At 54.8% G+C, this 102,698-nt stretch overlaps 3 protein-coding genes across 18 annotated transcripts; 1 reads left to right on the forward strand and 2 right to left on the reverse strand.

Moving 5' to 3' along the window:
- Positions 1-3,162: 3,162 nt before the first annotated feature.
- On the reverse strand, positions 3,163-59,076 carry GAK (cyclin G associated kinase). 8 transcript variants are annotated; one of them, XM_045073628.1, is made up of 29 exons: positions 58,797-58,891; positions 58,007-58,083; positions 47,350-47,411; positions 46,594-46,653; positions 45,583-45,697; positions 42,214-42,356; positions 38,551-38,676; positions 34,642-34,731; positions 33,089-33,224; positions 32,655-32,767; positions 30,813-30,903; positions 28,848-28,971; positions 21,976-22,025; positions 21,301-21,449; positions 20,634-20,756; positions 19,613-19,746; positions 16,813-17,007; positions 16,268-16,385; positions 15,848-15,927; positions 12,765-12,958; positions 11,900-12,046; positions 11,242-11,712; positions 10,673-10,846; positions 10,062-10,172; positions 8,747-8,863; positions 5,148-5,375; positions 4,522-4,670; positions 3,791-3,967; positions 3,163-3,691 (listed from the first exon to the last, which is right to left on the reverse strand). In XM_045073628.1, exons 4-29 carry the CDS (start codon positions 46,594-46,596, stop codon positions 3,590-3,592), a joined length of 3,660 nt encoding a protein of 1,219 aa, XP_044929563.1. In that variant the 5' UTR covers positions 46,597-46,653; positions 47,350-47,411; positions 58,007-58,083; positions 58,797-58,891; the 3' UTR covers positions 3,163-3,589. The 8 variants fall into 8 exon arrangements, with proteins under 8 accessions (XP_044929563.1, XP_044929404.1, XP_044929515.1 ...); XM_045073469.1 differs by lacking the exon at positions 58,007-58,083 and having other exon boundaries at positions 58,797-59,075; XM_045073580.1 differs by lacking the exon at positions 58,007-58,083 and having other exon boundaries at positions 45,583-45,731; positions 46,606-46,653; positions 58,797-58,876.
- A 71-nt stretch (positions 59,077-59,147) lies between these two features.
- TMEM175 (transmembrane protein 175) lies at positions 59,148-82,972 on the forward strand. Of its 7 annotated transcripts, none has more exons than XM_013045805.2 (12): positions 59,150-59,404; positions 67,054-67,136; positions 70,661-70,821; positions 71,087-71,125; positions 73,018-73,112; positions 74,853-74,904; positions 75,237-75,272; positions 75,911-75,994; positions 76,414-76,578; positions 79,882-79,960; positions 80,087-80,222; positions 81,512-82,972. In XM_013045805.2, exons 3-12 carry the CDS (start codon positions 70,669-70,671, stop codon positions 82,167-82,169), a joined length of 1,497 nt encoding a protein of 498 aa, XP_012901259.1. In that variant the 5' UTR covers positions 59,150-59,404; positions 67,054-67,136; positions 70,661-70,668; the 3' UTR covers positions 82,170-82,972. The 7 variants fall into 7 exon arrangements, with proteins under 7 accessions (XP_004772403.2, XP_012901259.1, XP_044929882.1 ...); XM_045073947.1 differs by lacking the exon at positions 67,054-67,136 and adding an exon at positions 70,425-70,517; XM_013045803.2 differs by lacking the exon at positions 67,054-67,136.
- DGKQ (diacylglycerol kinase theta) lies at positions 82,425-95,015 on the reverse strand. Of its 3 annotated transcripts, none has more exons than XM_013045725.2 (23): positions 94,622-95,015; positions 91,989-92,068; positions 91,290-91,389; positions 90,821-90,906; positions 90,587-90,712; positions 89,968-90,121; positions 89,815-89,886; positions 89,593-89,693; positions 89,246-89,484; positions 89,064-89,154; positions 88,917-88,971; positions 88,729-88,790; positions 88,212-88,362; positions 87,803-87,841; positions 87,113-87,228; positions 85,688-85,839; positions 85,365-85,513; positions 85,095-85,273; positions 84,658-84,758; positions 84,322-84,468; positions 84,106-84,217; positions 83,874-84,026; positions 82,425-83,685 (listed from the first exon to the last, which is right to left on the reverse strand). In XM_013045725.2, the coding sequence occupies exons 1-23, from the start codon at positions 94,899-94,901 to the stop codon at positions 83,584-83,586; spliced, it is 2,847 nt and encodes a 948-aa protein (XP_012901179.2). In that variant the 5' UTR covers positions 94,902-95,015; the 3' UTR covers positions 82,425-83,583. The 3 variants fall into 3 exon arrangements, with proteins under 3 accessions (XP_012901179.2, XP_044929734.1, XP_044929785.1); XM_045073799.1 differs by having other exon boundaries at positions 89,815-89,889; XM_045073850.1 differs by having other exon boundaries at positions 83,614-83,745; positions 89,815-89,889.
- Between the last annotated feature and the right edge of the window lie 7,683 nt (positions 95,016-102,698).

Genomic DNA, 102,698 nt, shown 5'->3' on the forward strand with positions numbered 1-102,698 from the left:
GCCCCACCAGCTGCCCTGTCACAGCTCAGCCAGCCACCGTCACCAAGACCAGGAGGCCCGGCCCAGGTTGTTCCTGGCAGGACCCATGGCACTTTTGGAGTCTGCCCACATCTGCTAGGGGTCCGAGCTAGCTTTAGGGATGGAACAGAGGGTCCCTCTTGGCCCTGAATTCTCAGTCCCACAGTCTGGGGTGGGGTGCATCTCCCAGGACCCTCTGCAAATCTGGGGACATAGGCCTGAGGTCCCAGTGGTCACCCTACAGGCTGCAGGGAATGGAGTGGAGTCCCAGAAGTCTCTGAGGGAGGCCCTAGAGTAGACTTGGCTTCATGGCACCTGGGCCAGGAAGGGCAGGCTTAGCAGGGACACCCCCGTCACTCCAGTGCCCTGTATGTCCTGATGGATCTGCCCTGGGGGGACCCAGACCAGGCCCTTGGTTTCAGGGGCCCCATGCAGAATGACCAGGCAGGAGGCCAGGGCAGCTGAGCCCCTGTGAAAGGCCCCAGACTCAGGCCATAGGCCCTGGCAGGAATGGGAATTCGGTCATTATTTTCTGATTATTTATTTCCCACAAATGGGCATCTGCCAGAAATGAGGCAGAAATAGAATTCAAGCCTGTTTTCTTTTCCTTTTTTAATTTTTAAAAAATATTTTATTTATTTGACAAGAGAGACCACAAGTAGACAGAGAGGCAGGCAGAGAGGGTGGGGGGAAGCGAGCTCCCCACTGAGCAGAGAGCCCAATGTGGGGTTCAATCCCAGGACCCTGAGATCATGACCCGAGCCAAAGGCAGAGGTTTAACCCACTGAGCCACCCAGGTGCCCCTTTTTCCTTTTCCTTTTTTTTTTTTTTAAAGATTTTATTTATTTATTTGTCAAAGAGAGAGACACACACACACAGAGCGCACAAGCAGGCAGAGAGGCAGGCAGAGGCGGAGAGAAGCAGGCTCCCTGCCGAGCAAGGAGCCTGATGTGGGACTCGATCCTGGGACCCCGGGATCATGACCTGAGCTGAAGGCAGCGGCCTAACCCAGGCATCCCAAATCCTTTTTCCTTTTTAAACATTTTATTTTTTCAAAGTCATCTCTACCCCCAATGTGGGATTCAAACTCACAACCCTGAGATGAAAAGTCACACGCTGCACCAACTGAGCCGACCAGGCCCTCCTCAATGCTGTTTCTGCACTGGAGCCAAGAACACAGGCCACAGTGACCAAGCGTGTACCCAGCCTTGGAAGGGGCCCCTTTGGCAGGGAGACACAGACTTCTCAGACCCACCCTATAGGGGAACCAAAGACCATGCCCAAGGAGCCCCAGGAAACACACAGTAGGAGTTAGCAGGAACGAGGACAGGACGAGTCACTAGGCATGAAGACAAATCCACAAACACCGCGGCCAGGACCCCAGACACGGGGCCAAAAGGCTGCTGGGTGCAGGGTGACGCCTGCAGTCTCGGAGGAGGCAGGGAGGGGGGTGTGGGGGTGTACTGTGTGGGCTACACATCCAGCAGAGCGATGTCCCTCCATGGCACCAAGGACACCCTCTGCAGATCTGGGGTGGGTGTGGCGTCCTGGGTTTATAGATAGGGGTAGCCTGGGGAGGCAGCTCCTATGCTGGGCCCCTTCTCTGGGTCTATTTCCAGACCGGGAACCCTGTAGCCCCCGTCAGACTCGTCCCCCACCCCCACCCCAGGGCCCATGAGGGTCTAGTTGTCCTTATCACTACAGCCCCACGGTCAGGGGACAGGCCTGGGCACTGGAGCAGCCCCCACACTGGGTCCGTGGCCTGTAGGCTAAGAGCTCTGTGGACCAGGCAGGTGGAAACCTCTTGAATATCACTCTTAGACAGTAAGTTAGGGCTGCTGCCAAGGGCAGAACCTAAGGGGGTGTGTGGGCTGCTGCAGCCCCCCAAGAGGGCAGCATAGGCTGGGGAGGGGCTCCGGGAGGGCCTGGCCCCGGCACTAGATCCAGAGTGGCTTGGATGTGAAATCTCTACATCTATTTAGGCCGCTCGTTATTTGTTAAAAAAGCTAGACACTAAAAATAGCCTCGAGTGCATTACACACACAGGGAGCCTGCCCGCATCAGCCTGAGTCACTCAGCGCACCCTGGGAACCCATCACCTCTGCACCCAAACGGCGCCGAGGCCCAGACGCACCTTGTCCCTGGCCCTCTGTCCAGATTGAGAGTTGTGGGGGTGCCAGGGGATGCAGAGGGGGCCAAGCCCAAGGGCCAGAAGGCAGGCAGGGTCCCAGCCCCCCACCTGGTCCTGCTGCCACAAGACCCACCATGGGACCGCAGGGCAAAAGGCCGGAGCCTCTCCCTCCTCTAAGCCCCGGGCCTCGCACGCCGCACAACCACAGGTCTGGTGAGTCTCAAGCCAATGTGGTCCCTGCTGGGGAAGGTGGGGTCTGGGCGTCCAGTCAGAGCATCCAACTCTAGGTGCAGCTTCTATGGGGTGGGGGCATCGGTACTGGGCTCACAGCAGCTGGACACAAGCCCTCCACTATTTACAGGTGGACACTCAGACCTCACTGACCCCTCATTTAAGTCCATACCAACGGCTGCATCCCACCCACGCAACAGGCCGAGGGATGGAGGCTGCCCCTCTCCAGTCCATGGAGTCTTCCTTCTCTCTGGCATCACACCGGACTCTGAAAAGAGGGACCAGACACATGCTCCCGGACGCCTGCAGCACCAGATGGACTGAGGGGCAGCTGTGGCCCAGGCAGCCCAAGGCAGGAGCAGGACGACCCCAGGAGCTCATAAAGCCACTTCTGACCAAAGAAAGCTCTGTGCTGACAGATGCTCCCCTAGGCCCGCACATGCAGCGACCACATGGAACCAGACACCTGGTGCTTCCTCAACAGGCTTCTCATAAAGGAAAGCTCTTGTTTTGAATTTCAGCAACTGAAAGGCCCATGTCTGCCCCACTCTGTGGAGGAGGGGCCCAGCGGAACGTGGACATGGGCCAGCATCATTCTGCTCTGGCCACGTGCAGTGACCGTGGGGCCTGTCCAGAGCTCACGGTGAGGGCCGGACCCCCAGACCCAGGCTGCCCGGAAGCCCCGAGGCCTGAATCCACTGCTCGCTGGCTGGGGTTCCTGTGCTCTCCGTGGTCGGGGCCAAGATCACCCCAGAGAAGGTCACACGGCACCAAAACAAACGTCATCAGAAAATAGTTTAATTCTGTACAGGTGGCGGCCAGGCTGACCACACATAGCGGGTGTCACGCACGGGCTTGTGGGGGGCGGGGGGAGAGCTGAGCGGCACACTCTACCGCAAGCAGAGGTGCCCTCGAGGCAATGGCCACGGGACAAAACGAAATGAATCACAAACCGTGACAGTTATGGGGGTAGCATAATCAACATTTCCTTTGGGACCAAAAAAGAAAAGGAAATTCAGAGGCTTTGGAATGCTTTTTCTTCTCATGCCGGGGAGCGGCGTCTGTTCTAGTCCACTGAGGACGGTGGGCACAGCAAGCTGGGGTGGCCACACCAGCCCATGCCGTGACAGCCACGGACAGGACCTTGGAGGTTGAGCTCAGCAGCTTCTGGCTCTGTGAGCCACACGCACAGCCTCGACCACAATGGCCTCAGAAGAGGGGCCGGGAGCCCTGGCTCTCGAACTCGGCCCACGCATCATTCAGCTCCATGAAGATCATCTTAGCGTACTGCTCGTAGGGCTGCCCTGCCGCCTGGGGGCCAGACCAGTGGGGAGGAGGCCTTAGGCCTGCTGCCAGCACCCCGATCCTCCCACCCCCGATCCTGCCCCCACACCCCAGCCCAGTGCTCACCTTGTCTGGATGGACCACCAGCACGGCCCGGCGGTAATGTTTCTTCACCTGCCCTGGGCTCACCAGGTCAGCCATGCCCACAGGTGTCCAGCGGCTCTCACCGTCCCACAGCACGGTGTGCAGGGTGGACAGCAGTGCACGGATATTCCTCTCCTTACCCTCCGTCCACTCCAGGAGCTGCAGGGCACACAGGTGCTACAGAGAGATCGGGGCAACCACCCCCTCTGCCCCCCAAGCTGCTCCACACACCAGCCACCACACAGAGCAAGGCTCCGACTGTGAGAAGCTCAGCCTGGACATGGACCTGACTGCCCCCCCGGCATGGTTCACACCACTCCCTGGGCCCGGCCACACACCACACAGGACCAGACGGCCCTGCAGAGCTGCAAGGCAAAGCCATCCTGTGGAGGGGGCACCCCGACCCCTTGGCAGTGCCATATCTCAGACCAGCCCAGACAGCAGATGGCTCTCATCAACCCTGCACCGTCTGGGGTTCCATCTGGTCAGGTCTTCAGAGCAGCGAGGCCCTTAATCACCCCAAAACATGTCCAAAAACGCAGGTTAAATGTCAACGGAAGCTGCTGCTGTCTCTGCAAGCATGTTGACCACAACCCTTTCATGTCTGAGAGTCAGGAGCCTCCCTCAGTGGCTGCTGGCTGGCTCGGGGTGCAGGCCAATCCTGCCCGCAAGACCCCCCTCCCTGCAGACCTGGGGTGGCCAGCCCCTGTCACCTTCAGCTTGAGCGGGTCGGTGTCCCGCGCCTGCTCCTGCCTCCGCATCTCAGCCATGGTCCTCGGCCCCTTCCTGTCAGCCTTGGAGGAGAAACCCTGGTCGGACAGCAGGTCCTCAAAGTCGCTCTCGGACACTCTTGGCTTCTGACCTATGGGCGAATGGAGGCTTGGCCAGCAGACAACGCTCCAGGGGTCCCACCCATGGGTGCAGGCTGGGTGAGGCCCACCCGGAGGATGGGGTGCTGTAGGGACACCTCAGAGGAAAGGCTGTTCAGAAACGGGCGGCCTATCTCTGTGCGGTACACACCACAGCCCACAGCCTGCAAGACTGGAGATCAATGATGCTTTGGGATTGAAGGACAGCCACGCCCGTCACCTCCTGGGGTTAACGCAGGTGTGCCGTCCCCATGACAGACAGGGCTGCGGGCTCCTGGAGACCGTGGGTCTGGTGGCCATGGCCAGGCCCCAGCACCTTCTTCCAGGCCACAGGAGCCTCCGCCGAGGGAACAGACCTGGGCCCCATGAACACTCTCCCCTGGGTTGGGCCACGAGGTGGAGAACAGGGCAAAACACTACCTACTTCCTAGGAACCATGAAGAATTCACCCACAGGATATGAGGACTTACCGAAGCTGGGGGCGCGGACCCCCCTCTCCTCTCGGCTGCCGATCACACTCAGGTTGGCGGCATAGTTAGGCCTCGGCTGTGCACTAGTTTTTAGGGGTGGCTTGGCCTGGGGGGGCCGTGGGGTGCCCTGGGCTGGGGGCCGACTTGTCTGCTGCCAGGAGCTGCTGCCCGTGGGAGGGGGGACCGTTTTGGGCCCGAAACCCCCAGGGGCAAATCCAGCAGGTGCACCTGGGGAGACAGGTCACAACAGGGTGAGTGTCCAAACTCATGATGGCTGCCGCGTCCTGGAGAAGTTGCTAGGGACAGGGGCACTGCCATCTCCAGGACTTCATGTCCACAGGGGCTGGGGACAGCGGGGACACTCGGAGACAAGCGCTGGGCCTGCCTCCCCACTCGCCCTCAGAAGGCACGGCTGCTTCTTGGAACAGACGCCCAGCAAGCTACACAACCAGCACCAGGCCCCCAGGTCCTGGCTCCATGGCCGACCTGTGGCAGCAGACACAGCCACACCAGCATGCATGCGTGCGCAGCGACCACATGCAGAGACGTGTGTAAGCGAGGTCAGACACTCCTCTGTGCCCCTCCCCGGGGCCATCATTCTGAGACTGCTCCAGAGTCGGGATCAGAACACAGGCTTTGCAGCTGGTGCTTCTCACACAGGACCTGCTCCTTCTCACCGTAAGCAGCTTTTTGGGGCAGAGATGCAACATGGTGTGTTCACTCCCTGACCCCCGGGAGGGCTTCATGGCTGCTCCCGTTTTGGGCATTGTGAAGCCACTATCAACACGGTGTGCAAAATTTTGCTGTGTCTCTGGGATAAATGGTCGTTGCACTTTTGTGGGAAACCAATGAGCCATCTCAGACCCCCACCAGCACCTGGGGCCACACTGCTTCCACTGTGGCCACATCTGGGGCGGCCCCAGTCAGGTGGCCCCGTGGTGGGCACCCAGCACCCCCTCCCACATTCTAAGCTGACGGCTCTGGTTGTTGTGGTGCTCACGTATCCGAGGCGTCTGTCAGAGAGCAGACGCTTGGCTCAAAAATGTGTTTTCTGCATCCACAGCTTGTCCTCCCCACCCCTTAGTCAGCACACTCCAGGATAATGACATGCCCCGCGTCATTCCCTCCGCTGTGGTTTGTGGTGACAAGCAAACCATGCCTGGGTTCCAGAGACGACCTCCTCCATGCTCTCCTCCTCCAGGAGCTGAGGTGTTTCCCGTTCACGTTTCAATCCAGGACTCATGCCGAGCCGCCTGCTGTGAGGCGTGAGGGTTAGCGTGATGTCACTTGGGTGTCGCAGTGGCTTTTCCCCTCCGTCAAAAATCCACTGGCCTTGCATGTGTGGGTCCACTCATGGGTCCCGGGTCCATTCAGCTCTGATACCAGGCGGTGCTGGGTTCAGCAGCTACAGCGTAAGCCTGAAGCTGGGCATGGGGTGGGTGACACTCCCATACTCCTTTCCGTTACAGAAATACTCTAGCCACTCGTGGTCCTGACATCCCAAGTAAATGTCCCTATGAGCTGGTCTGCGTCCTCGGCTGCCCGCATCAGCTCCGCACCCGCAGCCCCAGCACACAAGCCCATCTTGCTTGCTGTGAACAGCCTTCCCTGCGCTGTTGACAGGGGCGCCAAGTGCTCTTGCCAGGCCCATGACGGGGCTGACCCTGTTCCCCGGTCACAGAATGTTCCTGAAATAAACCTTCCTTTGCTGCAGTGCACAACTGTGTGAGGACAGTTCCCTCTGCCAGTTGTTTTGTTCAGTCTCTGTCTACATTCATGAGGGACACAGCCCTGCAGGGTTTTTTTGCACAGACTCTGGTTTTGGTCATCAGGGTATCACAAGCTTCCTGAAATTGACTGGAAAACATTTCTTCCTCTTTCTATTTCCTGGAACACACTGGAGAATCAGTATGAATTCTTGAAACATTTGGTAAAATTCTCCAGGGAAACCGTCCACGTAGCACCGGAGATTCCCTTTTGGGAGACTTCCAAGTGTGAATTCGTTTCCCTCCCAGCTATGGGGATATTCCCACAATGTGCTCAGTGCTCGCGGGTTCTCCTGGGGACCGGCTCCGAGGACACAACCAATGTCACTGCCTATGGCCCTTGTACCCTCGCCATCCTCAAGGTCTGCAGGGATGTTCCTGTGTCCTTACTTGATCATCCTTTCACTCTGTCCCTCGTAGAGCTTTGTCTGTGATTTTACTGATTTTTGAGCTCTCCTGATATTTTCAAAAAATCAGATTCTGTTTCATTAGTTTTCTACTTCACAGATTTTGGCTCTTTATTATTTCCTTCCATCTGTTAGGGCTTAATTCTGTTATCTTTTCAGACACCCTGACAAGAAGGCCGCAAGCACCCGCTCAGTGTCCACGTTTGCCCAGTTTAGTGCACCCTCCTGTTTCCTAAATAACTCACTTACTGCTCAGCACTGAAGCACATGAAGACAGTTATCCTGCCGTCCCTGGTTTCCAGTCCAAGTGGTCGGGGGATCTCTGCAGTCTTGAAGAAGGCTCGGGGTGCCTGGGAGTGGGTGTGGTCCGCGCTCACCGGCCGGGACCACTATACGATGCAGGGCCCTGCCATTAGGTGCGCCCCTAGCAACTCCATCACTGTGCCATCCTCACATCCAACCCCTCGTCCAGCGGCCTGATCATTCGAGGAGTCTGACATCTGTAACCTAAGTCTGACTTTGTCTATTTCTCCTTTCCTTCCATCAGTTTTCATCAGGATCGCCTGTTTCCTGAGGGCATGTGAGGCCTGGGGCCGTGGTGCAGCCCTGAGGGCCAGGCTCCAGCCCAAGGATGGGTCACAAAGGACCTGAAAGGTCTGACCCCCAAAGCAGGAGGCTCTGGGCAGCCCACCCAGTGTGAGCAGCCAGAGAGACTGCACAGGCACAAAAGGCCGAGGGCAAACCCACACTCCCAGGAATCCCTCAGAGACATGGCGTAACCTGAAGCGCCAGTAGCTACTCCAAGAAGGAAAGTCACAGGGCTCAACCAGATAGACTCCTCGCCCCGATGCAGCAGAGACAGGCGGGGGAGGGAAGGCGATCCTGCAGGCCCAATACGCATCTCAAGAGGGGAACAAGAGAGTACAAGGTGCCAGGAGTCTTCCGAGCACCAAGGAACATCGTCTCCAAACCAAACTGAAGGCTGACTTGGCACCGTGAGGGGCAGCAGTGAGCGGCCATGAAGCTCCGATGGGAGGAGAGCTCTGTGGCCTGAGGCCCGACACCCTGAGTAACGAGCCTTCCCAGCAGACATCTTTCCAGCCTGGAGTTCCACCTGCTAGTTGATTGCCAAGGAATAAGGAACCTGCTTGGGGACTCTTGGTCTCGATACTCAATGCCCCACATGCATCTGGAGATAACAGAGGGACCCTGAGGACATGTCCCCAGGAGATTCAAGGCCACAGACAGCAGGCACAGGCACTTGGTGCGGGTGGTTCGTCCATCCCTCCATGACTCCAAGTGCCTGTGTCCCACATGTGCCTCATGCCTCCCGGTGTTAGCTTCGCTCACAAGCCCCTATGAGGGGAGCAGCGCCCCTGACTGCACCCTCCTGCCAGGGGCCGGTACTCTGGGCCCCACACGTCACCTTGGAGGCCAGAACTGAGGTCACCGAGGTCTGCAAATGGGTCCAGGCTCTGAGACTTGGTCCAGCCAGCTGGGGGCCCAGGGGCGGTAGGCTGGCCTCCTGGAGAGAAGAAGGGACCTGGAGAAGGGCAGAGGGCATAAGAAGGTGCACCCCTAGAACACTCCTGAGGCCACGCTCCGTTACTGTCCGCACCCCACCAACCCCAGACACAGCTGTACATGCAGCCAGAGCTGCCTCCTCACAGAAGCTAGCCTCCATGTCACGTGGCTCTGATCCTCAAGTTCCACTTCCCAGAACCCATGTCAGGTGTGAGCAGGCTTTGTGCTGTTCCTCACAAGGGCACAAGCTAGTCAGTATTCTAACTGTGAGACACGGTGGGGTCTGAATGAATTACCACTGTGCACCCCATGATGGAACATTATACAGTTGTTACAAGTAACTGCTGTTCCTACATAAAGAGTTCTTACAAATCAATTAAAAATTAGTTGAATTTCAAGGATGCCTGCCTGGTGGCTCAGTTGTTAAGCATCTCCCTTCCACTCAGGTCATGATCCCCGGGGTCCTGGGATCAAGCCCCGTATCGGGCTCCCTGCTCGGCAGGAAGCCTGTTTCTCCCTCTCTCACCTCCCCCTGCTTGTGCTCCCTCTTACTGTGTCTCTCTCTGTCAAATAAATGAATAAAATATTTTAAAAAAAGAAGCTGAATTTCAGAGATGCCTGAGTGCCATAGTTGGTTGAGTGTGACTCTTGGTTTTGGCTCAGGTCATGATCTCAGGGTCATGAGATTGAGCCCAAGTCAGGATTCTTTCTCCCTCTGCCCCTCCTGTTCATGCCCTCTCTCCCTCTCTCTAAATGAGTAACATTTTAAAAGGCTGAATTCCCTCTGTAAAAAAAGAAATACAAATAACTTAAAACCTGCAAAATAATAGCTGACTTCCTTCCTAATGAAAAAAACGCAAATCAAGAGACAGTATCTCCAAAGTCCCCATCTGGCCCTGGGGAGAGCCTCAGGCTCGGGGTTGCTCCTGGGCAAACACAGCAATGAATGGTACTAGGAGGGGACACGGGTCACAGGCCTGCCCCAGCAGCTCACTACTGGAGCATTCTGAGAGGACAGGGCACGGCCCCATGACGCCAGCCATGGCACAGACCCCCAGGGGCCTCCAGGAGGCAGAGGAGCCACGGGACACAGGACAACACCATGGAGTGCTATGGGGACCCTCTGCATCACCTCCCACTGAGGCCTCCTGGCTCACACACTCCTCTGGGAGTGGGCTCCCACCTGAGAACCAGCCTCCACGGGGCTGGGCTCATACCTTCTGCAGTGGTCGAGGGGGTCGGCGCCTCGGCCCAGTCCTCCCAGCCTCCCAGTAGATCTGGGTGGCTGGTCGAGGCTGTCATCTTGCCGGGCTCCACCGGTAGGTCCCCTGGAAAGACAGCAGTGCTCAGTGCTACCCGGGGTAACCCCTGGTGGGGGCAGGCAGCAACAGCCTCCTCTGCCCCCGCTTCATGTGTGAGCAGGGCTGGGCTCACACCCCACCAGGGTCCCGAGAGAGCTGCTCTGGGCTTGGATCACACCAACCCGCTTTCTTTTTCCTTGGAGGCCCAAGAACGTGTCACGTGGTCCCTGAACTAACCAAGTGCACAAGGAGGTCAGCAACCAGAGCCGCCATTCACAGAGCAACAAGCGTCCATACATCTTCAAAGATCCCCCTCCACCCTGTGGCCAGCCGCATGGACTCACAGCTAGGTGCTGGTGCCCCCAGAACTGCCTTTTGCCCTCCTCTGAAGCCTCGCATGGGGAGGACAGCTGCAGGCTGGTCACCTTGCCAGGGGAGGGGGAACCCAGAACACCCCTTCATTGGTCCAGGGCCCATAGGAGGTGACCATGCCACCCACCTCGGCAGGCCCCAACTTCAGCGCTTACCCAGGTGCAGGAAGTCAGCGCTACAGGCTGGGGGTGGGGCGCTGTGGGTGGACGGGAAGGAAGCGGGGGCCGTGGCAGGAGATTCCGAATTAAGAAGTTCACCGAAGAGGTCAGGCTTGGAGCAGGGCTGGCTGCTTGAACCAGATGGCAGTAGGAGAGGATCAAACGGGTCGGCTGCAGAAAAATACCCAGAAAGTGGGCAGATGGGAGGCTCTGTGTGGTGCCTTGGGCCCCAGGTATCAGCCTCAAGGTCAAGTGGGTCCCAGCCAGCGCGACGGCCCCTCAGACCCAGGCTGAGGCCACACCGTCTGCTCCAAGGCGGCGCTGGATGCCATAAGGGCCTCACCCTAGACTCTCCCAGGAGAGGCAGCCTGTGAGAGGGAGGGAGAGGGAGTGCCACAGGGGCCTGGGAGTCTGCCCGAAGAGCAGCCGGCTCTCCAGCGGGTGGCTGAGGGGCCAGGTGCTGACCCCACCCGTCCACTGTCAGGAGCCCCTCCTAGGGAACCCTGACAGCATGGCCAAGGGCGAAAACCCTCTCCTCTATTTTCCCAACAGACGGAGTAACGTACCAGCTGTAGCCTGCCCTTCCTGGGGTGGGCTCTGTGCGCTCAAGGAAGGGGCTGGGCTTGCAAAGAGCAGGGGGGCCTCTCCACCCAGCAAATCGCCTGAGGGGACTTCTGGAGCCGTGTCAGGGGCTCCCAGGAGGCAGCTGAGCAGGTCCGCAGTACTGGAGGCTGCCCCGCAGGCCTGCGAGGGAGGTGCCAACCCCGCCTCGGAGTTCAGCCCCAGGAGATCAACACTGTCTTCCTGTAGTGTGGGCTCCTGCGGCGTGGCCGGTGTGACCGCATCAAAAATCAACTCTCGCTCTTGCACCCTCACTGCCGGGCCCGGCGTGTCCTCCTCAGCTGCGTCCCTGCTCTCTGCTGAGAGCGTCACTGCTTCCTCATCAGAAGGCTCACTGCCCGCTGCATCCTCCGCCGGGGCTGATGCACTCTCCTTGGCAAAGCGACCTTCGGGGCCCGTCTCGGGGTCCTTCTCCTCTGAGAAAAGAAGCACAGTAGACAGGACGGCAGAGTGAGACCTTGCCGGAAGCCGCAAAGCAGAGGGTCTGGAAACAGCTGACCCCAGGGAAAGTACTCAGGCCTGAGGGGAGAAGATGTCGCCTGCACGGCAGGCTGGATCCGATGGCTTAGGGGCACAGGGTCCCTGGAGGGGGCCTGCACCCACCGTGCCAATCTAGCGTGTGGAGGAAGCGGCTGCTGTCCGTGCTGCTGCTCTGCGGTGAATCGGACTCTGTGGGCTCGGCATCCAGAGAGCCGGCATCAGCGTCATACTGGGCGGTGGAGCCAGGCTGCCTGGGGAGCTCTGGCTTCCCTGCCAGGGAGAAGACCACGTCAAGGACCCAGCCCACAATGCCACCACCGCCTGCTGTGGCCAGCCAGGTGGCTTCAGGGCCAAGGCCCCAGGCTGCCAAGCGTCTCTTGGAGTGACCAGGCCACACAGCTAAAGCCCTGGGGAACCTGCACTGACCACCAGACAGGGTCCAGTCCGTGAGCAGCTCCCAGTTCACCCAGACATTGCCCCATGCCACTCATATGGACACAGACACTCCCAAGGAAGAGACCGTAAGATGGGCAAACCAAGAACATGAAGACGACCATGACGTCGTCAGGAAGTGAGATCACACGCCCTGCCCACTGATGGACACGTGTAGCCCTTCTAAATGCTTTCAAAACAGTCAACCCGGTGAGAGACCACCTGCCCCACTGTGCCCTGCGGGTCCAAACAAAGCCTTGACTTCTTCCAGGTATGCTGAAAACAGCAAGCAATTCCAGCCTGACCCACGATGACCCCGAAGGTCAGCTGCCGCCCAGCACCCTGGGGGTCTGGGAGCAGCCGCAGAGGCGTGAACCTGGGAAATGCGAGCACGTTGGGGCATGAGAGCTGGTGTCGGAGAAGGTCCCAAGTCGGGGCTCTGGGCCGCCTTCTGCCCATGCAAAGCCAGACCCCAGGATGGGGATGATCCCAGCCCCCAGGAGTCTCCAGTGGCAGCAGCACCACCACCTACATGTTTGGAACACAAGAATCTCACCAAATTTAGAGAGAATGTCTTGCTGCTCCTCCCGGCTGGAAAACAGGATTTTGGGGTTCAGTCCCCTCATGCTGGTGCTCTCCCAGGGTGGAGCCTCCCGGCTGGGCCTGTCTCTGGGCTCCACCTCCACCTCCAGGTTCACTTGGAATAAATCCGGGTATTTCTCCTGAATGTCACACGCATCCAGGTCATACCTACAAGGGGAGGCCAGACGCCAGTTAGGAAGGACTTTTCACGGTCAGTCAGCCAGCCCACGTTAACCAGAAAGTGAGCATGGAGTGGCACGTGTGCTTGCCAGGGCAGGTGCGCCGGCAGGACACGGCTCCTCTGCTGTGGGAGTGTGGGCGGCCCTCACCCCCAGCCCTGTGATCCAGATCAGGCACTCAGGGACCTTAATGTGCGTTTCCATTAAACAACGCTGTCCACCCTGCCAAAAATCCCTAACTGTTCACAGGTGCCCGTAAAACCAAAACCACCTCTGGGGAGGGTGGCAGGGCAACGGGAAGCGGGGCACGCGGCTGGTGGGAGAGGAGAGACAAGTTACGCCAAGACTGGGTGTAGGGGCATCACTGCAGGGTCACCATCAGATCACTGAATTTGAGTTCGGGGGGCTCCAAAGCTCTAGGGAGTCCAGCATTTCCCCCGTGTTCCCTCTGGTCATCTCGGACAATGTGTTCACAGACCATGCTGCTGAGGCCCATTCCTCAGCAAGGCAGCAGGCTCCCAGCCTCCATGTTCTTTTAAGTCACCTGACGTCTTTGGGCATTACTTATTTCAAAAGGGGCAGCAGGTTCCTTAGTGACCCAAGCTGTGGAGGGAGCCGCCCTTGGTCCTCTGTGACATCTGTGAGCCCAAAACGAAACACAGCCACCGGACAGTGGGGCTACGGACATGGAGGCAGACTGGGTGGTCAGTCTGGGTGGAAAAGCCTGGCAGACTTCCAGGGACTCAAAGAAATAAAATAAGTGAGCAGGCATAACCCTAATGTGGAACGTCACTGGTTTCAATCCTTCCCACTCCTTCAGAGACAAAACCACCTTTGTGTGAGGGGAGGACACCCAACAGGGCAGCTACGTGGGCAACAACAGCCCGAAGCCGAGCTCCTCTTGTTGAGGCAACAAGGGCAGGAGCAGAGCTCTTTGGGCTCTCAGGCCAAGGTGCACTCCCTCTCTCCATCGGGCACCCACAACAAGGAGACAACGTTGGTCACCGCACCACTAGGCAGGAGCAGCTCCCAGGGAAACCGCAGGGGTAAGACCCAAGGCAGCGATGTCAGTCAAGGGGAGTCCAGCAGCCAGCAGGGGCCAGGGGAGGCCTAGACCCCCATCCACAAGGAAGGAGCGAGGCAGGGTTCCACACAAAGGAGCACATGACCTCTGTAGGCTCAGCTCTGGGGGCCACAGGGCCTTGGGGGCAGCTCTGGGCACCACGCTGGTGAACCCCCATGCCCCCCCTCCCCACCCTGCCTCATCCCTGAGGAGGGCCTCTGGGGCTTGGCCTACCCAGCTCACCTCACAGGCCAGTGAGGGAACAATGAGGGTCTGTGAGCAGGGCCACTACCCCCACAACCCCGCCCCGCACAGCAGGAGGCTGTAAGGCCCAGGCCTCACTAGATGGCCCCAGGGGCCAACATGCTTGGCTCAGAAACAAAAATGCTTCCTGTGTCATGAATTCAATTCTGCCCACTTGAACACACTGGTGACCCTCCCTCAGTGACAGGAGAGCTCATTGAGGATGGACCCATGGACACTGTTCCAAGTTCTTTCAAGCTGTCCTATTCCCACTGCCTCTCCGCAAAATAGTTCCCACCGCCTCTCCGCCCACAGGAGACATGCACTTTCCTCCATCCATCAGGCAATGCAACGACTTTCTCCTAATTTAAGTAATCCATCTTCGGAAGCACCACACAGGCAGTAACACATGGGCCTGAGAGCACAACTCAGTCAAGTTCTGTGCTTGCAACTGGGACGTTTGCAGGAGAAATGCCCTTTCCAGCCCCCACAGAAGTCCCCATGTCAGAGGCAGCCACTCCCTGGTCCTCTGGCACCCAGAGGGTCAGAGCTGAGTCCTCCCAAGACTGCAGGAGTGAGTGCTAACACTCCCTTTATTCACTGGGCAGAGAGGGGCCCAGGTCTGGAGAGTGTGGGACCTGGGCAGCCATAAGCAGTGGTTCCCAGAGCTCCTCCCCAGCTCTCCTTTCACCCCTGGAAGGATGCTTCCAGGGGCGAAAGGTGGGTGGTAGGTGTGCATGCGTGTGAGACCAAGGGGAAAAATGGCCAACTGGAATCAAAATGCCCCTGGGGCATCTGGGGGTTACTGTCAGTTAAGTGTCTGACTTGGTTTCAGCTTAGGTTATGATCTCAGGGTCATGAGATCAAGCCCTGCACCGGGCTCGTGCTAGGTGGGGAGTCTGCCTGGGATTCTCTCTCCCACTTGCACGTGCTCTCTCTCTGTCCCAAATGCCCACTGTGCCAACCTGTCCTACTACCTGAGCCCCTTTGCCTCAAATATAAGGTATGCATACCCACCACGGACTAGGAGCGAGGTGTCTGAGGCCCTTACGTGGGACTTTAACAAGGTAACGAATCCGGGAACACAAGAAACTAAAGAGCCTTGGGTGAGTCAAGGGGATTATCCCTGACTGTGTGTATTTTGGTTTTTATCTCTAACCCCAGACTATGGACTTCCCCCAATCACCTCCGACCTCAGTGCCTAGCAGAGCACTCCCACATCCTAGGTGCTCTCTGTGTCAAAGAGCAATGAACACCCATTCAGCTGTTCATTCCATATCCAGTGGGTCAATGGCTACATTCTAACAAGAAATGCACCAGGTCAGTCCCCAGGTCCCTGAGGTGCACGGTGGCAGCTGCCACAGCCCACTGGAGGCGTCACCTGCTGGACAGTAAACACGCTCAGAGGTGGAGAGAGACCCAGGACTGGAGTACAGTGTGGCATCCCAGCCATGCAGGAACCACATCGCCTGCCAGTGTCCAGCGCACGGCACTCATTTCCACGGGGTACACAGCAGGCGGGCACTGTGCCCCTGACCCTCCTGACCTCTCCCACGCGTGACATCCACATACTTGGCAAATTTCACAGTCGTTGCATTCCGAGGCACAAAGCCCGTGTGAAACTGGACCTGGAACATCTTCATGGATGCCACCTGCAGAGAGGGTGCAGACAAGAGATGCTCAAGCTGGGGAGGGCACATCATGTGCTCACACCGCACACACATGCTTCCCAGCTGACGGGCTCAGACAGCCTGATGCACAGCGCCCTCCCGACAAGCAGCTTCTCAGGGTCTGAGGTAGGGCAGCCTCAGAGCTGTAACTCAGCAGGCCCCACGCAGACAGCATCCCGCAGCATGGGAACTCCGGGTGTTTTGGGCTAAAATCCCCTCTGCCTTGTACCACACAAGGCACTTATCACTGAACATTGGGTCCAAGAACCCTCAGCGAGAACCCATGGACTGACAGCCCAGGGTGGCCTGAGTGCCCACGTACCTTGGCCTGCAGTCTTCCTCCCAGAGTGGACCTGGCGTGGTAGATTATAATAAGCACGTCTCCTTGCACAGTTATGCCCAGGGGGATGACTGCTTTGCCATCCTCAATTTTGAAATCCCTGAAAAGCGGAAGAATGAAGAAAGGTTCACTTAAGTCACACACATAGCCTTCCAGAGAGCGGTGGTCCTGGAAGGCTGCGGCTCTCTGGCAAGAACCTCGAGCTCCCCTAACGCACCAACACTGAGATCCACACGCACTCATTTTGCTAGGCTTCCTGTCAAATTATTCTGGGAGGGGGTGTGACTCTGGGAATGGACTCTAAGAAGCTACTCCTCAGCACACCAGTCAGAGAACCTCTCACACCTGTCACCCACCGGCTGGGACAGGATCATGAAGCCTGTTCCTGCTCCGCACCTTGACCTCAGATAGGGCCTCAGCACCTTTCCACAGCTTGGCCAGACTTTCTCCTTACAAGTCTCCCGGAGGAGGGAAAGTGAATGAATCTGAAGGCCATGGAACACAGAGGCCCTGAGCTCGGAGCTCACCTCATCTTGTCATACTCCTGAGATGTGGTGGTCACACGCTCGTCCCCCACATAGACCTCGCAGAAGGGCCGGCAGCCATTCCTCTGCTTGCTGAACAGTGGCACGGGCGTCATGACCACGGCTTTCACCAAGATCGGCTTGCTGTGGGGCGTGATGGGCTCTTCTGCCACCATGTCACACATGTACTCAATGTACCTGCAGGGGCCAGAGGCACTCTACGTCACCCGCCTGCCATGTCCCCGAAGCTCCAGTTAGCGCCCCACACCCAGTTTCTGACACGAGTACTCAATGCACCAAACAGCTCATTGCACCTGGTTTCCACAGACTCGAGTTCTCAGTGATACACAGCTCACCGCACCTGGTTTCCACAGACGTGAGTACTCAGTATGACATGCAGCTCACCACACCTGGTTTCCACAGGCACAAGTACTCAGTGTGACACACAGCTCACCGCATCTGGTTTCCACAGACACGAGTACTCAGTGAGGCAGTCGGCTCACCGCACCTGGTTTCCATAGACACGAGTACTCAGTGCATCTGGTTCCCAGATATGGGTACTCAGTGTGACTAACTTTCCTTGGAGCAGTGTGCTACAGTTTCATTGCACAATTTGTGATGTAATTTTCATTTGGTTTAAAATATCTTTAAGCTTCCCTTGAAACTTTTTCTTTGACTCATAGGCAATACTGGAGTAGATTAATTTTGAAAAATTTAGAAAATTTTCCAACTATCAGTTATTAATTTCTTTTTAAAAATATTATAAAGCAGGGGCACCTGGGTGGCTCAGTTGGTTGGGCAGCTGCCTTCGGCTCAGGTCATGGTCCCGGAGTCCCGGGATCAAGTTCCGCATCAGGCTCCTGGCTCCACCGGGAGTCTGCTTCTCCCTCTAACCCTCTCCTCTCTCATGCTCTCTGTCACTGTCTCTCTCTCTCAAATAAATAAAATCTTTAAAAATATATATTATAAAGCAATCTCCACAGCCCACATGGGGCTCATACTCACCATCTGATGCTCCTGACTGAGCTATCCAGGTGCCCTTGTTGGTTACCAATCCTGGTGCAGCTTTATTATAAACACACCTCGTGGGACTGCTATCCTCCTGTGACTGCAGCTTAATGGCCCAGAATATGATCCTTCTTACTGAATGGTCTATGAGAGCTCAAGAGGAACGTGTCTGCTTTGGTTGTTGGGTGGAAGGGCCTTCAGATGTCATCCGGAGGGCTGCCCAGAACTGACCATCCAAGTTCTTGTTTTGTTCACTGCCAAGGCAGGAATGTTGATGCCTACACTATAACTGTGACTGCCCATTACTCCTTCCACTTCTGTTTTCTGCTCTAAAATTCTGGAATCCGCTCTCACGTCAGTCACTGCTCCAGCTCACCTGGTTGGTTTTCTCGGCACCTGTAGGGTGCACACAACAGGCATCTGTCTCGAAGAGACAGGGAAGGGAGTGGCTTCCAAACAAGAGGCAAGGGTGGCCACTTCTGAGCATGGGTCTCACATGGCATCGCGCTAGGAGACTTGCTCAGGGAGCTCTCCCCCATATAACGGGATACCTACACTCCTCTCACTCACGCCACAAAGCCAGGATGCCCACACCCCATCCACGCCCATGCAACCCACCAACACGCTGAGCGAGCACAGAAGTATACCAGAGAGGAAGCAGCAGACTTTCTCAGCGAGGTTAACCCTGCAACAAAGCCTGGCCACCTGACCCGCAGAGGCAGAGAAGCACGTGTGGGCTCTCTGAGCCACTGTCTGCAGTGACCAGTCACAGGGCACCTGTGCCCCCACCCTCCATCTTCCTCTGTCTGCATGGGACGCAGGGCTCCTCCCAACAGGTCATCGCTGGGTGCTGCTGCTCTCTTGTCCAGTCTGACGATCCCCCTCCTAACAGGCACGTCTAGAGCTCGACTGTGGAGGCCGGGTTCTCCTGTTTTCTATTTCTCATTTCTTCTTTGGTCTTTTCCTCGAATAAGTGAGCACTTTTTATGACTCCGCTGATTTCCCCTGCTGACTTACTAACTCTCATACTCAGAATCTTTACTGGTTGCCTGGGTTCGGACAACGCCTCTGATGTCTCTCCATGGGGGATCTCCATAAGGGGGTCTCCATGTGGGGTCTCCAGCAGATGAAGTCCGGTGTGTCTGAGTGGGTCTTCTGCCTGTTTGTTGAGGGTTTCACCCTGTTTCGTGTCCTCTGAACTTTGGAGGTTTGGCATCTTGTTAATTTTGGGACTTCCTCAGCAACCTTGTCTGCTCATGTTGCCCTCCCCATCGTTCTGCCTCCTGCAAAGGCCCGGCAGGCCTGGCTGCCCAGCCCCTTCCCGACCCCTCTCTGAGCTTCGATTGGGTGATGCCTCTGGCCCTGCCCTCAAGAGGCTGAGACCCTTCCCTCCCTGGAGTGCAGCCTCCACTAACCTGCCCTTTTCCCCATCTGGTGTCTAGTGTGCGAGACTCACAGTTCCTGCCTTTGCTGAAGTGACCACAGGCTCCTGCATCTTGCCCACCTTCTTCATTAGCGCCTTCCACACATTCACCAGTCACCTTACATACCCCGTCAGATACATTGGGGTCTTGTCCTGAAGCCACTCAGATTCCTGTCTGTCCCACAAGGGGACACTGTGGGTGTCCCTCTGGTGGCCAGCTAGGATTCAGGAGGGCACAGATTCCCCCGAAGGTGTGGCCTCACCCACTTCTGCACACGGGTGCCCCAGAATCTGCCCACCCCCAGCACTGTCAGTGACGACTTGGCCGAGGGTGATGTTGCAGATGGCCCTCCAGAGCAGGGCGCACAGTACCTCTTGTGGGACGGCCAGATGCCCGGCGGGCAGCGCTTCATACTGAACATGTACACGGCAGCCTCCGCGGTGGTAAAGAGCCGGCAGAAGCACAGGAAGGAGCAGACGGCGACAGCAGACGCGGCTCTTCCGTCCTAGGACAGACAGCACAGGCCAGGCTTGCACAGCCGCAGCGTCCCAGTCACATGCCTCCCTAGACAAGAGCCACAGGGGCTTCCCCCATCTCAGAACATACAGGGAACTTACGAAAACAACACCTGAAGGGAGGTGGGGAACTCAGAGTCCAGAAGGAACCTAGGTCCCTCACCGTGCAGGTGGGAAACTGGAAATAAGGCTTGTCCTCAGCCACAGTGAGGAGGGCAGAGACGGGGGTCCCATGAAGCAGAGTGGCCTCAGTGCCAGGCTGCTGAGGCTCCCGTGGGTGCTGCCTTGTAGGGAGAAGAGAGGATAACCCGTGGGGACCCCTCGTGTGCTGTAGAGGAGGAAGGGGACTGCCTATGCAGGCAGTCTTCCCCAAGAAGCGGCAGGGACCCACAGAAGGTGTGGGTCCCACAAGGCACAGGCAGCCACTGCTCCCTTCAGGGTCTATGACCTTGAAATGACAGGGGCCATGCCAGGGCAGCTAGGCCTGGGGTCACCGGTTGCAGACACCAGGGCAGAACCTGCTCCTCACAGGACCTGCCATGAGTCCACGGGCTGGCCCAGCATGTCCCAAACAGACCCCGGCCCTCCAGAAGCCAGCAGGCCGCATTCAGTGGCCTCTCCGAGAGCAGTCACTGCAGGTGTCCCAAGTCCCACCAGGGTTCTCCCCTGCCATCAGACAAGGTCTCTAATTGTGCAGAGGACCCCAGCTGCCCCACCGGCCTCCCTCCTTGGTGCCCTGGATCTCATGTCTGCTCTCGCCCCCTCAGCCAATCGTGAGTTTCCCCGGAGCATGGGTTATTTCCTCTGATTTATGTGTTCTTCTCAAGCACTGTACCCCCCAAGGTGAAAGGAAGGGATGGGGCAGCTTCACACTCACCATGCAGTGCACAACGCAGACATTCTTGTGGTCTTGCCGGAGCCACGAATGCATGTTCCTGCAAACACTGTACAGGCTGCGAAGGTTTGGGGCCCGCCTGGCCGCCCAGCCACACTCGGAGACCTGCAGGCAGAGGGCTTGGCTCTGCCTGGGTTCCCCGCACCAGCTGGGGGTGCAGACATAGGGTAGGGAGGAGCCCCACCATGGGCATGGGCTCTGGACAGATGCCACCAGGACCCCTGCTCCCGAGCTCTATTGCTCCATGATGTGTACCAAGCTACACAAACCTGGCAGAAAAACTGGAAAGCCTGCCCTTTCCCATGCTTGGCTCACTCTAAATACCATGAAAGTGTCTGCATCCCCTGTGGTCATTCATTAAGAAAACCACATGGCCTCCCACAGCCTCACTGGTGAGGACCAACAAGGCCCCCTAGATTGGGGCAATTTTACGGGACATAACAAAGCGCATATGACTGGAATCGTACAGAGAAAGCCCCTGTCCCCACCGTCTCCTGCCATGTCCCCACGTTGCCATACTCAAGCCCCCCACACCAGAACCCTGGGCTCCGCCTGCTGCCACTGCTGCTGCTGGGGAATCCCACACATGAGTCTGAGGGCTGATGAAGAAAACTGCATGGAGTGAGAAGCAAATGTCCAGGCCACCCACCCGGTTATGAAACTTAGAGGACCGGTACGTTCTCGGGGACAGGTTGTAGACTGCATAGTGTCCCGGGTGCTTGGAGTCCAGAAACAACCGTACGTCTTCTATGTTATTCTTTATAGCTGACTCCACGCCTTCTGCTGGGAATGACATCACTGAAAGAGAAAAGCCCGTGTCAGCCGCAGGCAGGACAGCTGGCCACTGGGACCCCTGCTCCTCACCTCCCCACAGCTGCTGACTGATCAGTCCAATGGCTGCCAGGAATGGACGGAACACAGACCTCGCCACCCCAGCCACCCCTTGGAATCTCCAGACAGTGTCTCTGGGATGGGAAGCTTGGCCGGACAGCTTGAGGCACAACAGAGTCTCCTAGTATCTGGATTCTGATTTGGGTGTTTGGAGACCCAAGTTTTAAATGTGCTCTGCATCATGCCCCTCACAATCTCCAAGTTCCAGAAAGTTCCAGAGCAGGGGAGAAGGTGGGTCAACGCTGGGACTGTCCACGGCAGGGCCTGGGGATACACTGGACAGAGGAACAAGTGCTCCGGGCCCCATCTTGGGTAAGTGAGTGGCTGCCCAAGGGCACCCTCTCCTTCCCCACCACTCACACCCTGCCTCCCGTGAGCCACTGTTAGGGAAGAAGCAGAAGCGTGTCCTTATAGTTAACAGACGCAAACATACCAGCAATTCTGGATGTGATGTAAGAGATGTCCAAGTCTCCCTTTGCATAACTGGAATTAACAAGAAGAGCCTTGGTTATTACAGGAAATTTCTAGAGTTAGGTTATGAAACTCTAACCAGAGGGAGTCCTGCAGGGGCTCAGGCTGCGGCTCGTGGGAACATTGTGTGTCCAAGTGTGCACCTGTCAGCATCAGGCCCGTGTGTCCAGAGTAGAGATGGACAAGAAGTTAGAAACTGCAAGTGATGGACAGGTCAAGACCCAGTGCAAACTGACTGCCAGTCTCCTCTAAAGTCATATGGCAGTGGGAGCTGGTAACAAAAACGCAAGACAGCACATCATGTCTGGCAAAAACTGAGTTCCAAGAGACAGAGAAGGCATCAGAACCAGACATGGCAGGGGCGTTGCCAGTACAGGACCAGGAACTAAAGAAGCTATGATTAACATGTAAGGGCTCTAACTGACAAAGTGAATGGTGGACAAGAACAGAGGGGCAGTGTGAACAGAGATAAAGGTTCCAAGAAAGGATCAAAAAGAAATGCTGGAGATAAAAACTGTGGCAGAATCGCTTCTCAGCCCTTTGGCTAAGACCAAGTGAAAAACTGGCAGAAATAAAGAATGCCTCTGAGGGGCTGATTAGCCCGAAGGTAGCAGAGGAAAGATCTCCAAGTTGGAAGATCTGGCCAAAGAATCCTTGAAAAATGAAAAGCAAAGAGAATAAAGACCGACAAAATCCAGAACAGAGTCTCCAGGGATGGGGGACAGCCACAAAGGTGCACCACGCATGCGATGGAACACAAGACTCAGAGAAGAGAAGAAACGGCAGAAATATGTGAGCTGAGAACGACTGAGAATTTCCCCAAACTAACGTCAGACACCAAAGCCCAGACCCCGGATGCTCCAAGAACACCATGCAGGAGCAATCTGTTCAGAAACCACGCCAACAAGAAGAGAGTAAAACATGTAGTGTGGAGAGAAAAAACCCCACCAGAAAAACCTAGAATCCTACCCGCTGTGAATTACCCTCCCCAAGTGAGGAGCAATAAAGACTCTGTCAGGCAAACACTGAGGGCATGTGTTGCCAGTAGACCTGCCTTGAAGACTCCTTAAAAGAAGTTTCCCTGAGGGAAGGAAAACACTTTGGTCGGGAAACTTGGATCTACATAAAGAATGGAAGTCAAAGAGGAAGACCGGGTAAAAAAAAACTTTCACTTTTCTTGTTCTTAGCTGATTTAATAGATGCCAGTTTGCTCTGAATAACAATGGCCTCAGGGCATCTGGCAAGCAGGCCATGTACGCACACTGCTGAAGGCTGGCAACGAGTGCCCGCGGTGGCAAGGAGGATTGGAGCTGGTGCTGCGGGGAGAGCAGAGCTGGAGCAGCTGGAAGTATGGGCCATGAACTCTGACGCAGTCAGCAAAAGAAGTTTAAAAAAAGAAATGTAACAGGAAAGAAGAGTCTGGAGCTCCGGTGAAAGGCTCAATCATGATCACAGAAGGCTGGGCAGAGCGTAGGAAGCGGGGACAGACATGCCAGGCACCCACTCAGTGACATGTGTCTGTGGTCTGCATGTACCCATCAGCTCTCCAGCATCTACAAACACTACCAAAGCTGAGCATCTTCTCATAGTTCATTCACAATCTGTCCCATTAGCGCCTTCTGTGCCCGCTTCTGGTCTCTGAACCCACCGCACCTAATAGACACCGTCCCTCAAATACACGTACTCCCAATCGGGGTTGTACCTTTCTGGAAACTTGCAAGAAGTGTGTTTTGATGGATAGAGGGTTTTCTAAATTATGTTCACTAACCAACTGTTCCCATGGCTGCTATAGTTTTATCACATGTAAAAAAATCTTCTGCCCCTATTTTAACTTTCTCCAAAAAACTGCTGTTGGTGAGATGGAAGGGTGGCTTAGTCGGTTGGGGTGTGCATTCGGCTCCGGACATGATCCCAGGGTCATGGGATCAAGTTCCGAATCAGACTCCCTGCTCTGAGGGGAGCCTGCTTCTCCCTCTGCCTGCCGCTCACCACTGCTTCTGAGCTCTGTTTCTCTCTCTCTCTGACAAATAAATAAAATCTTAAAAAAAAATTGCTGTTGACAATGAGATCTTTTAACTAACTGGATATATGTTCTTGGTCGTTACTGGATGAAGATTCAAGTTTTCCTTCCACACACAGGCGCCCATGGTCACAGCACTGCTCATTAACCAGACTCCTAGGTTTCATACGAGTCCCACATAACCAACCACTTCACCTACATGGGGACAGTGCTCATGTTTGAGGAAAAGTGACACACAATGGGTTCACCCCATTCTTATTTTTTTAATACACTCCTGGCAATTCTGGGTAACTTACATACAAACCTTAAGATCAAAATCTGTAAAAATATCAGTATTTTTATTTATATTGCAATAAATTTACAGACTGAGTGACACCACCTTCAAAAATTTATTCCCCAAACATGAATATGGTGTATTTCTCCATTCGCTTAGGTCTAATGTTACAGCTTTTTGTTACAGACCCAGCTAAGCAGTGGGGGATGCCTTCTGCATGAGGCAGAGTGAGCCGCAGAGTCTGTCCCACTGGCTTCGCACACAGCAGGGCCAGAGGTACCCGAACAGCTGGCACAGACTCGCTGCCCCACACACCCGCTGCACCTCCCACCCTCTCTCTGACAGCAGCCAGCAGGCATCTAGGAGGGCCGGAAAAGAGCCCTTGGACCTGGGGATGCCTCTCTGTTGGAGGCGACAGTCAGCCCTGTGCAGACCAACTGCATCTGAAATGATCATGAAGTGGGTAATAAGCAACAGCTTCCTAAGTGACCATTCAGGCACCTTGACAAGTGGATTCCAGAATTCATCCCAAGAAACTGATGTGCAAGAACAGCCGATATTCTGGGGAGGGCGGAAGGGGGCCCAGACAAAAGACTGGAATGCCGCCAGCTTGGGCATCAGCGGAACGGCTGCTCTTGTCAGGGAAGAATGGGACAAGAAAAATCCCCAAAGTAAGATCCAAATTGGTTAAAGACCCAAATGTACAACAATAAAACCATCAAAAATTTATTTACAACAGATTTAAGTAACTATTGTACAACATACTTAAAATATGCTCAAACCCTGGGCTAGGCTGACAGACCTAAGGCAAGCATGGACTTGCCGTCCTTTAACTGCAGCACAGGGGCACCTGGGGGCTCAGTTGGATGAGGGTCTGATTGTTGCTTTCGGCTCAGATCACAATCTCAGGGTTTCGGGATCAAGCCCTGCACTGATTGGGCTTGGTGCTCATGGGGAGTCAGCCTGAGGTTCTCTCTCTCCCTGTCCCTCCCAGCCTCCCACTCCCTCACACACGCTCGCTAATAAAATGGAAAGCACCCACTGGAGGACAAAACAAACGAGAGGAGCAACAGACAAAGAGAAAGTTTTGGCCAATATTTACTTTTTTCACAAAAAGAATTAGTACATGGAACACACAATACAGAATGACATTGGTAAAACAAAATCAAAATCTCAGAAAAAGAGCGATGGATTAGAAGACAGAGGCCAGAAGGAGAGAAACACCTGTGGCCAGAGGTGCACATCCACGGGTCCTGGCCTCTCTACCTGCCTGGGTGGGCTGGTGGTGGGGAATGAGAGCAGAGTCAGGGACTCAGGGCACCTGGTCCTTCTGGGTCTAGGATGTGTCCACACGCAGGAAGAAACAATGCAAGACCACACCCACAGGCTCGGGCTCAGGCCCCCGAGACCCACACTTCCAGAACACGGGCTTGCACACATAGGCCACCAGGGCAGGCCTCCTCCGTGGACAGGCTTCCCAGGACACTGGGCCCACACACCCTACCATGAGGGCTCTGCCCGCAGCAGAGAGGGCTGTTCAGTGGCCCTGGCTAACAGTGACCAAGGCCATCCTCCAATGGACCCTCCCACGGCATGTTAGAGCCTTGGGGTTGGCCCCAGACCCTCTTGAGGGCCTGGAGCTCACCACACAGGACTGCATCTGGAGGGCTCCTTCCGTGATTGCAGCCAGCAGGCCCGACAAGGGGCAGAGGTGTGCCTGCCATCCACACCACGGCTGCCGGGCACTTGTAGTCACAGGCAAGAACGTCATGGCTGAGACAAAGGCTAGGACCGGTGCCTTCTGCCTTTTCCTGTCCACAGCTCTGCTTCTGCTCGTGGGCTGGCGAAACAAAGCACCAGCGAGGTTTCTGGGTAGACCCCCTGAGAACCTGAGTCCATCGGTCCCTAAGATGTTTCCCCTCCAGTCTGGATGCTTCTGACTCTCAGACACTCTCTCTGAGTCACACTTTAAGTGTGAACCCTGGACAAAAGACGGGTACAGGCCTAACCATGTACTCGCAGAGAAGCCTGCTTGACAGGCTGGTTCTCGGCTATGGCCCAGCGATTTTGGGAGGCCCTTACTGTTCCCAGAACTGCTGAGAGGGGACCCCTGGGCCCGGACTACTTGTACCAAGATGTGGTCTATGCTCAGACCTGCTTTCCCCAAGAGTCTGGAGCCTGGTGCATGCCAGGCAGAGGATGCTTGGGACCAGCTGAATGCAAGCCCTGGTGCTGGGTCTCTGGAGGATTTCCAGATGGACAACACGTCATCCATGCTATAGTGGTTCGGGTTGGAATCACAGGAGTCCCATGTGACTCCAGAGTTGGGAGGACTCAGAAAGCTGTGCCAGGCTCCCCCGGACTCTGCCCCACACATCTTTTCCCAGTGCTCTGAGGAAAACTCTGTGCCAAGTCCTGGGTGTCCTTCAGCAAACCTCCAACCCAGGGGGTGGTCTTGGGACCCTGAAACAGACCCTTTTTCTCTTGTTCAAGAAACCTTTGATACTGACAACGCCAGGCAATGCCTTGGTCTACCCTTGTCTACGCTTTGATCTCGACGGGACCCGAGGATGATGCCAAGTGTCGTCCCCGCCCCAAGGTGCATCTGCTGGGGTCTGCAGGCCACCACACCCGAGTCACCCACAGGATTCTGCTTGCACAGCCTGCCTGACGTGCACTGTCAGGGTTATTTCCTCACATTAATATCCCATTTGCAGTGTAAGACAGGTGCACAAATCTAGAATGAGTCAGGACATCGGCTCTGTCTGGGAGCACACCACCATTGTCTCTACCCTTCACGAAAGACAACTTCATATTCCTTTGTTGGTCGAAACTGCGTTCAAGAGCTCAGACAGATGCCCAGCATCCAGCCCTCCCCTCCAGCCCCACGGGGGCTCCAGCACTTCAGCCACACAGGAGGCCATGGGCAATGTCCATGTGGCCGCGGCCTGGTATTTGCTCTCCCCCCAAGTCTCACTGAGAAACCGTGAAATGCTGGGCCTGCCTGACAAACCCAGTAGGAAGGAGGTCTGCCCCAGTCCATGTGTGTTTCTGACAGCAGGGCTGAGTAGCTTCCTGTACATCCCACAGTCCCCTGCTCGTCATCCCCAGGGAGCTGCAACTCCCGAGCCCTCCAGTCCCAGGATGCCACCCTGAGACCCCGTCAACACCCCTCGCTAGAACGAGAGGCAAGACACGCTGTAATTGGCACACAGTGCAGGGGACAGCAGCCAGGCCCATGACACAGCACCATCAAGTGAGGCCTCCTGTCATCGGAAGCGCCACTGAAAAGCACATGCAGAAGGTAGCTAAGTCCGACAGTTGCTGGAAGCTCGTCCTATCCAGGTTCCCAGCCCAACCCTTCTGCCTCCGTAACCAGAACACAAGCCACACTCGTCCAATGACTTGAGATTCCAAGGACCAGACACTGAAGAGCCCACACCAGAAGCGCAGACTCGTCCTGCCACCTCGGACATCACAGAGGGTCACAGAGGTGTTAACGGATGCCCTGTCTGGTGAGACATCCAGCCAAGTCTTTTCTCATTCCACAAGGTCACATCAGCTACGAGAACACCGAGCTACACAGCCCAACACAGCACAAGACTCACACACGTGCATGCCCACAAACACACACACACCATATGCAAGGGTGCACACGCTCATGCCACGTGTGCATGACTTCACCTACGTTGTCAACAGTGTGCACACAACACAATGACCATTGTACAAAATAAAAGAACAAGGGTAACAAGGCCAAGCCATCCCCACACTATCAAAGAGGTGACCCCACAGGAACACACCACCTGACCCCTGGGCTGAGATGCATGGCCCAGCACCCACAGACCTCCAAAACTGTCGGGACAGCAAGGGGGTGCCTCCTCAGGAGGGGACATCCCTGAGCTGGAGACCTGTGCCCACAAGGGCTCGGCAGCACCCAGCCTGCTACTCCCGTGGAGCTCCCGAGACAGAGCCGAGGGGCCACAGGTCAGCATCCAGCATGACAAGACAGCCTCTGGCCAAGCACACATGTAGTCCCCGGAAAAACCCCACTCATGGAGAGACCCTATTCACCCACACACTCTATCCAGCCCCAGTAAGTCAGCACTGTAACTAAGTGGGGCTGCACCGTGAGGCATCCCCGGGCCCCCCCACTGCCCCGCTCGCTCCACACCACGGAGCAGAAACCGCACAAACGTTGAGGTGTGCTGTCACAATGCAACGGGGACACGGAGGCAGAGGCGGCTCACTGTCTCCAAGGAAAACGCCCCCCTAAGGGGGAGAGGGTCACAGTCCCACGTGAGGCACTCCCATGGGCCCCTGTGCCAGCCATGGCAGTGGTGCAATGAGTGGCTGCCGTCACCACATAGCGTAGAGCCCATCCCCTGGGTCTATGGACCCAGCGGTAGAGCCTGTGCAGACGGTGCATCCCAGGCTCACCAACTGCCTTAGGGCCGGGTCCTGCCAGGTCTGGAGTCAGGACAGAACCCCAAGGACAGGAAATCCCCACTACAGAGAGCCCACCTGCTGTGCCCTCACTTACTTGGCAACGGACTGGATGACCTTGGAGGAGGTGTCCTTGATGTTTGTGAAGAGGCGCTCAGTGCCCCCCCGCAGGATGTCCAGGAGCCCACCATAGGGCTGGTCATACTCAGCAAGCGCCAGGCCTGGAAGCAGAGACAAGTGTCCAATTGGGGCATGACCTAGGCCCGGCTATGATGCTGCTCCCACAGGGACGCGAGCTGAGAAGCAGGACCAGCAAGGAGCCCCGCCTCCTGGCAACCCCAACTGTCAGCACACCACGTCCAGAAGCAGGCATAAGACCAGCAACCGGGCCACCTGTTCGCTCGAGGGCAGAACCTGGGCAACGTGAAGAGCTGGACCCTCTGGGCACACACAGCCCTCCATTCCCACCTCCATGACGTCCCCCCAACCCACTTGTAGCATGTACTGGACACCAGCTGGAAGGCCCCCATCACACTAACTCATGCTGAGGGAACCAACAAAAGGGAGGCAGCCTCCAGCTCAGAGGCAGGGGCACAAGTCAGGGGACATGGAAGCCGCAGACACTTGGAGGAGGGAAGGGTGGGGAAGAATATGCTGGGAGAACACAGAGCAGGCCATGCAGCCGGGAGGCCTGCTTGGCTCCAAGCCAGTCCCAGGAAGGCCACACGGCTGGCCCTTGTAAACACCTGGGGCAGAAATCGATCATTTGCAGAGGCAGGGCAGCCAGGATGGAGCCAGACTGCAAACAGGCACCTGCAGACATAGCTGCTGGGCCGTGAACAGAGTAGCTACAGATGCAGGGTCCCCAAGGTTGTCAAAGGGGGTTCTGGTGGAAGAAGTTGGCTTGAAAGGAGATCAGCATGACCAGGCGGCATGTGGGCTGTGAGGGTCATCTGCCAGGACCTCCACCCTCTATCCCCAGCAGCCTATGACTGACATGGCAGCACTAGCTGCCAGATGGCCTGGTCCCCACTGAGACAAGGTGCCGGCAGCTCTCAGACCGTAGGGACTGACCCCGAGATGTGGCCAACATGGCCCACGTTTACACTGGCCCTTCACCAGGCAGTCTGCAGCCCAGCCCTGGCCAGGTACCAGCACCCCTCCGTGTGCAGCAAACAGGTGTGGGGAAGGCTCTTATCTTGGTGCCCTGAGAACCTCCCTCCATGGCAGCTAAGGCAGTCCCACACATGGGACGTTCAGGGAGGCGTCCAGGGCCCACAGGGCATGGACACAGTGTCCAGGGCATGGGAGAGCTGAAGGAGCCAGGAACTGGCTTCCACAGCCCAAACACTGAGAGCTGGGGGATGAGCAATGGGGCACATCCTGGCACAGCCTCCCAGAACTTTCCCAGGCATGGCCACACAGAGCTCAGGCCAAGGAGAGCATGGCTCGTTCACCAAACGTGAGCAGAGTTGTAAGGAAAACTGGCCCTGCCTCTCCTCCCACCAGAGCTGTGTCTACGCCTCCCAGCCAAAGCCCCCACTTGGAGCCCTCCGGCCCCCTCCAGCCCCACGGCTCCCACTATGGCTGTCCTATTCCCCACATACTCTCCTCCTAATGGGCTTCCCTCCTGCTCGTTACCCTTCGAGGTGTGCCCTCATCCACCTGGGCCATGGGCCACACCAACAAGTGACTGACAGAGGGGCCACAGGCCTCCACAGGGCTGGAAACTGAGCCAGCCACACAATGGGTGGCGATGCCTGTGTGGCCACCCACAGCTGTCCTTCCATGCTGCAGAGAACCAGTGCTGTCCTGACGGCAAAGAGAGAGGACACTCACGTTCTTCCCCAGCTCCCTGGACCGTCAGTGTGTCAGTTCCATTGAGTTCTGGCAGTCCGAGACAATCCAAGCCTGAAGAGAATCCTGGGGACCCCAAACGTGTAGCCCATCTCCTGCTGTCAGGCCAAAAGCCCTGAGAGAGCAGGATCTGGGTGCCCTATGTATAGTAGGGACGCGGTAACCCCAGAGGCCAAATGGTGGGCACGAGGCAGGGGTTACTCACCTCCGCTGTAACCACTACTGCTGGAGCCCCCAGGAAGGGGTGGCCCTCGGGAGGGGACAGCATTTCCATAGCCTCCATTCTGCTCGAGGAGCTGCAGTGATTCAAAGTGCAAACAGTCAACCTTCCCAGATGCAGCAAACCTCATGGATGGGGGCACCTGTGAGCCCCAGGTGCGTCTGCTACCACATCCACCCAACTCTCCCTGATGTGCTGAACAGCCAAGGGGAGGACCTCCCAACTCTGAGCAGCACACTTGAACCAAAGACCACACAGACAAAGGGGGCTACACACGCACCTCAGAACACGGAGGGAGCAGCTGAGAGTCTGCCCCACTCTGCAGGTGCTCCCCGCTTGCCCACCACAGGCCAGGCTCTGCGGTGACATGGGATGGCAGACCCTTGGGATGACACACCTGTGGCCTCCATCAGCAGTGTGGCTGCCACAGAAGGAGGGTGGGGGGCTGTGTCTGTCACGAGCAAAGCCCAATGCCAGTGCTGGCTGGGGCTTTGACCCCAAGCCCGCTGGATGCTCGGAGCCCCTGGGCAAGGTGCACAGCCCAACCATGTGACCATGGGACAGGCCCCAAAGCCCCACTGGGGGCAATCCTCAGTCCCCCTCAGCTTCCACACTTATTCACAAGTACTTGGCAGCACACCTCTGAATTTCTGGTGGGGTTTTACAAGATATTACCAAGATCAAGCTTTACTACAGCAAGCTCAAGAAATAAGATATATTTGCCATCACTTCTCCTGAGTGTGACAAAATGTCTTTCTCTGTCACCTGGTAGGTTGTCAATGCTGATCCCCTACAGACCCCCTACACACCATGCACACGCCCACCAAGTGTGAGGCAGCCCACGCCTGTCAGACGGGCCAGGTCTTCTCCTCGCCGAATCTCTATCTGCTTCACTGATCTCTGGAAGAAACAGAAAGTCCCCTACCGGGACCCTCCACTTCCCATGACACCTTGTAAACCCTAATGAATGCTGCTCAGTATTGCTGAGGCAGTGTCATGAAGAACGTGCGGATGCTACATGGTTTTTCAAAATTCTGTTTCCACACCCCCTACTTAATGACACGGTGCACCTCTGCCTACAGCCCTCCTCCTGGGTTTCAGACTCTGCTCCTGTTCTCAGTCTTGGGGGAGCTCTGTCTGTTGCACTGTGGCAGGCTGCCTTATCATGGGGAAGACTGGCTCATTGCATGACCAGGCCCTCATGGCCCAGAGAAGAACCCTCCAAAAGGGGTTCAATGTTTGCACAAGCAGATCCCAGGTCCCAGAAGCACTGAGATCAGAAGATGTGCAGCGGCCCACCCACCAGGGGCTGTGTCTGTCCAGCAGCACCTCTGTCCAGCCTGTGGTGAGGTCCCAGGGGTGCACACGGAGGCCAGCTCCCCACACCACCAGCCAACCCTCTGCCAACTCTTGGGGGAGCACACATCTTCGGTGGGGGGGGGGGCGCATGAGGGGTTCTCTCTAAAGTGGACCCACTGGCTTCATCTTCCTCAGCCCAGTGTGATGACCCTCCCTGACAAGGCAGGTCCTCGTTTCTACCTCCTACCTGGGCCCCCAGGTCTGGGAACAAGCCCATGAGATACAGGCTGGGCATCAACCCCCAGCATCCCACAGTTTGCTGCCCCCATCCCTGTGACCCCACAGAGCAGCCCATCTCTCATCAGGTACAAAACTCCCTCAGGGAACTCAGATCACCCCAGGCTGCGGAAGCTCCCCAACACTCCTGAGCCCGATCAGGAGCCATGTCTCCTGCCCCAGAGCAGACGGGGCCACTCACAAGACCATCTGGACCACAGCATCACAGGCCACACCTGGCAAGGCCCCTACCTCAGTGATGGGAGACTTGGGGTTGACATTCCTGGCTGCCGCAATCTCTTGCAGCTGGTTGACCAGTTCTGTGATGGAGAGCCGCTCCTCGGGATTGACCTTCAGTGTGGCACCTAGGGCACAGGCAAGGGGGCTCGGGCCAGGGCTGAGGACAGCAGTGTTTGCTCTCCCCGAGGTCACGGACTCTGGAAGCCCCTTGGTTCACTCACACCAAATTTCATGAGTGAACGAACTAGAACACAGACAGAAAGCCCCAAAATGGCACAAAGTTACCAGAATGGACCATTCAAAGCACCGAGAATTCACAAGGGGGATGAGCCTGGGGAAAAGCCCCCATCAGGGGGGCCACGACATAGCCGCGAGAGACAGGGGACAGACAGGCCTGAGAAGTGACAGAAGGTGTGTCCCTCAAGGTCCCTGCCTGTGGGACTTACGGATGAGGTCGTGGAAGACGGAATACCGGGTGTCATTAGGGGGAATTGAGAACTTCCCATTGACTATTCGAAGTTTTGCTCCATCCTCAAAAGGATGCTGCCGGAAGCACAGCAAATACAAGATGCAGCCCAGGGCCTGTGGGGAGAGGGGAGGTGAGGGGTGAGCAGGTGGTGGGGGTGGAGGGGGGCAGGGTAGAGGGGAGGGGTGCACAGGTGGTGGGGGTGTTGGGGAGGGGGTACAGCCTGTTCTGGGGTCTGGATCCACCGCCCAGGACAGTCAAGACCCAGCTAACCTGTGGAAGATGGAGCCACACTCTGATCTGAGTTACGGGCGGCCGCAGCCCCCTTTCCACCCTCCTCAGGTGGGAACTACCAAGTTCTGAGTCGTGAACAAATAACCATGTCTTATTTTCACATCGAAACGGAAAGTCCTACACGCCAGCATCTGGGGCTGGCAGGGCAGCTGCGGGAAGGACTGGCTGTACAAGTGCACGAGCTACAGCAGCAGGAACACAGGAAGCAAATGTGCGGGGCCGTGTTGCCTGTCCCTTCCTCCTGCTGCTTCTCCCTGGAGCAACGGATGACAGGGAGGCGGCGGACCAATGGGGCAGCACAGCCCCCACACACATCCTGCTCTCACTGAGAACAAGCCGCGCTCTGAAGCACAGGAGAGGCCAAGCCCTCAGCATCCACGCCGTTTCCCTGTCCAGCTCCGTGTGCACACGGGCGAGTCCTCTAGTCCAGACATGCCGAGGGCACCTGTCTGGGACCAACACCGTTTGGAAAGAGGACACCATGGGCTGGCGCTATCATGAGAAACAGCTCTCACACACATCCTACCGACTCCCATGCTTCAAGGGCTCTCAGCACCACTCGGTGCAGATGCTCACATCCACAGCAGGGCCCAAACTCTGAGCCCTCAGGGGCAGCCTGGGCCTGAGGTGCTGCTGTCCCTGGTCTTAGAGAGGTAAGGCGGGGCAGCCCCAGGCCACTCAGGGCAGCACTCCCCAAGTTCTGCACCCTGATGCTGGACCCCAGGAGGGACACAGTCAGGCATAATGCCCCTGCCATGAAGGTACTGCCACAGGGTTTCAGAAAGGTGAAGGGAGCAGGTTCACCTAGGCATCAGGGCCTGGCACTGACTCTTGCCAGTGCCCGACTGGCCTAGCACTCCGACTGGGATGGCCAGTCCAGTGGCATGAACGGCCTCTCCAAAGAGGCTCTGGCCAGGACAGCAGATGTCCTTGCATCCGGAGGCTTCAGGTCCCAGCCTGTAAGCAACAGATCTGCCACAGGAGCAATGTCCCAGACACAGCATCCCAGAGGGCCCTGTGGGATGCCGCTGCACGCGGACACCCCTCCCAACTTTACTCAGTGTGTCTCTGCTGACAGCACTCACAAGTGACTCTTATGAAAGCAACGGGAGAAAAAAACTAAGGAAAAAGGGACACCGGCAAGAACACAAGCAGAACAGCAGGCTGGACTCTGTGCCCGAGGGCCCCCTGCGCACCCACAGGTAGGGTGGCCCAGGCACCACCGCAGCGCAGCCTCACCCAGATGTCCTGCTTCTCGCCAATTGGGAAGTTCGAGTACAAGTCCACCATCTCCGGCGTCCTATACATGGGTGTGGTGTTCCTGGTGATCTGAAACAGACACATACGCTTCAGAGAAAAGGCCATATGCGAGGTCGGCTCCTTACTCTACATGGCTGCTGTGACGCCTTCCAGAACACACTGCAGGACGTCCGCGAACGATATTCCTGACACACCACTGTGCTCCACTGCAACGGCTGGCCGCTTGCCTCTCTCCTCACCCCCGCTGCCGCCTGCTCTGTGGCGCCTTGGTGCTCGCTGGAGCGGCCACACCAAGCCTTCACTGTGGGTGTCCCAGCCGCCTGGCCCGTGGGGAGTCTGGTCCAGGGCCGTGGGTTGGGTCACATATATATGTCTGCGAGAGGAAGTGCTATTCCAAAAGAAGCTTTCTGACACGTTCTTATGGAAGCACTTTCTCTAATGGGAGAGAGAACTAAACCAAATCCACCCAGTTGGCCAGGTGTTTACGTCAGGAACGTTGAGACCCAAGTACACAGGGTGGGACGTGGGATGAATGAGAGGGAGGCTGGCGGCACAGCACAGCGGAGGCCCACACATCCGGCGAGGACAGGGTCTCAGTGCACAGTACGCACAAACACCAACCACAAGGCCGCAGACTCCAAGACCTCCGCAGATACACAGAAAGGCTGATAAACTGCTTTCCGCCCTCAAGTCTGCTCCTCAAGAGCAAGGCCCTGCAGAGGCCGGCCTCAGGTGGGTTGAGGGCACTTGAGCCCCGTGGCCAATATGGGGCCATGCACATGGCCTGTAACTCCTGCAACTCCTCAGGAACATGATCAAAGCAGCTGAGGGCCTCGAGCAGGCCATTCCTGAAAACCACACTCCTACACTCAGGCAGGATTCACTCAGAACACCACAAGGCAGGCGAAGCTGGAGGCACCATCCAGTCTAGATGAGGGGTGACAGGGGCACCCACACAGGACACGTCACCCAGTGGCACACTTACAGTTCTGCGCTGGCATGCTGTCTGATAAGCTTCCATTAAAACCCCGATTTCAACATTTGGATTTAGTCACAGACCCAGCCACTGTGCGTCTGGGCTCACCTCCAGAGACACCCACATCATGAGAACCCACACAGGGGATGCTCAGTGTGCTGCTGTCTCTAAGTCTGCAGAGAGTAGGACATCAGACACAGCCTGACAGTGAGCACAAGGTTCTGGCCAAAGGGCACAGGGTCTCACTGTCGAGGGACACAGGTGCATGGACCCAGGAGAGACCATGAAGGAGAAACAGCAGACAGAAGCCAGAAGAGCATGTGGGGCACAAGGGGACCAGGGACCTGGGGATGCACACCCATGTGCTCATCCTTGCAGGAGGACAAAGAGGGAAGTGTGTGGGCGATGGGGGAGCACCCTGCTCTCAGCTCAGTTCTACAAACCTGTGACTGCTCAAAAGGTCAACTCTATCAGTTAAAAAAAAGAAAAATTAAAGACACACCCAAATGTATTTCTTTTTTTTTTTTTTTTTTTTTTTTTTTAAAGATTTTATTTATTTATCAGAGAGAGAGCGGGGAGAGAGCAAGCACAGGCAGACAGAATGGCAGGCAGAGGCAGAGGGAGAAGCAGACTCCCTGCCGAGCAAGGAGCCCGATATGGGACTCGATCCCAGGAGGCCGAGATCATGACCTGAGCTGAAGGCAGCTGCTTAACCAACTGAGCCACCCAGGCGTCCCCCAAATGTATTTCAAATGAGTAACAAAAGCACTTGGAAGGAGAGAGACCAAGTCCAAAGCCCTTGGTCTGGGGTGCAGACTGGGGGGAGGGGGCATGCAAGAAGCACACATGGAGCCGGCATTCTCGCCAGGATACTTGTCTTCTCTAGCAACACTGGGACTCTCGCACGTGCGGCAGAATGACAAGTGGATGCATAAGGGATGATGCTGGGCCACTCACTGGGAAAGAGGGACACCCCCAAATGTGGGGTGGGGCAGGGAGCCCACCGGACAGGCCAGAGTGGAGGTGCTGACTCAGAGGTGTGACTTCTAACAGAACGACACATGTGTAGGCCTGCACACACGTGCTCACGCACCTGGAGCTTGGTCTGTAACACCATCCCTCGCTCCAAGGTGACAGCCCTCCTCTGAGGAACACAAATGCCCAGGCTAGATGGGATCGGCACCTGCTGAGATCAGAATATCCTGCTGCTCCAGAAAGTAGACAAGGGCTCCAAAATGATGGGAGAGTGTCAAAGAACACAGGGCCAAGAGTGAAGCAAATCTGGGGCACTTTGGCACCAAAATAACTTAGGATTCCCCATGAACCAGGGTAAAAACGGGAGTCCCAAGTCCCTACGAATGGTCAGCACATGAGGGGCGGGGGCTCCTGCTATAGCAGGGTGGGGTGTGTAGCCGCTGCGGCACACAGTGGGGTCAGGAGGGGACACAGGCTGAGACTTATAGCAAGCAGACACCCCTGCCCCGCAGATGGAAGATGGAAGGAACCACCACCCAAAATAGGGGTGCATGAGACTTAGGGGGTGGTCGCACACTTCTGAGGGTCTACTCAAGTCCGTGAATGGGGCAGGACTCAGAGCCCGTGAGGTGGTTACTAAACCAACCCCCCACTACACGGGACCAAGGGACCCCTTCCCACGTCTCTGAGTCACTGTGCCCTGCCAAGCGGCTTGAGAACAGTCACACATTTGCACTTTGCTGGGAACAACTGTCTTATAAATATCGTCACACAGAAGTGGGAACGTGCTGCTTTGGGGTGACTGGACCCATCTCCCAACTGAGTAATGGAGCGTGAGAGGACAGACCCCCTTCCCTCGATGAGCACAGTACATCTAGGAACATGTGCTCTGACCCCTGACAACCTAGTCTGAGCCCGAAGTAGACAATGATGGACTCCAGGAGAAGCAACAGCTGCTCTATGCAGATCTGACCCCAGGTGAGCTTCTGGTAGGACAGGTCCTGAGAGGCCGAGTGGGTGGCTTGCTGGCTCAAGGCCTCTGCCTCAGGCTCTTCCCCAGCAGGCTTGCCTTGATGTCCCCGCAGAGTGCGGCCTCAGCACCTCCCCAGCCCCATAAGTCCTTGTGGCTCCTGGTGTCCTGTGTTCTGTCCGCGTGTGCAGTTTCTGTGAGCTGCTCATCACAGTAGAAGCCGCCACGAGTGTGCAGTGCCGGGGCTTCTGAATGAGGGCACACCATGGAGCCTTCCTGCCCCTCCCTGCGGCCACGCGTGCTCAGGGCACACTCACCAATCCCCTCTGGGGTCTCCTGCAGGAGTCCCTGAGGTTTAACTTTAACCAATATATATTTTTTTAAGTAGCCGGATTTGGGATGGTGACAAGGTTCTTTGAATGGATGGTGGCATCAGCCGAGCAACCATGAATGTGCCTCATGCCGCTGGAACACAACTTAACAAAGGTTAAGACCACAGGTTCTACACCACATGTCTTTTACCACAATACGAAAAAAATACAGTTAAAAAAAAAAAAACCTGTGGGGTGCCTGGGTGGCTCAGTGGGTTAAGCCTCTGCCTTCGGCTCAGGTCATGATCTCAGGGTCCTGGGATCGAGCCCCACATCGGGCCCTCTGCTCAGCAGAGAGCCTGCTTCCTCCTCTCTCTCTGCCTACCTCTCTGCCTGCTTGTGATCTCTGTCAAATAAATAAATACAAATCTTTAAAAAAAAGAAAAGCCGAAAGAGGCACTTTTGGGATGAGATAAGTGATGGAGACATGAGATAACCCTCAAATTTGGTGTTTCCCAGTCCAAAGACAGGCCTAGGAGGTGAACACCAGGGTGTGACTCGCCTGTCTTCACAGCGCACAGCGTCACAGGAAGGAGATGCAGGTGGAGCAGACCAGGACGCAGGCCATGCCTCCCCCAGCCCCCACGCCCGCTCACCTCATCCTCTACAAGGGCCCGCCGCTGGGCGCTCCAGCTGTAGTCAGGGTAATGCGATATAGTCGTGGCACTGCCAAAGTCACAGAGCTTGATGGTCCCTTGGTTACTGAGCAACAAATTTTCCACCTGCAGAATCCCAGAAGACATTCCTTATGAACTTAGGCTGCAGAGACCCCGGCTTGGGGGTTGCTAGAGAGACAGGACGGGGCTCCCCAGAGCACAGTGAGGAGCCTTCCACAAACAGGAAAACACAGTTTTGTAACTTCTTTCTGTACCTTTTAAAAACACATAACTCAGAAAAATAAAAGGAAAAAAGTTAAAATCAACCGCAAATCAAAGATAACTCCAATCAATAATATACACAAAAAAAGTTTAAAACAGTTAGAACATCAAAAATTAACATGCCATTTTAAAATTACTTAACCATGAATGTGCCTCATGCCGCTGGAACACAACTTAACAAAGGTTAAGACCACAAGTTTAATACCACATGTCTTTTACCGCAATACGAAAAAAATAGTTAATAAAAAAAAAGCTGTGGGGTGCCTGGGTGGCTCAGTGGATTAAGCCTCTGCCTTCGGCTCAGGTCATGATCCCAGGGTCCTGGGATTGAGCCCCCCCTTGGGCTCTCCATTCAGCAGGGAGCCTGCTTCCCCCTTCTCTCTGCCTACTTGTGATCTCTGTCTGTCAAATAAATAAATAAATAAATAAATCTTTAAAAAAAAAAATTAAAATCACCCAACATATCAAGAACCCAGAAAGAGGGCGCCTGGGTGGCTCAGTGGGTTAAGCCGCCTTCGGCTCAGGTCATGATCTCAGGGTCCTGGGATCGAGTCCCGCATCGGGCTCTCTGCTCAGCAGGGAGCCTGCTTCCTCCTCTCTCTCTGCCTGCCTCTCTGCCTACTTGTGATCTCTCTCTGTCAAATAAATAAATAAAATCTTAAAAAAAAAAAAAAAACCCAGGAAGAAATCAAACAAAAGATATACAAAACACCTCTACTCAGTAAACTATAATTGAGATAAACTCTTCAAATCTAAAAGCAACAAGGAACTGAACCATATTCTTAACATGACAGGCACATATCCACTGCGGTCGCCCCAAGGCAGGCCCCAGTCTATGGGCCAGGATCATCTCTTGCCACTACTGGCTTCTGCATGGCCTGCAGACCTAGGTGGTTGAGGAAACTTCCCTTCTGTGACATGGGTGCTTCCACAGCATGACCTGCATGGCCATGACAGCCTGCTCCTGCAGCCTGGTATACTATCCAGCAGGGCCAGCATGCAAAGTTGACATTTCAAGTCGGGCCTTTTATAGGAAAAGCCTGTCAAGCTCACACTCTGGGAGACAGTCAAGGCAATTTCAATCAGATTCTGGAAAGGTTTTGGGGTAGAACCTGACAAACTAATTCAAAAATTCACACGGAGATACAAATAGTCCCAAAGAGCTATGTGGCCCCCAAGAAGCTCCATTAAAGAAGGCAAAGGAGCACAGGGAGCAGGACCGACAGCCCCATAGGACATCCGCTGGGCGCCAGGCCCACGTGAAGTCACACAGGCACAGGACAGCCATCCAGGCAAGGTCCTGGACGGCCACCTACAATGGACCGAGGAAGACCTGCCCTGACACGCAACGGTGGACTCCAGGTGTCTCCAGGACAACATGCCTGGGGGGTGTCAACTCCTCACCAAGTCACAGAAGCTCCCCATGAAACAAGGAGCACTCCATCAAAGACACCTGCCACTCAGGGCAATGATGCCAGCTATGGTGTGACCACACGGGGCTCCAAGAAAGCCAGCAGGAAATGACACCTCAGGGGAAAATCAGGCAAATTCTTCCACAAATTTTTCCTCCCCAAAGAGGAAATCCAAACCCCAACACCCTTGAAAAGATGCTCATTAATGGAAGGAAAATCCAGCTTAAGTCCATAAGCCACACCCACACCGTGTGCCAACACCAAGGGTCGTCAGCAAAGCACAGGCACAGGGGCCTCGATGTGCTGCCGGAGGCAACATCCCATGAGGGTGCAAGCACCTCCCATAGCCAGAGCACAGACAAGAGCAACTCAGGAAGCAGGTGTCAAGCAAGTGAGCCGGCTCTCAGAACACACACACCGAGCGAGGGCCTCACCAGATGGCCAGACCTTGGAGCCATAAGGCTGAGCCAACAGCCAGACGCCAGTGCTACACTGTGGCCTGCAGTGTTGGACGGAGCCATGCAAAGAAGCAAGATAGGAAGAAAGACACGTGCCCCATGGCTTCTGCCATCCCCCATGTCACACCTGCCCCTCTGTAGAGTGGCATGCGATGACTCCCACGGACAAGCCATGGAGTCTGTGGGCCTCTGGCGAACACAGGGCACTGAGAAGACAAGGGATGTCCGAGGCAGGCCAGCTTCAATACAGAGTCTTTATTAGTTTTACCCTCCTGGAGTTCCCGCTCACCAGCACATGCATTAATATGCAAACCAGCCACATGAAAATCCACCAGCCATCCAGTAGAATGAGGAAGGCCCCTCCAGGCAGCAGGGAAGGGATGGCTGGCATGTGGGCCTGCAGCCACCCAGGCACCTTCAGGACAGTCATTCCTGACTCCAGTCTTCTATAAAGGGTTGGGGGGGCACCTGTGAACCTCTCAGGTTCAAGGAACAAAAGGAAAAATTCAGGGTTGTCTAAGGTTCAAGTCTAAACAAAGATGCTCCGCCACACACAGGGTGCCAGTGCCTCCTTGGATGCACAGGAAGAGCCCCCCGGGCCAGAGCCAAGGAGGAGAGGGGGCCATTCCAGGCCCACTAGGTGAGAGACATATCACACCTGAAGAAAAATCTGGGAGAGCTGGCCACAGACCAGACAAGAGATGATACTAAGGGATCATAAGGTTCTTCAGCAAATACAACCTGGTCCCTCAAGATGTGGGCAGAGTTAGGATGGGAGCTGCGTGGATGCCCGGCAAGATTCCCCAAGTCTGGACTTCGCCAAAGACACAACAGGGGAAATAAAAAGAAGGCCAGAGAAGGCCCCTGCAGCACATACAATGTGGAAAGGCCACCAGAAGAACAGAGGAACTCCTGCTACTCAAAAACTACCTGATGGACAACAAACAAGAAAGAAAAAAGGAAAAAACATGTTGCCTGAAGAAAGTACTGACTCCATACACAGAAAAAACCACTCCATTTCATTAACAGTCCGGAAAAGGGAAAATCACGGCACACTGCCACTCCCCACAGCGGGCACCCTGCTGGGGCTTCTCAGAAGCACAGTTCCCCAAGGGAAAGCAACCTCTGAGCCCAGGGTGGGATCCTGCAGAGCCTTTGCCTGGGGACGAATCGTTGAGGGGCAAGGGCATGGACAACCCAGAGGGGAAGCAATTCTCCTCCTGACTCAAGCGGGTGGAAGGAAAGGAGCCTCGGCCATGAGCACCCCAGAGTCAGCTGGAGGGCAGGTAGGTGAGGTGACGGGCACAGGAGGCACAAAGCCCCAGGCCCAGGACACTGCAAAGCTGACACAGAAAGAGGGCTCAACCCTGCTTCAATGGAGAAGCTTCCGGAAACCTGTTCTAAAACTACTACATCCCTCTTCTCTGGAAAAGCCATCACAGACTGCCAGCCAGCTGGACACCCTGACCAGGGGCAGGGATGCAGGCCTGCAGGCGGGCAGGACACAGTACCTTGAGGTCTCTATGGATGATGGGTGGCTTCTGTCTGTGCATGTGCTGTACCGCTCTGCATGTCTGGTAGAAGATCTTCAGAACAGTATCGCACGAGAGCGGCCCTCTAGATTCCATTTTCTTTAAAAATTCCACCAGCTGCCCTGGAAGACACAATCAGATTCACATCACCACAGAGCTAGAAATGCTGCCCCCAGCCTGGCAGCAAGCTGGGTGGCCCCCCGCCACCCCTCCAGCCCGCTGCAGCCACCCCTGGAGCCCTGAGGCCGAAGCCACACATCCAGAAAACCCCACGGAGGGACCACCACCAGGATACAACGAAGTTCCAGAGCCTCCTCCCCGAGAACGACACCCACGCAGCATATGAGCGCCAGCCAACAGTGCAAGTGGTGTTCATGGCGGACCTTGGGCCTTGCGCGGTCAGGCACAACATGATAGCTCCAAGCACACAGATCCTGGACACAGACACCCTCTCAGAGCACTACCTTTCCAAGCCCGTGAGCGGTAAACCTCGGTCACCACACATCTGTCACTGAAGGTGCAGACTGTCTGCGGACAGAGTGTGGCCTGGCAAGTGTGCTGGGGGCTCAGACCTGCCCAAGAGGCTGGGGGCCACAGACCCTGCCCTCCCTCGGGGCTGTCACCTGGGGGCCGCTTCCCTGCAGCTGCTTTTCCTTGTCACTCTAGCCCAGGGACCTGCCATCCTCGGACCCAGAGCAGGGAAGCCAGGAGACTTCAGTACAGGGCCCGCTAACTCTGCCACAGGCAGGGTGATGACTTCCTCTGTGACCACGTGCCACCTCTCCACTGGGAACACCACGTTCATGCCCCTAGTGCCTGCCTCTACAGGCTGCCTACACACCACATGTCTCAGTACTCTAACCCTAACCCTACAGCCCTGTTCCTACCTCCGGCCCCCTGCCCAGAGCCTCTTTCCAGAGCCCACCCTCTCCTGGGTCTGCACGGCTCCCTCCTGGCTCCAGGTCCCAGCTCCTTCTGTCTGCTGGGCACATTGCACCACGGGGACCCATCCCCTCCATGCAGAACGAAGGTTGTTACCACCCATACAGGTCTCATCTCCTGCCACTCCCCCCCAACAGACTCCCCTCCAGCCACAGGCCCCAAGACCTTTGCACATGCCGTACTCTCAGAAAGAATGGTTTTCCTCTCTCCTTGCCTTCAGCTCCTTGCTCATACATCAGCTTCGAGGGAGCCATCTCTGCTCAGCCTAGAAATGTGCACACCCTTTCCCCAGACACATGGGGACTACCCAGTCCCATGTGACACATGGGACTAACCCAGCCCATTTGGATTTTGCTTGGGGTCTGTCTGCTTTGTCTGGGTGAGGCACTGAAGCCCCATGCCTGCATGCAGCCATGCCAAGGAACGCGGCTTCCAAACGTGAAGTGGATTCTAACTGTTCTGCAGATGGCAGAGTGGTGGCTCAGGACCTGCACACTCCTCCCCAGTGACCTATCTGCCGTGGAGTCTTCACTCTGATGGTCCATCCAACTCTACCCACCAGCCCGCCTGTCCCTCACTCCACCGGATCAAGCCATTGTCGCCCTCTCCCAGCCACGCCTACATCCCACCCTTGCACCCCACGCTCAGGCGGGACAGGTGCCCTCAGGAAATAACAACCTGCTCCTCCCCCTGATGCAGGCAAGGCACAGGCCCCACAAGGCATTGCTGACGGGTCCAGAGCAGGGGTAACACATGGACGGCCATGCTGCCTGGGGTAATGGGAATGAACCAGGCCATGGCAGGGGCATCACAATACCAGTGCTTCAGTGGCCTCTGGTGTCCACTGAGAATTAAGAGCAAGCTTTTTAAAAGTAACAACCCTAACAGTGGCAGTGTTCCTGGAGAGGGCATGGTGGAGGGCAAGATTGGGGGATAAGGGCCAGGGAAGGGTGGGGGACTGTGTGCACACATCCAGGCCCTCCTTCAGTGGGACTGGCGTCTACATCCCTCCCTAAGATTCCCTCCACCCTCTACCCCCATGCCCCTCAGCACCTGCCCTGCAAGCACCCCGAGCATCTTGTGCTGCTCCCAGACAAGCAATCCCAGGCCAGCGCCAGCCTGAGGGGTGTGCTTGGTGGATCTGCTCCACACAGAGCACCATGCCGCCCCACAGTGCAAGTGCTGTGAGCTACCACTGCTAGGCCCCAACCCTGGGGCCCCGGTGAACCCAAAGCCTTCGAAAACCCAGAATGAATGCAATCCAGAAGCATGCTAAGTGCCCCACAGGGGAATGGATGGCATGATAAATGAACCAGAGACCTGAGCTGTGGAAAGTGGGGCGAGGCATGTGCAGCATCAGCAGCAGAGCCCCCGGGGCAGATGGGAAGCCATGTGCAGCCTCACACGTGCTGCCCAATACATGCCACTGGGGCCCCTACATGGCACCCCCGCCAACAGGCCCCTGACAGCCCTGTCCACAGGCTCGCCGGGCTCATAGGCCGGACATGCAGCAGTTCCGTGCACCAGCATTTGTGGTCAAGGACAAGTACGCGTCATGAAGGGGGTGCTGGCGGAACATCTTGTGGTGGGGACCTAAGGGACCCTGCGGAGCCCTGAAGAGAGAACAGGTAAGTGTGCAGGCATGAGAAGATGCCTCAGGTGGCAGGCCTTTCTCAGAAAGGAAGCCCCATTTGGAGGAGCACCTCACTCCCCTGTGCTTAGACAAGGATCCCTACCACCGAGGGATTCCTTGCCCTGGCTTTGCCACTGCCAGCCACCCACCTCGTGCTCAACACTTCTGCCCCCTGCCTGCTTAGGCATGACTCCTCCTGGGTGCCTGGGCTCATGGCCCCCACCCTCTCCTTCTGTGAGTACACCTCCCGTCCACGCAGCTCTTGGCCGGGTGGCTGTGGGCCGTAGGCTTCCTCTCTCCCAGCACTCATTCCTGGTGACCGAGGGCCACATGCACTCTGCTCATCACCCGATGGCTCCTGCCTCTGGCTGCAGGCCCTCCTGGCAAAGCCTCTGTACCCGCCCCACGCCTCTCTGACAATGTGCACTCTAGTCACCCACAGAGACTGTGAGCTCCAGCAGGGCAGACGGCTCCCCATGTGGGTAAGCCCTAATCCTCGGTGGAGCAGATAGACCAAGCCCCTACCACAGGGACCAGGCACGTTCCACGCCTCTGCTCTCTTGGTACCATCCACAGATATTCACATGACTACTCTGCCCCTGGAACTCTCTGGAAGGCCCCTGGGTCCCTCCGACCCCTAAGAACACAGGGAGTGCCTGATGCCACTGGGTTGTGTGCCCTCAAGGGCCACAGCAGCAAGCCCGCCCTTGCTACTACAGCTGAGTACTCGAACCCGTGACACTGCTGCAGTTCTGACCCTAACAAAATGTTACCTTTGCAGAGCTCGGTGAGCAGCAGGAACTCAGCCTGCCCAGTGTCTGACTCCTCTTTCCCTACGGACGCTGCAGAACAAAACTGGACAATATTGGGATGGCCAGAAAGTTTTTTCTGCAGGTGTCTTGTTAAAGGAGAATGCGTAAGTCTGCACATTTAAAAACAAATATACATACGATATTAAGACACTAGAGTCAAAACATTGAATGAAATTACGTTACAATCCCAGCACATTGGGGCAGAAAGATGGAGAGCCAGTGGGGGCAACTAGAAAGGCAGGTGGTGGGGTGGGGGTGGGGGGGGAGGCGGGATGAAGACCTCCGCCATGCTGGCAGCACACACCTGACCACAGGCCAGGCAGGACAGCAGGCAGAGGGTACGGGCAGCATGTGGGAGGCCACGAGCACTGAAGGAATCCACCCAGTCTCTGCAAGGCGAGGACCCGTGGCTCAGGCAGCCAGCGGGCTCACGGTGACAGAGCTTCGAGAGAGAAAAGAGAACACATTCTGACAGCAGAGGCCAAGACCCCCGCAGAGGGAGAACGTGTGCCAGAGTGGAGAACCAGCAAGAAAAGCCCCACACGTCCAGCGTCCGTGCTCAGGGCAGGGTGGGCGGCTAGAAGGGACATGGGAGGTCCAGAGGAACCAGGCCTCGCAAGGGCCCTGGCGATCGCCGGAGTGCAGCTGGTGGCTGGGCGCCATGGGCCACGTCAGGTTCCTTATGGAGTAGAGGATAGGGAATCGTCCCTCTGTGGGCACAGAGACCTCTTGGGTCGGAACACTTCCATGCCCAAAGCTACAGAGCCTCCTGCTATTACCCTGGGAGTGAGGAGCAAGGCAGAAAACTCCCGTCTACTGAGAACACCCCACAGACAGGTCCAGTGAAAGCAGAAGGCCAATTTTAGTACACTCCGAAGGGCACCAGAGCAGCCTTGCAGCAGCCAGCACCCACAGCATGAAGCAGGCCTCCCTAGGTGCCCGCGTGTGCGTGCAGTCCCAGGAAAAGGATACCATGAAACACACTTCCTGGATGATGGCTCTGTTCTTTTCCTCTTCATTAGACAGTAATCTCTGTATCAGGAAATAACAAACAAGAAGAGATTAAGGAGTGTTTATCTTTCTAGTCTACACCCAAGAGAAGAAACACAGTGCCACCTACAAGCACAACCTGCTTACCCATATTTAATATCTGGCCTGTGTAAAAACCTGACAGAAGGTTAGAGACCCCTGAACATGGTCCTTTACGATCCAAGGACACAACAAAAACTAAAAATAGGAGGCTTTTCTCCAAATAGGCTAGAGCAAAGTGAAACAACCAAGGAAAATGGGAGAAGACATTCACAGAGATGTGGGCCTACGCTCCCGATCTCCAAAGTCAGTCACGCCTCAACAGCAGCCCACAAACCCCACATACACCCCTCAACCCTGTGAGGCCCGCTGTGCACCCCAGGGGGCTCCCCCACCCCATAATCCCTGTGTTCACACAAGCTATGCACACACATTTCACACCAGTGGCTTTCAAAACCCCGCTATCTGTGGACCCCTCATTTTGGGACTTGGCCTTGAGGTCACCCTGTGCCCAAAGTTGGAAGCCACAGCTCTGAGTCCTCTAGAGCTGCTGACGGCTTCCCCTCAGAAGGAACAAATGGACAGACTGTAAAAAAGAAACATATACTACATAATGGGAATAAATCTCTGAAAACAGTGCCACTTAGAGATTTCCTTAAAGTGATCCAAAAACCCACATAAATGTCATCCTTTATTTACCTTTAAGGCATACTCTCTGCCACTTCCCAGGTCTTGAGCTTCATATACAAATGCAAACCCTCCTGAAAATTAGAAAGACAGACATATCAGTTCAGTGCTATGACTTTATTTGATAGTAAGCTTTACAAATATCTTCATTAAGTAGTGAAACACAAACTGGACTTGTGGCAGGCAATTTTGTTTTCCACAAACATAATGGCCCTAATTGATATGATCCTGCCTTTTAAATATCCTGCTTCAGAGACAGGAAGGAAACCAATGTAGGAACAGAGATCAATGAGGAAAAGAATGGAGAAAATCAGTAATACCAGAGCCTCTGAAAGCCAAAATTCTCTGAAAACAAGAAAATGAAACTGATAAATTCTAGACAGACTGATCACAGAGGGAGCAAGAGCAAGAAAGAGAAGAGAGGACAAATCACCAGCATCTAGAATAAAAGAGGCTAGCAGTGCCCAAAGCCCCCCAAAACTTTCAAGTACATCTAGTACCCTACATAAATATAAAGAATTCTTCACAAATTCTTTTTTTAATATTTTACTTATTTATTTGACAGAGAGACAACCAGAGAGGGAACACAGGCAGGAGCAGAGGGGAGAGGGAGAAGTAGGCTCTCTGCTGAGCAGGGAGCCCCATTGGGACTCGATCCCAGAACCCTGGGATCATGACCTGAGCCAAAGGCAGCTGCCTAAACTGAACTACACAGGCTCCCCCTTCACAAATTCTTAATTCTGAGTACAATAAAATGTCGGCATAACAAACCAAACAATATATACAAAACATCATATATCATGACTGAATAGAGCTGGTTAAATATTTGAAAATAATGTAATTCTCTTGTTTTCAGAATTAACTTGCTTAGCTTTTACTAGTTTTGCACGGTGGAAAATTACATCTTGAAATGAAGACCTCTCAGTAGACTAGGAACATGAGGCCGCTCGCTAACCTGACAACAGGTGTCTACAAGAGACTCACCGGCAGCCTCATGCCAGTGGTAGGAGACCCCATGCTTCTCCTCACAGCAGGAACAGGGTGAGGACAGGTGCTCTCACCACTGCCACTCAATATCGCACTGGAAGCTTGGCCAGTGCCATCAGGCAAGAAGAGAGATAAAAGGCATCCAGATGGAAAAGAAAGAAGTGAAAATGGTTTTCTTTGCACACAAAATGATTGTGTTGATAATATTGTGACATCTATCCCCCCAAAAAGCTACTATAACTAATAAAGGAGTTTAGGGTAATCATGGGTTATATGCACAATTCAAAAATCAACTGTATTTCAGGGGCGCCTGGATAGCTCAGTAGGTTGAGTGTCTAACTCTTGATTTCCACTCAGGTCATGATCTCAGGGTCGTGAGATCAAGCCCCAGGTAGTGCTCTGCATGGAGCCTGCTTAAGATTCTCTCTCCCTCTGCCTCTGCACCATCCTCCCCCATCCACCCCCAGGCAGGACCATGAGCACGCTCTCAAAACAATTATATTTCTATATGCCCTAGAGATTTCTTAGACTTAAGAATGGAAGTATGATCCACAAATGAGAACAATGACAAGCAGACTTCATCAAAGTAAAGAACTTCTGGTTTTTTAGATACACCACTTGAGAGAGTGAGAAGTCAGATGCTTAACAGACTGAGTCACACAGGTGGCCTAGCTGCACTTTCAATCACAGGCCCAATAAAGGACTCCATCTAGAAAATATAAAGAAAATCCAAAACGGAGTAACAAAATTTTGAATGGGTGGACTATGTAAAAAGTTCACCAAAGATACATGAGTGGTGAGTAGCACATGAAAAGATGCTCAACGCCATCACCCATTAGGGAAACACACACTTTAGGGAAACACACCTGTGTGCGTCTAATTAGAAGGCCTCAGTGTTTTAAACAGATCATACTCAGTGTTACTAGGATGTGGGTCCACCCACATCCTAGTAGTGAGGCTTCTACCCTGCTTATGGGAACACAGCTTGGTAGTTTCTTCCATGGGTAAAGGTAAGCTAGCTCAACAGCCCTGTCTGTCATCACGCCGCTGGGCATTTACCTACGAAAAATGGAGGCCACATCCACACAATGACTTGTACACACAGGGTCCCAGCAGCTTCATGTGTAACTGCCCGAACTATGTCCCCATTAGCAGTGAACAGACAAACCAACCGTCCCTCCATAGAACACGACCCAGCAATAACCAGGACGGACTACTGTTCCCACAGCAACATGGAGGCAGAGGGGACACATGATCTCCCTTACAGAGAACTGTACAAAGTACTAACTCATCTGCAGCAACAGAAAGCACATCGGGACTGCCCAGGGGAGGAGGGTGCAGGAAGGAAAGGTGTGTAATGGGGAAGGACAGACACTGTGGAGGTGAGGGATGTGTTCACTGCCTTGGGTACAGCGATGTGCACACAGGTGTATATGTACTGGACACGTTTAATGTGTCTGACACCTACATGTGCACATCGTGTCTCATTTTTATCTCAACAGACCTGCTAAAAAAAATAAAACAAGTCCATATAAGAAAACAGATGAAAGGAAATAAGTGAAAATCTGTGTAACAAAAATAGAAAACAGATGGATTCACTGGTGAATTCTCTGAAACATTTAAGAAAGAACCAGCACAGCAATCTTGCACAAAGTCCTTCCTAAGTGACAGGAGAAAATAGATGCCAACCCATCATGTGAGGCCACAGACACAATCACGGTAACGAGAAAGTACTTGTTAACACAGATGTCAGAACCATCAGGAAAATACCAGCAGAGCGAGTCGGGCAACACCCAGCAAGAACAACATTCTATGACCAACAGTGGTTTGACACCAAAAAACAGTTCCTGTGGCAAAGGACACAAAGGACAGGGAAGGCAGACTCCTCAGACACACGGAACTCATCTGTCACTCAACAGACACACGGAAAGCATCTGTCAACATGCAAAAACACTCATGACTCTTTTTTAAAAGATTTTATTTTACGAATTTATTTGACAGAAGTGTGAGCACAAGCCAGGAGACAGAGGGAGAGGAACCAGTCTCCCTGCTGAGCAAGGAGCCTGATGTGGGACTCTGGGATCCTGACCTGAGCCGAAGCAGATGCTTCACCGACTGAGCCACCCAGGTGCCCCTAACTTTTCAAAATAGTAACATAAAACATTCTCGGCAAAGAGAGGGAATGTCTTCAATCTGACAAGTGGCAACTACAAAACCCTGCAGCTAATGGGAGCCCTAATGGTGCTTTCTGATCTCGGGACCAAGGCAGGTCTGTCTGTAGAGCACTGTGATACCTCCCACTGCAGACTGTCACCAGCACCAGAAAGCTAGACAGACAGACAAACAGCATAAAGATCAGAAAGGAAGAGCTAAATCTGTTATTTACAGACAACATGACTATAGGCAGACAGTTCCAAGGGCTTGACCAAAAACCTCTAGAACCAAAGAGGAGCCTCAGCAAGACTACAAGGTTCTCGGGATGCTCCCCCTAGCCTATTCACAGGGCCTTCCCCTGGAGCCCTGCAATCCCACCTGGGCACCCTGGCCCTGGTCACTGGCCACACACACACACACACACACTCAGGCTCTGCTCTGCACTCCTCCCTGGGGGCCTTCCCAGCTCCAACCACCTACAGCCAATTTTGTTCCCTCTTCCTAATGCTTTCTGACTCCTGATGCTGTGCCACATATTCCATTTGGAGATTTGTTTACTGCTCTCCCACTGGCACCCAGAACAGCATCTGACACACAGTGGGCAATCACAGATCAGGACAACAAAACCCTAAGTGAAAAGCATCTTCCAATGTTGAAACACATTACCTTTGGAACATTCAATGTCCCGGCAGCAGCGTTACATACCGCCGTTGGACACACGCTTGTAGAGAAAGTAAAGACAACAAACAGGAAGTCCACGGTGGTGGTGCCTCTGAGGAGAGGGAGACACAGTCAGGGTACCGAAGGTCAACAGAGCCACTCACAGTGTCTGTGATGGTTAATTACTTTGTAAAAGGTCTGGAATCAAAAATGATCTTTGAAAAATCAACGTCCATTAATTCTGGATAGTAAGAACACAGATATTTGTTCTATTACTCTACTTTTCTTTGTTTTTGAAATTTTTCCTAAAAGAGAATTCCCAATTTCAGGACCTGTTCTGTAGCTGCATTAACCAAGACTGTGTGGTGCTGGGGAGGAACAAATTCAAAGCTCCCAATGCAACAAAACTGAAAAGTCCCAAAACAGTCATGTAAATGTGCCAAGTGATGGTTCACAATGGCACAAAATCAACTTGGTGGAAGCATGTGCAATGACCAGTGCAAAAAACCAAAACAAAAGCCTGGGTGGCTCAGTGGGTTAAAGCCTCTGCCTTCAGCTCAGGTCACAATCCCAGGGTCCTGGGATCGAGCCCCGCATGGGGCTCTCTGCTCAGCAGGGAGCCTGCTTCTTCCTCCTCTCTCTCTGCCTGCCTCTCTGTCTACTTGTGATCTCTGTCTGTCAAATAAATAAATAAAATCTTAAAAAAAAAAAAAGCAACTTTGATCTAAACTTTATGCTTTCTATGACAATCAATTCAAGAAGGTACAAATGTAAATGCAGAAAACTCCTAGACAAAACGTAGGAGAAAAACCCTCAAAATCCAGAGCTGGGTATAAGGGCTCCCAGATGTGACAGTAAAAGCAGAAGTCACATGAGGAAGAGCTGATAATGTGACCTCATCAAATTAAAACTGTGGGTCTGCAGACAACCCTGTTTAAGATGAAAAGACAAGCTGCTGACAAAGAGAAAATTCTTGCAAACCACATGTCTGATGGAGAACTTCTCTCCAGAATACATAAAGGACTCTCAAAACTCAGTGATAATTGAAAACTCAATTCTAAAACAGGCAAACAACATGACAGGCAGAGACATACTGCCCACAAAGATGTGTGGTCAGCCTCCAGAGATGTACAGACTGAAGCCACAATACAGGATCCCTATACACCTGCTAGAATGATCAAATAAAAATGCTGCACAGGGGCACCTGGGTGGCTCAGTGGGTTAAACCTCTGCTTTTGGCGCGGGTCATGATCCCAGGGTCTTGGGATCAAGTCCCGCATTGGGCTCTCTGCTCAGCAGGGAGCCTGCTTCCTCCTTTCTCTCTGCCTGCCTCTCTGCCTACTTGTGATCTGTTTGGCAAATAAATAAAAACAAAACCTTTAAAAAAATAATAAAATAAAAAATAAAAACACTTCACAAAATGCTGGCAAGGACCAGGGACACTGGGTCACTCTTGGTTAAGAGCTCAGCTGCGTGGGCACAGACTCCACAAACTGAGCTCTCTCAGTGTGACTGTATGAGCACACGGGGGGTTTAGGGAGGCAGTTACAGAAATCAGGTGTTCATAGTGGGGCTCTGACTCGATAGGACTGCGGTCTCTCTCCCCTCTGGGACAGAGACAACACCACCTGCCAGCTGCAGGGAGAGGCCTCACCAGGAACCACCACTGCCGGCAATTGGCTCTGGGATGAGGAGCCTCCAGGGCGGAAAAAGAAATTCCTGTTGTTTATGCCCCAGTCTGTGGCATTTTTTATGGGAGCCTGAGAAGCACAAGACACTCAGCCACTGCTGGTGAGAAATGGGAAATGGCACAGCCACTCTGAAGAATAGACTGGTGGTTTCCTAGAACTAAACCTGCAGTCCTGGGCACCGATCCCAGAAAAGTAAGAAATGACACTCACACAAACCTTGCCCACAAGTGCATATGGCAACTGTAGTTCTAATAGCCTAAAACATCTGGAAACAACCCACATGTCACTCCATGAATGATCACATAAACTGGGGTCCATCCATACCATTGGTGACGCTCGTCACCAATAAACACAAACACATTATGGACACAACCACCTAGTTGGAACTCCAGAGTGAAAAAAGCCAATTCCAAAAGGATATACAAATGTCAAAACTGAAGAGAGAGACCAAATCAGTGGTTTCCAGGGTTAAGAATGTTGGCATGGCTGTGAAGGGGCAGGAGGAGTCCTTGTGGAGATGAAACTTCTGCGTCTTGATGACATCAATGTCAAGATGCTGACTCTAGCTTCTCAAGATGTTACCACTGAGGGAAATGGGCAAAGTATACCAGTGTCATTTCTTAAAACTACAAGTAAATATCTATAATTATCTCAAAATCAAAGTTTAAATAAAAACAGTAATACTGCTGGGCCTAGGGCTCAGTCAGTCAAGCCTCTGCCTTCGGCTCATGGCCCCAGGATCCTGGCATCAAGTCCTGTGTCTGGCTCCCTGCTCCATGGGGAATCTGCTTCTCCTTCGCCCTCTGCTGCTCCCCCTGCTTGCTCTTGCTCTCTATCAAACAAACCCTCAACAGAAACAGTATTACTGCTGACACATAAAGAAATGACAGGGGAGGCACTGCTAAGACCCCGTGCACATTCTGGAATTTGGACACAGGCAAAGACACCTCAGCTGGCCAGACTGGCCTCCCGCTCCCCAGGGCAGCCTGGCCGGGGACAGCAGTGACCCCATCTACGGCTTTCTTCCTCCTCCTCACACACCTGCATCTGTGTGTATCATATAAAAATACATGACTTGTATCTGCGATAAGAAACTCCCACAACTCCAGCCCAATTCAAAACAGAAAAGACCCGAAAGGGCATTTTGCACACAAAACAAGACACATAACTGTCTCATAAGCAGGAGAAACAGTGTCCCGCGTAGTATCATCAGGCACGTGGAAATCCCATGCCAGAGAGCAACCCCCCATGCACACACAAGAGCAGAGAGAATCAGGATGACTGGCAATACTGATGCAGGTGCCAGCTGAGGACAGGAGCCCTTGCGAGGCTGCCAGGAGCACAAACCAGTGCTACCTGCTGCACACAAAGAGACCTGTGTCCAACCCAGACCCCAAAATACCACTCCTGGGTATTTTACCTGAGACAAAACACATGGCAACAAAAAATACTGTGGAAGAATGTTCTTGGCAGCTTTACTCATCATGGTCCAAACTGGAAACACCCAAGTATCCAACAAGCGAGTGGACAGACAAGCCACTACAAGGGAGGGAACAAACTTCAGAACTGGACAGAGCACTCGGGGTGCGGGGCCGTGTGCAGGATACTCTGGGAGAGGGAAACTCCTAGCTGGGGGGGCTGGTGGCAGGGAAGGGGTCTGGGAGCCACGGGAGGGTTTGTGGGGTCACTCAACAGTTCTCTAACTCGACAACTGGTTGGGTACGTGGTGTAAACCCTTATCAGAGCATCTAAACTCTGTACATTTTATTGTATGTCAATAACTCACTTTAAATTGTTTTTACTTCAAAGAAAAACAGGCATAGGACATCCATGTATGATTCTGAACAGTGGTCTGAAAAAGGTAATAAGCATGGAAAATGCTCAAATTCATGAGTCAGAGAAACGCAAATCAACACAAGCCCACATAGTGTTTGCCCATTGCAGCGAGGATGGTGTGGGGACAGTGGGGTCTGGTAGGGCTCTACACAAGGTCACGGACTCGGGGTGGAGGGCAGGGCAGGGGACAGTGAGCACCAAGAAACGTGGCTCAGCAGCACAAGGAGCAATCCAGGAGATCTTACTTTATGTTATCAATCGACAGTGTTTCTTAGGAACAGGCATCCCATTACCTCCACCTCCAATTCTCACGTGATCTCCACAGACCTTTCAGGGATATGTGCCCATGCAACAGCAGGAGGTCACAGAGAGGAACAGACCGGGCCAATGGAAAGAGAGAGGGCAGCCTTTCCCTTGCCCCACAACAGTGACCTCCACACAGGGTGACTTCCTCCCACAATAATCTCCCCACCATGGTGACCTCGCCATGATGTCCCACTCCGGGCACCTGCATACCACCTGCACCTGCAGTCAACTGAGGCACAGACCAAAAAGGCGAGGGAACCCTGGCACGCAGCTCCCATCTTGCCCCCCAGCAATGCCCACCTCCGGTGGCTCCCCAACAGGTGCACGGCCACCTGCTTCTTCCACTGTAACATCCTCTGGACACTTCTCCCTGCAGGACACACTCCACAGGCGGACCTGTGCCATAAGGGTGACCGAAGATGCACCACCAGTCCCAACTCCCCTGCTCACTGTCTGGTGGCCCTGGCAAGCTGCTGACCGTCCTTACAGATGACAGAACACAGGAAGCACCAGGGACTCCGCCCACCAGACAACTTCATAAATGTTGTGCTGGTGACCATGACTATTCCACACTAGGTGTTAGTTACGACAAGTTAAAGGGCTGATGGTACAGTCGCCAAGGTGCGAGTGAAGAGAATGGGGATAGGAGAATTGAGAGAGAGCAATTAACCCGACACAAGATTGAACCACACCAGTCTGAATACTAGAACCAGTTGCCCAAGGCGCAGGTGCTTCCTGCAAAGACCTTGGTTATCTGTGCTCTAGGGTATCTGCAGAAAAGATCTACTCAGCACCCCTCCCTGGGTGAAGCAGCCACGGCAGTTGAGGGAAAAGACACTTGAACAAGATCACCAACCCACAGGCCTCAGGGTTCAGGCATGCTTCCTAAGTTGGAAGAGCCGTGTGCTAGAATGTCAGGGAGCGATGACCACCCCATCTTTTCAAATCATCTTTAAACATGCTATGCTGTGTATCCCTGTAGAGGACGTCCTGACTCAACCTCCAACCCTCTCCTTCCATCACACCAACCCCAGTGGTTTCTGAAACCTTTAGCCAAGAGTCCTACTGTACAACCTAGCAACTGCCAGCCAGTACCAAACAGCCCCTGTGCCATCCCCAATCCTGACACTTAACACAGCCAAGGCAAAAGCCCTCTAAAAGCAGAGATCAGGAGGCAGAGGGGTGAAGGGTTAGGACAACAGCCAGCCCAGAGTTAGTGTGGCGCATGCCCTCACAGCTTCTCAGGCCAGTACAGGCCCCAGACAGAACACAAGGGACCCACATTCATCCAAGGCCATTGATAACACACATGGCACATGGTGTCCCCGCAAACACACACAACTAGTTACACACACATTATGGGACAGCTCTGTGGACTTGTTTCTTTTTCTGAAGAGCTGCCCCCACACCACCTCGTCAGCAGTGCAGCCAAAGTCAGACAGTCACTGGAGAGGTGGACTCACCTCGCGGGGAAAAACCCAGCAGAGCGATCACCTCTGTCACCTCTCTGGATAGTAGGAAGCAAGCAAGAATGTGCAAAATCCAAAACACGAGAACTTAAAGAATGTATTCTAGAATCTGCTTGGACTCAGCCCCTCTGACATTGGGGTTACTCCCAGTAACCTGATTTTTTTTTTAAATGAACACTTAAGCCAATTTTCAAAAGATTAGGAAGCTATGTGGCTCCACAGTTCTGCGCCACAAACCACTTCATGATACAAATGCAAATTCCGAAAAGCTATGAAAACAATGTGTTTTTTCCTAAGCCCTCTCACAGCAAAATCTGATCCATCCTAAATTCATCTGGGGCAACACCTGACATGAAATAAGGTGGGGCTATTTAAAGTCTTAATTATCCCACAATGAGGATACTCATTTAATTATGGATACATGATTTATTAGATTATTAAAGACTTTTCCAACTCTTGTAGGAATATCATAGGATATAAAGGATGTCTATTATCTTTCCAAAACCTGGAAAACTGTGAAGTTGTCAACATCTCTCTCCACCCCAGAGTTTAAGGTTTGGAACCTTCCCCACATTTATACAACACAGCATGAATTCCCCCAGCCTAGGTTCCAGAGCTGCTGTTTTTCCTGACACTTCATATGGCTTTCTAACCATTTCAGTTCAGGAAGAGGGTTCACAAGCTTTAAAGCTACAAGGTTCCTGTTATGTTTCTCAAGATCAAGACCTTGCTGGGTATTTTTATCTCCTGACGTGCCTAGATAGCAAAGGGAGTGGGTTCTATTGCACAACCCTATCAGCTAGTCCCATTTCCTCATTCTTCATCCTGGGTTTTAAGTGACTCGTAAGCTTCCTGCTCCACAGGACCCACCTCCCATCTTTAATTCCTGTCCTCCGGCCTGGCCCCGCCCCCGCCCTGGTAGGAGCATTCTGAATGAGCACTCTGACCTCATTTTGGCCTGCTGGAACCCTGGCCACTGCCTGTCCTGCCCCAAGGATCCTCCAGTATTGCACTGTCCTTCTGTCATTGGAATGTGTCTAATTTTAAATTCCGGAAGGCAAAAATCACCTACTGTCCCTATGAATCTCTTAAAAAACCAAGATAGTTGCCTGGTATTTTCAGAATAAAGGAACTGATCCGAGGGAACCCTCATTGTAACAGATACCACACTCGTTAATGTTAGCAGAGATTCTGGCCCCCACCTCTGCAAGAAAAGCCTGAGGTTTTCCTACCAAATCACATCCAAAATCTGTTCGTTTTTTACCCAAGTGGAGAAAAAGCATATGATAATGCTGCAGCCAGAACATCCCTTCAGGCCTTTAGGAATTAGGACATAGAAGGGTCCTCTAGTTTCCTGCCTCAGACTGAGCAGACATGGCAGTAGGTTGGGGATCGTGACAGCCTAAGCCTGCAGTCCTGAGAGCTACCCCAGACAGGTCTGTGGTCCCACCTTGCACCACTCCAGCGCCCCATGCTAACTCAGGGAAATACTGTTCTGCTCCAGCACCAGCCTCAGAGCCAACTGTGTTCAGCCAGTAAGCATCAAGCTAGCAAAATGTGACATACCCCTGTGGGCGCCACCGACAAAATGTAAGGAAAATCCAGAGGAGAGAATGGGATCACACCGACGATGGCAATAGACTCTGTGTGAGGAAGAGAAAGGACATCAGGAAGCTGGAGACAGCACGCAGAAACAAAGATGACTAAAAATGACCAGGAAATTCCTCCATGACTGGCGAGTCCAACCTGCACGGCTGTGCACAGGTCACGACTGTTGGCATGCCCTAACCTAAGTCACAAAGATCAGGGCAAGGGAAACAGGTGGCGACAGGAGGAAGCTGGGCTATAGGTCACAGCACGGTCTACCCCAACGTCCAAGGACAACCACCCTCCCCAAGGGGCGCACGCACCCGCGCTCCGGACCCTGAGAACTGAGGACAGCGCAATGTCCGGAGACGCACTGCTGTCCCGCCAGCCCCACAAGGGCCATGACTCACCCCCGTCCAGCGCACTGCTCAGCCTTATGGGTCCCCTTCCTTCCAGCCCCGCCGTGGCCTCTCACCTGCCTACCACCTCCTCCCCCCACCGCCACGGCCTCTCCTCCGGCCACAGGTCGGCCCCGCACCTGCCACGACTGCCACACCTCCCGCAAGGAAGTGCCCAGCCCCGTACCCCGCCTCGCTCACCCACGGCAGTCACGCCGGGTCGGCCTCACCTGCACCCGCCGCGGCGACCCTCCCCCACCCCCGCCCCGCGGGACCGCGCCGCACCTGGCACGGTCCGACCCCGCCCCTCCCGGTCAGCCCCGCGCCCGGCCGCCCCGCGATGGCCCCCGCGCTCCCGGTCCGGGCCTCACCCTCGGCCAGGACCCGCCGCACCCGCAGCCGCAGCTCGCCCAGCTCCACGGTCTGCCCCACGAAGTCCGTCTGGTCGCGGCCGGCAGCGCCGCCCAAAGAGCCCGGGCCTGCCAGGAAGTCCAGCGCAGACTGCAGCAGCGACATGGCCGCGGCCCCGCAGCGGGCGCCGGAGCGGGGAGCTCAGGGTCCAGCCGCGTCCGGGTTCGCTCAGCAACCGCCGGCCCCGAGCTGCACCATCTTCCGCCCCGACGCCGTGACGTAGCCGCGGGGGCGCGCCGCAGCCGGGAAAACGCCGCGCCTCAGTTCCGCCGCGCCGGGAGGGTGCGCGTGCGCGGGCTCCCGGTCGCGGATTGCGCCTGCGCGGCGCCGCCGGCCTCCTGACGGACTTCCGGCCGCCGAGTTGCTGGCGCCCCGCGGGTCCGAGCGTGGACGTCTGGGCAAGCGGTGGGGCTCCGGGCCCAGCGTCTAGCCGCTCCCCGCGCGGCCGTGTCTGCGGAGGCCACTTGTCAGGGTGCTCGGACCTGCGGGAGCGGCGCGGTGAGCCGCTCTGGAGGAGCGTGCCGTGCGGCCGCCCAGCCGGGGACATCCCCGCGACTTGTTGAGTAAGGTCGGTAGCGCCGGGCGCGCCGCGGGAAGGGCTTGTGCTCCTGGCGAGTTGGTTCCTACCAAAGGCCTGAAAAGCTTAAGTTAAGTTAAAGGAACCCCAGGTTTCCAGCTTGTGTAGAAAAGTCAGACTGGCCGCATCGGCCTCAGAGTCACGGGCGTCCCCACTGCCCGGCAGGTGCGCCTCAGCGAGACGCGGGTCCCCCTCTGCGCAGCGACGCGGTCAGCCTGGTTCGCGCTGGCATCCCCCGAATTCGTCCTCAGAATGAAACCGGGTCTGAAAGCCCCAACCAGCGCCTTAGTTCGCCTGGAATTTCACGTTATTAAGGAGCTTTTGGACAAACGTGTGTTACTGTCCTTACGGTAACAGTAGCCTCGTTTGAACCGTGCTAGTTTAGGACGGCCTTTCACGGGTACCTCGGAGTTAAGAAGGCACGATGCCTCTGCCCCCACCCCGCTGCCTTTTTCGGGGGCAAGAAAGCGTGCTTAGTGTCCTGACTTGGCCGGCGCCAGCAAGTGCGGCCGTTGGATGCTCCCCGGGTTGTGGCGTCTCCAAGCAGTGCTCTCATCTGGGGTCGGTGAGGATAGGAGCTCAGGAGAGAGGCCAAGCTACAGACCGATCTTTACGTCCTCAGCATGTGCACGGCAGCTGACTGTCTCAAGCTGAAGAGTAAAGACAGAAACACACAGAAGGCTATTAGAACATTCTAACTGATGTTAGACAAGCGTGTGGAGAGGGAGCAGCCAGGGACACAGGGAGAAAACCAAGGGAGCATCGTGGCGGGAGCCAGGGAGTAATGCTCCCCACGCCCAGAGGCAAGAAGCTCTGTAAGAGTGAAGTAGAGAAGAAAGAAAAGATGTACCTTGGGTTTAGCAGCAAGGAGATTGTCTTGTGACCGATCAAGACTAGTCTCATTGGAGTGGTTAGGGGAGAAGAAGCATAAAGAAATGAAGAGTTGGAGGTGACTCGGGAAGTTTGGCTGTGGAGAAGTGTGGGAGCTAGAAGGGTGGTGTGGGGTTGAGGTGCTTCAAGATAGGAGGTTTTTGAGCAGCTTGAAGCTGATGAGAGGGAGTCGGTGCAGAGAGAGAGTTTGTGGTTACAGCAGAAAGAGGAACAATGACTAAAAGTCCGCGGAAGATAGGAGGGGAATGACACCCAGAGCATAGTGAGGGTAACATTCATTTTGGGCACAAGGCAAACACTTTTCATACCAAAGGGAGGGAGGGAAGATAGGTTGCAGTTGCAGGTAACCTTGTGTGTTTATTGGAATGAAAGGGAAGGAATTCTCTAATACCTTCTATTTTCACTATGAATGAGTGAAACAAAACATCTACTGAAAACAAGAAGGTGGGTAAGAAAGCTAAGGTTTAAGCAGTGTGGAAAAGATACAAAATAGCTGATAAAGAAAACTTAATGCATAACCCAGTAGAAAGCATGGTAGAGTGTGGGTTCCTTTGAATTTGGAGGCCATGAGTTTATCCTCATGACCTAAGATCAGGTAGAAAGAGTTTTAAATAGTGTAATTACTTTGGAGACCAGAGTTTACTCAGATGTTTTTATTTCATAAATATTTATATCCTGGCACCGCAGAGACCATGTTAGCTCAATCTCCACACCACACTTTTCTTCCAACCTGAGACATCTCATTTGTATACACGTTTAAAACTGAATTTATGGTCTTCATCTGAAAGCCTCTTCCTCTGTGGATTCCACAGCAAAGAATACTGCCAGAAATTAAGAGGGTCATTTCCTAAGGATGAAACAGTACATTAATCAAAAAGTTGTAACAATTCTAGTTTTGCACCTAATAATAAAGCTTTAAAATACATGAAGCAAAAACCAGATTTTTAAAAAATCAAAACCCAATTATAAATGGGTGTTGTAGATTGTAGTTGGAGATTTCAATAACCCTTTCACAGTATATGATAGAACAAGCACTGAGAAGTTCACCAAGGATCTAATTGAATGATACCATCAACCAGCTTGACCTAATGGACATTTATGGAATACTTTACCCAATACCAGCAAAATACATGTTTTCAAGTATGTAAAGAACATTTACCAAGATGGATCATATTATGGGCTATGAAACAAATATGTTCTCTGACCACAGTGCAATTAAGTTAAAAATCAGTGATAAGTGTCTGGAAAATTTAAATATTTGGAAACTGAATGACTCACTTGTAAATTACCAGTGGGCCAAAGGAGAAATCAGAAGGAAAATTAAATTTTGAAGTGAATGAAAGTAAACCTGCAACATTTTAAAATTTGTGGGATGTAGCCAAAACAATACTAGAAGATAGTTTCAAACCAATAATTTCAACCATTCATCTTAAGAAACAAGAAAAACAAGAGCAGATGAAACCCAAAGTGAGTACAAAAAGGGAAATAATAAGTGTTGGAGTGGAAACCAATGAAATAGCAAACAAAAACAAAATCTGTGACAACAAAAGCTGATTCTTTGAGAAGACCAGTAAAATACAGAAATCCCTGGCCATATTGAACGAGAAAAAAAAAACAGAAAGAAAGACAAATTAACAATTTCATGAATAAGAGTGATGATGTCAGTGCTGAAAGGATAATCAGAGAACCTGAACATTTTATGCCAACAAATTCAGCAGCTTAGACTAAAGGAACAGATTGCTTGGAAGACACTACCATGGCTCTGTTACTCAAGGAAAAAAACAATAGATAACTTGAATAGCTTCATATCTATTAAAGCATTGAATTTATAGTTAAAAACTAAAAATATTTTAATTCTGCATAAACTGAAAATCGAAGGAAGGAGGTATTATTAACCAACCCAGCCCATTCTATAAGGACAACACAATTCTGACACTGAAATTTGACAAAGACATTACAAGAAGAGAAAAAGACTAATTTAATCTCTTGTGGACATAGATACAAAAAAGATTTTTAAAACATGTTTTAGCAAGTTAAATCCAACACCACAGGAAGGATAGTACAGTATGACAAAGTGAGGTTTATCCCAGGAACCCAAAGTTGGCTTTGCATTTGAAGATTGATCATTGTAATTTACACTATTAACAGAGTGAAAAACAAAACCAAATGGATCATCTTATTAGACAGAAAAAACATGATGAGACCCAACATCCATTCCTAATTTAAAAAAGAAAAATAACTGTCAGCAAACTGGGAATGAAATGAAGCTTCACCAGCATATTAAGGGCATTTATGGCGCTCCTGGGGGCTCAGTTATCCAACTCTTGATTTCAGTTCAGGGTGATCTCAGATTCAGGTTTAGGATGTCAAGGTCATAAAGTCGGGCCATATCTGGCTCTGCACTGAGCATGGAGCCGGCTTGAGATTCTCTCCCTCTCCCTTTGCTCCTCCCTGCCATGTGCATGCTCATTTTCTCTCTCTCCCTCAGAAAGTAAATAAAATAATTTGGGGCACCTGGGGGGCTTAGTTGGTTGGGCAACTGTCTTTGGCTCAGGTCTTGATCCTGGAGTCTCAGAATCAAGTTCCACATTGGGCTCCCTGCTCAGTGGGGAGTCTGCTTCTCTCTCTGACCTCTCCCCTCTCACACACACTTTCTCTCTCTCTCATTTCTTTCTCTCAAGTAAAAAATAAAATTAAAAAAAATAAAATAATAAGGGCATTTATGAAAAGGCTATAGCTGACATGAAATAATAAAAAACGGGATCAGTAACAAGCCAGAGTTGTCAGGTCTTACCTCTTCTGCTCATCATTGTATAAGAAATTCTAGCCAGTGTAATGAGGCAAGAAAAAAATCCCCCAGATTGAAAATAACAAGTAAAGTTGTTTATGAAGATGACATAATTCTTTATATTACTTTCCTAGTCTTGGTACCATTGATATTTGGGGCCAGATAATTCCTTGTTGAACTAAAGGGGTGGCATTGTCGTCTAGTGTGTTGTTGGAAGTTAAGCAGCACCTGTACCTCTTATCCCCAGGATACTATTAACATATGTCATTTGTCACAACCAGAAATCTCTTCAGACGTTGCCAAATGTCCCTCAAGGGACATTACCACCCTCAGTTGACGCTCACTGCTCTATGTAAAAAAAAAACAAAAAAAAAACCACAACACGTACACAAGTGGGATCTGCAGAAAGAGCTAGTAGTACTAGTAAATAAATTTAGCAAGATTGAAGAGTAGGAGTTCCATATGCAAAAAATAAGTCCCATTATTTCTCGATAACCAGCGAGATAGTAGAAGTTGAAATGAAGGGGAGATGCCATTTACAACAGCATCAAAAAATATTAAATGCTTGGGATAAATCTGAAAAAAAGATATGCAAGATTTATACACTGAAAACCAAAAAAATGTGCCTGGGAGAAATTAAAGACATTTATAAATTGGGAGATTCATAAATTGGAAGATTCTGTCAGACTGATTCTTCTCAAATTGATCTATAGATTCAGTGCAGTTCCTGGCAAAATCCAAGCAGACTTTTTGTAAAAATGGACACACTGATTCTAAAATTAATTTGGAACTGCAGAGGAAGTAGAATCCTCCAAATAAGTTTGAACAAGGGCAGGTTATATGACTTACATTGCCTAATTAACCACAGTGCTAGTTATAAAACCACAGTAATCAAAGTAGTATGGTACTGATTAAAGGTACATAAGTAAATCAGCAGAATAGTCAGAAATTGGCTCACAAGTACATACAAGGTCAGTTGATTTTTGACAAAGGAATAAAAGTAATTGAAGAAAAGATAGGTAGTCTTTTCAAAAGAATGATGCTGGGAAATTTGGATATCCTTATGTTTAAAAATGTTGATTCATACCTTGTATTATATACCAAAAAATTATAAATCTAAATGTGAAACCTGAAACCATAAAACTTAGGGAAAGTGACATATTTTGGTATGACACTAAAGCACAACCAATAAAAGAAACAGTTAACCTGGATTTAATCAAAATGTACTTCAGAGTACATTGGAATGGGTAAACTGGTACATCTATAAAATGGATTATTAGCAGTAAAAAGAAATGAGCTGCCAAGCCATGAAAAGACGTGGAAGAACCTTGAATGTGTATTACTTAGTGAAAGAAGTCAGTTTGAAAAGGCCACATACTGTATGATTCCAATTACATGACATTCTGGAAAAGGACAAACTCTGGGGACGGTAAAAAGATGAATGGTTGCCAGGGGTTTCTAGGGGAGGGTGGAGTAAAAAGGGGAACACTGGATTTTTAGGGCAGTTAAATTTCTGGATGATAGTGTAATGGTGGATACAAGTCATGTATTTGTCAGAACCTCTGTATTTGTCAGAACCTGTAGAACTCTAATGTAAACTATGGACTTAATGATGTTATCAGTATGGCTCATCAATTGCACCACTAATGTGAGATGTTAATGGGAAATTGGAGGGGGAGTGCTGAAAAGATACATGGAAACTCTACTTTTGCTCAGTTTCCCTCCTAAAACTTTTAGGAGGCTTTTAAAAATAGCCCATGAGGGAGGGGTGCCTGGGTGCCTCAGTCAGTAGAGTCTAAGACTCTTGATCTCCGGGTTGTGAGTTCAAGCCCCACATTGGGTATGGGGGCCTACTAGAAGTACATAAATTGGGACACCTGGGTGGCTCAGTCGGTTAAATGGCTGCCTTTAGCCCAGGTCATGATCCCAGAGTCCTGGGATCGAGTCCTGCATCAGGCTCCCTGCTCAATGGAGAGCCTGTTTCTCCCTCTCCCTCTCTTTGCCACTCTGCCTACTTGTGCTCTCTATCTCTTGGTCAAATAAATAAATATTTTTTTTAAAATACATAAATTTATTTTAAAATAGCCTATAATTTTTTTTTAAAGATTTGATTTATTTGACAGAGATCACAAGTAGGCAGAGAGGCAGGCAGGGAGAGAGGGGGAAACAGGCTCCCTGCTGAACAGAGAGCCTGATGCGGGGCTCGATCCCAGGACCCTGAGATCATGACCTGAGCTGGAGGCAGAGGTTTTAACCCACTGAGCCACCCAGGTGCCCCTCTTTGATCCATTTTTAATTAATTTCTGTATATGGTATGAGGTAGGATCCAAATTCATTCTTTTTTTTTTTTTAAGATTTTATTTATTATTTATTTGACAGATAGAGATCACAACTAGGCAGAGAGGCAGGCAGAGAGAGAGGAAGGGAAGCAGGCTCGCGGCCAAGGGGAGAGCCTGATGCAGGGCTCCATCCCAGGACCCTGGGATCATGACCTGAGCCGAAGGCAGAGGCTTTAACCCATTGAGCCACCCAGGCACCCCCACATTCATTCTTTTACATGTGAATATCCAGTTGTCTCATCACTATTTGTGGAAAAGACTGTTCTTTCCCCATTGAGTGGTTTTGGCAGTAAAAACTAGTTGACCATGAATATAGTGGTCTGTTTCTGAATTCTCAGTTCTCTGTTGATCCATGTAGCCTGTGCTGGCACTGCACTTTTGATTACCATAGCTTTATAGTAAGTTTTGAAATGAAGAAGTGGTAGTTGTCCAGCTTTATTCTTCTTTTTCAAGATTGTTTTGGGTATTCGGTAAATAGTCAAAGGTTCCTTAAAGTCCCTATGAATTTTAGGGTCAGCTTATTCTGCATAGAAGGCAGTTGGAATTTTGGTAGATTGCATTCAATCTGTCCGTCAGTTTGGGAAGTAGTGCCATTGTAATGATATTAAGTCCTTCCATTGGATGTCTTCCCATTTACATCAGTCTTTTTCAATCTCTTTCAACAATGTTTTGCACTTCCTTTGTTAATTTGTTAATATTTTTAATGTTCTTATAACTGTGATTGTTTTCAGAAGTTTTTCTCAGATCGGTGTTCGCTAGTGTATACAAATGCAGTTGATTTTTCTGTATTGATCTCATTTCCTGCAGCCTTAGTGAATTCATTTATTAGATGTAATAGTTTTCTTGTGTGGATTCCTTAGGATTGTCTTTGTGTAAAACCACACCCCCCTGCAAATAGAGATAGTTTTACTTCCTTTCCAGTATATATGCCTTATATTTTATTTTCTTGCCTGAGTGCTTTGGGTATAACCTTAACAGTATGATGTTGAATGGTGTTGCTGATCTGGGGCAGGGGTGGGGAGGTGGTCTGTCTTTCACTACTGAGTGTGATATTAGCTGTGAGACTTTTGTGGATACCATCTATCAGATTGACAGAGCTAACTTCCATTCCTAGTTTGTTGAATGTTTTTATCATGAAGAAGTATTGGATTTTGTCAGATGCTTTTTCTGCATCTGTTGAGATGATTGTGTAGTTTTGTTTTTTTGTTCCTTTGGTGTGGTATATTACAGTCGCTAATTTTTTATTTTAAACCAACCTTGTATTCTTGGAATAAATCCTACTTGGTCATGGTATACAGCCCTTTTTATACATTGCTGGATTCCATTTGTTAACATTTTATTGAGGATTTTTGTGTCTATTTTTAACATGTTCTGATTATTTAAAAATAATATTTGAGAAAGTTTAAACAAAAAACATCTAAAACAATATAGCAGATATGTTTCCCAAAATTAGTCAGTGCCTAAAAAACACATGTAACTTTTTGTCTTATTTTTTGGCATGAATTTTTTCACTCTCCTTGCTCACCTCCTTTCCCCTAGTCTCTCCCTTTTGAGAAATAAAGTGTTAGAGTTCAGTGCTGGCCGTCATGACATAAGCCACCTTTCTCTCTTGCTGATGACAGGTAAAAGCTCGGGATAAAATACTGAAAACAATGCAAAGCCGATAGATTGGGAAGGGTAGTTGAAACTTGGAGCAGTGACCCACGTAAGTTTTTGTTTTCCATTTTTTAAAATCTCTTTTTCCCACGGCTTTGACCATAGGCCAGGTATCTACTGTGAGGCTGTGCTGTGAGTTGCACAGACAGCAAAAACCCTTAAGAGAAAGCCCCCCTCTTTCTGCCTAGAAGAACTGAGGAAAGGGGCCCCTGTAAGCAGAGGCATGTGAGGGAAAGGCAAAAGAGCTAGAATACTCAAAACAGTTTTGAAAAAGAACAAAGTTGGAGGACTTGCTCTGTCAGATATCAAGACTTACTAGTGAAGCTGTAGTCAAGACTGATACCGGCAAAGGAATAGGTACATAATAATCTACTTGGACAGCATAGATGCTCAGAATAGACCTGCACAGATACGGCAAGTTTTGACCCAAATGTAAAGGCAGTTGAGTGGAGAAAGGATAGTCTTTCAGCAGGTGGTATTGGAATAATCAAACGTCCATCTGCAAAAAAGGAAAGCTCAAATACACCTTGCATGTTATATAAAAATTATATAATAATAAGTAATTTATAAAAATTACAAAATAGATAAAAATCTATCATCCACTGAAAGTAAAACCTAAAACTTTAAAACTTCTAGAAGAAAACAGGATATCTTTGTCATCTTGAGTTAAGCAAAGCCTTGTTAGATATGACACCGAAAGAATGGTCTGTGAAAGAAAAGTTGAGGGACTCTAGGGTGGCTCAGTCGGTGAAGCGTCTGCCTTTGGCTCAGGTCACAATCCCGGGGTCCTGGGATGGAGTCCTGCATCAGGCTCCCTGCTCAGCGAGGAGTCTGCTTCTCCCTTTCCCTCTCTTTGCTGCTCCCCCTGCTGTGTGCTCTCTCTCTCTGACAAATAAAACTTTAAAAAAAGAGAGAAGTTGAGTTGAACTACATCAAAATTTAACCCTTCTGTGCTCCTACACTACAAGAGAATGAAAGACAAGCCACAGACTGCAAGCAAATATTTGCAAATTACATACCTAACAAAGGACTTCTAACCAGAATGTATAAAGAAATCTCAAAACTCAATGACAACACAAGGAACTCCCCCCAGAGTAAACCAAAAGATTCTAACAGACACTTTGCTACGAAAGGTACACAGACAAAACGCACATGAAAATACCCAATTAGTCAGTAGGGAAATGTTACACAAGATACACTCCACATCTATTAGCATAGCTCCAATTAAAAGGTAACTTTAAAAATCCTACCAAACCAAGTGCTGGGGAGGATGAGGAGCAGCTGTAGTTTCCAGACACTGCCAGTAGGAACACAGTGGCACAGCTCCTTGGATGAGTGGTTTGGCGGTTTCTCGCAGTGAAACATGCATTTGCCCAGCAGATGCATTTTAAGGTATTTACCCAAGGGAAATAAAAACACGTTTCCACAAATACTTGGGAGCAGATATGTATAGTGGCTTTATTTAAAACCACCAAGAACTAGAAACAAGCCACGTTTTCCAGGTAGTGAGTGGATAAACAAAGGGGCCCATCCATACGGTAGAATTAAGTACATGGCAGTAAAAAATTTTATTATTGCTACTCCCAAAACACAGGTGACTCTTGGGAGTGTCATGCTGACTGAAAGAAGCCAGGCTCAGAAGGACCCATGGGTTATGAACCCATTTATGGGACATTCTGGAAAGGGCAAACTGATGGTAACAGAAAACATAAATGGTGGCCATTTGGGGTGGTGGAAGGCTTGAGCACAGACAGTGTGCTCAGGGACTTCTGAACCACATTGTGACTGTGGTCATGATTACACACCTGTGTGCACGTGTCAAACATTTATAGACCTGTACACCAGGAGGAGTGATCATTATGTAAGCTTTAAAAAGTGAACAAAGTGAGGGGCACCTGGGCGGCTCAGTGGGCTAAGCCTCTGCCTTCAGCTCAGGTCATGATCTTAGGGTCCTGGGATCGAGCCCCACATTGGGCTCTCTGCTCAGCAGGGAGTCCGCTTCCCCCTCTCTCTGCCTGTCTCTGCCTACTTGTGATCTCTGTCTGTCAAATAAATAAATAAAATCTTAAAAAAAGAAAAGTGAACGTGAGAAGTTCTGGATACATCTGAAAGCTAAAGTCCCCTTCCCACCAGAGCTCTCACCGCACCCTGCCAAGGTCATCATGTTACCATCATGGAGTTGGTGAGTGCTGGCTTCGCTTGGTCCCATATCCTTACTGTGCACGTTTGCATAATCACAGGAGGACAGATGGTCACTGTGTTTTAAACATTATGTAAGTGGTATAATTGTATGTGTATTTTCTTTGCAACATGATTTATTTCTCTTAACATTGTGTTTCTGAGTTTTATACATGCCCACATCCGTTTCTTTTATCTTTACTTCCTGTCTAAGTAGCGGGGCTGCCCTCACAAGACCCCACGGGCCCAGCCTTCAGCGACAGGCTGCTAGGTCTCCCAGTTCTGGAGGCTGAAGTCTGAGCACGCTGTGGCGGCCCGCAGACCTTTTCATGATGGCCTCACTCAGGGCCTCTCCTCTCTCCTCACCCCTGTCTGTGGTCCCTCTCCTCATGCCATCCCACTCTGGGGGTTAGGGCTTCCGTGGAGGTGTTTGGGGAACACAAACATTCAGTTGTTAGCACTTTCTAACAGTTCATTTAGTGTTTAATAATAGAGCGTTTTGACATCTGTTAAACTACACCAGTGCACATCCCATGGGTCTCTATTTCTGTGTCTGCATGCCTGAGGCTGCACCTTGAAATGGAGGCCCCCCTTATAGGGTGTGCATGCCACACTTCATTAATGATTATTGTCTCTGTACGCGTGTGGCACCCTTTACATCCTGCCCAAGCCTGTGTCCCCACGACCTCATCACTCGTGATGGACTTTCGCAGACCTTAGTGGTACCTCATTGTTTTCACTAGCATTTCCCTAGTTGCTGACAAAGCCGAATATCTTACATGTTTGTTTTTCCTGCCCACAAATTGCCCATAAGCCTCCTTTATCTGTTTCTGGGGGTGGGGCTCATTTTCATTGTGTCTTGTCCTTGCGAGGGCTGGCCCTCTGTTTTAATCCAAGTCTCTGTGACTTGGACCTATAGAACATCCCACATTTAGTCCACGGCCATACTGCCCTGAACGCGCCCAGTCTCAGCTGATCTCGGAAGCCAAGCAGGGTCAAGCCCTGTTAATACTTGGATGCAAGAACATCCCACGGTTAGGATGAAAGTGTCTAACAGCGCAGGGTCTGGTGTTGGGGTCAGGGGTTTCAGGCTGGTGACACAATGTGTGGAGTGCCTACCTTGTATCTATGCGCTTTCTCTCATTTCTTCCATTTCTAGAGGAGAGGCAGGCACTGAGTGTGACTCCCAGGTGACAGTGCTCTTCCTGAGGCTGGAAGTACAGGGGCTTCCTGAGAGAGGACCAGTGGCACAGTAGGTCCTCCCAGCCACCACCAAGGCCTGGTCAGGAAGGGCGTCCTGCTCTCAGGCACCAATGCACCCTGTGTTGCAGCTGAAGCCAGCAGGGGTGGGCCTCATTAGCACTTGGGCCTGCTCAGATCTGTGCTTCTTCCCAGGCCCCACCATGTCCGGGCCCCAGACCCCAGAACCGGCCCTCGGGATACAGGGAGATGCCCCCACAGGCGCAAGGGACGAGGACGCTGCTGACGGGATCCAGCACTCACACCGCATGCTCAGCTTCAGTGATGCTCTCCTGTCCATCATCGCCACTGTGATGGTCTGTGGGCCTCCCAGACCCCCCTCTCACTTTGGGACCCCGGCCATCCCCTCTCGAGAGGCCTTCTGGTAGACCTTGGCCCAGCATAGACCCTGCCCTGTCTCAGCAGTGTTCTGGGGTCCCCTGGCCACCCAAACAGCTGGATGGGTGGGGGGAGCAGTCCAGCACTGGCCCGAGTCCCTGACACTCTGACATCCAAGGAGTGGTCTGTGTACAGCCCAAGAAATAAATGTCCCTCGTTCTTTTTGTGTCTTTGCTCTCATAGATCCTGCCTGTGACCCACACGGAGATCTCCCCAGAACAGGTACTTGGGGAACCACAGTCTGCAGTATCCCGGGTGAGGGTGCCAAAGACTCACTCCATCCACGAGCCCAGTTTTAGCCCCCCCCCCCCCCCGGGCTGTGCCTTGCTGGGAGCACTGGGGCACGGTTGTCTTCTGCTCCCTCGGCCACCCTCGTCGGCCACAGTCCTGGCCTGCAGATGGGGGCAGTGCTCTCAAAGTGAGCCTTCAGGGTGGGCTGAGGACAGTGTAGAAGCCCGTCTGGCTGTGGGTCTGGAAGCCGGTTCCCAGTGCCCGCGGAGTGTCCGTCACAGTGGGCGTTGAGGGCCTGAGGACAGCTTGCAGCTGCAGGGCAGGAGCCTCCTCGGTGCACAGGGACATTTGGGTTTTGTCATGGAAGTGAGTGGGAAACTTTTCTAAAGCAGAGTTTCCGTATGTTTTGACAGAATATTTCTGTTTTCTAAGTTAAGTCATGACACTAGGCACCTCAAAAGCTGGACATGACTTCGGAAGACTCTTGAAAGTCCCCAGGCATGCCTGCGTGAGCGTGTCTCGCCCGGCCCCTCTGAACAGGGGTGTAGTTTGGGCCCAGAGGAATGAGGGTGCGAGGGGCTGGGTCTGCAGGGCCCACTGGCACAGCTGCCATCTGGGCTTCAGCCCCAGCGAGCACGCTCAGCCTGGACACACTGGGAATCACAGGAACTGCTCAGAATTTGCCTTCTTTATCTCTGCCAAAAGTGCTGTACCTCTGGTGGGGTTTTGAAGAGAATTCGATAACAGTGCCGGTGTAGCCGGGGAGTGGCCATGGGAGTGTAGCAGGCCTGGTGCCACTCTGCTCCTTAGCCGCCCTCCTCAGAGGAGGACTGGGGCCCTGGTGCTTGCCTAGCTGTGTCTGTGCCAGAATATTCTCTGGGGAGGGCTTGGGCCTGGGTCAGGTCAGAATGGGGTATGGGTGAGAGGCACCTGGGGGGCTCAGTTGGTTGGGCGTCTGACTCTTGGTTTCAGCTCAGGTTCTGATCTCCTGGATGGTCAGCTCGAGCCCCACATCAGGCTCTGCGCCCAGTGGGGAGTTGGCTACAGATTCTCCCTCTTCTGCCCTTCCCCAGTCTACACGTGCTCTACCTCTAAAATAAATAAAATGTTTTAACAAAGAAAAAAGATGGGTGTGGATGTGTGACCGGAGATGCCAGGAGGTGACACGGGAAGGTGTTTGCAGTGAGCCCCACTTGTCTGCAGCTGGGGCCCCTCATTTGGAGAGCAGTACTTGTGAAATCTTGTGTGTGTTGGTGGGTGCATGGAGAAGCTCTGAGCCAGAAAGTTGTGCAGCGATCTGGGACGCCTTCATAGAGGACAGTGCTGGAAGGCCAGCGGGCACTCCTCCCAACTCGAAGGGAAAGACTAGTCAAGGCCCAGAAAATCTAGCAATTCAGAAACTCTGAGTCCTCAGTGCAGTACTGGTGTGTTGGGTGAGACACCCACCGGTTGCGGGTAAAGAACCAGTGAAAATTGTAAAGCAATCAGTTTTCCACTTGGAGTTTTTGCTGATAAAGTCCAAGCTTTTTCCGTCCCGAGTGCCTTCCCACCTAGGGGAGGCACTGCCACAACCTCACCAGGCTTCGGAGCTCCGTCAGATTCAGGTGCCTGGCAGCTCAGTGGGCTCGCTGCTCTGGATGAGGGGGTCTGTGCCTCAGGAGCTGGCGTTTCAGCGGGAAGCTGCACACGATATCCCTGAACACGCACCTATGGGACTTGGGGCATCGGTGTTTTGGGCCAAGGGGCAGGGAGCTGGGGAGGCTGCCCTGAAGAGGAGCCTCAGGGAGGGGCTGGGCTCCAAGCTGAGCCAAGAACCCTGGACGGGGCCACCGGTGGCCATGGAGCGAAACGGTTTCTGACAGTGACGCTCTTCTGTCCACCAGTTTGACAAAAGTATACAGAAACTTCTGGCAACCAGGATTGCTGTTTATCTGATGACGTTTCTCATCGTTACTGTGGCCTGGGCGGCACACACAAGGTACGGAACAAGGCTGGGGGCTTTTTCCAGGCTGAGGTCCACGTGTTGGGGCTCACTCGGTGTGTGTGCCCCATGGCTGCAGGCCTCTGCCTTTCCGCCGTCCCGTGACACAGGGTCACCCACTCCCACGGGTGCAGATGCCAGGCCTCAAGACGGGGCAGGGCGAGGGCAGGTCACGCCACATGGGACTCTGGCGAGGAGTAGAAGGCTGCGTTGTGAGCAGAGCAGCTTCTAGGGACTTAGGCCTACTGCCAAGCCAGAGCTTTCTCTCCGGGAGGAGAGGTTCCTGGGGATCCACCAGAGCTGCGGGGGAGCCCGGAGCCCCAGGCGGGGCGGCGGGCAGGCAGGGTGGCTCTCAGAAGAGCTTGGGGCAGGACGTGCACTGATGCCCTCAGTTAGCTCTCTGCCCCTCCAGAGGCAACACTTACAGGTGGGGGTGCCAGATGCACACGGCGCCCCTCAGACACTGGTGCTCGCATTGATGGTGTCTTGGCTGCGTACATTACAAACTTGTTTTCAGCAAGAGGACCATTTCTGGCAGGGACAAGTGGCCCTCCGTAAGGGCTTAGGGGAGGGCTTTTCTCTCCCACCTCACTTGTCCATGGAGAGTGAGGAGGGCCACAGCCACCCTCTGCCTGGTGCTGCTGGTGGCCCTGCCAGCACCTGATGTAGCTGAGCCCCTGTCACTCCAATGGCATGGACAGAGCCACACAGCACCTCGTGTGTGTGCTGAGTCATCCACGGCCACACTTGGGGGTGCAGTACCCAGAGTGGCACAGATCCACCTGGGGCCCTCATGGCTATGCTCCATGGGTTGCCAGTGGGGCTGCTGTCCCAAGGGGATGTAGCCCTGAGTACTGGCCCCCTCGAGGTTCTTTGGCCCCTGGCTGGATCTGGGTGGGGATGGGGGTACTGAGGCCCACTGAGCCCTGCCCAGGAGAAGGTCCTGTCCTCAGAGGGGTCAGAGTCCTGAGGGGTCTCCATGGAGGGGCTGGGGGAGTTCCTCAGTCGCTCGTAGTCCCTGGCCCTGTATTTAGTTTTCTGTCTCACCTCCCTGCCTCCATATCCAGCCACCTCCCTGTTCGATAGGGTGTTTCAGCGTGCTTAGTGTATGGCAACCCCAGAAGGACTTCTTTTTTAAGAATGGTCTTCAGACACAAGACCTGAAGAACGGGTTTCCTGGTGGTTTGACTTCTCCTCCTCAGGGTTCCAGTCTCCCAGGGTTGCCAGGGGATGTCCCAGAGCCCTTGGGGCGCCTCCCGAGGGCATGCCCTCCCTCCACAGCTCCCTCTGTGGGTTCTGCACACCGACCCTAGCTCTCTTGGAAACCACACACCCCAAGTTACAAGAGCCCATGCGAATGGGAGCAGTGCATTTTCTAGGGACTTAGGGTTTCCTGTTTGTATTTTCAGTGTCTTCCAAAGTTTGTACAGTAGGTAGTATTCTAAATTTGGTTAAAGATGACATATGTGGGGCGCCTGGGGGGCTCAGTCCATTAAGCACCCAGCTCTTGAGTTGGGCTCAGGTCACAGTCTCAGGGTCCTGAGATTAAGCCCCACATCCCCCTCCGCCCTGGGCAAGGAGCCTGCTTGAGATTCTTTGTCTCCCTCTCCCTCTGCCCCTCCCCCCAAAATGACATCTTTTACTGATACTTTAATCAGCAAATGCTGGGCCCTGTGTAGATGCTGTTAGAGCCCCTTTACTGACAGCATGCCTTCCTCATTTTCTTACACGGTTTAGACTGTTCCAGGTTGTTGGGAAAATAGACGACACGCTTGCTTTGCTTAACCTGGTGAGTCCTTTCATTTCTTGAGAAATGATTATGTTTGTAGGCCTGTCCTCCAAGGAAGGCAAGCAGGGTCTTGACCTTTCTGGTGCCTCTGGGGTATGGAACCTGGAACCCACCAGCACCCACTCCTGGGCTCCTCACACGTCCTCCCTGGGGACACCCCTGAGAAGATGAGGCCCCTCCCCTCCTTGTCGGGTGGTGAGGGTGTGAGCTTCCTGGGGGTCTAGGAGGTAGACTATGACAGCCTGCAGGTGGGGCACTGCCAAAGGTTGCCCCGGGCAGGAGGGCCTGGAGCCATCTGCCTGTCTTCCCCTCCTGCCCTTCCTCCTTTCTAGGCCTGCATGATGACCATCACCTTCCTACCGTTCACTGTGAGTACCTGCATTTCCTCCCTGGGGCCAGCCTGCCCTCCCCTGGGCAAGAGGACTCAAGACCCAGGATGCCTCCGCCTTGGAAACACTCAGACTGGTGGGGTGGTCTAGGGCCCAAGCGCCATGCTACGAAGAGGAGAAAAGCCCCAAGAGAGCTGGCAGCAGTCTTGGCTGCTTTGGGGGTGGGCATACCTCGGGTTTCAAGGCTGGTCGAAGGAGGGGAAAGCCTCACCAGAAGGGGCCTGCAATGGCAGAGATGCCAACTTGACCTCTTAAGGGCCTGACGAGGGGCATCCCGTCCGTGCTTAACGACACTCCCTGCTCCTGCCTGGCCTGCATCCCTCTGCCATGAGCCATCCTGGGCCCCTCCCTGGCAGCTCCTTTACACCTGCCCTGACTCTCAGTTCTGATAGAACTGTGGTCTGGGTGTGCAGGGCTGTGTGTCACAGAGAATTCTTCATGAATTTGATGACATTTCAACTTGAAAGGCTGGAAGCATTCTGTGGAATTGCTGTGGTCGCAAGGGACACCCTCTGGGTCTTAGCCCAGTGTGTGCACCTGGCCGGGAGCAGGGGACTCGTGGGGTTGCAGGGACCTGCCAAACCTGGTTGTGTCTTGTCTTGTGTTTTTGGCTGCAGTTTTCCTTAATGGTGACCTTCCCTGAGGTGCCTCTGGGCATCTTCTTGTTCTGTATGTGTGTGATCACCATCGGGGCCGTGCAGGTAGGACCCCCCAGCCTGCCTTCCCCCCCACACGCTTGTCATCCTGGTACACACATCTTCCACACGTGTGCATGCGGCGTGTCAGCCATAGCAAGGGTTGTGCTTGTGGGGCATGCTGTAGGGTGACCGCCCGGGCCCTCTGCCATGCTGTGGCAGAAGATCCAGAGATTGCTAGAGCCTGGGCTTCCTGTGTTGGCTGCAGAGGGTCAGGGCCCTGTGGTGTCTGGTGGGCAAGACTCTCTGGGACCCCCATGTGGCCCTGGGAGCGGAGCAGAGCAGAGGCTCCTGTCCCCTGTGCATCCCCTAGGTCATCGCGTGCTGAGCCTCACACACATGCGGCTTCTGTCCGTGGATGTGGGTGGCTGGGGATTACTGACCAGAGGCCTCTGCCTATGCCCTGCAGCCTCCCTTTCCCACAGGCGCTGATCGTTGTGTATGCGTTCCACTTCCCCCACCTCCTGAACCCCCAGATAGAGAGCTCCACCCACAGGGCCCTCTACCGGCAGCATATCCTGGGCATCGTCCTTAGGGGCCCAGCGCTGTGCTTCGTGGCCGCCGGCTTCTCCTTGTTCTTCTACCCCTTGGTGAGTGAGGGGAGCAGGGGGTGGGGTGACTGTCTTATGGAGGAGATGCCCCAGGAGGGTGGGCTGGGGGGGGGTACAGCTGTGCAGAGGTCTCGGGGATCACCGGCACATGGCCTTGCACCCAGGGTGCCAGGGAGCACAGCTGGAGGGAAACTCTCCCCACGGGGACCTGCCGTGCAGGTGAACAGGCGCCACAGAGCCAGGTTTGCGTGAAGAGACACGCCGTCCAGTGGGGGTAGCCAGTGGACCGTGACCACCCACATTTTCCCCAAGTGGGCGAATCCTTAGGACAGGAAGAGAGAGAGAGACGGACGCCCATAGTCTGGGCTGTGCTTGTTCTCTGGGCGTGTAAGGGGTCCCGGTGAAGCCACCATGCAGCCAGCACTAGAGGGTCTCTGGGTGGAGGGGTCCCAGCAGCCTTGCTATGACAGCAGGAAGGAGGCGCAGTAGGGAGCACTTGCCAAAAGGCCCTAAAGATCCACATGGAGGGTGTGGGCTGCCCAGAGAGAGTGCAGGAAGAAAGGGAGGAAGCCCCCCCCTGCCCAGGGAATGGCCTGCTCTCAGGAACACCCAGCTGAGGTTGGAGGTCAGGATGCCTCCTGCAGACAGCCCAGACTTGGTCTGTGCTGCCTCTGTGCAGGAATGCCAGAACTTGGAGCTGTGTCAGCCAGGTCATAGAAGTCAAGGTCAGCTTTTAGCCCTTTTAGCTCTTAGCTAATGTAGGAGTGTTCTAGAACACTCTGGCCATCTGGGAATGCAGAGAAGTACAAACCAGCAGCCATCCCAGTGGGTTTCGGGGGAAACCATGTGCCCTGGATCCAAGCCCTCACTAAGTACAGGGAAGCGTTGGGCCCAGAGCATCATACCTGGGAACAAATGGTTGATGATGTTTTAAATATCTAGTAAACATTCCAGGAGATTCCAAGTTTGAAACAGATAGGCTAGCCAAGGCTGAGCATCATTTCCTTGAGGATGGAGCTGCGTGCTGGGGGCTGAGCGGCTAAGGTGTCAGAGGTCAGGCCCGAGCAGGTGGAGCACGCCAGGTGGAAGGCAGGCTCGGGCTGCTGCTTCGTTTCTTCTGAGCATGTTGGAGGTGCAGGGGCGCTGGCGGTAGGGATGCTGCAGGGGTGCTCAGGGTCATGCAGGGCATCCTTGGCTGTGGCCTCTAGCACGGTAGCTCCCAGTGCATAGGGCAGGGCCAGAAGGGGGCCGGGAGTAAGGGGCATGTGGTCTGAGGCCACATACATGTCCATACTCAGGGTGGCCCACAGCAGGCATCGGTTAGACAAGGTCAGGGCTTGAGGAAACCCAAGGATCACTGCTTGGAGGATGGGAGGGACAGCTGGGGTCTGCGGTGGGTGGCCTGGGTGAACTGAACAAAGGGCCAGGGTAGGCTGGGTGTGTGGGCAGTTGTCCGGTGTGTCCTGGGGGATAGCAGGTGCCACAGCACTGGGGCTATGGGGAACTGGACAGTGACCACATCCTGGTGGGATGACAGCAGTGGGGGAGGGGACACCTGAGCCACCAGACTGGGGGAGGGGAGGGCTGAGAGGGCCCAAGTGGTCAGTAGGTCCAGGGTCCTCAGGAGGATGGGGTCACTCAGGCCCTGACCCTCAGTGACAGAGCAGTCAGCGCTCTGTCCAGCCCCACTCACCTGTCCATCAGCCTTCCTCCCTCCTTCCCTGCAATGCTGCTCTGACCCCTTGCACCCACCCCCTCACCTCCTTGCCTGGAGCCCACCACTGCCTGGGAGACAGCATGTCCAAGCTTCCTGAGCCCCGGGCGGGTCCCTTGGAGCCTCCTTGGCAACCCTGTGGCCTCCATCCTCACAGGCATTCCCTCAGCCAGATGCCTTGCTGGGTCTACCTCCGAGGTCCAGTCCCTTTTCACCACCCTGGATAGGTCATCCTGTCCTCCCTATGGACTGCCTTCCTCTCACAAGGATGCCCACAGGGCCCAGGGCCTTGCCTGCTGGCATCTGTGTAGTGCCTCTTGTGTCATGTTCCCCCACCCCCACCAGACTCCCGGTCCTCCCCCGATCCTGCAGTGGATGGCACCTCCTTCCTGCCTCCCAGCCGCCCTCAGGGTGTCTTGAATTCTGCGTGGGATGTGGTCTCTTGGAGTGTGGAAACCGGGTTAGAGACAGAGGTAGGGTGCATCTGAAGTGTCCCACAGTCTCCCTGATGGCAGCATGTGCATCGTCGTCTCCCCATGTCAGGTCACTTTGAAGAAATGGGTGCGCAGGACAGAGAAGGTGGGAGTCCCTCATTGAGGGCAGGCACGGGATGGGGCAGGGACGGCAGGAGAAAGGCTTTCCCTGCAGGGCTGCCGGCTGGGTGGTATGGGGCCTGAAGGACTCCTGCTGCCAGGGCCCAGGACTGGATTTGCTGGGCCACCTCTGGACCTGACCCTGCACCCTTCCTGGAATAACATGGCAGACATACAATGTAAACTTCATACCCCTGCATCCACTGCCACCTGCCCAGTCCAGAACCCCAGCCCGCAGCCACCACTTCACCTACTTCTAGACTGCTCCTATGGCCACAACAGAAACACAGCACCCCTGAGCAGTCTGCATCCCCCACCATGCCCTGCTCCCCCAGAACTCCCATCTACTTCCTGTTTCTAGAGCTTTGCCAATTCTGGCGTAATTCACGTAAATGGAATCATAAAACATGAGGCTCTTACATCTGGCTTTTCTCAGAAGAATGTTTTCCAATTTGTTCCCATGGTAGCAGGTGTCAGATACCCATCCTCTCACTGGAAGGTCACAGGAAGGACCCAGCTTGCTTACCCGTTGATCCGTCCATGGACTCGGGTGCCTCCCTGTCTCCACCGCGGTGCACAGGGCTCCCTCGGCCCATGTCCTCACCATAGCTTGTTGATGTCTGCTCCTCGAGGAGTAGCTGTCCTGTGGGCTGTGACGCGGGGTCACCCGTGGTTCTGACCCGCATCTCCCTGATCCCTGGTGATGCTCAGCGTCCTGCTCTGTACAGCTCGGCCACTGCACAGGTCCTTCGGAGAGCTGTCCGCTCAGCTCCTCTGCCCACCTGGAGTTGGGGGTTCATGCCTTTGCTCTGGAGCTGGAGCTCTGCACCTGCCCTGGGTGCCAGCCCCTCGTCAGTGGTGCGGTCTGCTGGTACTTTCCCACATTCTGGGAGCTGCCTTTTCCTTCTGGAAATATTCTGAAGCACAAAAGGTTTCCAGCTTGATGAGATAGGATTCATCCGTGTTTTCTTCTGTTGCTCATGCTGCCATCCCTTTGGGGCGGATGGTGTCTGCCGTGTGGTGTGTCTCACGCAGTCGTACCTGCTGATGGCGACGGTCATCTTCCTCCCCTACGTCAGCAAGGTCTCCAGCTGGTGCAAGGGCAGGCTTGTGGGTAGGTGCTCGGCACTGCTCCCCAAGGCCTGTGAGCATGGGAAGGGCCCAGGCAGCCAGGACACGGCCAGGTGTCCCTGCAGAGTCTCCTCCCCTGGCCAGCTCCTCCTTCCTGGCACACCCACAGGTCCCCAGGAACCCCCAGCTCACAGCATGGAGTTCTTCACTTTTGACCTGCACGAACCTCTCAGCAAGGAGCGGGTGGAGGCCTTCAGTGATGGGGTCTACGCCATCGTCGCCACACTCCTCATTCTGGACATCTGGTAAGAACCCAGGCCTGAGGGAGGGAATGCATGGCCTTCCTGTCATCATCCAACCCCACAGAGGCAGGGGCTGAGGCCTCCTGATGCTAGCCCTCCGCTTGAGGAGGAGTCCCACCCTGGTCCGAGCTCCGGAGAGCTCAGGCTCTGCTGTGCTAGGGGCAGGGGGCACACAGGACTCCTCCTGTCGCTTCTCCCTTCCCCAGGCTGGGTCCATGGGTGTGGTTGGGCCTCCCCAACCTGTGCTTTCCTTCTCCTTTAGGCCTTGCCCCAGACCAATCCTCCCCTCTTCTCCCCATTCCCCACGCAAGTCTCCCCCCCAACTCCTCATTCCCCTGCCAGCTCCCCCAATCCCTGTCTCCCCTAGCCCCCTCCCCCAGGGCTCCCCTTTCCAGGGCTTCCCACCTCCCCTCTCCTGCGTCCTCCCTCCTGCTCCGTTTTGCCTTCTCTGGGTGCTCTTTTGCCCCATCTAATCTACCGTTTCCCTCTGTCAATGTTCTCATTTTAGTTAATGCATTTTTAAGTGTTTCATCTGCTTTTTTTTTTTCTTATTTTCCATTCTTTTTTAGAGCCTCTTGTTCCTTTGGTCCTATCTCAAAACATTCTTATTTTGTTGGACAGGTTACACCATCTTGATTTTACATTTTATATCTGAAGGCCTAAAGTATTAGTTCTCCTAATTCTCTTGATAGCTTTTTCCTACTGTAATTTGTGAATTTTTAAAATTGGGGTCCAAGTGCTCATTGGTGTCAACATCTGAGCCTTGACCCAAGGTTGCAGGATGGTGTGGCTTTGCTTCCATGGGTGGGACCCAGCCAGCCCCAGTTCCCTGGTGAGCAGCTGCAATGAGCAGAGGAGAACAGGCCCCCCTCTTGCCCCCGAGCCATAGCCCCCACCTTCAGACTCCTGCAGCTCCACCCCCCAGACACATGTGCAGCCCCCATTGTGAGTGTAGAGGCATCTCCGGGTGCTTCCCCCCCAGCCTGGGAATAGGATGGGCTCTTGGGGCCGCATAGTTGGGGCCACCCACAAGGGGGAGAATCTGAGATGTGCCTTAGAATTGCTCCTTCCAGCTGCGCTCAGCCCAGTGATCTGAGAACCACAGAGGCTGCCCCCACCCCCAGATCAGGGGAACCACCACCCAAGCAGCCCAGCAGGTGCTGGGGTGTGGACAGGGCTCCGTGGGAGCCCCGTGGAGGCTCGGGGGCTGTGGGCTCGGGTTGGGAGCCGCAGCCCCAACCTGACCGCCCATGGCGGGGCCAGGACCAATGCTGTGTGTTGGCCGCCCTCAGCGAGGACAACGTGCCGGACCCCAGGGACGTGAAGGAGAAGTTCCACGGGAGCCTGGTGGCAGCACTGAGCGTGTACGGGCCACACTTCCTGGCCTACTTCGGTTCCTTTGCCACAGTGGGCCTGCTCTGGTTTGCCCACCACTCGCTCTTCCTGCACATCCGCAAGGCCACGCAGTCCATGGGGCTACTCAACACGCTGTCACTGGCCTTCGTGGGCGGCCTCCCACTGGCCTACCAGCAGACCTCGGCCTTCGTGCGACAGCCACACGACGAGCTGGAGAGCGTGCGCGTCAGCTGCGCCATCATCTTCCTTGCCAGCATCTTCCAGTTCGCCATCTGGACCACGGCCCTGCTGCACGAGGGGGAGACACTGCAGCCCTCGGCCCGCTTCGGAGGCCGGGAGCACGCGTTCATGTTTGCCAAGCTTGCGCTGTACCCCTGTGCCAGCTTGCTGGCCTTTGCGTCCACCTGCTTCCTCAGCCGGTTCAGCACGGCCATCTTCCACCTCATGCAGATCGCCGTGCCCTTCGCCTTCCTGCTGCTGCGCCTCCTCGTCCGCCTGGGCCTGGCCCTTCTGTGTGCCATGCGGGGCCTCGCCCAGCCAGCTACCCAGGCTGAGGAGGACGCACATGCCCCGCTCCTCCCTGCTGCCTGCTAGCTCCTGGGGCCTGGCTGCCCCCACCTGCACTCAGCCTGCTTTTGGTTTGTATCTTCAACCTTCTTCTCTAGAGCCTTTGGTAGGTTTCTGCTTCTGCAGACAGTGCGACAGGAGCTTGTATCCCAGTCTCTGTCCTAGGCCCACATTCTCACTCTTTGTGAAGCTAAACCACCAGGGTGCTTGCGCTCTTGCTGGGAGCCCATGGTGCCAGCCCTGAGTGGGGCGTGGGTCCCCAGGCACAAAGGACATGGCAGCAGCACAGCAATGGCCACACTGTATTGTCCTGGATATAAATTATGCTTACATTCAGGTAGTGACAAGGTACACAAGGGCCTGGGTGCAAGCCCACACCACCCCTCTGGGCGCACAGACGCACTTAAATACAAAGGACAGACAACTACAGACCAGAACGAGAGCCAAGGCCTGCAAAGCGGACACAAGTGATGCCACCAGGGACGTCAAGGCAGACACACGTGTGTGTGCTGGAGGCACGTGATAGGGATGTCCCACCACAAATGGCCACTACAGTGCATTTGTGTGTATTTGGCAGAAGCTCAGGGGACATGGGGCTGGTGGGGCAGAGCTCGGTCACATGGCGCTGGCAGCAAACAGCCAGGATGAGTGGAGAAACAGGATTCCTGGGCCTTTCTTTGGGGCCCCTGGAGCCTCCCCAGACTGATCTTGGGGCATGTCTGAACCCAGGGTAGGGGAGGCCCAGGCACCTGGTCAGCTGGACGGGCACTGGGAAAGGCATGTTGATCTTTGACAAACAGGTAATTAAAGCTGGCTCCTCCCCAATGTCACACTTTGTAAACTTCCTCTGGGCCTCCCCTCCGGTTTGCTTTTGGTCCCTTCTGCATACTCTGCCCCAGCCCATGAGGGCCTAGCTTCCCTCCTGCTGCATCTCCAGGATGTCAGCCAAGCCCACCTGGCCTTAGGGCCCTCCGCCCCCCACGTGCAGCCCAAGCAGCTCCTCCACAGTGGCAGGGCCGGGAGAGAAGGCACCTTCCCCAAGACAAGTGGCAGGTGTCCCCACCCAGCCCTCAGTGGGAAGGTAGGCCACAGGCCCTGGTGGTTGGGGCATTCCCACTCTGTTAGGAGCTTCCGGGGGGATGGCCTAAGATTCGGTGCTGCCCAGCTCGGTGGGCTCACAGATGGTAGGGGGACGCAAAATGAGAAATGCTTTCTACCCAGGATGGTAGGCTGGACCCCATGGGCGGGACGACTGGCCAGCCAAAGCCCTGCACCCAGCCTGTCACTGGATCGGAGGCCAGGGGGAAACAGCTGCTACCCCACGCAGCTTCCACGTGCATAGGGTGAGGAAGAGATGCCCCCAGTCAAAGCCATAGGCAAGTCCATCCACCACTGGCTGGCACCCGCTGCTGCTGGACAGGCGAGCTGCTGCAGGGTCCCTCTACTTGGAGTCCCCTTCAGGGATGGGCACCCCGTCTGCTCGGGCATCCTTGGGGGTTCCCGCCTTCCTGGGCTTCTGCTTGGTTTTCCTGAGCATGTGGACCTGTCCCACAACAGGTCAGGTCAAAGTGCTGGAAAATACTGTAGGCATGGTCTCAGCCCACTTTACAGAAAGGGGGTGGGTTTCAGCCTGTGGGCCCCTCCCCTCCCTGTACCCAGGGGCCCACTGGGAAATAACGGTGCACCGCCCAGCCAGCCCTCAGGGCCCTCCCAGCTCACTGCACGTGGTACCTTGGGACCCGCAGCCGAGATGATCATGTGCCCAGGAGCCTGGACCCAGGGCTCACCATCCACCTGCACAGGCGTGGCCTTCAGAAGGGTGACGCGGAAGTAGGAGCCCTGGGCGATGCGGATGCCGGAGCGCAGCCCACCCTGGACCTGGCCCTGGTAGTGGAGAGAAGGCCGGTAGGGCTCAGCGGGCCACAGTCCCACGCCAGGGCCCACCCCGGCTGTCCACACTCACCATATGCATGACGCCTGTCACCCCCACCACCTCTAGCAGCCCGTCATCCATGCGTGGCTTCTCGAACCTTGAGTCACTGTCGGAGCCCCACAGATCAGCCCCCGAGCCCCAGCTGCACCAAGGGAGGGGCGCACAGGTGAGTGGGCAGGCTGGATGAGGGCCTCAAGCCCCACCAGAGGAGCCCTTGGAGCCCCTTGGAGCCCCACCCACTGGCACCTGGGGATGTTGATGAAGATGAGACCCTCGATGCTTGGCAACTCCACTTCCTGCTGCTCCACCTGCAGCCGGATCTCCTTGTGTAAGCCACGGGAGTGGCTGATCTTCTGCAGCCCAACCCGCACATACACGCCTTTATTGTGGAACCTGTGGAGGAGGTGTATGCCTAGAGTCAAGGTGGAGCCCTTACCCTACCTATGATGCCCCCCTCTACAGCCCCAGGTTCCAGCCCCATCCACCAAGTCCTGCTGGTGACTCCCAGGAAGTATGCTGTCACCAGGGGGCAGCCCTGTGATCTAGAGCAGTCCCAAGCCCCTATCCTTGATGTTCTGGCACCTGCTTGTGAACTTGCCAGGCTCCTCTTCCCGTGCCTGGTGGAAGTCCAGGCTCAGCTCTGCATCAATGCCTATCCCGCAGTAGTTACTCATCTGCACAATCTGGAGATAAGACACATTCTCCCATGACCCTGGTCAGTTTTCACCACGTGCTCCCCACCTCCCTGAAGCTGGGTCCAGCCTCCTCATCTCCAACCCAACCCTCCCCTATTGTCACAGCAGCTTCCATCCTGTGACTGACGTGCACTCAGGGGGAGGCAACTATCTGAGCCAGCCAGCCCGGGATGTCCCCAGCAAGCCGCTGCTGACGATGCCTCAGCTTCCCTGTAAATGGGGCAGCCCTGGTGCCTACACCAGGTGGTGGCTGGGATCCACATGAAACCCCGGACAGAAGCAGAGAGTTGCCTCTGGGGGGCCCGACAGGTGCCACCCTGGTACCTTGGGGGGCTCAACGTCCGCCACGCTGTCTTCTGCAGCACCAGCCTCATGAGCGTCCAGCAGAATGGTCCAGCGGTCCATGAGCACTGCGTCAGCCTCATCCACCGACACCAGCACGGAGAATGGGTCCTCCCCACTATAGCCCGCCCCCCAGCGGAGGACCCGGCCGAGGTCATTCCCTGGGATGGGGGCAAGAGAAGACGGACTCTCTATACCCACCCCTCTCCCCACCCTCCCAGGCCTGTCCCCTGGTCTGCTGGCCGACCCCACCTGTGCCCAGCGGCAGGATGGCCACGGAAGGCTCCGGGCACGCCAGACGGTGCCGCATCTCCTCCAGGGCGGCGAGCACCCAGCCCACAGTGCCGTCCCCACCACACACCAGCACCCGGAAACAGGGCACCTGAGAGAACACGTGGAACCTGGCAAGAGGCAAACAGGAAGCACTTGGTGCACGCAGGCCAACAGGAGCACCCAAGCCAACGCAGAACAGCCTGGATGGTTCCGTTCCCTCAGGCCTCTCCACAGCGATGTACAAGCACCCCTCCCAAGGCTTGTGAGGCTGTGAGCAGTGTGGCAGGGACCCCCACACTCACCCAGGAAGAGGCCCCCCGTTGGTCAGTTCAAAGACCTGGTGAGGGTTCAGCAGCTTCCGGAAACTACAGAGCAGGTCACGGCCCTTGAGGCCTCCACTCTTGGGGTTCACAAACACGAGGAGGGGGCAGGAGTCTGGGGGCAACTTCGTGTGCTGACAGATGGGGGGGTGCTGGGTTAGTGCAGGTTCTCAAAGCCATCCCATAGGGGCAGTGACAAGTGCTCCAACCCTGAGCCCACATAGCCTGAGCCCACCTGCAGCTAGTCCCCCGCCCAAGGAAGGCACACATGTGCCCCAGGAGGAGATGAAGCTGGCCGGCCTGGAGCTCTGAGCATACAGGCCACCACCACCCACCGTGACCCTTGTGGCCAGACCGTGCCCACTGCCTGATCCACACAGCCAAGGCTGGACACCCACGTGGGAGTCCACATGCCCCTCCTACAGCTCTCCGGGCCTCTGCCCACCCCCAGCACAGCCAGCAGGAGCAGCCAGGCTCACGGAGGGGCCCCTGCCTCCCATGGGCAGAAGTCCATCTCCCAACAAACAACCCCCAAAACATGGGGCCCAGAGACAGCAGGTAGGGGGCTGAGGTCCCAGCAATGGTGAGGGTGGTGGGGGGCACCAGCATCCATTGGTGGGAGATGCTGGTTAACAGGCACGACTCAGCAACACCTCAAAGCCAAGGACACACTCAGGGTGATGTGTGACCCGTGGGGCAGAGCTGCCTGCAGTCCTCCCACACCTGCTCACCCCACAGCAGGGTGCTACCAGGAGAAAGTACAAGTTGGCACCGCCCACCAGGCTCTGCCTATCAGGGACCCCAACCTGCAGGGGCCGCATCCTCATCAGGACAGCACGGTGACGCCTGGCTCAGGTGGGAGGGGACAGCCAGGCCCAGGAGTCGCCCCCCCCAGTCCCCAACAGTGACCTCACCTACTCTTAATTCTGCTGCACCCAGACAGGGCTCCGGGGTCAGGGCTGGAGCAGCCACCAACACCTCAGGGGAATCCTTGGGGGCCAGCAGGGGTGAGGACCAGAGGCTGCTGGCAAAGGCATGGAGCGTGGGGTACGACGTGGGGCTCCAGCCCCTCACCCTGCTCCAACCCATATAGTGTCCACCCCGGGCGTGGGCTTATCCCACTTCACTCTTCCAGGTGTGGTCCAAAGTCAGGGAGCCCCACCTCCGGGTCAGAGGTGGCCCAGGCCTCCCAAGCAGGGGTCCCAGTGACCCTCGAAAAGGCAAGGGCCTCCCAGGATGTGTGCATACACACAGCCCCTAGGAGGCAGCCATGGCAGGATGGGAACTGCAGCTTGCAGTCCTCCGCCCGTCAGCCATGGTACAGGCCCGTTGCCCCCAGATCTCAGACTCCTCCCAGGCTGTGAACCGTGTGTTAGACAAACCAGTGTCCCTGATGCGCCCACTCACCAGCACGTCTGGGAGCACCAGGGCGGTGAGTGGCCGGCCGTGCACAGCTGTGTCCTTGATCAGCATGTAGAGCCGCTCAGCCTCCGCGAAGCAGGCCACGTCCAGCACCACGGCACCTGCAGCACGGGGACTGTGAGCTCAGACTGTGGCCTCCCTCATCCTGCTGCCAGAAGGGACTCTGGGTCTGGCCATCCAATGGCAGCCATGTGATGCAGGATCACCAGCCCCATGGAGCCTTTGAGGGTCACCAAGCTCAGAGACAGGACACAGAGATGGACAAAAGAGGGCAGCGTGGCAGAGCACACCCTCACCCCAGGGCCTGGGAGGAACACCCCCACAAGAATGGGGGATACTGATAACTGCTGGGGACCCCCAGAAGGCATTTGGGGCTCATGGGAATAGCCTCCTGCTTCTGGGCAGATTTGCAGTCTCCCAAGAAAAGAAAGATGCAAACCCAAGGGCAGAACAGGTTTTTGAGAAAAGTCCTCGGCAACTCAATCACATTTTAGCAAAAGCATGATAGCCAGGGAGCCAGGGAAAAAACCACAAATGGGTCCCTCCCACAGGGTTCCCCCAGACAAAGGTCAGGTCCTAAACAAAATGGAAATGCTGAATACGAAGGTAAGAAGGGCAGGCCTTTCCACCTAACTCCAGAGCCCAATCTGACCATGCCCTACAACAGCGGCTCACCTTGGGAGGAGTAGACGTGGCTCACGGACACCAGGCCAGCTGCGAAGATAGGCTGCGGTCAGGGGAGGTGCGAGGTCCCCAGGCCCTGCCCAGTCTTGGAGGCCAACCCTGCTGCTCCTGTTTGCAGGTGGTTCCCACAACCCAGGAGGGGCAGCTCCCCCAGCATGTCCCTCCCCAGCTCAGAGCAAAAGGCAGAGGCTGGACCTCTGGGGTCTCAGAAGCCCCTTGGAGGAGGTGAGCACTGTGGGCCCTGGAGGCGAGAAAAGAGACCCAACGAGTGGGAACCAGCCTGGCAAAGGCTCAGATACTGTGTGGAGGGAGAGGAGGAGAGGAGAACCAGCCCCCACGGTCTGCTCTCAGAACCCGTCCCCTCCTCCCCCTGCTCCCCTGTCAGCCCAGGCAGTCACACCTTTGGTGGCCACAGCCTCATCCAGCAGGCTGCCATACTCCTGGGCAGACAGCCCGAAAGGCAGGCCAGCAACATACAGGGAGACACGGGGGGCCACAGCTCTGCTCTCAGCCACATAGAACCGCGTCTGGGTCATCTGTCGCAGGGATGTCTGTGGGGAGGTAGGACCCAGAGCAGAGCACTCAGGGAGGGCACCACCATTCCCGGTCCCTCCATCCTCCATCCAGAAAGACTTCCCAGGCTGAACCACACTGAGACAAGACAGAAAAGGAAACACAGGCTTCCTCCCTCGGGACAAGCCCCTCAACTTTCCTCAGGGAGCCCCAGGAAGTGGGGTCTGGGGCTCAAAACGGCACCTTCGAGAGAACAGTGACATGAGCAAGCAGACAGACCCGCCAGGCCCAGGAAGGCTGGCACTGGCACGTAGGGCCCTAGGGACAGGCTCCCTCGCTGGGAGGCAGCAGCCATGGCCAAAGGCTGGTGACTCTGTGGGGACCAGCATTCACACCAAAATGACCTGCCGGATGTCACGAAGCCGGGTGAGCAAGGGCTCCTCATCCTCCAGCACCGTCCGCTGGACTGCAAGAATGACAGGCAAGGCCTGTGGGTACCAGGTGCCACTCCCACATCTGCAAGCAGCTGCCCCGAAGACTTCAGGACACCCCGGGGCAGATCGGGGACCCTCGATCACAGGCTACCGCTCACCTTGCCTGCTGCCCATGAGCACCTCCTCCAGCTGGAAGCTCTCCGGACCCTCAGCCTGTGAGGGGCAGAGGTCACAGCGTCAGGCCTGGAGCTCCAGCTCCTCCAGGTCATCCACCAGGCCAGCCAGGACCACAGTGGCATACACACCTGACGGCCGAGCAGCAGGAGAGCCTCCAGCAGCACGGTCCAGGCTGTGCTCCGTGGGGTCACACGGATGGACACGTAGGCCACACCCACCCTGCAGGGAACAATCTCAGGAGCTCGGGTAACATGCCCCCACGCCCCCCAGCTCCCGCCAACAGACCCTGGGCCTGGGGCCTGGGTCTCACTTGAGCCAGGCAGGGTAGATCTTCAGGTCTTCCTGGGTATGGGGCAGAGCACGGAGGATCCAGGCCTCGGGGGCGGCCTCTCGGGATCCCGGGCCTCTGCTGCCCTCCTCCTCTGCACTCCCTCCGGCCCGGGTCCTGCCCCGGGTCCCCATGTCCATGGTGTGGACAGATGGGGGGAGGGCCTGCAGCTCGAAATCGCAAGGGTCCTCCATGACATAGTAAGCCCGAAGCGCTGCCTCCTGCGGGGGAAGTGGGGGGCGAAGGGGGGCAGATGTAGACACCAGCCAGGGCCATGCCAGATGCCACAAAGCTCCCCAAGAAAGCGCCCTGCAGGGGCTCCCTCTTACAAGCATCTCCTGACTCCTGGCGTGGCGGGGGACGGTGATAACACGAAAGTGGTTTCTCTGCAGAGCATCGTTGCCATCAAAGATCTTCAGGGTCTGTTTGCCTGGGCCGGAGAGAAGTAAATGTCTGTCCACGGAGTGGGGTCCAGGCTGGGGACAGGACGGGGGATAGGGTGAGGGATGAGGGGACCAGGCTGCAGGCCACAATGGCTAGGAGGCACTCACTGGAGTCCGGGGCCAGCACCTCTCTGCCCAGCCCAGCGGGGGCGCTTCCGTCTGCACCATCGTCCCCCTCACCTGCCGGAGGGGCACAGCTGACCTCCTACCGAGGCCAACCCCCAGCCCATACACCCAGCCCCAGCACAGCCCCTCACTTACCCTGCTCTGGGGCCGCGCTCTCAGAGATGCGGAAACAGTGCATCTTACTGAAGTTTCGGGACAACAGGCGCACACACACCGGCGGGAGGACCATGGTGCGCAAGCGCCCAAACGTGCACTCTGGGGCAAGCGCCGCAGAGCAGACTGAGTGGGCCTGCAGATGGGAGCATGGGCCGGCTGTCAGCCACTCTGCAGGGGCCCACGCTGGGTTGATGGCCCCTGACCAGGCCAGGGCGGGGCACACAGGCGGGTGCTACCCTCAGACCAGAAGGATCCCTGACTCTGTACAATGGGGACCATCCCCAGCCCCAACACACTGCGATGCAGACGGGTGAGCACAGACGGGTGAGCACGGAAAGACGCGCCACACCTGCTCTCGGGACCTCCAACCTACTTTCCAAAGGGATAATATATCCACTCTGCCCCACCCCCCAGGACTATGACACCCCACCCCCAGGAACTGCCCATCCTGGCCCTGCCCACCAGGAACTCCACCATCCCACTCCGCCCCTCAGGACACCCCCACCCCGCAAAGCCCCACCTGCATGCCGCACCCCCTCCCCCACAAAGCCCCACCTGAGCATCCCCCCCAACCAGCCAGCAAAGCGCAAAGCCCCACCTGCACGCCGCACCACTCGCAGCGCACGCCTGCCAGCACATCCGAGGAGCCACATGTCTTCCTGCAGACCTCGCAGCGCGCACCAGAGGGCAGGTTCCCCTCCCGCCAGTGGTGGTGATGCGCGTCCTGTGGAGGGGGCCATCCTGGCTCAGCCAGCCCCCAGCAACACCACCCTTCCCCCTCCCTGCCCCCCACCCCACCCCCAGGCTCAGGCCTCTGACCCTGTGCACTCACGTGGTCCTGGTGCCCATCCCAGTGGCACTGGCGGCAGTCGCTGCAGGCGAAGGGCACACAGTCGGGGTGAACGTGCAGCTCACACACTGGGGGGCGGGCAGGGTTAAGGGCCTCTTGCCTCTCCCCACAGCCTTGCCCCCTTCTCTTGGGCAGCACTGCCAAGGCCAGTTCCCTGCACATCCCAGCCACACTTCCTGGACTCTTCCTGGAGCGCACAGCAGGTGCCCCTCCCCTCAGGGGACAGGAGCCGGCTACCCATTGCTCTCTGTCTTCTGGCCCCCTGCACCTGCTTCCCCATGAGGGCAGCTTGAGAGTCCACAAACACATCCCCCCTCATGGGCGCCCAGGGCACCACCCCGCCTCCTGCCTGGCTGCCTGGCCACAGCAGGGTGTGGGCCCCCTGGGCAGCAGAGACCAGGACCCTGGTGAGGGTGCAGACCACAGAGCAGCCAGGCGGGCTGGGCAGTACCTTCACAGCGGAGCGCAGGGGCCTCCAGGGCCTTGCGGCACACGGCGCAGAACTTGCGCTTGTAGAAGCCCCGAGGGCCGAAGCAGTGGGCCACAGGGACCTGCACGGAGCAGAGCTCCCCCTCAGCCTGGGGCCCACCGGACAGCACCCAGCCAGCGCCAGCAGGCCTCGTCTTCTGCAGCCCAGAGAGCCCTGCAGTGCCTCCCAAATCTTCCCCTGCCCCTCTGTGCCCCTGGGGGCCCTGCTGGAACTGCCCACTCTCCTCCCCCAGGCTGGGCTGCCCCTCCTGCAGGGAGCCCCCTGCTGGTTCTTCCCCCGGGCCTGATTCAGCTGTGCGGGTCCAGGAAGCTGGGCGCTGGCTGCTTCCTCCAGGCCTCGTCCCTGCCCCTGTGATACATCCGGGGCAAGCTGGACGAAACACTCATGGGCAGAGGCCCACCAACAGGCAGGAGCAGGAGTGCTGGGTGTCAGGGACCCCAGAGGAGGAGGGATCAGAATCAGCAGGAGGTGAGGCCTGGCTACTGCCCTGGGAGGGGCTCACACACAGGGACTTGGGATATGGTCAGCATCCTGGAGACCCAAGGCAGCACAGAGGAGCACTCCTGCACCATCCACCCAGACAGACTGACTCAGCCCAGCACCTGCCACGAGAGCTCACTCCCCCAAGCCCCACCCCCCGCCCCATCCCACCATACGCACCCGGACCAGGCTGGGCGCCACACCCGTACAGGGTGTCTTCACGTGCTTCAGGCACTTCTCGTGGGACATGAAGTTGCAGACTACGGAATGAGAGCAGCATGAGTTGGCCCCTGTCCGACCCAAGCATCAGGAGACCCCAGGCTTTGGCATGCAGAAGGGAGGCCATGGCCAGCAGGAGCACCAGGGGCCACAGCCAGCTGCCCACATTCTGCAGGGGCAGTGCATCTCTCACAGTGGGCCCACTCTGCCAGAGCTGAGGGGGAGTCGGCGTGTGGTGAATCCCTGCATCCCCCACCCCACTCTGACCCAGCAGTGAGTGATGGGGAAAGTGACTCTCGCCATCCCCACTATCGTGGGGGCAGAGGGAGGACATGACCACAGCATCCCCCCACAGAAGCACCATGGACACCCTGATCCACTGTGCCACCCCACCTCTCATCCCCAGAGAGCCCAGAGTGGGGATGCTGCTGTGTCCCAGGGTCTTGAGAGTGGCCCCTGCCCCTTGCACAAGGGGGCCCACTCCTATCTGTTGGCCCTGAGGTGCAGGCAGGTAAGTGGACATCTCCCCCAAGACCAGCAGCACGAAGAACATCCTTCCCTCTCTCCCCCACAACTCTGAAGACCCTCTGACCACCCTTCCCATGTGCTGTGTGCCTGTTGAAACCAGAGCCAGTCTGTGATGGTCCAGGACCTCCTGAGGCTGGCAGGGTAGGGGTTGGCCAGCCCAGGGATGGCCGCACCTGTCCCCACCCAGAGGGATAGACAGCCCAGAGGTTCTAAAGGCAGTGAGTACTCCGACATAGGCTGTGTTTCTGAGGGCCTCCTGTCCTGGGGTGCAGGCCACTAAGAAGGGAAGCCTGGAGAGTCCAGCCACACTGAGGGCCAAAGTCAGACAAGATTGGGGGGAGGGGTGCAGGAGGCCTAGGGAGGGGCAGGGGACCTGGGCTGGGCCCCCCTGGGGTGGGAGGGGTTGGACAAGGCAGCTGGAGGCTGGGAAGTGGGCAGGCAGCAAAAGGACTCACTCTCCAACATGGCGCTTGGTGAAAAGTATGAGCAAGGGGCCTTGAGGCAGCCCCATCTTACCCACTGAAGCCCTACCCACCCGTCCCTAGGAGGAAGACACTGACTGGTCCTCCACAGGCTAGCAAGGACAGCCCTGAGGCCTTGCTTTTGAAAAAACTACAGCAGGCTGGGTCAGATGGAGTAAGTGGGGAGGCACAGAGGAAGGGTGAGCACTCTGGCTAGCTTCCCCTCCAAGGCACCCAGACTAGCTCTGTCCCGGAAGGCAGCAGCTGCAGGCAGGTGGTGCCCAGCTCCTCTGGCCCACGGAGATAGTGCTTGATCACCCCACATCCCACATCCTGGGTACTCCCTGGCAGGGAAGGAGGCTCTTCCTCCCACACGCTTGTCAGGCCCCTCTGCCGGCCAAGATTATGAGCCCCTTCTCCAGAGGTGGGGAGCACGTCCACACAGCTGCCCAGGGATGGCCTCCACGTCATCCCCCAAGCCCAGCCCCTTTCCATGAGCTGCTTCGCCCTTTAGACCCAGAGCCCCACCTGCAGGAGGTCATAGCACTGAGGAGGACCTGGAGTCTAGCCTTAGACTTGAAGCCCTGCCTTCACCACCCCTCACCTGTGCAGGGGTCCTGGGTTCAACCTCAGACCTAAAACTGACTCAGCCTGCACAAGCACTGCTCCCCCCTCAGGTGAGCCAGTTGGCATGGGACAAGATAAGACAGTGCAGTGTTTCTGAGGATCTAGGGGTGACCTGCCCCATGCCAGCTGGCCAGACCACCTGGTGCTGCCCTAGGGAGTCAGCTCAACCATGCCATTTTCTTGGGCAGAAGGCATCCCGCCTGAGAGACCCAGCCTCCTCCATCCAGACCTGGTTAAGACTTCTCTGTAAACCCCAGAGTCAAGTCTGTCTCCATGAGTGGAGCAAAGGGTCCCCACATGCCTGGGCAGCTGTGGTCCTCAGGGCCTACCCACCTGTTCTGCCAGAGGAAGCAGGACTACGAGAGCAGACCTGGGAAGCTTGTGCCCTCGCTGTCCAATGAGCCAGCAGAGGGAGGGCCTCCTGGCCCAGGCAGCCAGCTTGGCAGCTAGGTGCCAGCCCTGTTGGGGCATGCCGCACTTGGCCCTTGTGGGTAGCAGTGTGCACGCAGGGCAAGAAAAGGCCCAGCACTAGGGCACAGGATCCTACCAGCGGCCCGGACCAGCCCTGCCTGACCACAGTGATGCCTCCTTGCTGCCCCAGCTACAGGGAGTGAGGAGCCTAGAGTAAGTGAGGAGTCCCACCTGCTTAGGGGACCCTGAACTCATCCCCCAGTCACTGCACCTGCTCCACAACGCCCACCATACTTTTCCCTCACTGAATCCCAAGCCCAGTGAAGGAGCTCAGGGAGCTGTTTTTTCCTGAGGCCCACAGTCCTGGGGGAAGACACCTGGTGCCCCCAACCCCCTAGAAAAGCAAGTGCTTATCGCCTCTCCAGAGAGGGTCTGAGGCCATCACACTCCTGCCCCGGGGGTTAAGCGGCTCTGTCCTGAGGAGCCCACTGCTGGGAATGCAGAAGTCAGAGGGGAGGAGCCCATTCTGGGCCACGGGCTGGGGTCTGTGGGATCGCGGGCGCTCACCGTCGCAGAGGAAGCCGGCCAACCCCCAGATGAAGTCGGAGCAGAGGTGGCAGAAGGTGGGCTTAGTGAGCGTCACCTTCCGGAAGCTGTGGCCAGACGCGGCGGGGCCTGGGGTCCTGGCGCCCGCCCGCTCCGGGCCAGACCCCGACCCTGGCCCCGGCCCAGGTCCCGGGCGCGCGCGGCCTCTGCCGCCTAGCTCGGGGCTGGAGGCCGGGCTGCCCGGGCGCGGCGAGCTACTGCCGAGCCAGGCACGGGCCCGGGGCTCGGCCGCCGCCGCCATCCCTGCCCGGGCGGCCCGACCCCGGCGGCTGGCGAGAGCCGGGTCCGCGCCGCGGGTGAGAGGGGGTACCGCCTCCCCGCCGACCCCGCCGTCCGCGCCGGGCTTCCGACTGCGCCCGCCGCTACTGCGCAGGCGCATGCTCGGGGGCGGGGGCCATGGAGCTGGGGGCGGGGCCTGGGCTGGGGCGGTGGGCCTTCTGGGGCGGGGCCTGGGGCGACGGGGCGGGGCCTCGGTTGGTACCTACTGGAGGTGGAAAACCTGCCGGGGGGCCTGCGGACCCTGGGTCCGAGCCGCGGCCTAGTGAGGGACTGCTTGGGGAGGCCTGGAGGGCAGGGGGATGGGCTTGGCCTTCGGCCGACAGGCTGAGCCCGGAATCGGGACCGGGTTCCCCGCACGCAGCCTCCGACGACTCCGGCACCGGGCGTTTGCACCTGCGGCGCCCAGACACGCGCCTGCGCAGACGGACACCTCCCACGCCACAGTGGATCCCGCGGGTGGTTCGCGGTTGCACTGGGAGGCCCTGCGAGCGCAGGGCACATCCCAGGGGCCCGAGGGTGGGATCGGGAACCAAGGCCCGCCTCTCCTGCATGCCCCAACCAGCCGTGTATGACAGCCGAGTGCGCTGCGTTTTCGCAAGCGTGGGCCCTGCCTTACCCCGAGTACCCTCAGGCCTGGCCCCTGTCCTCACCACAGATGGGGACGTCATGAGGGTCTCGCTCAGCAATAGCCAGGGCCTGCATTCCCCCCTCCCTACACCAACGTTGCTGTCCCGCTGTTAACTGATGATGCTCCCTCCCATCATCTCTCTCTGGCCTAGTGTTCCCATCAGGGCCTGACCTGTCCAACGTCGCCCCCCTCCTCCTCGACCCCGCCCCCCCAGGAAAACCCACCACCACCGCACTCCTGGGGAAGGCAGTGAGTTCTGCCAGCCAGCCCTGCAGAGATGTCTGGCTTTAGGAAGGGACAACCACAGCGCACACAGCTTTGTTTTGTCCAGGCGGTGCTGGGGATGTGTGGGGGATGTGCCCACAAAGGTCACCCTGACCCCATTGCCTGCCAGAAATCACTCCAGGGCCCCTCCTTCTGTGGGCCTGAAAGCAGATTGCCGTTCATGTGGCCAAAATGGGCATCATGGGCCAAGGGTGTTCTTGGGGGACCCAGAAGGGACAAGCAGGGCTGCAGAGAGAGGCTGGCTGCTGTAGGGGTGGAAAAGGGTAAAGTCCCAGGGTCCCAGAGGAGGAGAAAAACCAGGTGGGGGATGCAACCAGGGGAGAATAATGTCCAGAGTTGGGGTGGGGGGCGATGACCAAAAGGCCAGGAAGGCAATGCCCTGGAAGTGTGTTGGGCCTGCTGGGAGGGCCTGAGGGAGTGAGAGACAGGGAGGGTTGCAGTGCCTTGTTTTGCTGAGGGGGATTCCAGGTGTGGACAGCAGAGGGAGAGAGACAAGCTGTTTCTGCAGGAGACAGGGTCCTGAGAAGGCGGGAGGACTTGCACTGTCATTCCCAGGACGGTTCTTCACTGTCTGGAAACCACTCACTGCGCACCCAGAGCATTGATTGGGCTGGCATGTCTGCCCTTCTGGAGCTGAGTTCTGGGGCTGACAGACAACAAACTGAAAAATAAGAACCAAGCCACTTAATGTCTTACTGCCAGGCATGGATGGAGGGAGCCAGGCTGGAGTTCCCAAGAGGAGCTGGGCTGTGGGCAGCAGGAAAACATCCAAGCATCGGGAAACAGAGGGTGTGCCGACAGAAATGGCAGACACACTGCTGTCAAACCTTCCGCGAACTTCTCAGGACCCCTACCAGAATGGCTAGCAGCTTCTAGCTGACGGCTGAAAACATCTGTGCCTGGAGCATGGCGCTGTTCGAGGATCTGGGTGGCCCACTCCATGTCCATGTTCCCACAGAGAGCTTTGGGTCTACAGGCCGTGCCCCTCCCCTTCTCTCCCCTGGAAGTCTCAGTAAGCTCAGGCGCCCCAACACAACACAAGCCAGCCACAGGCTGGGGGCCTTGAACAACGTGTACTTCTCAAAGTTCTGGAGGCCGCAAGTCTGAGGTCGGAGTGGCTCTCAGTCACGTTCTGGTGGGGGACTCATCTTCATTTGCAGATGGGCCTTCTCGCTTGGCTCCTCACACAGCAGCAGAGAGACAGAGAGAACAAGCTATCTGGTGTCCCTTTTCACAAGGGCACTAACCCCATCCTGTGCTCTTGACCCCCAAAGGCCCCACCTCCAAACACCATCCACAGGGGTAGAGTTTCAATACATGAATCAGTGACAGAATCCTTGCCTGTTGTCCAAGCCCCTCGGCTCATGGTACTCGGTTACAAGGAGCCTGGCAGACTCACATGGAAACCAGCCAGCTAGGCATTGTTAACGGGGGGCCTCTGACGCCTGCGCTCTGCTCTGAGTACTGTGGGTGGGTCCCTTTGCTCCTGGAGCATGCTCAGTGTATGTTAGCAGCCGCACCACGGCTTCTCTCTGCTGTGGACATGCTTGTGTGCTGGAGCCAGACTTTGGTTGTTAGGAAACATGCTTCCAGGAGCTCTGGTCCGTGTGTACACGCATCCACTGGAGAAACCTTGCCGGGCCATAGGACATGCTGTGACCACCTCTAGAAGATAATCCCAAAGAAAAATAGACCCACACACAAAAATAAAAATGTGTATGTCCACTGGTAACGTAGGAAATTTCCTTCCGTGCACTCGTGTGAACAACTAATGGTCTCAGAGTTGCAGCCTTTCTGGGAGGTTGTGGTGTGGTTTCCACTTCTGTCCCTTGGAGGCAAGGCAGTCACCAGACCCTTATCGCAGATCCACCTGCCACCCACAGCTCAGCTCGTAAGGCCCCATTTGTTCGTGACTCCATCATTTTGCTAGTGAGCATCTTGTCTTTATTGATTTGTAGTTTTCAGGCTCTAGAGATTATTGTTTTGTCAACAACAGTCCATTCTCGCCGTCCATGGCTGCTGCACTCTGGAGCCATGAACACACAGTCTGGGCTCCTGGGGGAAGGTAGGGTCGGCTTCCTGGAAGCCACTGGTCACAACAGAACCGTGTGTCATGCAGCTTCTGTCTGAAGTCACCTTACCGACTCTGCTGTTGGCTCATCAAGAAACCAGTGGCCAGCATCGCCACGCCTCAAGCCTAAACAAAACCCGCCCCACCCATGGTTTCCTCCGTGGGCCCACCGCAGCCTCTGGCATGTGGACCCCTGGGTGGAACTCCAGCACCACCTGGGGGTTGGGGGGCGCATTTTCAGCCATGGAGTCACAGCCAAAAGCACGAAAATGCGGGACATGAGGTACTAGACAGACAACAGACAGGAAGGAGACTGGTTTCCAGGATGAGCCAAACCGAGAAAGTAGGGCGCTGCCTCCTCCTGTCTCTGCAGGGGACATCGGGTCCCGCTCTGTCCTCGCTGCTCTGGCCACATCCCCGAATGACCATGGACACTGTGGGCTTACAAAGGGTTTAGCGAGCAGATGAATTCACAATTCCAAGATCCATGAATACTGAAGCTTCCTGGGTCAGCACCGCCTCCTCCACATCAGGACGGTCCTGTCACTCTCCTGTGGCTCTGGGTGAACAGGCCTTCTTAAGGCTTCATCTCATCCAACTGATCAGTCTTTCCTTGCTGGGGAGGGCCTTTGCATCCTGTTCAAGAGGCTGTAGGCCCTGAGGCCACAGAGATGCTGCTGGGTTCGCAGTTCCATCTCCCGAGGCTGCCAGGCCTATCTTGGCAGTGTGGGTGATGCAGCATCCCATCTAGGCAACCCACAGCCTCTCTCTTTAAGAAAGAATGCAAGTCATCATAGAATTAGATACAAATGTATTCAAAAAGAGAAAGGAAATCATAATATTCTTAAAAACTGACCAACACCAGAAACACCACAAAATCCAGAAAATGCCATAATTTTTATTCATAGCTGCATGATACGCCACTAGGATAAATTTTTCATCTACATTTTTTTATTGTCTCCTTTTTTTTTTTTTTAAAGATTTTGTTTATTTATTTGACAGACGGAGATCACAAGTAGGCAGAGAGGCAGGCAGAGAGAGAGGAGGAAGCAGGCTCCCTGATGAGCAGAGAGCCTGATGTGGGGCTCGATCCCAGGATCCTGAGACCATGACCCAAGCTGAAGGCAGAGGCTTTAACCCACTGAGCCCCTTATTGGCCCCTTATTGTCTCTTCTTATAATTTTTTCAATATTATTTTCAGGGAGAAAAGAGAAAAAGAACTTAGCGTCTCTAACAAGGTTGATTGAAAACAACCTTTCATGGCTTCAACCCTTCATGGCTGCTAGTTCACCAAAGTCCTCGCTTGGGCTTTCATTACTCATAACTCCTATCTAGCTAAGACTGCCCTCAGATTTGGAGAGAACTTTGACAAATTCGTTTCGTTTATAAGCTGGAAAGTCTAGGGCACTTCATTTTCTCGTGCTGTGACTAATCTCAAATGCCCTTACGGATCTCATGAACCCTCTTACGTCATGTCCTTGTCACATTGGCTCTCAGGGTTCTCCATTATCTTGCTGATGTCAGCATTTCCTGTTAAATCGGCAGAATGTTTAATCCTGTTCCAAAAGTTCATGTGATTTCACTCCTTTTGGTTAGTTGCCACGGCTGTTCCTGGAAGCTGTCCTCTGTGCCAGGGTGTCTGGCATTAAGTTCACAAAGAAGTGACCAGGAACCATGTGCATACAGTCCAGTAAACCCAAGCTGATGTTTCCACCACTCAGCTTCCCCTTGGGCAGATCCAGAAAAGGCTTCCCCACCTCCCCAGAACCACCCAGAAGAGGGGAAGTGTGACGGAGGGAGCCTGAGGCAGTGTGGGAACTGCTGTGGTCCTACCATCTTCCTTTAGCGAAGTTGACAAAGCCATCTGATCATATGACTAAGGCCCCGTGGGAATCCATGTCCATCTCTGGCCAGGGCCACAGGGTCTCTTCTCCACTGGGTTCGACAGCCCTGATCCAAGAGCAGAAGGCCTTGCATGTGCTCAAGGTGTGAGCAGGACACGCTCCCTTTAGAGGCCTCCTGCTGGCTTTCTCTACCTTCTGGAGCTGTGTTCTTTGCAGTCCGGTGCTCATGACCCTTTCTTCCACCAACAAAGCACAGCATCTTTAAACTGGGTACCCAGGATTAAAAAAAAAAAAAGATTTTGCTTATTTGGGGGTGCCTGCGTGGCTCAGTGGGTTAAGCCTCTGCCTTCGGCTCAGGTCATGGTCTCAGGGTCCTGGGATAGAGCTCCACATCAGGCTCCCTGCTCAACAGGGAGCCTGCTTCTTCCTCTCTCTCTGCCTGCCTCTCAGCCTGCTTGTGATCTCTCTCTCTGTGTCAAATAAATAAATAAAATCTTATTTTAAAAAGATTTTGTTTATTTGAGGGAGTGAGCATGAGCTGGGTCAGAGGGAGAAGCAGACTCCCCACCGAGCAGGGACCCCTGACACAGGGTTCAATTCCGGGACCCGGAGTTCATGACCTGAGGCCAAGGTAGGCGCTTCACCGACTGAGCCACCCAGGCCCCCTATTCCTGAGATTCGTTTTAATCAGATAGGCTAAGGTGACAGAAATGCAAACACCTGCCTTTGGAAGAATAATTTATTACTTACATTTCTCAAGAGAATCAGGTACCCCACACCACGCAGGGCCACAGGGCGAAGCACCAGTTGGAGTCAGAAAGCAGAGGGGAGCAAAGGGAATGTAGCCCAGAGCCTTTATTGAGGTTTTCATAGGAAGGAAAGGGTGAGCAGCAGGCACAGGGAGTAAGTTTGGGATCGGGCAATTTGAATAATTTTGGCAGGCCTGGGCTATAGTGCTGTCCCTAGTGTCCATTATCTGGCCTTGGCATGATCTGGGGCAAGGGGGGTGTTGGCCTGGCATGTAAGAGAAATGAAGCGTGGCTTCGGGGTGTGGGCTCTCTCTAGGAACCATGTAGCCCTTGGAGGAGCACACTCTCTGGGACCAAGGCCCCAGATGCCAGAGCATCAAGAAGGAAGAAAATAAGCAAATACAGGCAGGGGAGGGGAAAAAACAAAAAAAAAAAAAAAAAAAAGAGGGGAGAAGATACAGTCCTGATTTTGTTTAAGAGGGAAAAGAGATCCTGCCTTAAGAGAAGAAACAAGGGGAAGGGATGCTGCTGGGTTGGAGCCATCCTAGGAAGGCTCCTGCAGACCCTTCCCTCCTAGTTTCCTCCTATCCACCAGAGGCAGGAGTGAAAACCCTAAAACCAGAAAGAAAAAAAAAAAAGAAAAAGAGGGGAGAAGATACAGGCCTGATTTTGTGTGTTCTTTCACCTGGAAACATTAGGAGCAACTAGTGGTGGATTACCAGAACCGCCCCCCGGCCGCCCCCTCCATGATGTGGTCCCGCCCATCAGGGGCCACACACCTAGTACCCAGCACCATTCAGATTGTTACCCAACCAGTAAACATTTGCTCGTACTGATGGGCTGAAATGTCCGATTCTGGCTTGTTTCGACAGCCTATCTGCAGCGACTACTTCCACACCTGAGGGGATACAGTGCTGCATTCCCGGCTGCCCAGAGCTGCACCACAGCACCAACCCCCATACAAGTTCCTGACGCAGCCACCTCTCTCCAACATGGTGCCTTCCTCCAAGGGGATTCCTGGGACACACTCATTAGGACACAGAGGTCCAATAGCTTTGAGTTCTGTTGGGTCCCACTGGCCACACATTCCTCCCCAGGCTGCTGGCTGCCTGGGAGCCCCTTGGGACTTGGAGGCTCAGGAGCAGGCAGACCATGTAAACAGCACCACCAGCCACCATGTGTGACCAACACCACTGGAGTCCTACTGCCAGGACATCCCCGAACATGGACAGGACCCAAGGCCAGCACTTTAGCCAAACTTCATACAGGTGCCTGAGCAGTGGGTCCTCTGGGCAACAATGGCCCATCTTCACACTGATGCCACACTGTCAGACCACTGCGTAAGAACTGTCCCCTTCAGAGTAGAGAACACTGGGACTCTCTTGACTCACAGATGCCAAAAATGTAACTTGAAATCACACATGCGTCCAGATACAGGAAAACCACAATACGAGTCGTGACCAAGACATCCTTACCTTTTGGAGTTAGAAACAAGTAACCAAGACACATGTCACTTGAAACCGCGATATTTCTGAGAGGTTCCACAGAACTGGTTTCACTGAGGGACATAATGATCCTGTTAAACAATTCCTCGTCATATCCCATTTCAATGAATGGACCCCAAGATGAGTGCTTATCTTGCCTCAGGCCTTAAGCTCCCCTAATTAAGGGCCCTTTGCCCAACTCTCACCTACACCAACCTGAAAAGATTTCTCTGTCCTTCCCTGTCCTGAAGGGGAGATGTGTTCAGCCTCTGTGTAATGCAAACTTGCCATGAGGCTCTCTGCTGATCTCTCCCCACTTCTGGTGTTCCTGTGTGGCCGTGGCCCAAGTGCCCAGCCTTCTGTCTCCTCATATCCGTGAATATGAACTTCTTTCTTCATTGCAATCATCTCCCTGTGTGTGTGTCTTACTGTACCTGGTCTGAACAAAGCCTCAGTACACAGTACACCTCTCTTCTGAGGTCTTTATGCAGCCACTCCCTTGTCAAGTCTTCCTCTGCCTCCCCCTACAAGGATGCAAAGATGACATACAGGCCCCGTTGGGATCATCCAGGATTATCTCCTCATCTCAAGATCCTTCACTTAATCTCACCTGCAAGTCCCTTCACCATGAAAGGTCACACTCAGAGGTCCTGGGATGAGGCCCAGGGTCTGGCTGTGGGCCAGCCAATCACACTACA

The sequence above is a fragment of the Mustela putorius genome, unplaced genomic scaffold (assembly GCF_011764305.1).
Source record: "Mustela putorius furo isolate JIRA1106 unplaced genomic scaffold, ASM1176430v1.1 tig00000083_pilon_pilon_pilon, whole genome shotgun sequence".
NCBI lineage: Eukaryota > Metazoa > Chordata > Mammalia > Carnivora > Mustelidae > Mustela > Mustela putorius.

Bases quoted from the DNA above. Each gene is read 5' to 3' on its own strand.
- GAK (XM_045073469.1), bottom strand. From the start codon at position 58,941: ATGTCGCTGCTGCAGTCTGCGCTGGACTTCCTGGCAGGCCCGGGCTCT. The intron at 20,757-21,300 runs GTGGGTGGCCTG...CTCTGCCTGCAG, and splicing joins CCTCTAAGTTTCATAACCGG to GTCTCCGAGTGTGGCTGGGC. The intron at 10,847-11,241 runs GTACGTTACTCC...ATTTTTCTGCAG, and splicing joins GGAAGGGCAGGCTACAGCTG to CCGACCCGTTTGATCCTCTC.
- TMEM175 (XM_013045805.2), top strand. From the start codon at position 70,669: ATGTCCGGGCCCCAGACCCCAGAACCGGCCCTCGGGATACAGGGAGAT. The intron at 76,579-79,881 runs GTGAGTGAGGGG...TGTCTCACGCAG, and splicing joins CCTTGTTCTTCTACCCCTTG to TCGTACCTGCTGATGGCGAC. The intron at 79,961-80,086 runs GTAGGTGCTCGG...GCACACCCACAG, and splicing joins GTGCAAGGGCAGGCTTGTGG to GTCCCCAGGAACCCCCAGCT.
- DGKQ (XM_045073799.1), bottom strand. From the start codon at position 94,901: ATGGCGGCGGCGGCCGAGCCCCGGGCCCGTGCCTGGCTCGGCAGTAGC. The intron at 90,122-90,586 runs GTGGGGCTTTGC...TCCCATCTGCAG, and splicing joins GCGAGTGGTGCGGCGTGCAG to GCCCACTCAGTCTGCTCTGC. The intron at 88,972-89,063 runs GTGTGTATGCCA...TGCCCCTCACAG, and splicing joins TCCTGCTGCTCGGCCGTCAG to GCTGAGGGTCCGGAGAGCTT.